This window comes from Equus asinus, chromosome 20 (assembly GCF_041296235.1).
Source record: "Equus asinus isolate D_3611 breed Donkey chromosome 20, EquAss-T2T_v2, whole genome shotgun sequence".
Classification (NCBI taxonomy): Eukaryota; Metazoa; Chordata; class Mammalia; order Perissodactyla; family Equidae; genus Equus; species Equus asinus.
The window spans coordinates 14,734,063-14,872,630 of record NC_091809.1 but is presented as its reverse complement, the minus strand read 5'-3'; the positions used below and the strand labels follow the sequence as shown (position 1 = coordinate 14,872,630).

The following is a 138,568-nucleotide window of genomic DNA, read 5'->3' as shown; positions in this document are numbered from 1 at the left end:
AAGGGGAGAAGGAGCCAACCAGCTGGAAGAGCCTTCCAGGCACAGGGAACAGCAGGTGCTAAGGCCTGGCGGGGAGAACCAGCATCGGAGAAACCAAAAAAAGCCTGGACGTGCCGTCCGGTCCACTGCGATCCTGAGCCGCTTGCTGTGGCCTCTGTTCTCCTCAATGAGGCTTTGGCCTCAGACCCACAGCAGTGCCCAGCACACAGTAAGTGCTCATTTAACGTTTGCGGATGAAGGAATGAACAAAGCAGAGAACTGGAAGGGATTTGAGAGGTCAGCCAGGCCAGGAACCAAGAACTCAAATGTCTGCAGGGACGTTTCACGTGAAAGCCCCAATTCGAGCTCTTTAAAAAATAAATACATTCATCTAAGGGGTGATTCGCCCCAGGGGCAGCCAATTCGCTGTGAGGCCTCTTATCCAGTCCCTTCATTTTATCTATGGGAAGAAAACTGACTTCAGAGCCATTCAATGACTCTTGGAAGTTCTCATGACTCATAACAAAGAGCTGGGACCACGGAGACGATTCGCTTCTATTTATTGAATGCCTCCTGTATGCTTCACAGACATTCTCTCAATAAAACGACTCCCGCAAATAAATAGTCAGATCCCCTTATTTGTTTTTTTAACTGATAAGGAATCCGAGGCCCAGAGAGGGTAAGGGACTCCTCTGGAGTCACACAGCGGGAAATGGCCGGCACGGGATTCGAATCTCATCTGCCCAGAACTAAGACTTTTCCTACGCTCAAGAGTTAGAGCTTCCCTATTTTTGCACAGGAGGAAACCGAGACTCAGCGGATGGGGGTCGGCGGTGGGGTGCGAGCCAACAGCCAACAGCGATCGAACAGTTCCTTTGAGGCCTCAAATCTTAAGACTCCCATTGATTCGAATCGCGCCCCTAAACCCAGATTTATTTACCCAAGCTGGAGGCTAGGGCGCCCACCCCCAAGGCAAGCGCTCCCACCCTCCTCCTCTCCTACAGGTGTATACAGTAGGCGCTTAAGCAGCGCTTTGAAGGCGGCAACGGAGGCAGCGGCGAGGCTGCTGGAGAAAGCGAGTCCTGCCTCGCCGCCCCTCCCCGCTCAGCCCCTCGGGGCCTGCCCAGCCCCCCAGCCCCAGGCCCTGCGCGCCCGGGAGCTCGCGCACCGCAATTACGGTAATTAGCCGGGAGCCGCTCGCCCGGGCGGGAGGCGCGGGAGGCGGACTTTGGCCCAGGCTGACCTGCTTCGGGCCGCGCCCGCCGATTGGTCCGCGCCGGCCACGTGACCCGCGCCGCCGACTTGTTGCTGGGCATCGCGGCGTTGCCGGGGCAACGCGGGCCGCGCATCCTCTCCGCCGAGCGCGGGCAGAAGTGGCTGCGCTGGGGGGCTCGAGGCCGGGCTGGAGGCCGGGAGGGGGGCCCGGGAGCGCGAGGCGAGCTGCCCGCCTCCCCCAGCTCTCCCCAGGGCCCCCCATGACATCCACGTGGGTGCACACAGCAGGTTCAGGGTCACACATCCCGCCCGGGACACGCACTCCGCCAACAGGGACGGTCCCCAGGCCCGGGAGCCCCCACCCCCACCCCACGCACAGACAGGGGGTCCAGACAGACACACAGATCTTGCCTTGAACAGCTGTGAAAAGCGCGCCAGGCTCAGAGCCTGTGTTCAGAGGGCGGGTGACGCCAGACAAGACAAGGATGAGACAGTCCCCGAGTCATCATCCTCCTCATCACAGGAGCCCCTGCCCCCCGACCACTCCCCCCGGCAGGGCCTCCTCGGGGTGCTTCACCCACATTTCATCCTCGTGACCCCCCTCTACTGATCCCATTGTACGGATGAGGAAACTGAGGCTCAGGAGGGGGCCAGCACCTAGCTGGAAGGCAAGGACGCCACCCTCCAGGAGTGTTGGTTAAAGTCCACATACTTATTCACTTTACGTAACTTATAATAACAACAACGACAATAATAATAATATATTAGCTATTGCTGCATAACAGTAAATTGGGGTAAATAAATTACCCCAAACTTAGTGGCTTAAAACAACAATATTTCTCGTCTCATGGTTTCTGTGGGTCGGAAACCCGAGCGTGGCTTAGCTGGGAGCTCTGCCTCAGGGCCTTTCGGGCTGTGAGCAAGGATTGGCCAGGGCTGCGGTCTCCTCTGAAGGTTTGAGTGGGGAGGGTTCCACGTCCAAGCTCATGGGGTTGTTCGGAGGACCCAGTTTCTTGAGCCCACAGTTTTTTTTGTCATGTGGGTCTCTCCAACTGCGAATTGCTTCATTAAAGTATGCAAGCCAGGGGGCTGCCTGGTGGCGCCGTGGTTAAGTTCGCACATTCTGCTTCGGGGGCCTGGGGTTCGTGGGTTCGGATGCTGGGCGCAGACATGGCCCCGCTTGGCAAGCCATGCTGTGGCAGGCGTCCCACATATAAAGTAGAAGAAGATGGGCACAGATGTGAGCTCAGGGCCAGTCTTCCTCAGCAAAAAGAGGAGGATTGGCAGCAGTTAGCTCAGGGCTAATCTTCCCCGCCTCCCAAAAAAAAGTGTGCAAGCCCAGGAGACAACAGTCTGTGAGCAAGATGGAAGTCAGTCTTTATAACCTAATCTTAGAGATGACATCCCATTCCTTTGTGTGTGTGTGTATTGTGGTAAAATGTATATAATATAAAATTTGCCATTTTAACCAAAATTTTTCATCACCCTAAACAGAAACTCTATGTCCATGAAAAACTCCCCATTCTCCCTCCCCCTGTGCCCCTAGTTTTACTTAGCATCATGTTCTCAAGCTTCATCCGTGTCATAGCGGGTGTCAGAATATCCTTCCTTTTCATGGTTGCGTTGTATTCCACTGCATGGATGGAACGTAACATTGCATTGTGTTTATCCATCCATTCATTGACGGACATTAGCGTTGCTTCCACTTCTCGGCTGTCGTGAATGATGCTTCTGTGAACACGGGTGTGAAAATGGCCCTTTGACCCCCTGCTTTCCATTCTTTTCTATATAAACCAGAAATGGGATTGCTGGATCGTAGGGTAATTTGATTTTTAGTCTTTTGAGCATCCTTCCTACTGTTCATACTGTTTTCCACGGTGACGACACCATCTTACACTCCCGCCAACAGTTCTCAAGGGTCCGACTTCCCGTCCTCGCCAACACTTGCTATATTTTTTTTATTCCAATGGGCGTGAGAGTTGAGCGCATCGAGTATCAGGGTCTTGCCAGGTGAGTTGGAAAGGCTTGAAGGACAAGGAGCGGTTGAGGACGGGGAGACACTGACTGCCACGGAACGGGAGGCCCAGGTTCACCCCAAAGGTTTAGGGTGATGGGGAAAGATGTGGAGAGGATTATGGAATGAAAACGCAGCGAGGAAAGCTGGTGGGAGGGCTCGTCGGGGCGGCGGTGACATTGTGATTTATAACAAGACGTATATAAATGCGGATCTGGACCCAGATAGAGAGATGGTTGGTCTTTCCCCCTGTTCCCGGCATGCAGCTCCTAAAACCCTTGGAATTTTCTAAGTGGCAAGAGCAATAAAGGGGAAATGGGTGTCTTTTGTTTTCTAACGGCCAGTGATTTTGTCATTCACGCCCTCACAATGAAGTCTCCATAAAAAACATCCCCAGAGGACGGGGTTTGGAGAACTTCCGGGATGGTGGGCATATTGAGGTGCTGGGAGGGTGGCGCGCCCGGAGAGGGCAGGGGACTTCGCGCCCCTTCCCGAATGCCTTGCCCCACGCATCGGTTTCATCCGACTGTTGCGGAGTTGTATCCTTTTATAATAAATCCATATTTTAGCAAGTAAACTGTTTTCCTGAATTCCGGGAGTCACTCCGGCAAATTATCCAACCAAACGAGGGAGATGTCGGCACCTCCAGTCTACAGCCGGTCGGTCAGGAGCACAGGTGACAACCCGGACTTTTGAGTGTGGTCTGGCGTGTGTGTGTGGCGGGGGGGGGGGGGGGGGGGACAGTCTCATGGGACTGAGCCCATAACCTGTGGGATCCGACGCTCTCTCCAGGGAGATGGTGTCAGAATTGAGTTAAACTTCAGGACAGCCAGCTGGCATCCAAGAATTGCTCAGTGTGGGGGAAAAAAACCCCCACACATTTCGGCGTCGGCAAAGTCGACCACGTTCCTCTCCTGCTCTAAACTCTTCTATGGTTCCCTATTGCCCTCACAATAAAGTCCATGCCTCAGTTTACTCATCTGCAAAACAGGGCTGCTAATAGCATCAAGGAGTTGGGATGTAGTGAGAATAAAATGAATTCTCACAGGGAGGGTGCTTAAACGGTGCCAGCATATGGTTGGCACGCAAGAAATGACAGCGACCATGATTATAATTATCTCTATGATGATTATCATGTTAGGTGGGCTTTTTAAAGCTTTCACATCCCCCCCAAAGATTCTGACGTGCTTTCTCTGATCAAATAAGTCCCTTTATGCCTCAGAAACTCGGTTTCCTCTTCTGTAAAGTGGACACAATGACAGGACCTACCTGACAGGTGGTGGTGAGTATTTTTTTTTTAAACCCACGTGTAAAATACCTAACCGGTATAAGGACGGTCTTAGGACATAAGAAGTGCCTAGAAATTTTGGGCCAGTATTGTATCCTTTTTATTAAATTTTTAATTTTGAGATAATTGTAGGTTCCGATGAGGCTATGAGAAGTAACACAGCGAGATGCAGGGGACGCTTTCCCGGCTTCCCTCGACGGAACAGTCTCGCAAAGCTACAGTCCGAGAGCACATCGGGGATACTGACATCGAACATTTCTGTCACCACGGGGATCCCGCTTGTCCTTTTATAGCTGCCCCCAATTTCCTCCCACTCCACCCCCTTAACCCCTGGAAACTGCCAATCTGTCCTCCATTTCTACCATTTCCTCATTTCAAGAATGTCACATAAATGGCAGCATACGGTGTGTAACCTTTGGAGATCGGCTTTTTTCCCTCAACAGAATTCTCTGGAGGTTCATCCAGATTGTTGCACGTTATCAGGAGCGAGTTCCTTTTAACTGCTGAGTTGTTCCATAGATTGATTCTCCATTTCTTCTTTTTGTTTTTTTTTTGCTTTTTTTTTTTGAGGAAGATTGGCCCTGAGCTAACATATGCTGCCAATCCTCCTCTTTTTTGCTGAGGAAGACTGGCCCTGAGCTCACATCTGTGCCCATCTTCCTCTACTTTATATGTGGGATGCCTGCCACAGCATGGCTTGCCAAGTGGTGCCATGTCCACACCCAGGATCCGACCCGGTGAACCCCAGGCCGCTGAAGCAAAATGTGCGAACTTAACCGCTGCGCCACCGGGCCGGCCCCTCCGCTTCTTATTTTGAAAAGAACATCAGAACTTGCAAGAATCGTACCATGACCTGTCGGGCGCCCATTGGCCCCACATCATCCGTTGTCAACATTTTAATATATGCATCTCGTCATTGTCCCCCGGCCCCTTGAGCGACTCTGAACCTCTAAGAAAAAAGCCGTCCTCTTACGTCATCGGGATATAACAGGTTCATGAAATTTAACATGGAGTCGATGTTATTGTCCAACATATAATCCATATTTAGATCTCACAGACTCTGCATCGTGTTGTTTTTTGCAGGGAAAGCTTTGCCCTGAGCTAACATCTGTTGCCAATCTTTTTGTTTTTTTCCTCAAAGCCCCAGTGCACGTCTGTGTATCCTAGTTGTAGGTACTTCTAGTTCTTCTGTGTGGGACGTCACCACGGCATGGCTGCTGACAGAACGTGTGGTGGGGTTCAGCAAAGCTGGGCCACCGAAGCGTAGAGCACCGAACTTTAACCACGAGACCACCAGGGCTGGCTCTGCATCATGTTTTTATTTTTTTTTTTCTTCTTTTTTGGTGAGGAAGATTGGCCCTCAGCTAACATCGATTGCTAATCCTCCCCCACTTTTTCTTTTTCTCCCCAAAGCCCCAGTACAATCCAGTTGCATGTTCTAGTTGTAGGGTCATTCTAGTCCTGCTACGTGGGACGCCACCACAGCATGGCTTGATGAGCAGTGTGTGGGTCCACCCCCAGGATCCTAACTGGTGAACCCCGGGCTGCCGAAGCGGAACGCGCACGCTTAACCACTTGCCCATGAGGCCGGCCCCTTCATCATGTTCTTTACAGCCCTTTTTTCTTTCGATCTCGGGTCCAATCAGAATCATACGTCGCATTTGGTATTCCTGTCTGAACCGGCCGCCTTTGTCTTCTGTGACATTTGAAGAGAGCAGAGAAGTTGAATCTTAGCTGGTTTTGATTTTGGCTTCTCTGATGGTCTCTCTAATTCATTTCCTTCATTCAACAAACACTTATGGAGCGCCTACTGCATGCCAGGTGCTGGCGTCGTGCAGCAAACACGACTTCCTAGCTGTGTAATAAAACCATCAAGCGGATCGGTTGTAGAGACGCTTGGAGATTTCCAGCCATCCTGGCTGAACACCTGGCTCTACCATTCACTCGCTGTGTGACCTTGTGACGGACACTTTCCCTCTCTGGTCTTCCGTTTCCTCATCTGGAAAATGCGGCCAGTCCTAGTCTTCACCACTTACTGGTGATCTGAGAATTCAATGGGGCCACACATGGCGAGACTGGTAAATACTGAATGCACCGATAAATAAAGTTAACTCTGGGGCCGGCTGGGTGGCGCAACGGTTAAGTGCGCACATTCCGCTTCGGTGGCCCGGGGTTCACCCATTCAGATCCCAGGTGCGGCCACAGCACAGCTTGTCAAGCCATGCTGTGGTAGGCATCCCACGTACAAAGTAGAGGAAGATGGGCACGGATGTTAGCTCAGGGCCAGTCTTCCTCAGCAAAAACAGGAGGATTGGCAGCAGATGTTGGCTCAGGGCTGATCTTCCTCAAAAACAAACAAAAAAATTGACAGTGATGGAAGCGACCCACGGTCAGCAGATCAAAACGACAAAGGATGAGGAGATGCCAATGAGGCTAAAGTCTGATACTTTCTAAGCGTCTCTGGGCTTAAGATCTCTGGTTTCGCGAGTGTAGGATTTCCCAAGCTGTGGTCTCGCTGCCCGGCCCGGTGGGGGGCCCCCCCGAGCTCGGCCCCTGACTCATGCACTGCGTCCCCGCGGGTCTGGGTGCACCCGCCCACCCAGCCTCTGTCGCCAGCGTGAGAACAGGGGCTCGGGTTTCAGCCCAGGGCAGCTGCGGGGAGGCCCCAGGCAGGTGAGGGGCTTGGGAGGGAGGCCTCGCTGATGAGGACCAAGCTCGATAATCCCTGTGTCACTCTTGTCCTTTGCAGAGTGTCCCAGCTCAGGGGCCCGAGAAATAGGGAGGGCCTGTGTGGGTGGACGGTCATATAGGGCTGTGACTCACGTGTCTACACCAGTGGTAGTCAACTGTGGGGAGTGGTTGCCCCCCAGGCGACATTTGGCAAAATCTGGAGAATTTTATTTATTCTTTTTTTTTTTTTTTTTTTTTTGCTGAGGAAGATTGGCATGTTCCCTATAGATAATTTAAAAGTTAGGAAAAAAACAACTAACACACTACAGATCACCCACAGCTACCCCATGCAGAGGGAATGGCCGCTAACAGTTTTTAATATCCTCCCCTGACTTTTGCCTAATATATCTGTGTTCTCCTCCATCTACTTACAAAAATGGAATCATCCAGCACATCATTTCGCCGCCGAATAGATGGAAAACATCTTTTTGTGTCCTGAAATGCTCTCCTACGTTGTGTTTCCTGATATGGCCGCCCCACAGTTTAAGTAACCACTGTCCCATCATTGGACATCTAGGTTGTTCACAGTTTAGGAGTAAAGCGATTTTGTGACAGAGCTCTTTGGGACTAAATCTTTGTACACATTCATGTAATTCCTCAAGATAAGTGGTTGGAGGCAGAATTGCCATATCAGCAAATGTGCTCATTTTAAAGGTTTTTTTTTTTTTTTGAGGAAGATTAGCCCTGAGCTGACATCTGCTGCCAATCCTCTTTTTTTTTTTGCTGAGGAAGACTGGCCCTGAGCTAACATCCACGTCCATCTTCCTCTACTTTATATGTGGGACGTCTACCACAGCATGGCTTGCCAAGTGGTGCCATGTCTGTACCCTGGATCCAAACCGGTGAACCCTGGGCCACTGAAGCAGAATGTGTGCACTTAACCAATGCGCCACCGGGCCAGCCCCTAAAGTATTTTTTCAGTAACTACTCTGCTACCCACAACTGCAAGGCAGTTAATAATTGCACTATCAGTGACAATGCAATTTGAAAACGCAGTTTTGGAGAAGTTTAAAGAAGGAAACAAAGAGGAAAAGTAAACGTTTCAGTTAGTCCCACCACTTGGTGCAACGTCTCTAGACAGTTTGGAGCACATCCTGTCAGAAGTTTTTCTATATGGACACAAACCTTTGTTCGTGAATTTCACTTCCACAAAATATGGAGCTTACTCTGTTCTTAACCATACAATCTCCTTTAAAATGAATAAGACCATCTCTGTTCCTTCTTTTTTCTGTTCTAATCACATCAAAAGGCTGGGCCCATTGGACTCTCATGGTGGCGTGACCTGAGGGTTGAAAATTTCCTTGCTCATTTGTTCATTTGGCACATATTTATTGAGCACCTGCTGTGTGCCAGACGTTGTTCTAGATGAGCAATGAGGAAGACAGACAAACATCCCTGCCCTCATGAAGTTTGTAATCTAGAAAGAGAGACAGACACTAAGCAAGGAAGCGTTCCAACACAGGGCTTTGGAGAGAAGTACAGGGTGACAGGGGCGGACATGGAACAGGTGACCTGGGCAGACTTCCCTGAGGAGGTGACATCTGAGCTGAGACTGAAGGATGTATCGACACAACTATGACACTCAGAGAGGAAAGAGTGTTAGGTGGGTAGAGCATGTGCAAAGGCCCTGAGGTGTGAGGGAGCGTGGCCCATTCTAGGGACTGCAACCAGGCTGGTGTGGAGGGCAGCGAGTGAGGGGGACCCCAGTTGGAGATGTCACTGGAAGGGTCCTGATCATGATGCTGGCTGGGACAAAGCTGAGTGTGGAGAAGTGGGATTTGGGTTGGGAGCAGAGGAACCGTCGAGGGGATCCCCAAGATTCCCAGGATGGATGGTGGCGAGGCTCCATGAGGGCCAGGTTTATAGAGGATGGACCAGGAGCTGGGGTTTGGATGCTGTGAGCTACCTGCTGGTGATGAGGAGCTGAGGAGGGAGTCAAGAGGTGGGGGGGAGGAACTCGGGGTATCAACAAGGTTACAGACGGACAGACAGGGCTGAGGGCCTGGGGGACCAGCCCCAGGATCCCCATGCCCACCCTTGGGACACCATCATCCACCACCAGAATGAGGACAGAGCCTGGGGAGGGGTCTGTGAGGGTTACACTTGCAGACCGTGGTCCAGCCTCCTTTCTCTCCCCTTCCAGAACTTTCTATGTTTATCGGATCCAAAGCCAGAGAAACTTATACCAAGGTAGCAAACGTTTTCTGCAAACAGAGAGAGAGAGAGAGAGAGAAGAGGAGGGGAGGGGAGGGAGAGAAACTGGCAAATGCAGATGGCAGCCTCCTGAAACCATGGTGACCAGTGTGGCTTAGGAGAGGGGGCGCCGATGATGTTCATAATCATGCACGGTGTGGATTTTTCCAGTTTGGTTATTGTATGGGCAAGGCGGCGTGTGTGCGCATATGTGTCTGCATGCCCATGTGTGTGGTGCATGGGTGTGTCGTGTGTGTGCAACTCCAGAAGTGTGTACACACGCACCTGGGTGTGCGCACACGCGGGGAGCTTAAAATAAAACTGGGGAATTGAAAACCCACAGTGTGGTGAACAGCCCCGATTTTGAGAACGTACTAGAGTTATGTAAGATGCTACTATCGGGGGAAGCTGCGGGAAGGGTACCGGGGACCATCTGTGCTATTTTTGCAACTTCCTGTAGAGCCTATAATTATTGAAAAAATACAAAGTTAAAAAAAAAATCTGGGGATGAGAAACACGAATTTCACACATTTTTGAGCCTCTTCAAAACAACCAGGAGAAAGCGGAAAAAAATCTAAGCTGCCAACCGATGATTTTTTTTTTTTAAGTTAAGATTTTTTAACTGAGAGCATAACTGATGCTCCAAGTGTCCAGGTCGGGGCTGGGGATCCAGGCTCAGTGCGTGTTGGGGGGCGGAGGCCGGGTGGGGAGACTCAGAGTTGACCCCGGCAGGTGCAGCGGCCTCATCAGGCTCGTGGCCGTCTGGTGACCCGGGGGGACCCGGGACGTGCGAAGTGGAGCCCAGGATCAGGTGCCCTGATGAACGTGCGGGACTTCACAGGTGAAGACGAGGAAATTTAATCAAGGGGGAGAGGAAAAGTGAGCAGCGTCAAATCTCTCGGGGGAGCGAGGGCAGAGCAGCTAACCCCCGGGGTGTCAGGTTGTCTGACCACCTGCCGCCGTGGGGGTCCCCCCCCAAACCCCAGGGTCCCGGGTTGAAGGGGTGTGGGGGTGGGTAGGGAGGCAGAGACATGGAGATGCAGAGAGAGAACGAAGAGGGGAAGGAGAGAGACGGAGGCCAGGCAGGATGGAGAGAGAGACAAACAGAGACAGGGAGGGAGAGACAGAGACAGAGAGAGACATGAAGAGATAGAGAGAGACAGAAACAGAGAGGCAGAGACACAGAGAGAAACCATTTAAGCATTTGACGCATCTACTGAGCCCTTGTCTGCTTGCTTAGAAGGATGGCTCAGGGGCCAGCCCCGTGGCGCAATGGTTAAGTTCACACGCTCCGCTTCGGCGGCCTGGGGTTTACCAGTTCGGATCCCGGGTGCGGACATGGTACCGCTTGGCATGCCGTGCTGTGGCAGGCGTCCCACATATAAAGTAGAGGAAGATGGGCATGGATGTTAGCTCAGGGCCAGTCTTCCTCAGCAAAAAGAGGAGGATTGGCAGCGGATGTTAGCTCAGGGCTAATCCTCCCCAAGGGAAAAAAAAAAAAAAAGGATGGATCTATTAATCAGTCCCTCCAGTGGCATTTTCTCAATAAGCCAGTAATAAATCAGCTACCTATTGCTGCGCCGTATCAGATCACCCCCAAAACTTGAAGATCTAAACAATGGCCATTCATTATTTCTCTGGATTCTGTGGTTTGGCTGAGTAGTTCTCGCCTGGGCTCATTCACGCAGCTGCCTTCCAAGGGCGGCTAAGCTGGGCTGGGAAGTCTGAGACGCTCACGTCCCCAGTCTGGGGCCTGTGGGGCGGCCGGAAGGCTGGAAACTACGTTTCCCAGGATGCCTTGCAGCTCAGCTCAGGATGCCGGGAAGTCCTGTTAATGGAACACAGCCCCGCGCTGTTCAGTTGCAGAGGCTGTTTCCGCCCCATCTGGGCTGTGTTTCTCGGCCTGCACGGTGGTGATACGGTAGGGACAGGGGCGTGAGGGTCCAGGTGCCATTTTTTGTGGCTGTTGGAAGGCAGGGCACGGGGCATCTGTTTTTGTTGCTGTTGTCGTTGGCAGCTGTTGACCAGTTAACCCTGTTGGAGGTGGGCTTTCTGTCACTTGCAACCCGACGAACGCTAAGCCATGTGGTTGGGAAGGCGAAGTCTGCATGGATGGGCGTTTGATACAGAAACAAGCAGAGAGTTTCATTTCAGGAAAACAATCTCCATGGCGTCAAGTTCCCTGCTCAAGCCAAGCGAAAAGCAACGATGCTGCATTCCCATAGAATAGCAGAGCCAGAGTGGCCCTCAGAAAAACACTATTGTGAACCACAGCAAGGTAAACTGAGTCCAGCAAGGACGGAGGGCTTGCCCAGGACCACACGGTGATGCCACGTGAAGCTCTTTTCCTGCTGGTGACTCGGGTGAGGGGACAGGAGTGGGAGCGAATGGGAGAAAATTTCTCTGCGTTCAGGATTGCTATGAGAACAGGACTGAAAAATGAGTCATCGGCAAGGTAGCTGAGCGGCAGAGCCTTAAAATGTCACCGGCCTGGGGAGGGCCAAGCTCTGAGAAACGCTAGAGAGACATACGGACATCAGGGGAAAGAGCGACATGGACGATGCTTTGGTCAAGCCCTTCACTCAGTATCTGGGTTTCTGGATGAAGAGCGCAGTGGCTCATGTTGCCAGGATCCCGGGGCACAAAAATGACCTCTCTTGTCCTAAGTGTAGACGTGCCAACAGTTACGGCTTGTTATATGAGACCAAATAACGCAAAATCTCTGCTTGGGTCTGTGGTGGAAACGACGAGATCTCAGAAAGCAAGAGTGTAACAGTTAGAGAAAGCTGAGGACGGGCCGCAGTAACAAACATTCCCCCAAATGCCAGGGGCTCAAAATCCCGAGTATTTCTTGCTTGTGCCAGCCCCTCGGTTGAGGTTTGGTGAAAGAAAGAGACAATGTGTCAAGTTGTTTCCTGGCTGTTCAGGTTCCTACCTGGGAGGGGCGTGTGTCGCTCCAGCTCACACTTAATTGGTCGGAGCAAATCTCATGCCCCCATCTGGCTTCATGGGGGGCAGAGAAGTGCAATTCTGCCTGGGAGAAGAACTAGAAATCTTTCGGGGAACAGCATTACCTAGGGGATATGGGAAGGAAGATTTTCTCTAGAAATGACACACTCGCACCAGAAAAAAAATACTGAAATATTAGCTAAGGCAGACTACCGTCAATGCTAATAGATATTGGCGCTATTATAAGCATTTGATAGGAATTATTTGATTTGTGCAACTCCACTTGACAGATGAAGAAACTGAGCACAGAGAGGTTAGGTATATTTTCCAAGAACCCACAGCTTTGGAGCAACAGAGGGAAGGAATTTGAACCTAGGGAGGATGGCTGTAAAGCATTTGAACATTACGTTACAAGGCCTCGAACCCAGAGAAGCTTCCAGAAAAAAAAAAAATAGAAAGAGGCCAAGGAGTGTCCGTGGATGCCGGTCCGTGTAGGGGGCCCCGAGGACTCTCGAAGTGGAAACCGCTCCACGGACACAGGAATCACACTTGAGAATATTAGGACAGGCTTTGGGAACGCGGGAATGTTTCTGAGGTGTGCAGCCACAGGCCCACTGTGAAAAGACGTCTGTGTTCATCTAAGACGTGGAAGACGTGGCAGAGGCCACGGGCCAACAGAGCTTTGAATGTGGGGCTGTGTAGCATAATGGTTAGATGCAGGGGCTCTGGACCACGCTGCCTGGGCTCAAACCCTGGCCCGTCTGCCTCCTGGCTGTGTGACCCCAGGCAAGTTACTTACCCTTTGTGTGCCTCAGCTTTCTCACCTGTAAAATGGGCATAATAATGCCACATTTCACTGATTCTAAGTCAGGAATCTTTTAACATCCATGAAAGCAGGGTATGCCCTATAACCAGTAGCATGTCAAGGCTTAACTGGGTATATTTTCTTTTTTTAATGGCACATGGTGGGGGCATCATTTAGGTGCTCCTCTCTCTCAGGACCAAAGGGTGGGACATGTGACCCAGGCTGGCCAATCAGAGTATCCATCCACTTGGCCTCTGTGATTGGTTCAGGGATGAGCAGGTGATCCAAGCTGGGCCAATCAGATAGTTCCCTGGAGAAGATACTTGCAAACCATGTATCGAATAATGGGTTAATATCCAAAATATATAAAGAGCTCATACAGCTCAACAACAAAAAAACTAACAACCCAATTAAAAAATGGGCAAAAGATCTGAACAGAGATTTCTCCAAAGAACATACACGGGTGGCCAACAGGCAAATAAAAAGATGCTCAACATCATTAGCTATCAGGGAAATGCAAGTCAAAACCACAATGAGGTATCACCTCACTCTGGTCAGAATGGCTATAATTAACAAGACAGGAAACAACAAATGTTGGAGAGGATGTGGAGAGAAGGGGACCCTCATACACTGCGGGTGGGAGTGCAAACTGGTGCAGCCACTATGGAAAGCAGTATGGAGTATCCTCAGAAAATTAAGGATAGATCTACCATATGACCCAGCTATCTCACTGCTGGGTATTCATCTAAAGAACTTAAAAACGCAAAGGCATAAAGATACTTGCACCCCTATGTTCATTGCAGCATTATTCACAATAGCCAAGGCTTGGAAGCAACCTAGGTGCCCATGAAGGGATGAATGGATAAAGAAGATGTGGTATTTATACATGATGGAATACTACTCAGCCATAAAAAAGGATGACATCCTGCCATTTGTGGTAACATGGATGGACCTCAGGGGCATTATGAGAAGTGAAATAAGTCAGAGGGGGAAAGTCAAATACCATATGATCTCAGTCATATATAGAAAATAAAAACAACAACGAACAAACACATAGTAACAGAGACTGGATTGGTGGTTACCAGAGGGGAAGGGCAAGGGGGGATGCTGAAAGGGGTGACAGGGCACACGTGTGTGGTGATGGATTGTAATTAGTCTCTGGGTGGTGAACACGATGTAATCTACACAGAAATCTAAATATAACGATGTACACCTGACATTTACATAATCTTATAAACCAATGTTACCTCAATTAAAAAAAAAAAAGCTACTTCCTCGGGACTTTTTCTTGCTGGGTCTAATGGGAAAGACTCTGTCTGTCCACTGGAGTTGCTAAGAAAGAAGGATGTGGGCCTGAGGAGCTGGTGACTACAGGGAGAGTTGGAAGATAGAGATGCTAGTATTTGAGCCCCTGGATCCAGCCATGTCTGAAGCCAGATTAACTCTGTACTTCCCACGTCCACAAGCCAGCAAGTTCCCTTTATTATATTTTTTCTTAAGGTGGCTGCAGTTGAGTTCTTTTCACTTGCAACCAAAAGATTCCTAAAAGGGACACGTTTCCTTTTGCAAACGCCCAGAGAACTGGTTTGAAATGAGAAGGCCCTGGTACCCTGGAAAACAAGCATACCTCTCATATGTCATAGATCCTGGTGAGCTTGTCCCTCAGAGGAGGGAACCCAAACCCTCCCTCCAGCTCAGCAGGTGTGGCAGCCAAGCTCCAACATGGTCCTCAATGACCTCACCCCCACTGAGGCCATTCTCCAGCTCCGGCCACCTCTTCAGCTCCCAGTAACAGTCTGACTGCAATCTCAGGGGACACCCTGAGCCAGACTCACCCCGCTGAGCCAGCCCAGACTCCCGACCCTCGGAAATGAGGAGAGAACGAATATCACTTGAAGTGACTATGTTTGAGGGTAATTTGCAACAGGAGGCCCCAGCTGCCCGTGCCATCTGAACGTTCCACCTTGAAATAACGGTGGCTGCACATAGAGCCATCCTGGAAGGGATGGCCTGTCCGCTCAGACACCCAGCCCAGCGGCCCCCAAGAGCTGGGGAAGGGCCTGGCTTCCCCCATCTCATCCGGCTCTTGCCAGGGTGCTAAGCCGTGCCCAAGGAGACCAGGCAGCGCTGGACCCCAGCGTCTCTGCCGTGGACCCCCAGCCGAACCCTGAGCCTCATTCTCATCGGTCACCAAGGTTTCTCCTCCCTCCCGGAGCTTCTCCATCCTCCCACCACAGCTCGGGTCCAGGCTGCCGGCATCACTGGTTTGAACAACGCCCTAGCCCCCTCCTAGCCCCTCACTGCCACTTCCACCTTCCTCCTTATGTCCCCAGGAGGCTCTTGGAAACATCAGCCTGAGCCAGTCACCCTCCTGCCTAAAACCTTGCCATGAGCACGTTTGGGATAACCATTCGGCAGCTTCTTAAAAAAGTTAGATGTGCGTCCCTCATAGGAGACATTCCAATCCTTGCTATTTACCCGAGAGAGAGATGAAAACCTGTGTCCACAGAAAGACGTGTCCGCAAACTTTCATAGCAGCTTGATTAGTAATCACCAGTGGAAAGAAAGTGGTTTAAAAACAACGACGAGAACAAAAACTTTGCAAGAGGGCAATCTGGTGACATCCACCCAAATTACAAACAAGCGTGCCCTTGGAATCCACAATCTCTTGCAGAGGATTTGCACTCCAGGTGGAACCCCTCATGTGCTAAGTGTGAGTATTTCTCAAAGGACCGTGTGTACAATGAAAGAGTGGAAACCGTCTCCACGTCCAGCAACTGGGGGCTGGTCAAATCAATTACGAGAGATCCATGCAGTGGAATACTATACAGCTGGTAAAAGGAACAGCAAAGCTCTTTGTGTGTGAGGCAGAAATACCTTCAGGATGTTATCATTAAATGAATAAAGCAAAATGCCCAGCGGTGTGTTACTAATTGATCATGCGTGTGTGTGAAATATGTTTCTGCTTAAGGCCTTTGCAGTGGCTGTTCCTCTGCTTGAAACGCTGTTCCCACAGGTCTCAATACGACTCATTCCCTCACCTCCTTTAAGCCTCAGCTCCAATGTTGACTTCTCAGTGAGGCATCTTTGGGCACCTTCTCTAAGATTTTTCGCTCCCCAACCCATATTCCCCATCTCTTTTCTCCGATTTATTTTTCTCCTTAGCATTTAGCACCAACTAATATAATACAGTTTATGTTCTGGTACCGTTTCCTGACCAGCTGCATCGCTACAGCGTGAACTCCACCAGGGCAGTGAGTTTTCCTTGCTTTGTGCCTGGTATACAGTAGGCACTCAATAAATGCTGATTGAATGAGTGAGTGGATCCCTCTCTGTGGTCTAGAGCTCCCCACAGGCGTGTTCTGCATGGACCACCATAAGCAAGTGGGCGTTTAAGTGTCCCCAGACTCTTGGAGGCTGCCTTTGAAACATTTCTTCTGTAGCTGTCTGGTTAGTATGTATCAGCCTGCGGTTGCTGTGTAACAAGTTACCCAAAAAAGTAGTAACTTAAAACAATGAACAGTTATCATCTCACAGTTTCAGGAATCCAGAAGCCGCTTCGCTGGGCAGGTCTGGCTCAGCATCTCTTGAGATGTTGCCGTCAAATTGTCGGCTGGGGCTGCGCCATCTGAAGGCTCAACTGGGGCTGGAGAAGCTGCCTCCAAGAAGCTGGATTCTACATAGATCCTGTTTTGTTTCTCTTTTTCTTTCACTCCACTTTGAAATAATTTTCGACTTATACAGTGTTGCAAAAATAGTACACAAAATTCCCCTCTACCCTCCACCCAGCTTCGAATTTAACATCTTTCGGAACCACAAGAAATTATCGTTGATACAACACAATGAACTAATCTTAAGGCCTTGTTCATATATATATACATATGGACACAATGGAATATTATTCAGCCATGAGAAAGAAGGAAATCCTGCCATTTGTGACAACATGGATGGACCTTAAGGGCGTTATGCTGAGTGAGGTAAGGCCGACAGAGAAAGACAGATAGAGTCACGTGTCACATAATGAGAGGGACACGTTCTGAGAAATGCGTCATTAGGCAATTTTGTCATCAATAACCATCAGACCCAAACCCAGATGGTATAGCCTGCTACGCACCCAGGCTACATGGTACTGATCTTGTGGGACCACCGGTATATACGCCATCTATCATTGGCTGAAATATCACTGTGGGGTGCACGCCTGTACTGTAGGATATGACTTATATGTAGAATCTAGAAAAAGCTGAGCTCATAAAAACAGCTCAATGGTTATTCCCAGGGACTGGGGTGGGGCGGTGTGGAAATTTGCGATGTTGTTTAAGGGGACAAACTTGCAACCAGGTAAATACGTTCTCTCCAGATCTAGCGCTCAGCATGGTAATTATAGACAACAACACTGTAGTATAAACTTCAACATTGCTAAGAGACTGGATCTTTTTTTTTTTTTTTTTTAAGATTTTATTTTTTCCTTTTTCTCCCCAAAGCCCCCCGGTACATAGTTGTGTATTCTTCGTTGTGGGTCCTTCTAGTTGTGGCATGTGGGACGCTGCCTCAGCATGGTTTGATGAGCAGTGTCATGTCCGCGCCCAGGATTCGAACTAACGAAACACTGAGCCGCCTGCAGCGGAGCGTGCGAACTTAACCGCTGGGCCACGGGGCCAGCCCCGAGACTGCATCTTAATGGTTCTCACCGCAGAAAAAGAAGTGGTAATTGTGTGACGTGATGGAGGCGTTCGCTAATGTGACAGCGGTAATCGTGTTGCGACATATAAATGTATCAAATCAACACATTGTACGCCTTAAACTTACACAATGTTGCATGTCAATTGTATCTCAATTTTTAAAAAAGACCTTATTCAAATTTCACTAATTGTCCCATTGATGTCCTTGCACGATGCTATTTAACTGAACTATAGATCTTATTCAAAGTTCACCAATTTTTCCTCTTAATGGGATTAATATTATTCGATTATTAATCCTATTATTATAAAAATTATTAAATTAATCCTATTAAATCTTAATAGGATTCTGGTCCGGGATCCCACAGGGCATGTGGTCTCCTCCAATCTTGTCTTTCATGACCTTGACACTTTTGAAGAGCACTAGTCAGTTATTTTGTAGAATGTCCCCCAATTTGGGTTTTTATGATATTTGCTCGTAATTACACTGAGTTGATGCATTTTGGGTAAGGATACTGCAGGAGCGACATGTGCTCAGTGCATCCTATCAGGAGGGACATGATGTCAATATGTCTCATCATCAATGGCATTAACTTTGATCACTTGCTGTGCCCACCCACGTCCCCTCAGCCCACCCCAGACGTCACCCGCTGTCACCCTGAATGTTGCAAGTAGAGGGTGATCTGTGGTCCGGGCACTGAGCTCGGCCAGCACAGGGGGAGGCCAGCACCCCAGCGTGACCCTCAACTGGTGGGACACAGGAATTGGTGGATGAAGGGAGCGACAACTCCTGAGGCGTGTTCTATGCGGGATCCCTGAGTCCCACAGGGAACGCCTCCCACGTTGCCCCTTCCCCGGCCTGTCTCCCTTCCCCATCCCAACCCAGGGCTTCCTCCGCTCCCTCATGGAGCGTCTGTCCCCAGATCCTTGTCAAAGGGACCGCTACAGAGAGCCGAGGTTCAGGACACTCTCAGGAGTTCCAGCTTGCATCTGGGTACGGTTTTTTTAAAAAACAACTTTAATACCATACAATTTGCCCCTTTAAAGGGTACCATTCATATTGGCTTTTTCTGTCTGTTTTTAGTATATTCTCAGAGCTGTGCAAGCATCACCACAACCTTATTTAGAATATGCGCCTAAAATAAAACCCCATTCCCATCAGCAGCAACCCTCCCCACCCCCCCAGCCCCCGGCCCCCACGAGCCCGCTCTCTGTCTGTGGATCTGCCTGTTCTGGATGTTTCCCGTCAATGGGATCACACACCGTGTGTCCTTCTGTGTCTGCTTCTCTCCCTGAGGGTCGTGTGTTCAGGTCCGTCCACGTGCAGCTATGTCAGGGCCTCACTCCTTTTCCTGGCTGTGTAATATTCCACTGGCTGGCCGGACCACAATGTGTTTATCCATCATCCATCCGCGGACATTTGGACTGCTTGCACTTTTTGGCCATTGGGAACCCTGCTGCCATGAACACTGGTGTCTACATTTTTGTGTGGACGTATGTTCTCATTTGCCTTACGTGTAGACCCTGGAGTGGAAACGCTGGGTCTCGCGGCAACTCAGTGTTTAACTTGTCCAGGAGAGGGAGGCGCTGAATGACCCCTGCACACACACACGCCGGGCAGTCGTAACCACTGTCTCCGACCATCAGTTTCTCGTGGAACTGTCCATTCCCACTGGAAGGTCAGCCCCACGAGGATGGGATTTCCCTACATTTCTTTCAACGGCCCAGCCCAGTGCCTCCCAGGCAGCAGGTGCTGGATAAATATTTGTTAAGTTAAAGAGAGGAAGTGAGGCCCATCGAGAGCTTCGCACGGTACCCTGCACCCCGGGAACACGGCCACCTGCGAACTGCTGATTTCACTGCCGAGAACCCTCAGGGAGCGTGGGGGGCTGGGCTGGTTCCGTTGTTCTGTCCACTGTGTGGCCCCCGAGTCTGTGTTTGGTCCCCGCCCCGTCCCCCCTCCCTGGGAGAGTGTCCCTGTCTTTTTCTCTTGTCCCCTCCATCACGTGCTGTTTGATTTGTGGGTCTGCACCTCTTTCTCTGTTCCTGTCTGGTTGTTTGTGTCTTTCTCCTCTCTGCCTGTCTGTCTGTCTGTCTGTCTGTCTCTGGGTCTTTCCATCTCCTTCTCTCTGTCTCTCTTTTTCTTGATGCTCTTGGATCCCCCGTGTCTGTTTTTCTTTTTCTCTCTCTCTTTCTCTCTCCCCTTACCTCCTCCTTTCTCTGTCCCGTCTCTCTTGATCCGCCCCGGCTCTCCCCCTGGCTCACTCTGTGCCTGCGATATTTTCCCCTCTCTGGCTCATTTTCCTGTCTCCTTTCCCACCTGACTTCGGTCTGTCTGTAATTACCTCCATCTCTGTCCCCCTGTCCCCTTCTATCTCTGCGTCTCTGCCTCTCGTCTCTCTCTTTCTCCGTCTTTCTGCTGCCGTCTCTCTCTCCGCCTCTCTCTCTGGGGCTCTCCCTCCCGGCTCCCTGCCCCCACCCCCTTTAAGCACAAACGGGAGGGAAATGCAGCCCCGGGGGCCTGGGGACACCCCCCTGCTCGGTTGCCCGGGTGCCAGGGCGCGGGGAGGGGCTGCGGGCTCGTTACCCTAATGGCGTCTGCGGAGGGCGCCCAGCCGGCCCAGGAAATGGGCCACTTAGGCCCATTGGAGCTGATGGCAGCCTGTGGCCGCTTCTTCCTGCTGCTTTCACCACGGGGGGCTGGGAAAGGGGAGGAGGAGAGAGGGGGAGAGGGGAGCGGAGGGAAGGGAAGGAGGTGAGAAGGGAGGAGGGGAAGGGAGGGGAGAGGCGGGAGGGGGCCGCGTCTCCACTGTAGGCCTGTGCTGTCCTGGGGAAATGCACCGGGCTGGCTGGGGGGGCGCGGAGGCTGGACCTCAGACCCCAGGAGCACCACACCACCCGCACTCCCACTCAGGGTCACCCCAGAGCCACGCCCGCCCCCTACTGGAGCAGCTCTTGGCCCCTGGGACACATCTCACCACCACACGTCGCGCAGGTGTGCCCGCTGAGGCACAGACACGCCAAGCAAAGGACCGGGGACACATGCTGCTGGGAGAAGCTCCCGGGGCCACCTGCAGAGGATCCGACAGAGAGACATGACATGCATGAGACACACGCTCGGCCGAGCACACACGCAGCCACAGATATACCACACGCGTCTACAGACATGTCCACACATGTGCACACGCACAGCCGCAGATGCACACAGGGTCAAAGCTGCGCCAACATGTATACAGAGATGTGTTCGCATGTGTTCACAAGCACACTCAGTCACGGGGACATGTACTCGTGAGCACACAGGTTCACACAGACACAGACACGTCTACTTACATCCACACACTTGCTCACAGGCACATGCAGCACAGACAGCAGCAAATGTGCAGACACCTGCGCACACACTCGCAGACACATGTCACAAATCCAACCACGCTCACAGACAGGCACACGTGTCCTCACTCACGCCCACATGGTCACAGACATGATCACAGACCTCATCCACACAACCACACACCGGGGCCCAGACACGGAACTCTCCTCATGGGCACAGACACACGATCATAGCACACACTCAGATGCTCACACACGCACACAGCACCGAGAGGCATCGAGAACTGAGAGGGCGCACTGTCACCAATGCACAAACAGTTATGCACACAGCTGCGCGCACACTTACAGGTCACAAACCACGGATAGACACAGCTACCATGTGCCAACACATGCGGGTTGCACATTCACCGTCACACGCCCTCATATCTGTGGTCAGGTGCCACCCGTCATGACACACACAGCCTCAGGGATCCACAAACGGCAGGCACACACACAGAGACAGATGGCACAGTCACCAAGGACACACACAACCACAGCCAGCCACGTGGGGCCACCCCAGCCTCCGCTCTCGGCCGCATGTCACAGGGCAGGAGAGCCAGCCCAGCCTGACCTGATCTGCCAGTTTTTTCCAGAGAAGCTGGCAATCTGGGTTTTGTGTGAAATCACTTAAAAAAGTTGTAAAAGAAAAGAAGCGGCATGCAGCCTAAAGGAGCAGAGCCGACGGTCTAGATCTCAGGCTCCAGCTTGCAAAGGGACCCCAGCCACATCGCTAACCGTTGGGCACCCCGTCCCTGAGCCTCCGCCTTCTCTTCTAGAACATTCGATCTTCACCGTCCTCATCTCGAGGGCCTATTTTGAGCGCTGTGGGATGATGCCAGCTCAGCCTGGGAATGGGGGGCGGGGGCCTCCTGCCCTCTCCATTGCTCCGAGTCTGCCTGCCTCCTTCTGTCTCTCTCCCTGGATTTCCGTCCTGCTCTCTGCGGGCCTGCCTCATCTGGGTCTTTCTGCCACACTCACTCACACACACACTCACACACACTCACATGAGTGGCCTAGAGGCCCAGCCGGGAGGAGGCAGCGAGGCCACTTGGCTGAGCTGGGTTCTCATCGAAGCTTTGATTTTGAAGAATCAGAAGTGGAATGCGTGTGGCTGGGTGTGTTTGCGTGTGTGTGTGTATTTGTGTGCATCTTTGCACGTGTGATGCATGAGTTAACACAGGAGTGTGTGCCTGTGTGTGTGTGCACTGCTCGCCGTGGGGTGGGGGCCCTGGGGAGGGGTCTGGGTTTGAGACCAGCCTCTGCTTCCCCAGACAGCCGAGTTCTTCATTTCACTCTTCATCTCTCTCAAGGGCCCTCGGGGGCTGCCTTTGGTGCTGAGCGAGAACAGAGGCCCCTCCATCCCCCCTCCGTGGGTGGAGCCCCCATCCAGGAGCCCTCACACCCCCTCTTGTCACTGACGTCACCCCGACGTGGCTTCCAGTCCTGGGTGTGGCTTGTTCTTGTTCTGTGACTTCGGGTAAGTCAGTGGCCCTCCCTGAGCCTCAGTTTCTTCATCTGTAAAGTGGGGAGCAAGAGTAGTTCTCTACCAGGCAGGGTGACGGTGAACACTAACAGAACGAAAAAAAGAACAATTAAAAAATAAAGAATTTAAAAAGCCAATGATTTGAACGGACAGTTCTCTAAAGAGGATACACAGACGGCCCCAGAGCATGTGAAAAGATACCCAACATCATCAGTCATCAGGGAAATGTAAGTTCAAAGGACAATGAGATACCACGGCACCCTGACCTGGACGGCTAAATACAAAAACAGACAATAATAAGTGTTGACGAGGAGGTGGAGAAACTGGAGCCCTCACACATTGCTGGTGGGGACGGAAAATGGTGCAGTTGTGATGGAAAACAGGCTGGCGGTTGTTCCAAAAGTTAAACAGAGTTACCATATGGCTTAGCGACTCCACTCCTAGGTATCTACTCAGGTGAACGAAAACGTGTGTCTGCACAGATAGCTGCACACACGTTCACAGCAGCCTGATTCGTGTGACCCCGGGATGTTTGCAGGGGACCCTGCAAACCTGACAAGCATTGCTTACAGAAGCAACGTATGCTCATTAGCAAAGATTTGGAAGGTCCAAAAACATGGAAAGAGGGTGTAAAAATGCCCTGTAAGGTCACCATAATCTCTTATCTGTTTAAAGCATTTAAATCAAGGAGAGAGTTCCCCCCACAAGCAACTCTGTAGACAGAACGGCCTCAGTGTTGTGGGCGTTTCTGAAGGCACTCAGATGGCATCTCTGTCTCTGTCTCTCTCTTTCTCTCCCTCCGTCCCACAGATTTACTTTACAAAGTATCATTTCATTGATTTTTCATTGAACAGATTTCACTCATCACTAAAAATCGGTGCGTAAAGATCTGCCACTCTCTTCCTGTTTTTTAAACGGTATCTATTTTTGCATAAGTAATCCACGCACCTGGGACAGAATTCCAAAGGCACGAAAGAGCTTATGTTGAAAAGTCTTTCTCTGGTCACTGAAATGCTGGCTCCTTTTGTCTTTTTCTGAGATTTTCGTCTTATTGGGGCAAGTATACACATAAATATGGACTCTTGGTGTGTGTGTACATTATATGATATGTAACAGATGTATATTACTATATACAAAGTAATGTATAGAGATTGTATAACATATACATATAGAATGAGTATATACATTATACAAAATATAACATAGATCTTTATATAAAATGTATAATTCATCTATACATAGAGAGATGGAGAGAGAGAGACAGTGAAAAGAAATACCACAGCTCTGTCCACCCTTTGCCCAGTTCCACAGTTAAGCATGTTTTTAGCTTTTGGAAAAACATAGCCTTACTCCTCTCATGCTTTTTTTTGAGGGGAGGGGGTATAATCCCCTTTGTTTTTGTTTTTTAGGCTCTTTTTTGCTGAGGAAGATTTAGCACTGAGCTAACATCTGTGGCCAGTCTTCCTCTATTTTGTACGTGGGTCGTCACCACAGCGTGGATGATGAGCGGTGTGTGTCCACGCCTGGGATCCGAACCCACAAACCTGGGCCACCGAAGCAGAGTGCGCCAAACTTAACCACTATGCCACCCAGCTGGCCCCCCTCTACTTTTTTTCCCAGTTTTACTGAGATGTAATTGACATATAACATTGTATTAGTTTCAGGTGTACAATGTAATGATTTGATACATGTATATATTGTGAAATGATACATTGTAGTGTTTGACAAGAAATGATTCTTACAATAAGTTTCGCTAACACTGTCACCTCACATAGTTACAAATTTGCTTCCCTGCAGTGAGAATTTTTAAGATCTACTCTCCTAGCAACTTTCAAATATAAGATACAGTATTGCCATCCTTTCACATAAAGATGGTGTGCTCTAGGGGGGCCGGCCCCGTGGCCAAGTGGTTGGGTTCCCACGCTCCGCTTTGGCGGCCCAGGGTTTCGTGAGTTCGAATCCTGGGCGCGGATGTGGCATTGCTCACCAGGACACGCTGAGGCGGCGTCCCACATGCCACAACCAGAAGGAGCCACAACTAAAAATATACAACTATGTACCAGGGGGCTTTGGGGAGGAAAAAGAAAAATAAAATCTTTAAAACAAAAAAAAAGATAGCATGCCCCACACCCTCTGTGATCCACTTTGTTTTTACTTAGCAATCCAGGTCGGAGATCTTTCCAGATCCATTCCTCAAGAGCCTCCTGCTTCCTATTTCACAGCACCTTCCTTCTTTCAACATTTCAGCGTGCAGATAAATCCATAAAAGTTGATGGATCCAGTTCTCCAAGAGGGGGCATTTCGGTGGCTTTTGAATAATGCTGTAGTGACATCCTGGGCACCCCAGCTTCACGCCTGCCTGGGGGAACTTCTGCAGGCGTGTTTTAAAATGCAGTGCATTGGAGGGGGGGCTGGGGAGTCAGTGTTCGTGGGGACAGAGTTCCCCTTTGGGAAGATGCAGAGTTCTGTGGACGGATGGTGGCGATGGTTGCACAACCATGCGAGGGCACATCACGCAGGGCCACACTGTGAAGCACCAGGACTGGTCAGGAGGCAGAGGGAGGGGGGAAGCATGGACCAGAGCCCTTATTGTGGTTTCCAAGAGAAGGAACAGGGGCCAGCTGGTGGCACAGTCGTTAAGTGTGCACGTTCCACTTTTGTGGCCCAGGATTCGCCTGTTTGGATCCTGGGTGTGGACATGGCACCGCTTGGCACGCCATGCTGTGGTAGGCATCCCACATAGAAAGTAGAGGAAGATGGGCACGGATGTCAGCTCAGGGCCAGTCTTCCTCAAAAAGAAAAAAAAAAAGAAGAGAAGAAATGGGTGATGCAGAGTAAGCAGGCTTGGGATGGGCCAATGGAATAATTTCAGCTGGCTCTGGGGCGCAGGGGCTGTCCCTGGTTGTCTGGCACCCGGCCCTGGATAGTGGCCCAGAGAATGAGAGTCTGATAAAGGTGGTGGTGGTGTGGGCACTGCCCTGGTTGGTTTATTTTTGAAAAGTGAACTCATGGGAAAATTGTTTACTATTTTTAGGAATTACCTAGCTCTGGCAGGGGCCACCCCTCCAGGGTCAGCGAGGCCCCAGATGTCAAAGCATCGGAAATTAAAAGGCACGGTTAATAGAGTGTTCCCACCAGGGGACATCTGGGTCCTGGGGAGAGTGGCTTTCATCTTGGGAAGAATGCTGCCTCATTTCCTCCCACGCCACTGTCCTCTGAGCCCACCCCAAGGGCTCTCTCGAGTGCTAACAAAGTCCCCGAGGTTGCATGTAAGGTCTGGGGAACACGGTTCTTTTTAAGCCTTTAACTCTTTCCAGGCAGAACTTAAAACCAGCCACTACCATGGCCGCCCAAGTTCAGCGGCCACCAGGGGAGCCGGGAACCCTGCTGAGATGAGACCGACAATCATCATCTTGTCATCCAGAACCTGAAAGTCAACCATGAGAAAAAAGGCGAATTGCTTTGGTTGCAAAATTTCAGGAGTCACCTCCTTGCAGCCATGGCAATCTTTGCCGCGACAGTTTTTCAGGGCTTTTAAAATTTTTGGCATCCAGCTTTCTCTCCCATTTTTTTTTTATTGTGGCAAAATATACACAACAAAAAATTTGGGTTTTAGCCATTTTGAACTGTACAATTTGATGGAATTAAGCACGTTCACATGGTTGTGCAGCCATCCCATCCATCCGTCTCCAGAACTTTCCATCTCCCCAAACTGAAGCTCTGTCCCCAGGAAACGCTGACTCCCACCCCTCCCCCAGCCCCTGGCCCCCCATCCACTTTCTGTCTCTGTGGATGTGGCTCCTCTGGGGACCTCCTGTGAGTGGACCACACAGTGTTTGTCCGTCTGTGTCTGGCTCACGTCCCTGAGCATCACGTCCTCCAGGTCCGTCCACGTGGGAGCAGGTGTCAGGATTCCCTTTCTTTTAAAGGTCCATTCCAACGCATGGATGGACCACATCGTGTCCACCCAGTGATACACACTTGGGTTCCTCCTACCTCTGGCTTTCGTGAATCACGCCGCCATGAGCATGGATGTGCGTGGATCTGTTTGGGCCCCTGCTTCCAATTCTTTTGGGCGTATACCCAGAAATGGAAATGCTGCCTCCGATGGTAATTCTGTGTCTAATTGTTTGAGGACCCTGCATCCTTTTTTTCCACAGTGGCTTGGCCTACAAGATTTTTTAGAGGTGATAAATTCTTCCTCTGACAAATACCTAAATTAGAAAACATGTTCTTGGGGCCCCGTATGGACATGACACTCTGTTTATCTCACCTTAAGGGAGAAGAGCAGATCACAAAGGATATGCACAGTGCGATTCCACATACGTGCGTCTGAATCACGCATACGCCCCTCAGGGCTTCTTCCCAGATCCACGTGACCCGCTCGTACCCTTCATTCAGGTCTCCACACAAACGTGTCTGCCTTGAAACCCTCTAAAAAGCAGCCTCCACTCTCTGTATTTCTTGCTCCCCTTTAGTTTCTTCTTTTACTTGTTACCAGCTGTTGTGTGACAGTCAATTCTCCCGAGCCACGGTGGTTCTGTTCCATAAAGTCATCACGAACACTGACCTGGCTAATAGGGAGCCCCTGCTCCCGGCGGGGGGAATATCGGGGTGGGCTCCTGCGAGCCTCTGGCTGCAATATTTTCCTCAACAAATCCATCCATGACCCTGTTTTATGTGTGTTCCTGTTCAAAGACACCTTGTTTAATATATATTGTTGATTCATTAATGTCGACCTCCTGGCCAACAGCGCTGTGACCCGTCCGGAGTGAAGCTTGCCTCACACACGTGTATTTTCTCTGTAAGACACGTCCCAGCCTTCTTGTGCTTAGAAACACTGGGTGGCACCCCAGCTCGATGCCAGGGGGCCATTTCAAAGAGTAAATCACCCAAAAAAAGCACAAAAATGCAAAAAACATGGCATTCGATAGATCCTGGAAATGCATACTGATGCCTGTTGACCGTGCGAGCTGAAATAGGAAGACAGAGCATGGCCTGGCTCAACCCCAGCTGGGAACACGCATGGCAGGGGACATATTTTTCATCACTCTGTGCACATCCGCTAATGACTGTGGAAACCATATATATTCATTTTGGGGTTACAAATAAATTCTGTCAAATAGGCGAATTCACAAAAATGGAACCCACAAATAATAAGGATCAATTATAGATGGATACATAGATATAGATATGTATATATATATAGAATATATGTTATAGATAGTTATGTGTATATATATATATATGTTTGTGTCTATATATAATATTTTCAAATTTTTATTATTGTTTTCTCTCTTCCCCAGCTAAAATATCACAGGGACAGCGATCTTTGTCTATCTTGTTCACGGCTGTGCCCATAGCTCCAAGAAGAGGGCCTGGCACACAGTAGGTGCGCAATAAAAATTTATTGACAAATGGGTGCATTTTTAAACAGCTGTATTGTGGTATAATTGACATATGAGGAGCTGCCTATGTTTAAAGGGTACAATTTGTTGTGTGTTGACATATATCTACCCCTGTGAAGCCATCGCCCCATTAAGATAGTGAACACTTCCATCCACCCCCAAATTTTCCTCGTGTCCCTTTGTCTTCTCTCTCTCCTACCTCTACCCCGAGTCCCCAGGCAACCACTGACCTGCTTCCTGTCACTATAGATGAGCTTGCATTTTCTGGAGTTTTCTATAAATGGAATCTTACTCTTTTTGCTCTCTTTCTCTGGCTTATTTCACTTAACTGTGCAAGATTCATCCTTTTTCTTGTTTTGTTTTTTGAGGAAGATTAGCCCTGAGCTGAGATCTACTGCCAATCCTCCTCTTTTTTTTTTTTTTTTTTTTTGCTGAGGAAGACTGGCCCTGAGCTAACATCCGTGCCCATCTTCCTCTACTTTATATGTGGGACGCCTACCACAGCATGGCATGCCGAGAGGTTCCATGTCCGCACCCAGGATCCGAACTGATGAAAGCCGTGCCGCTGAAGCAGAAAGCGCACACTTAACCGCTGCGCCACTGGGCCAGCCCCTGCTCGTTCCTTTTTATTGGTGAGTAGTATTCCACTGTGTGGATGCACCACAGTTGATCCATTCACCTGGAATAACATCTGGGTTATTTCCAGCATTTTTTGATAAACTACCATTCCTACACTACACCTGGAGTTATTGAGACCCCATAAGTTAGGGGCACAGTCTCTAAGAACACTGTTCTCCCTTCAGATGTGTTTGCCTACCAGGAAGCTCTGCTGAGCTTTGGCGTCCAGAGTTTTTATTGGGGTCTCGTGGCATTGGTAGGATTCATCAGATAGTGGGCCGTGGCATGGACCTCATTCTCCAGCCCTTCAGCCTGCGTGGTCAGTGCTTCCGGCATGAGCAGCCACCCCCCCGGGTCCCCTCCTTTGCATAAACTCAGGTGTGGTTGACCCCGCTGTGAAAAACAGACGTTCCGACACCCCAGCAAGTTCCAGGCACTTAGAGGTTCTCTTCCAGGAACCTGGGACCCAGAGCAGCTCCATTCTCTATTATACAAATGCGCCCACCCATTTCGTCTCAATTTCCCAGCCTTTGCCAGACATCACATCTCATTCACAACCATTTTAACAGACTCCAAAAAGAAAAGGACTCTTTTTAAAAAGTACAATCCCAATATCATCACAGCTCTTTAAAAAACTAGCAGTAATTGCTTAATACCTTGGCCTAGCCTGTCAGAGCCCACAGAAGTTGTGATACGATTGGTTTGTTCAAAGAGCCCGCACGTGGTGCTGGAGAACATTTTTCTTCTTTAGTTTTTTTTTAATCCAAAAGGTTTTTCAACAAAAGGTTACCAGTGGGGAGTGGAATTATGAGTGGCTGCTGTTTTCTCCTGGTTATCAGTGGTAATCATGACAGTTAAAATTTCTTCTTTTTTTTTTTTTTTTTGAGGAAGATTAGCCCTGAGCTGACATCTGCTGCCAACCCTCCTCTTTTTGCTGAGGAAGACTGGCCCTGAGCTAACATCCGTGCCCATCTTCCTCTATTTTATACGTGGGACGCCTACCACAGCATGGCGTGCCAAGCGGTGCCATGTCCGCACCCGGGACTCGAACCGGTGAACCCTGGGCCACCGAAGTGGAACGTGCAAACTTAACCACTGTGCCACTGGGCCGGCCCCTAAAATTTATTCTTCAAATGTTAAAGGATATAGAACTGGACTCAGGTTCTGTCGCCTGTGAACTCTTACCCCTCTCTGAGCATTTGCTGTGTCCTGGGCACAAAGTGCTTCATGTGGGTTGTTTCATTTAACCTGGACCCCAGCCCTCTGTGACAGGCGTGGCTATCCCATTTTGCAGAAGAGGAAGCTGAGGCTCAGAGAGGTGAAGCGACTTGCCCAGGAGCGCTCAGCTAGTTAGAGCTGCGGATCAGGCTGGGAGCCCAGGTGTGCCCAACTATAATCTCTAGATCGAATATACATTTTCTAAGGACTCTTACAATAAACATCTATGACCTTGTGGATCTAATAACATAAGTGTATTCCTTTCCTGTGGCTGCTCTCACAAATTACCCCAAACTCAGTGGCTTAAAATGACAGAAATTTCTTCTCTCACAACCCCGGAAACCGGAAGTCCTGAATCAAGGTGCCGGCAGGGTTGGCTCCTGCTGGAGGCTGTTGGGGACACGCCATCCCACGCCTTTTGCCCCGCTCCAGGGGGCGGCCAGCCCTCTTTGGTGTCCCTCGGCTTGTAGACACAGCTTTGCAGCCTCTGTATGAGCACCTCCTTCTCTGGGTCTCAGTGTCTCTCTCCTCTTGCCCTAAGGACACCAGTCCCCGGAGTCAGGACCCACCCTAACCCCGTATGACCTCACCTCAGCTGAACTAGTTGCATCTGCAAAGACCCCATTTCCAAACAAGGTCACATTTGGAGGTTCCGGCTGGCTGCGAATTTGAGGGGGACACATGGAACCCCATGACTTAGGGTCACCTTTGTAGGCTCGCAAAGGCAGAAGGGGGGTCCCCTCGTCCGCTCTCCGTAGCCTGGGGCCTCCGGGGCCCCGTGTCCGGCTCCTCTGGCTGGGAGGCGGCCAAGGGCCCCGGGCGGGGGGTGCAGAGCCAGCGGGAAACCCGGCCTGTGGACTCATCAGTGTCACGAGTCTTCCTTGAAGGTTTGAAGGAGCCGGTCTTCAAGACTCCGGGCCTTCAGGCCTCTGCGCTGGAGGTTTGCTGACACGTCCAACCCCCAGCCAAACTCAGGATGGAGACGCCAAGGTGGCCGGGTGGGACAGGGACATCAGGGTTCCAGGGACACGTGTCCCACCTTCACCCAGCAACCCCCCTCCAGCCCTCTTTGCACACAGGCAGCAGGGGGACCTTCTACGATTTCTCTTCTGCTTTTGGTTGAGACATTACTTGCTCGCGGTGACGCAGACAAATCTTCCATGTTCGGTTCAACGAATTTATACCTCTGTGTAGACCGTGTCACCACCATCCAGCTGGTGGCGTGGGACACTCCGGGCCCCCCAGGCCAGGAAGTCTTTCAAATGGTGAATCTGGTCCTGTCGTCCTTCACCTAAAGTCTCCCCATAAGTCCCATCACCGTGAAGATCAAACCCACAATAATAACGATGGTGATAACAGTATCAACAGCCGACGGGCGTGGGCGCTCACTGTGCGCCAGGCACTTGCTCTGCTCTAAGCAGATCGTCTGTATTGACTCCTTTTCCGTCCTGACCTCTTTTAGAAGCAGATGCTCTGATCCTGTCCATCTTATAGATGGAGAAAATAAGGCGTGGAGCATTGAAGGCACAGGAGCTAAATCTGGCTTCTGCCTCAGGGCCTTTGCACCTGCCATACCCTCCTCCAAGAATGCCCCGCCTCTAGATGTTCTTACGGCTGGTTCTTGTTACACAGGTGTCTGCTCCCAGCTTTTCCCCATGTCTCTCTGTCTTTCATCATTGAGTCTCCGTCTCTGGGTCTCCCCGGCTGCCGGCGCTGTGGGCAAAGGGGCCTGTTGTGTGTGTGTGTGTGTGTGTGTGTGCAGATGGCAGCTCCCCTGAGTGAGGTCTCCATGGCAGTGGCTGATGCCTCGCACACATTCATCTTGCAGCCCCTGTGTGCACCGAATCCCCAGGGGGACCCACCCACGGCTGACAGCCATAGAGTGGTCCCAAATTGCAGCCGCTACCCCATCTCGCTCACAAAGTGTCAGCCACAGACCCACAAGCAGCCCGCTCTGACGCTGAGAAGGTGGGTGGGCAGGAACTGTCTCCCCCCAAACCCCCAAAACCGGGCTGGGCAAGAATCTTGAGGCCTCTCAAGCCAGGCCCAGCTGAGGACTTCCAGCCCCAGGTCCCAGGGGATGGGGACAGGAGCGAGGGATGGGGGGCTCAAGAAAGAGAAGAGGCTCCAAGAGAGGTGGGCGGAGTCAGAGAGGGGAGGGGCGGGCACCTGGGCATTGGGGAATCCCCAGCAAGGGGCCTGCAGCAATCCTGGAGGACTTCCTGGAGGCTGCCCTGCTTTCCCCCTGGGAGGGTGCCTCCCACTCCCCCCGCCCCAGGAGTGGACCCCATGAGTGACCCCTTTGCGGGGGTGCTTGCCAGGTTTTCCTTCTGTGTATTTTGCCCCCAGGGGGTTCTGTCACCCTTTTGGGTCCCACAGGCATCCCTGTCTTTCTAATCGGGGTGGGAGGGGACAGGCATGGAACTCTGCCCTTTCTGTGCTTTGAGCGACCCAGATGCCCCCAGGGAGTGGCTACCCACACAGGCTCCCTGTCGGTCCGCCCCCTCTTGACTCGGCCCCCTGCCATCTTTCACGGAGCTGAATTCATCGGGATCTGCAGCCCCGGGGTGGGGTGTGGGGGGGGGGGCGGGGCAGCCGCTCTCCCGCTTCCCTGCCTGGCTAACTGGGGGGGGCTCCATTGTCCAGAGGTGGCCCCCCAGCCCCTTCCCCACTCCCGCAGACAATGCCCAGAGCCCACAGCCCTTAAGGGTGGCTGCCGTAATTTGGTTTAATTCTGCTCTGGAGGCAGCAATTAGAGCTAATTAACAGACCCCAACCCGGCTTCGCCTCCCCCGTAGCTCCCCAGCTTCCATCCTCTCCTGCCGCCAGCTCCCCTCCCTCCCTCCAGCCAGCGGAGGGCGGGAAATAACCAGCCGAAGGGCTGTCCGAGCCTCAGTGTTGCCATCGAGAAAATGGTCACAGCATGGGCCCCCAGGAGCTGGGGTCCTCCTGTCTCCCCCACACCGTAGGGACTGGGCAGCCCCTGCTCAAATCGGCCCCCTGCCAATGTCCCAGAGACACCGGCTGGCCCCACCCTCCCTCTGGACCCCCTGCCCTCCTCTCTCTGTCTCTCTCTTTGCTCTGCCCCAAATTCAAGGTCAAGGTTTGCGATGGGGTTTGGGGGTGTGTCCCAGGGGGTCAGGGTCCTGGCAGGATGGAGCTGGCCTGCTCTAAATGGTGGATCAGATGGAAGAGAATCCCACACATTGGCTCACAGAAGTGTGGACGGGGTCAAGGGAAACCAACGGGGGGGCAGCACCAGAGGGGGTCTTAGGGGTGAGACGAGGGAGCCAATGGTGGATCTCCTGTCGGCCTTCCGGATACCTGGGCACCCAGATATCCAGATACCTGGGCATCGGTGGTCCAGTCAAGTCAACACAGAAAATTAACCCTCACGGAAAACCATTCTTCACGAGGATTCGCTCCTTAAACCCTTCACAACATCCAGACTTCACAAGGGAGAACCTGAGGCACAGAGAGGGTCAGTGGTTTATCTGAGGTCACACAGCAATTAAGTGGCAAAGCTGAGATTCGAACGCAGGCCATGTGGCTTCCATGCTTACGTTCCCAACCACGAGGATGTGGTACCTGAAGGTGCCTTCTTTGTGGCTGGGGGGCAGGGTGAAGGGGGTTGATGGAAAATGGACAACATGACAAAAATCTTCCCCATGGGGTTTGGAAGGGTGAAACGGTTGCTGGAAAACGGAGGTCATGACGGCGCCACCACATGGAGGTCTGGTGAACAGCTGATGACTGTCCCTCTGGGTGGGTGGGAGGGGGAGGGGGAGGAAGGAAAATGCAGAGATGACCACATCTCTCCCGACCTGGCCAGGGAGTGGCAGTCACGGAGAGCACTTGACCCCACGAGGCTCTTGGTGGAGACCCACAGGATCATATTGACGCGCCTGGAATGTGCAGGATTGGGAGAGCAGGGGGTGGGGCTGTCTGCCCTGAGTCTTGACAGATCCGCGGGAGTTCTTATGGGCCAGATACAGAAAGCCTGTGACACCAGGCAGAGACCCGCCGACACCCTGGCATGCTTGGCCCTCGAGGCTGCCCCTCGTCTGCCTTTTGGCCAGTCCCAGCTGACCCCCAGGGCCCTCACCTCTACCCCTCAAGTGCTGCCCAGCCTCCCTCCTGGGGTCCACCCACACCAGCAGCATCCAGAGCCCACCTGCCCATCCCTGATGTCTCCCCCGCCCACCCCGTGGCCGCAGCCAAGCCATCCGGGGGGAAGCTCAGACCCTTCATGGTGCCCCAGCTCAGCATCTCCTGAGGCTGTGCCCACCGTCTGTCCCACTTGGGAACTTCTTCCTCGCTCTGCCATCCTCCCGGGTCGCCCTGTCATCTCCGCCCACCTCAAGCTCTCAGCATCTCCCCTAACTGCCCCCACAAACCGCCTCCCCTATAACCTCACCCATCGGAGGTCCCGCCCCATGGGATCTCCAGCCTGTGTCTTCTCAAGGAGGGGAAGGGCGTCTCCAGCCAGCGGGCGGGAAGCTGGGGTGCCGTCGCTGTTGCTGGACAGACTGGCGGACTGTCCCGTGACCTCCTTTGTCACCCACCTCCAAGGATGGGAAGTGGAGGGACGGCCTCAGCTAGCAGGGACCTGGGCGGAGGGAATGGGGGTTACTTGTGTATCCGCCTTGGGGCTGTGATGGGCAAGGAGGTGGCCCCTGGCGGGCAGGGGGCCAGCATTTCCCTGTGCTTTTCACGGGGTTGTCCCCACGGCCCCGGGAGCTGGGTCTCGCGTGATGCCCACTTTCTGGGTGGCAGGGGTCACCTGCCTGAAATTCTATGGTGAGAAATGGGTTAAGAAAAGCATCCACGCTAAGGTCTTCTGGCCGAGGCCAGTGTCCCTGCTCGGCCTTGTCTGTGCTGACAAGGAGCATCTTGACCTCCCGGAGGCAGAAACATATCAAGGCTCACGAGGCCGTGACTCAGCGTGTGCGAGCCTCTTCCGTGTGTGGGGACCGGGCTCAGGGTGGGGAGTTACAGAGGGGACACAGAAGGCTGCCCGCTTCTGGGGTGCTCAGGATCATGGGGAAGGGGCACATGCATCAGACAGACCCACAAATCATATGTGATTATAATGGGTATAGGACAGTGGAGAGGCCGTCAGGGGGATCTGAGCCAGCGGGGGGCCAGGAGGGCACCCTGGAGGAAGTGACTGAGAGTGGATGACGGGCAGGACTAGCCAGGCGGCCCACACTCCAGCGCGAGGGAGGTGCCCAGGCAGAGGTCCCGGGGCGCGAAAGAGACAGGCCAGACACAACTTTGACCTATGGTGGTCTCTGTCTCATCAGGATAAATGCGAATTTTCATAGTGAGAAAGTGGAAGCGGTATAGATATTCAGATTATTTTGGGGACAGAATGGATGAGCTAGGATGCCTTCAGCTTCCTGTCAAAGAGTTTCTGGGGGCCGCCCCGTGGCCGAGTGGTTAAGTTTGCGCGCTCTGCTTCGGAGGCCCAGGGTTTCACCGGTTCGGATCCTGGCCTCAGACGTGGCACCGCTCATCAGGCCACGCTGAGGTGGCGTCTTACATGCCACAACCAGAGGCACTCACAGCTAGGATATACAACTATGTACTGGGGGGCTTTGGGGAGGAGGAGGAGAAGAGAAAGATTGGCAACAGATGCTAGCGGTGCAAATCTTAAAAAAAAAAAAAAAAAATCCTGGCCCAAAGTGGCCTCAATGCAGGTGGCTATGATGTCACCAGCAAGGAGTCCAGAGGCAGGAGGCTCCAGGGTTGATGAACGCATCCTGTCAGCAAGGGCTGGCCTTTCATCAGCTCCTCTGGGATTCTCTTTACCTCTTTCCTCATGGGCTCACGGTGGCTGCTGCAGCAGCTAACATCACATATTCACCCTGCCAGGTCAAAGGCAGAGAGGCATCTCCTACAGTAGGCATCTCCCGGGCCCTATTGGCCCAAACGGGGTCAAATGCCCTGCTCGCCCCTAACCAATCCTAGCAAAGAGGAAGAGGGGGACCGTGATCGATTTCCTCCAGTCTCGATTCATTCCCTGGGCCCGGACCGCTTTCCCTGAGCCCATCGCCTCAGGAGACCAGAGCAATGGACACGGTATTGATTAGTATTCCTGCCATTTAGCGGAGAAGAAAGAAATGACGGCTGGGGAAAATACCAGCGACGTTGGCAACAGGGGCAAGGAGACCAACGACCAAAAGTCCAGGGTTGGAATGGATTGGCATTGTGGATGTAGGAGACCCCGGAAATGACGACAGGGCTGTGGAGGTGCCAGCAGCGAGTTGGCTAGAGGCTTCAGTGATGAGCACAGTGATGGGGAAGGGGCAGACGCTGCACGGGAGGGGTGACGGGTGCTGTGCACGAACAGCACTTCCACGTTCTTGGATGGGGAGCCTACTCCCTCTGTTGCCCCGGACCCTGGGTGTGAGGACCTGCCCCTTCTTGGAGTCTCTCCTCCTCAGTCCTTGCCCCAGACCACCTGCAGCCCAGGCGCCCCGCCCTCCATCGCCCTTTCCTGGCGGTCCCGTCCTCAGAACCGGCTGTCAGGTGAGAGAAGCTGATGCCACAAAGGGAGCAGTTGCAGAGTCAGGATCCAGGCGCGCTTAGGGTCACCATGGAGACCCCTGGGTGGAGCTTTGGTGATGGGCGAGGCCCCAGAGAGGACCCACACCACGTGACGAACCACCACCACGTGGGCTCTCAGATCCCAGCGGGTCCTGGGACCACCTGGTCGGGCTGCACTGCATGAAGGGCGGGCTTGGGCACCGGTGGGCCTCATAGGGGATGGGGGTGGTGACGTCAGGAGGGCCACAGTGAGAGCCGCCTGGTGATTGGCTGTACAAGCGAGGCCGAGCCAAGAGCCTCCTGATGATTGGCTTAGGGTCACCATGGAAACCCCTGGGTGGAGCTTTGGTGATGGGCGGGGTCCCAGGGAGAACCCACACCGCGCGACCAACAGCCCGCCTGCTGCACGCCTGAGACCGAGCTGAGAGCCTCCTGATGATTGGCTAGGGGACGGCCGTGACGTCAGGAGGAGGCAGTGTGACGCAAGGGGTGGGTATAAAAGCCAGGGGCCAGTTCCAGGCCTCGCTGAAGGGAGAGACGGTGTTACAGGTGGGGCTTCCGCTGCTGATGGCTGCATTCTCCGCCCCACAGGACAGCGACCCCCGTCCCACTCGTCCTGCCCAGGGCCTCTCGCACAGAGTGGCCGAATCCCCCGGACACCAGGCCGGGGGAGCCCTCCCACCCAGCTTAGCAGAGGGTGAGCGATTCCCCACCGACACCGGCCAACTGCAAAGCCCCCTGACCCAGCGCAGCTCGGGGCAGCCGTGGACCCCGCTCCCAGCCTGCGGGCCCCACGCGGTTGCACGCTGCGTCGAGCCCCAAGTCTTCCCTGGACCTTCCTGGAATCCTCGTCTGCGTGTGGCCGTCAGCAGCCCTGCCAGGCCCAGGCGAGCAGGCTGGAAGAGGCTGCTCCGTGGGTGGAGGAGACGACCTCCTTTCAGTCATCGTGGGCCCCATCGCCACCAGCTCTGCCTCTGTTGGAAGCCAGCTCAGAGACGTCAGTGCTGGGTGGCTGGGTGCTTGGAGCCAGTCAGAGCACAGTTCCCCCTGATGGGTCACTGTGCCGAGGTGCTGGTGGGCTCAAGGCCTCAAGACCTCGTGGCATATGCCTTGGGGAGGCTTTTTCTTCTGGAGAGTTCTCTTGTTCAGAGGGAGCAAAGGCTGTTGTGCCTTAGGATAAGAAAAAGGCCGGAAAATGGGAAGAGCTGTCGACGGAAATCCAACTTACAGATACGGGTTGCACAGACGCTGAGGGTGAAACTGGTCAACAGTTAGCCATTGATGGTTAAGTAGCTAGGAACTAAAGTTGTTTTCCTTTTTTTTTTTTTTTTTTAAGATTTTATTTTTTTTTTTTTCCTTTTTCTCCCCAAAGCCCCCCAGTACATAGTTGTATATTTCTCGTTGTGGGTTCCTCTAGCTGTGGTATGTGGGACGCCGCCTCAGCGTGGTTTGATGAGCAGTGCCATGTCCGCGCCCAGGATTCGAACCAACGAAACACTGGGACGCCTGCAGCGGAGCGCGCGAACTTAACCACTTGGCCACGGGGCCAGCCCCTAAAGTTGTTTTCCTTTTGCAATTACTGATTATAGGTTTTGGTCATTCCCCGGCCCACGGTTACCTGTGCTGCTTAGGCAATATGCTACCTGGCTCCCGCTAGGCTCCTGTGGATAACATCCCCCTGGGGGCCGGGTCACCATGGGAATGGGTGTGTGAGCTGTTTTTCAGGAATTAGGACCCTCTTGTCCAGTTCAGGCTGATTGAGACCATCAACGCATCAACGAGGCCTGTGCAGATGCCCAATAAGTGACCTTTAGACGTCAAGAGGCTAAAAATTCCACGCTTGGATCATGCTAATGTCACCATTTTGTGAACATGGGTCCTATGAACAAGCATGGAGTCTGACTGTGCTTGTAGAGATCATCAATTCCCTCACCTCTCCTCACCTCCCGTCACCTATCTCCGCACGTTGGACCACCTTGCCCCCTACCCCATAAATACCCCTGAGCCCCCATTTCCGGGGAGGCCGATTTCTGACTCGTTCACCTGTTTCTTCGCTTAGCTGCCTGTGATTAAACCCTCTCTCTGCTGCAATCTCGTCGTCCTCTTCTTTGGTTTTCCACGTGACGGGCAAAAATAAACCAGGTCCGCTAACCAGAGAAAGCTGAAATTGACCAAAACGGCTCAGGGAAATTAATAAAAATCTAAGGAAGTGTGTGAGCTAAAGGATTCCCCAAAACCGTGTGAAGGAGAAAATCAAAAGCTGAAAAGTCTACTCGTCAACCTGGTGTCACGGGAAGGACACGATGTAAAGAACTTTCCGGAAGCCCGGGCCGCCCTGGACAACACGGCGGGAGATGAGGAAATTCAAGGATTTCTGGGAGCCTTTGACTTCTAGATGATGTTTGCACAGCACCAAGGGGCGATGTCCGCCCCGACACCCACCCAAGAGATCAAAGAAGGAGAGCTGGGGCGGAATGTGGGTCACCTCCTGGAGTGGAGGATGCGAGCTTCCTGACGGATGTGACTTTTAAATAAATGTGTTGGAAGACAGAAGAGGTGTCCCCGGGCGATTGTAATGTGCAGCCCGGGGTCACAGTCACTGCCCCCGGCCCCATGGGTCATTGCGTTCTCCGGCTGGATAGGTCTCGACAGGGCAGGTGTCTAAACAGACCCTGAGAACAGAGCCGTGAGGGGGGCAGGGGTCCCCGTGGCTCTGAGAAGGTGTCAGGGACCCACAGGGAGCTGACACTGAGCCCAGCCTGCCTGTCCCCTCCTCTAAGACTCAAAGCCGGCCGCCGAGGTGGGCACCATCCTGTTAGAAAGGAGCGCGGGAGCGGAGTGTCCACACACGGGCATTTCGGCAGAGACCAGTTCTGGCCGGAGACCTTGCAGCCAGTTTGTGGCTAACCTGCATTCGGCCCCCCGATGTCACGGCTGCCAGGTGCTTCTCGGCCACAGATTCCTGGCCGAGGCGGGTCTCCGGTGAGCAAGTGTGCGGGGAGAGCCCAGCGTGGAGCGAGAGGCCAGAGGCATGGTGGCGGCGGGGGGATGCCTGGACCGCAGGGTGCAGGGCCTGCAGGGGTGGCTTGGGGGGCAGCCACAGCGATGCCCAGGGGTGACTCCCCGGACTCGGGTCTCTGTGGGCATCGCAGGACGGTCAGCCTGAAGGAGCATCGCAGGGCAGTGACATGGGGAAGCCCCTGCCGTCGTCGACTTCTGCTTCCCGCTGTGATTGAACAAAGCTAGGCGGGCCGAGTCCTCCATGGCACACGGCCGAACCCAGAGATCAGGTGTGACCACGGTGTGGGGCCCCGGAGAAGAGGGGCCGGGTCTCTCGGGGCCCAATTGCAGAAGGAAAGCTAATATTTCAATATTCCGTTTTTGAATGTCAGATTTCTCAATGCAGATGGAAAATACAGCTCATTCGTGTGACAGGTTTGCCATAAACTGTGTGTCCCACAATTCAACTGGAGGGAGGACACCCTCCCCGCCCCCCTTTCTGCCTGATCGGCCCTGCAGCCCCCTTGCTCCGCAGCCATCTGTGCTGGGGGCCCTGAGGCAGCCTCTGTCCTGCTGGCCGTGCGGACACAGAATGAACGTATAGTCATTTCTGAATCAGAGGAACATAGATGTTGCCAAAAACACAACATGAGGGGCCAGCCTGGTGTCGCAGTGGTTAAGTGCACACGTTCCACTTCGGTGGCCCGGGGTTCGCCGGTTTGGATCTTGGGTGCGGACATGGCACCGCTTGGCAAGCCATACTGTGGCAGGCGTCCCACATATAAAGTGGGAGAAGATGGGCGTGGATGTGAACTCGGCCAGTCTTCCTCAGCAAAAAAAGAAAAAAAAGAGGAGGCTTGGCAGCAGATGTTAGCTCAGGGCTAATCTTCCTCAAAACAAAACCAAAACCAAAAACACAACATGAATTGAAAGGAGATGCAGCAAAGTGGGATGGAAGCAGGCGCCTCCATCCATGGTCCGCCAGTTTGATAAGGATGACCACTGGGCATCTCTGGGTATCGAGGGTGGGGGCTGTGCTGGGCACAGAGGTCGGGGGGAGAGCAGAGGGAGGGCCTGGGGTCCATGAGACAACGCCACACGAATCCTAGAGAGATGGTCACCCAACTCCACATCCACAAGTGGCCTCATCCTCCCCCTTGCTCACGCCCCTAAGTGAAGTGTCACCCTGGCCCCCTTCCTCCCCGCCCCGCCCCCAGCACCACAGCCTAGCCCCCCACGGGCTGCCCTTCCCTCCGCGGGAGCTCGAATGACATCCCAGCACATCGGCCGCATCCTGCCCACCCTGCTCGAACACTTGTGGCTTCCAGGGCGCCAGCTTGTCGCCCCACCCTGCCCTCGGGGGCCCCCCAGGCCTGTGTCGCCCCCTCCATGACTGGCTCCTCCTCATCTCCATGCGCCTTGGTCCCCATGGACCCTCCTCAGGACCCCCACAGAGAGGATCCCCTAACCAGTCCGTCACCCAGCCCCTCCATCCATCCCTGAGCTCACGTTGCTCCTCCCCACGCACTGGTCCAGTAGGCTGTTAGGGTCACTGTGACTGCTTCCTTGGGCTGGCGACCATCCCCTGAGAACGTGATCTCGGTGGGCGCAGGGACTGCTCTGAACCCCTCCATCTAGTCAGCAACAGATGTTAGCTCAGGGCCAATCTTCCTCACCAAAAAAAAAAAAAAAAAAAGATAAGGCTGGGAAATGGATTCCATTAGAAAAAAAGAAACAGTCAAACTCCATCTAGTTCTGTGCAGCAGGGAGTAATGTCTGAACAGTGGCTATTCATCCAGGGGTCCCACATGGACCCCCAATGCTTTATGTAGCACCTGTGCCTTGGAGCATGGTCCCCATGAACAGGACAGCATCCTCCCCGGACCAGCGTGGGTGGCTCTGCTGTTGGTGAACCAAGCAGTGAATGCAGGTGGGGACGAGTTCCTGGGGCAGACGGAGCCGCGGGACAGCCCGCGGACGAAGCCCCAGCTTCAAGGGGCTCACGGCCACACGTGTCAGGGCGCCATCCAGGCTCCGGGCGCTTCACCCCGACGGGGAGCAGGTTCCAGCCTCACCTTCGTCCCAGGCTGCGCTCCTCAGAGCAGCATCTCTGGCCTCGCAGGGCCACCGTTCCAGAAGCCCTGACCCATTCCAGAAATGGGAAGAGGAAGATGAAAAACCCGCTTAGCAGAGTGTGGGGAGATGTCCCCATAAAGGAACGTGCCTTGTCTGCCAGTGGAAGGCTGGAAAGGTCGCCGGCTGGTCCAGGTCATGGGCTGCCCACTCCAGCAGCTTCTGGGTGATGCTGGTCCCTTGCATCTTGGACACTTGCAAGGTCCCAAAAGGCCCCCCAGTCCTGGGACGTCTCCACTGCCACCAGAAGAATGATCTCAACGCTTCTCACACGACACTTTTCTATCGTATGGAACGCTTTTCTCTATAAATGTTGGTGGGAAGAGCTGTATCGGGAGGCACTTGGTTCTGGCTGGGTTGGGGTGTTGAGGGAACCACGCATGAGTGACCTCGTCTCGTCTGGTTCCTGGTCTGACCCCACCCGGGGCGTCCCTCACACGCCGCTTGCCCAGAGAAAGACACCATAAAGGTTTGTTGAGTGAATGTGAGCACAAAAAATGGAGGCACCAGTGTCAGAAGGAGTGTCGGCGGCAAGTGGCCGCATTCCAGACCCAGGAATCCGGGATGGGGCACCCCGAAGTAAGACTTCTGATTTCAGGAGCCAGTAATAGTCCAGGGCACCCCTGAGGGTTGGCACCTTTCTGTTTTCAGAAATAAGAACATTGGGGCCGGCCCGGTGGCGCAGAGGTTAAGTTCGCACGTTTCACTTTGGCGGCCTGGGGTTCACCGGTTTGGATCCCGGGTGCAGACACGGCACCGCTTGGCAAGCCATGCTGTGGTAGGCGTCCCACATATAAAGTAGAGGAAGATAGGCATGGATGTTAGCTCAGGGCCAGTCTTCCTCAGCAAAAAAGAGGAGGATTGGCAGCAGATGTTAGCTCAGGGCTAATCTTCCTCAAAAAAAAAAAAAAAAAAAGAACATGAAGGGCAGCTCCATCCACACTGTCAGCTTCTCCTTTAATTAGCGGAGATTCTCCCCAACGACTGGGAAGGACATAACTTGGAGAACAGGCTTCTGAGAAATGGGGTGGGTGGCCCTTTAAGGGTGTAGGGACATTCCCCCTGTCACGGGACACGGGAACAGCAGGCGGCACCCATGGTGGCACACAGAGACTGCGCAGTCACCCTGCCAGGAAAGGGCGGCCTGGACCTCTCGGGCCCCCAGCCCCAAAGTCAGAGGCTCACACTCTGGGAGCCAGGTCGGCACCTTGGCCCTCCCCACCCTGCCACCTTCCCATCCCCCACAGAGCCAGCCGGGACCCCCAGGGAGCTCCAGAACCATCGGCTGGACTGCAACATGGGCCACCCAGAACCGGACACCCGCCCTCAGAGCGGTCAGGCGTGGGGCCCAGGAGGTCGCTGGACACAGGACCTGGAGATGGAGCATGGTGACGGCTGCCCACCAGGCAAGCCCATCCTCCAGCAAAAAGATTCCGGCTTTGCCGAAGGCTCTGATGATGGTTAACACCTTTTAGCCATAAAGTATTTTTAAATGAAAGGATGCACATTGTTTTTATAGACATAAGGCCGTTGCACACTGAATAGACTACAGTGGAGTGCAAACATGACTTTTTTCTTTTCTTTTTTTCTTTTGAGGAAGATTAGCCCTGAGCTGACATCTGCTGCCAATCCTCCTCTTTTTTGCTGAGGAAGACTGGCCCTGAGCTCACATCTGTGCCCGTCTTCCTCTACTTTATATGTGGGACGCCCGCCACAGCATGGCGTGCCAAGCAGTGCCATGTCCACACCCGGGATCCGAACCGGCGAACCCCGGGCCGCTGAAGCGGAACATGCGAACTTAACCGCTGCGCCACCGGGTGGCCCCTGAACGTTGCTTTTCTACGCGCTGGGAAACCCGAGAAATCGTGAGACCCGCTTTATTGCGACCTTGGCTTTATTGTGCAGTCTGGAACCGAACCCACGGTGCCTGTACCACCTCCGGGTGACACATAGCAGGGAATGCAGCAGACTTTTCCTCAAAGGAAAGAGATTTCCAGAAGGGAGTCAGAAACTTTCATTCGTTCATTCATTCATTCATTCATTCCTACAGTTAGTGTCCTCCCTGAACCCCCAGGCTTTGCAGGGTGGGTGGAGCAATGGCCCAGACCCTGGAGCCAGCTTGGGGCAAAGCAGAAACAGCAAGAAGACCTGGGATGGGGTCATCTGTGGACTGCAGTGTGCCCCTGCCTGCGTGGGGACAGGTCAAGGGGCCATCGGGGAGTAGGCGAGTCACCTGTTGCCAGGTGCCAGGTGCCGGTGGCGGGAAGCCCCTCGTGCGCATCCCTGCCCATCTAGTGCCGGCGACAACTCCGGGAGGCGGGTGCTATGGGAACCGCCATCCTTCGGACAACAGAAACCAGGTCGCCACAGGGCCCTGCCCGCCCAGCATCACAGGCGGCACCCGACACGCATCGGCTGCGATTGTTAGAGCGTGGGTGCTCTTTATTTATTACAGGACCCTCCGGCAGTGTCGGTGCACGGAGAGCGTGCAGCGAAGGAACCCGACAAGCTGGCTGCAGATTTACGGTGAGAGTTGTCGCGAGACGGCTCAGCCCCGTCAACGGTTGGGTGACTGATTCCTTTTGATGATGATGTCCGTGTGGGCTTCTGGGGTGAGAATCCGCATGCCAGATCCGAGGAGCTGATAAGTGCCCGTGATGACACCTCCAGTCAAGGCAGAAGTCATACCAGTGTCCCCACCTGGAGGGGCCCCGGGGCCAAGTAAAACTCACTCAGCGCCAATTCCCTATGGTTCGCCCTTCTTTCATTTATTCCTCCCATGACCCTCCACGTGGGGGCGCTATGATTACTCCTCATTTCGCAGATGAGGAAGCTGTGGCTCAGAGAGGGAAAGCCACCCGCCCGGCGTCACACAGCGAGGCTGAGTTTAGCCGGCCACTCAGGAGAGATTGAGAGAGAAGCTGGGGAGATTCCAGCAGGTTCTGTGTGTGTGTGGAGGGGGTGGAGAGAGGGACCAGGAGAAGAAGGGCCTTCTCACGTCCATCCGTCACTGTGTCTGACGTCCCCTCTGTCTGTACATTTAGCCTTAAACCGGGTGACGGTTTGATTGTACGGAGCTAAGAATATCTCGGAACAATGCAAAGTGGCCTCGAGATGCAGGGAGGCAAGAGGCAGAGAGGGGAGGAAGGAGAGGGAGGGAGGGAAGTCTCGTCCTCACGTGGCCCCCCAGACTCCTCCTGTCGCTTCCACCGACCGCACCGTTCCTGTGTCCCCACGGCAAAAACAAGCCCCCTCTGTCACCATCTCCCGGTGGAGAAGGCCGTTACTATATTTACAGGCGCCGGGCGCCTGTGGAGAGGTTTCGAAATATGCGTCCTGCCATCAGAATCCAGGGTCAAGCTCCCCACTCCTTGGCTGCCTGGGCCCGTGGCTTCACCTCATCGGGCCTCAGTTTCTCCAACTGTCAAGTGGGATTCGTAATCCCCCCTCTGAGGGCAGCTGCGAGGATGAAACGCAATGGAAGAGGGCCCAGCGCCCTGGGGTCTTTGCTAAATGTCAGCTGCTGGTGTGGTGGTGGCCATGGGGGCGTGTGGGACAGAATTGAAGGACCCACCCGGGGGCCCCAGTATGGGCTGCGGAGGAAAGATTTCCATTCACAAATCGATGGAAATTGCAAAGATTATGTGCCGTGGGGAGTTCCAGCTATGGCAAACCAGGCCCCCCCCCCCGCCCCGGGTTATCAATCAAATACTTGGCCCCACTTGTCAAGCCATGCTGTGGCAGGAGTCCCACATAGAAAGTGGAGGAAGATAGGCACGGATGTGAACTCAGGGCCAGTCTTCCTCAGCAAAAAAAAAAAAAAAAAAAAGAGGAGGATTGGCAGCTGATGTTAGCTCAGGGCTAATCTTCCTCAAACAAAAAACGTCTCTGTGCATAGCAAAAAATTCCTCTTACTTGGAACAGCATCGTTGCAGAGGGCCAGACTGGGGGCAAAGGGGGTCAGTTACCCATGAAATCTCTCTCCTTCAGCCCACAGCTCCTTGAGCAACTTAAATCTCTGAGCCTCAGTTTCCCCATCTGTCAAATGGGCATGACGAGAGTCGCGCCCTGCCCCCCTACAATAGGTTACAATCAAGAAGCGGTGAAAATACTTAATTCAGGACCCGGCACCTTCCTTCTCATTATTTAACTACTAGTTAACAAATCCATTAAGAAGTAGTTAAGGGTCATTATTTTCTTAATGAATTTTTAATTGCAGAAGTGGTGCCAGCTCCCTGAGAACATCATCTGTCTCAGAAACAACTTCCTCATCGTTCCTCAGAGACTCGAAGCAATTATTCTGTTTTCTTACCATTTTGGATGCGTTTGAGTCATGAAAATAACACCGGACATGAAAATGCAACAGGACCCAAGAGCAGCTGTCTCTCCGCCCTTTCGAAATGAGCCACTGGCCCTCGGTTTTATTCTAAGTTATCCTGATTCCCTCAGACTTCACCTACGAGGAGGGCAATCTGGACTTGTTACTTCCAGAAACTCACTAGTATTGTCTCTTGTCCGATTCCAGCATTTTCAAGTGCAAAAGAGAACGGCCAGCCCAAGGCGTGGTCTGCTCTTTCTTTCTTTTTTTGTTTTGAGGAAGATTGGCCCTGAGCTAACATCTGCCACCAATCCTCCTCTTTTTTTTTTTTTGTGGCCCTAAGGTAACATCCATGCCCATCTTCCTCTACTTTATATGTGGGATGCCTACCACAGCATGGCGTGCCAAGTGGTGCCATGTCTGCACCCAGGACCCAAACCAGCGAACCCGGGGCCGCTGCTATTTCTAACTTTGAAGACGTTGGAGGAGGAGCTCTTCTGACATCAGCACATCCTCCTTGCTCCCTCGGGAGTCCCAATCTTTCTCTAAATGAGTTTGTAGAAGAAAAGGCATTTTGTACGAAAGCCGTGATTTCTTGCCCCGCCTGCTTTGCCGTATGTTCGAGACCATTTAGAAAACAGAAACTCAACTCGAGTAAAGGCACAGAGGTGTCGCCCTCCCAGGAGCCCCTGCCCCCCTCCCCCCAGGGGCGTCGGATCCTTCCGGAGACATTCGAGCATCTGCACGACCAGGTTCGCATATTGTGTCCCTTTTGGACCGCGGTTTCTATAAATGGTGGCTCACGACGTACATGGCCTCAGATTGCCCCCCAGCTCAGAACACAGAGGGCCCCCTCGTTCGTTGTGTGCCGCCCCCCCAAACTGTGGGTGGACACTGGCTGTTTCTGTTCTTGGGCTCAGCAAGCTCTCCGGCTGCTGTGTCTTAATATACCTGTGACCTCGTGAAGGCCCAGGCCGGATGTTCCGACAGCTGGTTCAGATTCACCAGCCTTTTCAAAAATTTTTATTTTCAGTTACTTGATTACTTGGAACTTCATCCATGTGGCAAGCAGCCTTGTCTTGTGCCGTGGACTTTTGCAGACAGATCTGGCTTCAAATCTCGATTCTGTTACTTAGAAGCTGTGTGACCTTGTGCAAGTTACTTAACCTCTCTGTGTCTCCATGAGCAAGTTACTTAACTTCTCCGTGCCTCGGTCTCCTCCCCAACTTAAAGGGGGGTGATGATGATGACAGCCCCCATACTGTGGGCTCCTGAGGAGGACTAAATGAGTCCAAAAGGTGGCCTTTTCTTAGAACAGTTCCCAGCGTACGTTTCCATCATTTCATGCATCCAGACCTACAAGGGGATCCGAGGCAGCGAGCATTTGTAAGAAATGTTTCCCAGACTGGAAACACTGAATCTCCGTGCGCTTCTCTTCTTTCCTTCCTCTTCCCGCGTCCTCCTGCCCACATTTGCTGAGGGCTCCTGGATCGGCTAGACACCCGGTAGGACAGGCCAGCGCCCCCGCCTGCTCAGGCGGCCTGTTTGGGGCCAGGGACATTTCTGCAAATCCTGGGGCCTGCGCTGGGGGAGGTAAGCGCCTGACTTTGAGATGCTGAGATCCGGGGCTCACAGTGGAGCCGGGAGGGAGGTTGAGGTGGGAGTCGGCGAGGGGACACTGCGTGATGCCCGACGGCCGGGCTCCTGCTGACACCTAGTGGAAGGACGGAATTCGCATCCTTTTCAGCCAGGGTGCCTCTCCGAGATTGAGGTCTCCCCCAGAACATCTACGAGATGTCGCGCAGACAGACCCGGGCCAGAGAGGGAGCAACTTGCTGGGCGTCACACAGCACGTCGGCTGCCCCAGGGGAGGGGGTGTTGAAGGACCCAAGATATCATTTTAAAGGAAGCTGTTTTGGGGGGACAGGTAAGTGAGGTCTCAGGCCTTGATGAGATAACGTGTTTTCCGAGCTTTTATTCCTCCACCAGGAAGCCCACCTGGATTGCTCCATCCCCACTCCCAGGCCTTTTTTCTCCTCTGGCCAGTTGTTCATTTGTTCATCCTTTTAACAAAGGTTTACTGAGCCCATGGGGACATGCAGGGAACTAAATATTTTTAAACAATCAAACAACAACAAAAAAACCCCTGTGCTGGTGGAACTCACACCTCAGCGGAGGAGACAGAGGAGAAACCAACATACAAATCTACAAATGGGAGTATTTCAGGGACTAAGAAGCCGTTGAAAGAACTTGGTGATGCGACAGAGACTGAATTTGTGGGTGCCAAGGTGGGGGGGAGGAGAGGATCAAAGTTAGCCATGCTCAGGGAAGGCCTCTTGGAGGAGGTGACATTGAAACCAAGAATTGAAGGAGGAGAGGGTGTGAGCCCTGGGGGAGATACCTGGGGGAGGCCAGAGGGCACAGTTCGTGCAAAGGCCCTGGGGCAGGACTGGGCCTGGAGTGTTGGAGGAGCAGCGAGGAGGCCGTGTGGCTGAAGCAGAGGGAGGAAAGAGGGCAGGGAGGGGACAGGCAGGTCGTGCGGGGCCTGGGGGGCCGCGGGGAGGACTGGCTTCTCCCCCAGGGAGGGGAGCCTGGAGGGCTGCGGGCAGAGGAGGCGGGACCGGCTCAGGGGCTCCCAGGCACTCTCTGGTGGTGGCTGCGGGGAGGACAGACGGGGACCAGGATGCAGGGGCCTGCGCTGATGGGCTGGACCAGGGAGACGCCCACAGAGGGAGGAAGAAGCGATCGGATCCTGGCTGTACTGGAAAGCAGCGGTGATCGGGTTTGCTGAGTGGCTGCATGTGGGCGGCAGAGCAAGGAGCCTGGGGCAGCTCCCAGGTTCTGGCTGAGCCCCCGGGAGGAAGCAGCGTCCTCAGCTGAGACGGGGAGATGGAGGGAGGAGCAGTTTCTTAGTCCGTCTGGTCTGTTGTTGCAAACTACCGGAGACGGGGGCCTTATAGACGATGCACATTTATTCCTCACGGTTCTGGAGGCTGAAGTCCAAGGTCAGGGTGCTGGAAGATTCCGTGTCCGGCGGGAACCTGCTTCCTGGTTCACAGACTGGCTGTGTCCTCATGTGGCAGAAGCGGCAGGGAGCTCTGTGGGGGTCTCTGTTATAAGGGCATGAATCCCGTTCATGGGGGCCCCACCCCCACGACCTCATCACCTCCCAAAGGCCCCACCTCCTGACCCCACTGCCTTAGGGGTTAAGTTTCAACATATGAATTTGGGGTGGGGGGAACACCAACAGTCGGTCCACAGCAAGCAGGTCAGAGGAAGATAGGGAGCTCGGTTGGGGTCATGATAATTTTGGGATAGCCGTGACTCCCCCACCCGTACCCTAGTGGAGACATGGAGGGACAGCTGCATGGGACCCTGGAGCTCAGAGTGGCCTGGGCTGAAGACAGGACTGTGGGCGTCGAAAGGGCACAGACGGGGTCGGAGCCCAGAGGACGGATGGGGCCACCGGGGAGGGGTGTGGGTGGAGGAGAGACGGGGTTCGAGGATCCAGCCCTGGGCCAAGAAGGGAAAGGGGGGAGTCCCAGGGGAGCTGGAGAGGTGAGAGGGGAGCCGGGTGAGTTCGGGGTCCGGGGCTGTGTGAGAACAGAGTTCCCGAGATGAGGGGGGACTGGCCAGGTTGGATGCTGGCTCAAAGTTACCTTTTTTCCCTTTTTACGGCTGCATAATATTCCATTGTATGGACAGACCACACCTTGTTCATCCTTTCACCCATCACTGGACGTTTGGGTTGTTTCCATCTTCCGGCTACTGTGAGTCCTGCTGCTGTGGACATCCGTGCACAACTTTGCGTGGCTGTACGTTTCCAGTTCTCTTGGGTCAGATGATAATTCTGTGTTTAACCTTCTGCAGAACTGCCAGACTGTCTTTCACAGAGGTTGCATCATTTGACGTTCCCACCAGCAGCGGAGGAAGGTTCCAGTTTCTCCCCATCCTCCACAACACTTGTTACAGTCCGTCTTCTCGATGACAGCCATCCTGGCAGGTGGGAAGTGGCCAGTCCAGTTGTTATTAGGTTTGAAATATCCATCACGTCAGCCCACTCATCACCAGCCCCGGGCCAACTTGAACATCTGCCCTGGTCTACCCCCCCTCCAAAGTTCACAAAGTAGGTGGTCAGTTAATACTTGTTCAATGAATGAATGAATGGAATATTATGCAGCTGTCAAAAATGATGTTACAGAAGAATGTTTAATGAGGAGGTCAGCAGAACAACACCCCCCTCAGCATCCACATCCTCATGCCCGGAACCTGTGACTATGCTCCCTTCCATGGCAAAAGGGACTTTGCACATGAGAGTAAGTTAAAAATCTGGAGATGGGCAGATTATTTCTCATTATCCGGGTGGACCTGATGTAATCACAGGGGTCCTCCTAAGAGGGAGGCAAGAGAGTCAAAATCTAAGAACTGGAAGAAAATAAATTTGTGTTGTTTTCAGCCACTGTTTATGGAAATTTGTCACAGCAGCCATAGCGGACGAATAGAGAAGGTCTTTGCGATGTCTTGCTGTGACAGAGCCCTGCCCAGCCATCCTGGGTCTGAGACAAAGGGAAAATGTGTGCCTCTCAATATACGTTTTACGTAATTTTTTAATGGTTAACCGCCCCCCCAGTAGATGGTGAAATGTTATCAATATGTTTGTTACCGTTAAAGGCAGGCAAGTAAAATTCTAATCAGTTCTTAACGTCGTGAATTTTAATATGCCTACTCTTAAGTTTCAATATTTTTTCAACGATGTTCTGGGGGGGAAAATAGTCATTAAAAGTGCATTAAAAACAGGTATAGAGCGGCACAAATTTTTGTTCCCTCCTCGGATTCCAATGTGGCGTGGCAAGACCCTGCCAACATCTGTCTTGATTTAAAATTTTGATATTTTGTTCCTTAGGGGGGTCGTTTCGCCATTAATTTGATATTTTAGAATAGTGCATTAAAGTATTATTTACCTTGATTATTGAGTTTTGGGATGTCCTCTTAATTTTTGCACCTCAGGCGGATGTCTCACCCTCCTCACCATAATCCTGGCGGGTGTGTGTATGTGTGTGTGTTGGGATTGTGTTTATTGCACACTTTCTTCTGTATTTTCCTCCTTCCAGCTTCCTCTGCATCAAGCAGAGCGATGCACGCGTCCTCAGGAAGCGCGAAGATCTTCTCGGCCGACCGCAGGCATAGAATGTTCTTTTTCAGGAGCTACAATGTAACAACTCTTTGCAACATTGTTTATCTACTCAAGTCCCCAGAGTTACAACCTCCGCCAGTTTCCGCAGGGCCGCGGTTAAGCACGCTGACTCCACACCCACCAACGTCCTCGGTTCGGTCCTGGCGAAAACGTGCTCGTATGTTTTTTTCCTTCTGATGGAATTTTAAAACTGTCATAGAAATTCTTGGTCCTTGCTTTTTTTTCTTTTCTTTTCTTATTTCTCCTGCCTTTTTAGAAATCATGATGGAATTTTAAAAATTATTTCAAAGTCAAAAAATTCGAGTTGGCTGATTTGACTGGAAAATTTTAAATGGATGGTAAAAGAGAAAAGGGGAACTGCAATTAAAGAGAAAGAAAAAGCAGCAAGAGTGAAACCCCAAAACTTCTGCGTTGGCCGGGAATCGAACCCGGGTCAACTGCTTGGAAGGCAGCTATGCTAACCACTATACCACCAACGCATCGGCGAGGCAAGGTCTCGCCAGGCACCTTTAATAGAAGTATTGTTGGTAGGACTGGGCGATACCAAGTTGCGTGGGGGTGTCTCCTCCCCAGCGTCCCCCTCCGCACCGGAAGGCGCCGCCCATGGCAAGTTCCGAGCCGCGAGCCGCGCGGGCCTCGCCCCCCAGAGCCGCGGGAGCCTTGGTGCCGGCCGGGAGGTAGCCAATCCTAGGCCGCCGCTTGGGCAGCTCGACTTCCGGGTCAAAGGGGCCTGGGCCGCCGGGTCCCCAGTGTCCGCCGCCCCTGCAGTCCCCCACGCCCGCCACTTCCGGGGCCGCCGTCCGGGCATGGAGCCGCGAGCGTGAGGCGCCGCCGGCCCCGGGACGCCCTGCCCAGCCCGGCCGCCGCCCCGAGCCCCGGTGAGCAGCGCCCCGCGCCCGCCATTGACCCGCCCTGCCTGGGCCGCGACCCTGGACCCGCCGTGGAGCGGCCTCCCAGGGCCTCCGCGCGCCCCTTCCTCCCCGCTCCCCTGGGTGGGGGGCCGCGCCCAGGAAGGCCCTCCCTTCCCCGCAGGCCCCGGGGGTCCCCCCCTCCCCTCTCCCTGCGTGACAGCGGAGGCCACCTCCCTGCACCCCCTCCCCCTGGCCCCCCCAGGCCTGTCCGGCCCCCCTTCCTGCCGCACAGCCTCAGCCCAGCCCTGACTCTTCCCCATGGCTGCCGCCGCCGACCCATCGGAGGTGGCCCGTCCCTCTGCCCCCACCGCTGCCTCCCCCCTCCCATCCCCCGGGGTGAGGAAGTCACTTCCTCGCCCTCGCTGCCAGACCCTGCCCGCCTTGGAAGGGCCCAGGAGGCGTGCACGGGGGTCACCCATCTCTGGAGTTCCCCCCCCCCCCCGGGTCCTGGGGGGAGCCGGGCCCCGTGGGAAGACTTTTGTCCCACGTGCGGTGCAGGGCGACAGACAGCGCCCCAGGGCTGTGAGGTGTGGCTGGGATCACCCGGGTGGAGAGGATCTGGCAGCTGATGGGGACTCCCCAGGGGAAGGAGAGGGTGGTTGGCCAGTCCCGGCGTTAACCCGCCGTGTTCATGACACGTTTCCTCTGTCAGGGTCCGTGTCCCACGGCCGAGCCGGCATGGAGGCTTTCTCGACCCTTTAGAAGGTCAGTTGCGCCGGGGTGGGGTGGCCGGGAAGGCCGGCGGTTGGGCCGGTGGGATTCGTTTGCTGGCTCCAGGGTGTAGAAGTTGGCAGGAAGTGGTTTTTCCTGGGGTCACTGCCCTCCGGGACAGTTGGCTGGGACCTAGGCCAGGGGCTGCAGCTTTGTGTGCTCTTGCTGGACGCTTCTCTTTCCATCCAGCCTCCCCCTCCAGCCGCCCCAGGAAGAACCCCCTGAGGGACTCAGGGGGGGGGGGGAATAGGGGAGGGGGACGCTGATTCCAGCTGGATTTGGCAGAGGTGTGGCTGTAACCCCCTAGGACCTGACACAGAACCTCGCACTCAGTCAGTGAATGGTGTGGCTTCTGGCTCTGAAAGGGACTTTCATCCAAATCTCCCTCTGGCGTGATTTTAAATTACTTGTTTAGTTGACAGTATTAGCTGTCATGTAGTTCCTGCTAGTCGGGAACCTGTGCGATCTCATTTCCTCCTGGCAGGAGCCCCAAGAGTAGGTACTGAGGTCCCATTTTATACCTGGGAAAATTGAGGCACAGGGAGGTTAAGTGGCTTCCCCAAGGTCACACAGCCCAGAAGTGGCAGAGCTGGGATTTGAACCCATATCTTGGACAGCAAAGCCCACTCGGTTCACCACCGGACTGAGGTTTAAGCCAGTGCTTCTTTATGGGGACACTTCGCTTTGCCTCTTCTGTGTGATCTCTGTCCTGTGACCAGGCACTGCTTTCTTTGTCTTTAAGCATCTGGGCACCTGCTCATCCTGGGGCCTGGCTGTTGAGAAGGTGGTTGGCTGTCAGCCAGACCAGGGGTCCTTTTGACTTTAGGCAGCACTCCAGTGAGGCCAGGGACTCGGTCGTCCGACCTGAAATGTTTATTGAGTGCTTCTGTGTGCCAGGTCCGGCTCTGGGCTCAGGGATGAGAGCATGAAGAGGACAGCGGTGGGCCTGCCCTGTGGGGCTGAGGTCCCAGCAGGGAGTGCTCCTTCCCCAGGGCAGGGCTAGTCAGGCTGGCGCTAGTGGTGTTTGGGGCCGGATCATCCCTTGCAGTGGGGTTGGGGGCGCCCTGTGCATTGTGGGATACTCAGCAGCATCCCTGGTCTCCACCAACCAGAGGCCGGTAGCTTGCCTCCCAGTTGTGTCACCCAGAAACCACCCCTGGGAAGGCAGATCATCCCAGGGGGAGGCCCCCTGGGTTAGGGGCTTCCTAACCCCCAAGAGACTCTGCATTCCCTTATCCTCTGGTCCACGGAGGACCTCGGCTGCTCCACACATTTAAAGACACAAACTGAGTGGGAGGGAGAGGAGAGGACTCAGACGCGGGGGGTCACCCTGGCCTCCACCGTCTGACCACCAGGGTTTTATTCCGGTGTCTACTGTGACCAGGGATCAAACTCAGTTTTTTTGCCTAATGCTGAGTTTCTCATCCTTGGACTGTGGACACTGGGGCCGGGTCACTCTCTGTGGGGCTGTCCTGGGCATGTGGGGGGTGAGCAGCATCCCTAACCCCACCCACTCAATGCCAGGAGCATCCCCAGTGTGACAGCCATGACTGTCTGCAGACATTGCGAGGGTCCCCTGGGGGCAGCATCACCCCCATGGAGAGCCACTGTCCAAGGGTGAGTGCCGTGCAGAAAGACCTGGTGATGTGAGGAGGGTGACCAGGTGGCAGCTTTGAGCTGAGTGCGGGGGAGAGCTCTGATGAGGTGCTGTTGGGACCTGAAGGATAAGAGGAAGCAGGTCATGCGAAGAGCAGAAAGCAGGTATCCCAGGCAGAGGGACCAGCAAGTGCAAAGGCCCTGAGGTGGGAATGAGTCCCTGTGTTTAGAGGAGAACAAGCCCAGGGTGGTTGCAGATCACGTTCAAGGGCGGAGAGAGAAGGTTGAGGTCAGGAAGGCATCCTAGAGCAGTCACAGGGGGGACTGGGGCTCATACGGTTTCTGGCAGGTGCCCGCGGGTTGCATCCCTGAACCCAGCCTCTCGGGGAGCTGTCACCTTGGGAGCCCCGCCTGATTTCTGGCGAACGCCTGGCCCCCTCCTGAATTTCAAGGCAATTAAGGCCTGAACCACCCGCCTTGTCAGAACGCCCTTGGTCCTGAGTGTCCCCGGAGGCGGGGACAGCCACCTGAGAAATGGGAGGGGGGAGAAGGGGCGAGAAGGCAGCCACCCGCAGCTGCAGCTCTGCTCTCTCCGCCCGCAGGCTGCTCTCCTGAGGTCGCCAAGTGGTTCATGCGGAAGGTCAAGAAGCTGCGCCTGGACAACGAGAACACAGGAAGTTGGAGAAGGTGGGCGCGGCTCGGGAGTAGAATTTCCCGCCAGGTCTGGGTCTGGGAAGACCCCTTTGTCCCCTCCCCCTCCCCTCCAGCCCCATTTCTGTGTTTCCCCGGGCATAGTTGTGGCTGCTTCGTGTGAGGAGGCAGCGTCTCTCTGCCTCGCCATCTTCGACGGGGGCCCGGGGGGAGGGGGGGGCTGGGTCATTCCCTGGGGGGCCGTCCGATGCACGGCGGGGGGTTGAGCAGCATCCCTGGGTTCCACCTGCTTTCTGCCAATAGCTCCCCAACTCGTGACAACCACACGTGTCCCCATCATCACCCAGTGTCCCCAGGGGCAGCGCCTCCCCAGGTTGAGACTGCTGGCTTCGTGATTAGGATGTGGGCTTCACGTCCAACCGACTTGGGTTCCCTGCCCTTCCTCGTGGGTGACATTGGGCGGGCCATTTGGCCCCTCTGAGCCCACTTTCCAGTCCCCCAAATGGAGTGACCTGGAACTCCCCTCCCGCAGTTACCGTGAGGCTTAAACGTAATTCTCCACGCAAGGCCCAGGTGCTGGGTAAGTTTCCCTGTCTGGGCCGGCACGAGCCGAAGAGCAGGCAAGAGTCCCCCACGAGCTGACCCCTCGGGGTCCCTTCTCCAACACCCTCAGGCTTGTTTGCTCTGGCGAGCGTGAGCCACTGGGGAGGCGGGAAGGGAAGCAGACGGTTCTGGAAGACAGAGTGATGTCCACACAGTGGTCCATTCCCCAGGCGCAGGCTCTGAAAGCGGGCGGTCCCCGTGCCTGGTGGGTCACGTGTCAGGAGCCAGTTAGTGGTGGCGACCGAGTCTCCCTTCTCGCGTGCGTGGGGCGCCGGTGGGCACAGGCCGGCCCACGAGCCCCCTCGGAGGCTGGGTGTGAGAGCAGAGGCCCGGGCAGCCCTCGTGGGGCAGCGGGTGGCATGCCGTTTCCCGGGAACCTGCACCTGCAGGGACACGGCTAGTGTCCCCAGGACCACCGGGAAGCCTTTCCTCCCTCCGGAGCACGGCGAGCCCCCTGCCCCTTGGCTCCCCTCGCCTTGGCCTCCGTTCCTTCTTGCTGATGACTCTGGTCGGCCTGAACCCTCCAGACCCGCAGCCAGCACCGAGTCCACAGTTCCTTCTCGCCTTCGCCTGCGTCCCTCCTCCCAGGCCCCAGTGGGGCCTCTGGCAGATGCCCTGGGGCTGGTGGCCCCGGCTCGCGGAGCCCCAGCTCAGACAGACATCACAGAGCTCCCCCGGGGCCTTGACAGTGGCTGCCCTGGAAGGCCGCGGGCTGTCTGCTGTGGCGTCACGGGCTGCGAGGTCTCCGGCCAATTGGCAGGAGGCGAGTGTAGGTGGACCTGGCCTAAGTGGCTTGGAATCCGCTCGCATTTCCTCAGCTGTGTAAACTCTTGACCAAAAGGCCAGCACAGGCTGCCGCTGAATGAGCAGCAGCCGGCACAGACGGGCCTCTCCTGTGCCTCGGCTCCGCTGTCTGCAGCGTCTCTGCCGTGAGGCTCTGTCTCTGGAGAGGAGAGGAAGCGGAGGGCCAGGGGCTTGCGCAGCCCCGTCTGGAAGCTTCCCGGCAGCCCCCCCGATGTTCCATTTCGTTTCTCCGCTCCTGGACCGCATCTTTGCTCCTTGGGCTCTCTGCGGCGATCAGAGGCAAGGCCATTCTTGTTCTTTGCTGTGGGAGGGAGCCACATGCTTTTGTGAGCTGCTCCCGCCGGGCCCTTAGCTTCAGGGGTCCTCGTTGGGCCGTTTCTCTGCCGTGAGCCAGGCTTGAATTGTGGTGGCGCAGTTTGGGGGCAGTTAGGCCGGTTCGAGGAGTTCCCCTAGCTTGGTGTTCTGGGCTTGTTGCCAGCAGCACTGGGGGCCGCCTGGTTCTGGAACACTTGGCAGGTCCTGGCCCCGACTGGGGGCCCACAGTGGATGCTCCCAAGCCACCTTGCCTGCATCTCTGTTGCTCCCCTTGCCTCTTGAAGCAGGCAGGGTCCTTTACCCTCGGTGGGGTCTCTGATGGGCAGGGGGCCGGGCCTCCGGGAAAGGGAGGGGGCTGTGCCAGCCCTGCCCATGCCATCCCAGCCCGCGGGTGCAGCAGTAGCTTCCGCTCCAGCTTCTTGCAAGTGCACACGACTTGCACCAGCAAAGCCTCTGTCCCAGCGGACGAGGCGACCCTGCGTCCAGCCAGGCCCTCAGCCGTGCGGCGCCCGCGGAGGGAAGCACGGCCGGCCCCACTCATGTGGCTCCTCCAGAACCGGGTCCCCATGGCCATGTTTAGACTTCCCTGAGCAAATATTTGCTGGGCCAGTCCAGTCTGGTCAAGAGGTGCACTCAGCAGCGGAGTGGGGGTGGGGGGCGGGTGGTGGCACGGCAGCAGCTGCTCCCAGAGAGGGAGGACAGTGGGATGGCCTCCGAGGGAGGGACATGGCCACCCTCCCACCTGGAGTCCTCACATTCTTGCGGATGTGACCTGCCCCTCTGAGCTCCTCCAGCAAGGTCTGGGGGCTGCCCCTGCTGGACAGGAAGCTGACGGCAGGAGGGGTGAGGTTTGCCGGCTAATTCCCTGTGCTTAGGTCTCTGTGTGTGGGCGAGCGTGTCTCCCAGCAGGGTTAACGAGAGATCGCCACTCCTCGGCTCTCCCTGGAATGCCTACTGTGTTCCAGGGACCGCGGGAGGTTCTGGGGCCACCGCCACGAATGGGACAGGCATGGGGGAGACCAGCAATCAATGAACAGCCATTGCGTGAGGGTCCTGAGGGCAGAGAAAGGTGGGATGGGGAAGATTAACGAGGAGACCAGCCTCCATAGGGATGGTCGTAGGTTTCTGAGCACCTGGCAAATATTTCAGCTGAGATCTGACTAGAAGTTATTCAAGCAAAGAGGGCAAAAAGTGTTCCAGGCAGAAGGGACAGCATGTACAAAGGCCCTGGGGTGGGAAGGAGTCTGACCTGTTTGAGGAGCCAAGAGAAGGCCAGTTTGGCCGGGACATAGTGATGAAAGGGGATGGAGTTTGAGAGCCTGGCAGGGGTCGGAGAGCCCTGAAGGCTCTGATGAGGGCTAGTTTTCGCCATCCAGGCTGTGGAAAATGAGGGGGGGGTTTAAGTGACGAAATCGAATTTGCAATGGATATGTGGGGTTGACCCAGGAAACAGTTCCAAGCATTCGGCCGAGAGGTGACAGGGGCTTGGACCTTAGATGTGCTCATGGTGTCAGCTGAAGCGGAAGAATCTGAGAAATATTTAGGAGCTGGGGAAGGTTGCACGGGCGTGAGGCTCCTCTGGAAGAACTGGAGTGTCTGGCGCGGGGGCAGCCTGTAAGTGGAACTCAGGTCCCAGCCCCTGTTCACCGTCTTCCCACCCCTGTCCCTTCCCCCTCACAGCTTCTCGCTGAACTCCGAGGGGGCCGAGAGGATGGCTACCGGGACGCCCACGTCCGACCGGGGCGACGCGGTGGAGATGGAGGACCCGGCGTGTCGCTTCCAGGTGCAGAAACACTCATGGGATGGGCTCCGCGACATCATCCATGGCAGCCGCAAGAACTCAGGCCTGATCGTCAACAAGGCCCCACACGACTTCCAGTTTGTGCAGAAGAGGGACGAGTCGGGCCCCCACTCGCACCGCCTCTACTACCTGGGTAAGCCCCAGGCCGCCCTGAGCGGGCCATGGTTCCAGGACAGCTGCTACCAGGTCCCTGGTCCCCGGAGGTCAGCTGGTCCTCTCAGTTAGCAGGTCCAGAGAGAGAGGCCCGGCCCTGGGTGCCGTGCTGCCCACAGGTGACAGCTGTTTACAGTGAAGCTCTGGGCGAAGGTTCAGCGAGGGAGTCAGTACCCCGGGGAGTGGAGCAGAGGGCAGTCCTGCCCGCCCGTGCTGCAGCCGGGCTGCGGTTCTCAGCTTGTTTCCAGACCTTAGCAGGGCCCGTGCCCTGAGTCAGCGCCCAGCCCCCGGGGCTGGGCTGGCCCCGTGAACACTAGGGCTCCCCTGGCAGCCGGCATCGTGAGTAACTCCAGTAGGCGCTCGCCGTGGAGGGCTGTGTTAAGAAAGCTCAGGCTCACCAAAAGGCACCGAGGTTGCGTAACTGCGTCCGCCGTGCGCTAACCTCAGAGAGTGGCCCACCACGCGTCTGAGGTCCCTGGATGAGCGTGATCCTCGCGCATCACTTCGTGCTCCGGGCACGGGCCTGTGAGCAGCGCCATCTGCGGTGGCCCGGCCGAGGGAGGGCCTCCAGGGCGTGGGTTAGGCCTCGCGCACACCTGTCACCTCAGCAGCTGGGCCAGCGCCTGGCTCCTGCCAGGTAGGTGGATGGTCGCCATCTGTGGAGCCCTGAAATGTTGCCCCCCTTTCCTGGGGGTCTCACAGGCTGGAGGGGAGTGTACTCCTTGGAAAATGGCATGACACGTGATTGATGGCCCACCCTCCACACTCGCGACATCCAGGGCCACATCCTTCTCTGTGTCCCAGTCCCTGGGACAATGCCTGCCCCTGGTCAGGCCCTCAGTCAACACAAATGACAGAACCCACGACTGCAGGTGATTCCCTGCCTGAGGCTGACTCCACGCTAACGACCACGACAGTGGCCAAGATGGACGCCAGGGGGCTGTCCCCTACCCACAGTTAGTGCAGCCCCTCTTTATAGAGACCCAGGGGGAGCCCAGATGGTGGTTGGCAAGCACAGCGTTCACAAGAGGAAGGATCTAGAACAGGGTCAGCAAGCCACAGCCGTGTGTTTCTGGAAATCTAATTTTCCTGGCGCCTGGCCACACCGGTGTCCGTTTACGTACCATCGATGGCAGCTTTCGAGCGCAGTTGCGACAGAGTTCATGTGGTCCGCACAGCCAAAAGTATTTGCCATGCAGCCCTTTTCAGGAAAGAGTTTGCCCAGCTCCAGCCTGGGGGAGGTTAGACCGTGACGTATTCAGGTCACGCTCAGCCGAGGGAGAGCTTGCTCTTTGGACTGAAAGTGGCCGACACTCATGCTCTCTGGTGGCCGTTCCCTCTCTTATCTCCATGGCTCTGTGGCTTGCACAGCCCTTTCTCCCAGCGCAGCCTTTGGCCGGCCACTCGCTCAAGTTCAGGTTGCCGCCCGGGTCAAGGTACTTTTATGAGTTTCTTGTGGCTGTTGGGTTACGGTTCACTGGCGACCCGGCGGCTTAAAACCGTGGACATTGCGTCTCTCGCGTTCTGGAGACCAGAAGGCCGAAACCCAGGTGTCGGCCGGGCCGCGCTCCCTCCGGAGGCTCCAGGGGACCGTTGGTCCCTGCCTCTCCCAGCTTCTGGGGGCCGCCGGCATCCCTTGGCTCATGGCCGCGTCCCTCCCATCTCTGCCTCCATGGTTACGTGGCCTCCTCCCCTTCTGTCTGTCACCTGATTGCATTTAGGGCCCGCTAGGGGTGTGGCCTGGCAGAGACCCCAAAACATTCCTGGAACAGCCCAGAGCTGTGCTGTCTCTTGTGGGGTGTTGCTCCCCCTGGGGCCGATCCAGCCTGCCTCGCTCACTGCCCTTGGGGTACCATTGACCTCGCTTCATACCGACTTCTTGGGGCGGGCTTCCCGGGAGTCCCCGAGTGTTGCTCATACTTCTTTGGCTAGCCCAGCCCCTGGGTGGGTGCTGGCTCAAAGCGTGCAGCCCGGCCCCTGCTTTGCCGGGGCCCCTGCCTCGGCTTGCCTTGCGGGGCACGTGGAGCAGTTGGCGGCCCCCCAGGGAAGGCTCGTGGATGCGCGTGATGCAGCCTGACGCGAGCGGGACGGAGCAGAGAAGGGGATGTGCCAGCGTCTGTTGCCAGGAAGGCAGGATGGCAGCGGCTCGGGGTCCAGGGCTCAGACGGCAGCGGGAACCCTCCCATCTTGACTCTCCTGCTCCCCGCCGCAGATGGGCCTTGGGTCACACGGGGAGGGTGCAGGGCCCTGGGCCGCTCGGGGAGTCCCTTAGAGGGGAAAGCGAGACCTCTGTGTCTTGGTCCAGACCCAGAGTCACGTGCCCTGCAGGCCAGTCACCAAAGGCCACAGTGCACCGGGGTGAAAGGGTGCTTGCACAGGCCTGGGCCACCTGCCGCACCAGTGGGGGTGGGGGTGCTGTCCCCAAAGAGGGGGCGGAGCTGGTCAGAGATGGCAGGAGAGAGGCAGCCACAGCAGAAATCAGCAGCTGTCGTCGGCTGTCTCAGACCCCCGCTTCGCATGCTGAATGTCCCCGTCACAGGTGCCGAGAGTAGCTGAGCACGAGAATGTGCTGGCTGGGGCCGCGTGGTGTCATCACTTATTAATCAGCAGGGCGGTGAGGTGGCTCCCAGTGTCCTTGGCAAGGCCGCACTGTCGACTTCCTGTTTGGGAAGCCCTGGCTCTCCCAGAGAGCCCCGCGGCGGGGGCCGTCCAGAACACACTGCCCGGTGGGGAAGGAGCCAGCATGGCCACCCGCTCCCTCCCAGCCTGCCGCGCTGCCCCAGGCGCTGTTTTTAAAAATTGAGGTGTAATTCACATCCCATAAAATTCAGTCCTGTAAAAGTGGACAACTCGCTGGTTTTTAGTATATTCACAGTACTGTGCAGCCATTGCCACCATCTAATGCCCGAACATCCCATCACCCCAAAAGAGACCCCGTCCCCGTCAGCAGTCACCCTGCACCCCCTCCCCCAGCCCCTGGCACCCACTGACCCACTTCCTGTCTCTGTGGATCTGCCTCTTCTGGACGTTTCATAGAAATGGAATCCCACACCTCCTCATTCTCGTCCCCACTTGTCGTGTGGGCTTGAGAAGGAGAAAGGCCCCGTGGGTGGCCTGGATGGGCAGTGTCATGTCTGTGCCTCCCCCACGCCTCTCAGTTAACTTTGCATGGTCCCTGAATCTGTTTTCCAAGGAAACCTTATTAAGCTAATCTTTTTCTTTAAATCCCCTCTTCTTTTACTAACTGTCCTTCACGAGCAAACTTTATCCTCAGTGGAAAGCCCGAGTCGCTTGCCGTAAGGAGAAGCTGCCCATGAAAATAACTGTGAACAGAGCGGGTTGTCTCCATCGGCTCTGGCTCCCGCCGTTGTCACTCTTACCAGCGAGAGCCCGCTGGCGGAGGGCATGCGCAGAGGCCAGCTCCCGACCGGGTCTTCCTCCCGGGAAAGCTCGGCACTCAGGATCAGAGAGGGGTTCGTGCTCTCTGATCTGTCGTCAGCCCACAGCCTCTTCCTGGGCTGGCCAGTGCTAGAGGGTCGTGCGGGGGGCGCACTGACGTTATTAACACTAGGACCGCCATCCATCGAGTTAAAGACGCTGCCAGCTAGAGTATATGCCCTGAGTTTATTTGCCGCTAAGAAAGAACACTGGAGGGGGCCAGCCCCGTGGCTGAGTGGTTAAGTTGGCGCACTCTGCTACGGCCACCTGGGGTTTCGCCAGTTTGGATCCCGGGCGCGGACATGGCGGCGCTCATCAAGCCACGCTGAGGTGGCGTCCCACATGCCACAACCAGCAGGACCACAACTATAGTGTACAGCTGTGTACTGGGGGGCTTTGGGGAGAAGAAGAAAAAAAGAAGATTGGCAACAGTTGTTAGCTCAGGTGCCAATCTTAAAAAAAAAAAAGAGCGTGACAGCGCCCTCGAGAGCAAGACCCGTCTTGACCTTAGAGACGTAGGATGTGAAAAACCGTGGCTTGCTGTGGAGGTGCTGCAGCCCCCAAGTGACAGCCTGGGCCGTGCTGAGGGTCTGTGCCCCTTACCCCAGTGAATCCTCGCGGGTCCTCAGTAGCTCACAGCTCTTGTCATCTCATGGGGAAGGGTAGATCAGATCAGTGGTTCTCAGTCGGGGCCGCCCTGCCCCCAGGCACAGTGGGCCATGTCTGGGGACATCTGTGGCTGTCACACTGGGAGCTCCTGGCATTGGGTGGTTGGGGCCAGGGATGCTGCTCAGCACCCCCCCCGCCCCGATACAGCGCCCAGGACGTTCCCCCAGAGAGCAACCCGGCCCCGAGGTCCACAGGGTGCAGGAAAGAGATGCTGGGTTAGACGCACATTTCCCGATTCCTTTTCACGCTTTGCCCGCCTACTAGATTGAGTCCTGGCCTTTGCAAAAGCCTTTCGTAGAGAGGGACACTCGGGGCCAGAGCCTGACCGGTTGAGAGCTGGGTGACCCTGACTTTTTCTTCTGTCGCGCGCCGTTTCTTCGTCATTTAGGCCGAGACCCTCAGCCGGACCTCTCAGAGCTGGAGGACTCTGTTACTGCTGCTGACGCCCTGAATCCCAGGTCCGGAGCTTATCTGGCGGGTGGGCTGTGCCGCCAGCCCGGCAGAATGATGTAGAAGCAGCGGGAGCCCGAGTCGTGGCCTGAGACCGCCGGCACGCCCCTGTCCCCGTCCTGGGCCGAGTCACCCACACCGGTTTTTCTCTCTTCCCCGAAGGGATGCCCTACGGCAGCCGAGAGAACTCCCTGCTCTACTCTGAGATTCCCAAGAAGGTCCGGAAGGAGGCCCTGCTCCTCCTGTCCTGGAAGCAGATGCTGGATCACTTCCAGGTGAGCGCCCAGGGGGGCCTGCCAGGGGCGAGGGGGGTGGGCACGAGGCCGCTAGATCAGGTGGCGCCCGATTTCCAGGCACCCTCAACCGCCGATGGCCCTGGCCCGCCACGCAGTCACCGCAGTGCCCGCAGAGGAGAGCGTCCAGCTCTGTCCCTGTGCGACGCACCCTCCCCTCCCCAGTCTGCGCTCCAGCCCCAGAGCACAGGTGTCCGCGAGAACTCTTCTCAGGAGCCTCTCTTCCCTGTAAATGCCTCGCCGAAGGCCTGCAAGTGGCTTGGGCGAGGCCCTTGTCTGGAGGCTTGGCGAGTAATTAAGGGCTTTCTTCTGGGGAGAAGATGCCAAGTGAGGGACCCGAGTGCCTTTGGTGTTAGTTTATTTGGGTTTCTTTTTGGTTGTAAAAGTAATATAACAACACCAGGGGGTGGGGGGTGACATGACACACTCTGAATTTCCCCATGCCCACACAGTAGCTGTCCCGTATAGCCCCCACGCCGACCGACTCAGGTGTACGTAGCTTGCGTCACGGCATGGGGGTAATTTTGCCTTGGATTCTGTCTTTAAGAACGTATTGTGCCAGCCCTGATGGCCTAGTGGTTAAAGTCTGGCGCTTTCACCACCTCGGCAGCCCAGGTTCGCTTCACGGTCGTGGAACCACACGGCCTTCTGTCAGTAGCCATGCTGTGGTGGCGGCTTGCACAGAAGTAGAAGAAAGACTTACAACCAGGATGCATGACCATGCAGTGGGGCCTTGGGGAAAAGGAAAAAACGTATTAACATTCCTCTGAATTTCTACGTCGTCTTCAGAATCCTCCTTGGGACAGCTGTGGGGTGCCCACAATAGTTCACCTGCCCGGACCCCCTCCCCGCCCAGGCCTGGCGTCTGGGGGGTCAGGTGTTCCTGAATTTGCCCCGTCTCCCACCCGTGCAGAAAGCAGGGACGTGTGGCATTGGGGGGTTCAGACAGGATATTCTCAGAAGTGGGCTGAGAGTGGGCGGGAGGGAGGGGTCTGTAGGATTGGCGCTGGGACCAGGGACGAGCGCTCTGGCGGCGTCCCTCTGTGCCCTGTGTCTGCCTCGGAGAGATTCCCTGGGGAAATGTGCGCCTGGGCAGGTGCAGAGACGGGGCTGAGAAGGGGGGAGCTCCAGGTGAGCCCCGGACACCCCGTCAGCCGGGCCTGTTATTCCAGGCCCACTGGGCGCCCTCACGGCCTCTGAGCTGGGGCACCACTCTGGCCACCTGCTCGGGGCTCTGCTGCCCGTCCTGCTCAGCACGTCTCTGCTCATCAGAAAGTTCTCTCTGGCGGGGACCAAAGTCAGATGGTCAGATTCCTCCCGGGACACACAGGCCGGAGGATCTGTGCCCGGGGTGCCAGGGCCTCCAGCAGCTAACGCCGCTCCCGTCTGTGTGTCCCCAGGCCACGCCCCACCACGGGGTCTACTCGCGGGAGGAGGAGCTGCTGCGGGAGCGGAAGCGCCTGGGGGTCTTCGGCATCACCTCCTACGACTTCCACAGCGACAGCGGCCTCTTCCTCTTCCAGGCCAGCAACAGCCTCTTCCACTGCCGGGACGGGGGCAAAAACGGCTTCATGGTGAGCCCCGCGCCCTGGCTGGGGCGGGCGGCCGGGCGGGGGCCTGCCCCCCTGAGCCGGGTCTGTCTGTCCCCAGGTGTCCCCCATGAAGCCACTGGAAATCAAGACCCAGTGTTCGGGGCCCAGGATGGACCCCAAGATCTGCCGCGCCGACCCCGCCTTCTTCTCCTTCATCAACAACAGCGACCTGTGGGTGGCCAACCTCGAGACGGGCGAGGAGCGGCGGCTGACCTTCTGCCACCGAGGTGAGGCGGGCGGGGGGCCCTGTGGTCTTGGCCGGGGCACATGGGAGCCTGTATCCCTGGGTGCCATCTCTCGGGTCGGGCCAGCACTTCCTGTGGACGGCCGTCCTAGCTGCCAGTCCAGCTTCTAGAAAGTTCTCTCCCCCCAGTCCACTCCCTGTACTGCCTAGCACCTCCCTGGACCACGCTCTCACTGGTCACCCACCCTGGGCCCTCTGCTGGCTCGCAGGAAGTCCTGCCACCTGGTGTGTGGTTTTTCTCTGCATGCATCAGCCCGCCTACCCTGCCAGGTGCAGACATCTGTGAGCTCTGCCGCTCCCGGCCTCGGAGCCCGGATCCCTGCCCCTGTCCCGCCCTTCAGCCCTGGTGCCCTCTGCACCTGAGCTGCTCGGCTGGGGGCAGCTCAGACACTGGCCGTGTCCAGAGACAGCTGGCTTTGAGAGCTCCTGGCCTCGAGTGGGTGGGGGCCGGGGATGCTGCTCAACCCCCCACAGTGCCCAGGATGGCCCCCCATAGAGAACGTTCTGGCCCCAAATGTCAGCAGCACCGAGTGGGAGAAGCCCTGGCCTGCCCTCCACTCAACTCCTCACCTCTCGGCCGGCTCTCCCCCCGCCCCAGGGTTATCCAATGTCCTCGACGACCCCAAGTCTGCGGGCGTGGCGACCTTCGTCATCCAGGAGGAGTTCGACCGCTTCACTGGCTACTGGTGGTGCCCCACGGCCTCCTGGGAGGGTGAGTTCCTCTCCGTTTTGTAAAATGGGTCTGCACGCACTCCTTTGGTTAGCAGAATCAGTCCGTCTTTCTGCTCTTTGCTCTTAAAGTAAACCTCACAACCTTTCCCTCGATACCAGAGTCTCGGTCCACCGGGGCTGCTCCAACACGGTGCTTTAGACACAGCAGAGCTTTCTTCCCCACGGTTCTGGAGGCTAGAAGTCCAGGGTCGACCCCCACCCTGGAGGATGGTCCTGCCGCATGCCCACAGCGCTCAGGACCAAAAGTCCTGCCGTAGAGAGAGTTCCAGCTCTGAGAGCCGAGTTGAAGCTTCGGGCATCTTAAATCTTGATGGGTTTCGCCAACAGTGTCTGAAAGCAGCCAGCTGGGCGGGTCCTTTTGTGCCTGTTTCTCTGCCCGATGCCTGGAGTGGGGGCATCTGATTCCCTCCCCCGCCTTCAGTCAAGCAGAATCCCTCTTCTGAGCCTGGGGAGCTGTTTCCGGGGAGGCGCCAGTAGCGTCTGAGCCTCTGCTGCGGGAGCAGCCGTGGACGCGGGGTCTCCTTGTTCACAGGCACCCCGCCAAGCGTCCCCCCGCCCCAGGCTTGGCGTGGGCCAGGCCTCGCGGCTAGTTGACTTATCTGTGGCCTGAGCGCTGACTTCTGCGTGTTTCAGAAGAACACGTGGCCGCAAAAGCTGAGCTTTCTGGGGGAGCTCCCCGACCCCCTGCCGCCTGGGCGGGGTCTTGGCGATGCCCTGTGCGCCCCGGCGCTCCGTGTCCCTGGGAACGGGGCCCAGACCAGGCGTTAGTGTCTTGGGTCAGGTCGTGCAGCCTGTGGCTCCTTGCGGGCCTGAATTTGTGGCCATCCCTCCCTTCGATTTCCCAGCTTGTAAAATGAGGTTGTTGCCAAGATCAGGGTCTCTCACCCTGTGGACGCTGGGGCCAGAGCGTTCTCTGGGGGCCGTCCTGGGCATGTGGGGCGCTGAGCAGCATCGCTGACCCCATCCTCTCAATATGCCACTTGAGTTGTGACAACCACAGATGTCTCCAGACATCGCCACGTGTCCTGGGAAGCACAGAATGGCCCGGTTGAGATCCACTGGCCTAGATGACGTCAAAGGTCCTAACTCTGGTGCTCTGTAGCGGCTCAAAACCCCCTTCATAAAGGCCCCGAGAGCTGCGCCAGAGGGCTGCTCATCCCTTGTGGCGTGGCCCCCTCCTCACACTGCGCCCCGGGGCTGTCACGGTGTCTTGCACTGACCATGCCGACCCCAGAGGGCCCTTCCTGGCCCACACACTCAGCCCCTGAATGACCCATGCCCAGCAGATGGTCTCGGCCACTGAATTTGAATTTGAACCGCGACCCTGCCCCTCCCACCTGACGGCCTCAGGCCAGCCCCTCAGCCCCAGGGCCTCCGCACAGCCCCACAAAGCAGGCGTGGACATGGCCGGCCTGCGGGCAGCATGGGGCTTGGCCAAGGTCCCCTGTCGGGATGATTCTGGAGACGTCGTTGGCCAGTCGGGGTGAGTGTGAGGTGAGGGCACAGGAAGCAGCCGATCGAGAGCCTTTGGCAGCCGAGGAAGGAAAGGGCTTGTTCAGGAAGGAGCAGCCGTGGGCTCCGTCCCGTGACGTCAGCATCGCCAGTGCCACACTCCCTGCCAGACTGTCCCCGCCCGGTGATTCACGTGTTTCTCATAGCGGCTTTCGTTTTGCCTTTCTTGAGCCCTATGTTAGTTTGCTCGCATGGCCATAACAAAGTCCCGCAGACCCGGGGCTTCAACAACACGTTTATTTTCTTCCGGTGCTGGAGGCTGGAGTCCGAGATGGAGGAGTCAGCAGGGCTGGCTTCTCCTGAGGCCTCTCTCCTGGGCATGTAGATGTAGTCTCCTCCCTGTGTCCTCAGTGGTCCCCCTCTAAGCATCTGGGTCCTCATGTCTTCTTCTTGTAAGGACATCAGTCCTGTTGGATCAGGGCCCACCCTAATGGCCTCAGTTTAACTTAATCACCTCTTTAAAGACCCGTCTCTAAGTACCGTCACGGTCTAAGGTCCTGGGGTTAGGGCTTCAGCAGGAACCGTTCAGCCCAGAACATCCCATGTGGGCTCCTCGCCGTTTTGTGCTGGGAATAGCTGAGTTCTCGTGCCCGTTGCACAGTAAGGAAACTGAGGCCCCGAGAGGGGACGTGACCAGCTTAAGGGCTAAACGGCAGAGCCAGGGTTCTGACCCCAGGGTTCCCACTCTTGTCCGGGCTCAGCGTGGGAGAGCGGAGTCCCCCTGCTTGAGGGGGCGGAGGGGCAGCGGGGACTCCAGGACCCTCAGCTGCCCCCCGCCGTCCACCAGGTCCCGAAGGCCACAAGACGCTGCGCATCCTCTACGAGGAGGTGGATGAGTCGGAGGTGGAGATCATACACGTGCCCTCCCCGGCTCTGGAGGAGAGGAAGACAGACTCCTACCGCTACCCCAGGACAGGTGAGGGCAGGTGTGGCGGGCGGGCGGGCGGGCGGCGGCCGAGGCCTCCCTGAGCACGGCGCACCGGCCAGGCCGGGCCCACAGGGCCCAGGGAAGCAGGCTGGGTGCAGGGGCCAGAGCAGGGCCTGCGCCGCCATCAGTGTGGCCAGCTTTCTGCCTCGAGGCCCACGAGACCCCAAGGTCTCCCCATGGGATATCCACGGCCTGTGAGAATGGACTCGAGTTTGCCTGTTTCTCGGGAGAAGCTAGAAATCCAGACTCATCTGCGTTATCTCCCAATGCTTAAATAGTGCTCGAATTATTTAAAAACACAGTAGGGGCCAGCCTGGTAGCGTAGTGGTTAGGTTTGCGTGTACCGCTTCGGTGGTTTGGGTTCACAGGTTCGGATCCTGGGCGTGGGCCTAGCCCTGCTCATCAAGCCACACTGTGGCGGCATCCCACATAAAATAGGGGAAGATAGGCACAGATGTTAGCTCAGGACCAATCTTCCTCACCACAAAAAAAAAAACAAAAAAACCTAAACCACACAAAATACACATGCAGGCCTTCAGGCCTCCCACTCGTGACCTTTCTGGAAGCATATAGAAGACGCGCCCTTGCTAACTTAGCGCTACCACGTGCCTGCTCAGAGGACATTTCCGATCCCAGGGCAATGGGGAAGGTCGCTCTTTTCCCCCGTTTGACAGATGGGAAAGTGAGCCTCGGAGATGTGACCTGCCCAGGGCTGCTAGAGCCGTGAGGGCGGGGTTGAGATTCGTCGTAGCAGTTACTGGAGCCTGACCCAGCACTCCTCCGGGACGTGGGTCTTGGACGCCGCCTGCCTTCAGAAGGCTCGGGCCCAGCTGGGTCTCGTGGACGTGCGCCACCTTCCTGCCCCCTTAGTCGTTTTATTATGGTTGTGTCCCCTCTTTACAACCAGCTTTCAAGCTCTCCAAAGGCAGGACGGCGTCCTCCTCCCACTCGCGTCTCCCATGGCGTGCCCCCCAGCACAGGGTCTGGCCTCTGTTCTGAAACCATAAAGGTGGTTGTCATGTCACTGTGAGGAGCGAGTCAGAGCCCAAAGTCAGAAAGTCTGCCCGAGGGACACTGTGCCTGGACCAGAGAGGGTGACATGTCCACAGAGAGGACCTTGGACGGCCCCCCATGCCATTGTGGCACCTCGCAGTGGGCACCCCCCCCCCGCAGGCTCTGCCCCACACACCTGCTGTCAGCCCACGCAGGCGACAGCTGCCAGGCTCACCTTGCCCTCGTTTCCACAGGCAGCAAGAATCCCAAGATTGCCTTGAAGCTGGCCGAGTTTCAGACGGACGGTCAGGGCAAGGTATGTGTGGCTGGCACCCCCGGGGAAGCTTCCAGATGCCAAGAGGAGGGGCCGGGGTGTGTGTGGGAGACAGTCGGGTGGCACCAGCAGGCCGCTCGCCCCCTTCCCAGGGACAGGTGACCCCCTTGGCCCGCTGCACCCAGAAAGGCACTACCCGGAGCCTCCGTCTGTGAAACCGGGAGCGGTAGGCGCGGCCTTCCGTCCCTCCAGGGGTCACGCGGCACGAGGAGTGATGCCAACGAGCAAGCCTTGACAGAGGTCCCGTTGGGATCAGGCCGTGGCCTTCTCAGTCCTACGGGGGGGCGGTGACTTAGAGGTCCAGGCCTCTCTTTGGGCTCCCAGAAGAGAGAGCTCTGTGGGACAGCTGTCCGAGGGACCCCAGCCTCAGACTGGGCTGCCCTCACCCCAGCATTTTGCACAGATCCTCACGTATCACTTTCCCAGACCCATCCGTGTCTGGATCATTCTTTGTCACCTGGTCAGCATCAAGGACAAGGGTCCTCATCCCCCAGGGAGTCAGGACCCCACAGCCAGGAGGGCAAAAGAGGCTGCAGCCAAGAAGGCAGCTGGCCGTGGGGGCGCCAGGTGTCAAAGGGAAGCACCCCCGACGTCAGGGATTCGAGAGCTCCCGCAGACCGAGGGAGCCCGGGCCTAGTTTGGTCCAAACGCCTTCCTGTGTAACGTTCCAGAAAAAAGCATAAGATAAACTATACTCGTTTTCATAACTTGGGGGTTGGTTTTTTGGGGGGCACGCTTAGGCCATGACCAAACCCCTTTTCCACTCATGACCAGAACATTCTGGCAGATTGAGCAGGGATCTGCCGTCAGCGGCTTTGCTGAGCTCCCGCAGTGTTTGAAAGGGTGCCTGGCCCCGTCAGACGAGCAGGGTCCCACGGTGGGCGTGAGGTGTGCCAGCTGAGCAGCAGCCAGGGCACGTGGGAGTGGCGGCCTGCTCGGCTGCGGGATGTCCCAAGGCCCCGCCTGCCGTCTGCCCTCCATCCTCCCCGGCAGATGCTGTGCCTGCCCCCTGTAGGCTCGAGGAGGCCGCGGCGTCCGGGGACCACGTCTTGCCCGTGGCCACCTGGCTCTGCCCTGACCGCCCCGGCCAGCACCCTCAGTTTCCAGCCAGTCGGCTGCCCTAGCAAAGTACCACAGACGGGGCGGTTCACGCCACAGAAGTTTCTTCTCTCCCAGTTCTGGAGGCTGAGGGTCTGAAATCAAGGTGTCGTCCGGCTGGTTCCTTCAGAGGCCGTGAGGGAAGGGGCTGTTCCAGGCCTGTCTCCTTGGCTCATAGCCGGCCGTTTCTCCTTGTGTCTTGGCACGAGGCCTTCTCTCCGTCTGTGGCGTCTGTGTCCACATTTCCCCCTTTTATAAGGACAGTCCTGTCAGATTGGGCCCACCGTACTCCGGTATGATCTCATCTTAACTGATTTCGTCTGCAGCCACCCTCTTTCCAATAAGGCCCCACTCTGGGGTGGCGGGGGTCAGGACTTCAACATACGGATCTGGGAGGGGCTACCTTGCACCCCTAACAGTGGCCCGGGCAGCACGTGGTCAGGCCGGAGGGTGACCGAGTCTGCTTCCCCTTAGATCGTCTCGACCCAGGAGAAGGAGCTGGTGCAGCCCTTCGGCACACTGTTCCCAAAGGTGGAGTACATCGCCAGGGCCGGCTGGACCCACGACGGCAAATAGTGAGTGCCCCGTCGGATGCAATCCGAGCCATTCCCAGCCGGGGCCTGGGGACCCAGGGGTGAGAAACACAGGACACCGAATCGAAGGGTCCGCTTTTCACTCACTTTCCACCCCTGCTGCCCGCAGCAAGGACAGAAATCTCCAGGTCAGGGCCCCCCACCACCATCCGCGAGCCACGTCCAGCGCACTGCCCATTTTCATGGGGCCCACGAGCCAAGAATGGCTTTTATGTCTTTAAACGATGGGGGCGAGAAATCCAAAGAAGAACGTTTCATCACATGTGAACACGATATGAAATCCCCATTTCAGCGTCCATGAGTCACGTTTCACGGGCGCACGGCCTCTCACAGCTAGACTCATTCGGTTACGGGTCACCCCTGCCGCCTTTGTGCCACCCGCCAGCGTTGAGTAGTTTTGAACAAAACCGTGTGGCCCACAAAGCTGAGATGTCTGCTCACTGGCCCCTTGACAGAAAAAGGTGCCTTCAGCGCTCCAGACACCTGCCAGGCCCCTTCCCCACAGAGACGGCCGGGCTCAGCCCAGCACCGCAGCTGGCCGCGGGCTCACACTCGAATCCACATCTCCTCTCTGGTTTGGTTTTCACTGTTCTGTCTTTATGCTTTTTTTTGGCATTTGTACTGCCGACAGGACTCCATTTAAAATACATTTAGGGAGCCAGCCCTGTGGCGTAGCGGTTAAGTTTGCAGGCTCCACTTCGGTGGCCCAGGTTTCGCAGATCCTGGGCGCAGACCTACACCACTCTTGAAGCTATGCTGTGGTGGTGTCCCACATACAAAATGGAGAAAAACTGGCTACAGATGTTAGCTCAGGGCCAATCTTCCTCACCAAAAAAAACAGAAACAAAAAAAATACATCTAAGTTAAAAAATTGTCCATTTCCAACCAAGTATGAAATACAGGATAGTATGCACAGGCTGAGAATTTGGCGGAAATGATGAAGTTTGTGAAACGCCGTCCTAAGACTTAAAGATGTGAGATGTTTCCAGAACAGGCACCATGATCCATGGTCAGGCATAGGCGAAGTCAGCAAAGAGGGGACTTCCAGCACCCAGCTTGCCTCCGACGGCCCCTGAGGCCTCGGGCTTCTCTCTCTCCTCTCCCTCTCAGTGCCTGGGCCATGTTCCTGGACCGGCCCCAGCAGCGGCTCCAGCTTGTCCTCCTCCCCCCGGCCCTGTTCATCCCCACCACCCAGGACGAGGAGCAGCGGGCAGCCTTCGCCAGAGCCGTGCCCAGGGACGTGCAGCCGTACGTGGTGTACGAGGAGGTCACCGACGTGTGGATCAACGTAAGGGCAGGGAGGTGCCGGCGGTGCAGCCCGCCTGGGCCCCCAGGTCCCCAGCTGGGCAGAAGCCAGTGACGGGCTGAGTTGGCCCCCGAGGGGAGAAGCGAGCTTGGGCGGCGGGGAGAGTCTGCGGGGTTTCCCTGCCATCACAGCCCGGCCCCCTGTCGGAGCGTCCCCCTCAGGCGGGGCGGGGCGCCGTGTTTCTGCCCCCGCCTTCTGACACGTCTTCTGTCTTCTGCCCGGACAGGTTCACGACATCTTCTATCCCTTCCCCCAGTCAGAGGGAGAAGACGAGCTCTGCTTCCTCCGCGCCAACGAGTGCAAGACGGGCTTCTGCCACCTGTACAAGGTCACCGCCATTCTCAAGCCCCGCAGCTACGACTGGACCCAGCCCTTCAGCCCCGGGGAAGGTGAGCAAAGCCTGACTCAGGCCGTGGCGCGTCCAGTCATCCGTCTGTGGCTCAGTGCACCGTTTGTTCATGGACCCCTCCCCGTGGCCGGGCGCGCCCCGCAAGGGAGGGGCGCGATGAGTAAGATGGCCGCCCTTCCCGCAAATCACTCACGCTCCGGCAGGGGTTCCACCAGCGGGCTCTTCATTCAGTCACTCCCCAGTGTTTACTCAGCAGCTATACATGCCAGGCCCTTTGCACGCCAGGCATCGGCCATCTCCAGCCCGCAGGTCAGGTCTGGCCCCCCGCCCAGTTTTGTAAATAAAGTTTTATTGGCACACGGTCACGCCCATTCACTTCTGTATTGTCTGTGGCTGTTTTCCTGCCACGACGGCAGTGTTGAGTAGTGTGACGGAAAGCTGAAAATATTTGGTATCTGGCCCTTTATGGGAAAAGTCACCAAGCCCTGCTCTTGGTGCTGGGAATGTCATTGTACAAAGAGAAAAGGAAAACCGTGCTCTAGCGTAGGAGATAGGCAGTAATCCCCAAACAAGGAAGGATACTGTGTCGGGAGCGGTGATCACGGAGAAGGAAAATGCTGCAGGGTGAGAGGTTAGAGAGGGAGCGCCTTCTTTCTAGAAATGGAGACCAGGAGGACATCTCTGGATAATGTGCCATTGAGCAGAGACCTGGAGGAGGTGGCAGAGGTAGCCACACAGAGCACTCTAGGCTGTGGGGCAGCTTATGCAAAGGCCCTGGGGCAGACCCGGGCCTGGCGTGTGGAAGGAACAGTGAGGAGGCCCACGTAGGAGGAGCAGAGGGCACAAGGGGGAAAGAGGGAGGAGGGAGGGCAGGGAGGGGACGTGGCCCTTCTGGGCCACAGTGAGGGCTTGGGCTTCTGCCACTGATCTTATATCTGATTCCCCTGGTTGCTCTGTGGAGCGTAGCCTGAGAGGTGAGGAGAGGTGACAGGACCGGGGTCACGGCTGTGGCAGTGTGCCCCGGGTGGATTTGACTCTGGGTGGACGTTGACACTGTCAGCGTCTTGCTTTTCAGCTGGTCTGTCTGTCAGACTGCACTGTCACCCGCTAACATGGGGAGATTCCCCTTGGAAAATCCTCGTTTCCGCCTCTGGAAATGGGCCTTTTGCCTGGTGGTCATCGAGCAGAACTCGCAGCGGGTGCCCCTCAGGGGCCTCCTGCCTGTGCGGTGGGCACCCGTGGTCTCCCATCCGCTCTGCTCGGGGCCGCCCGCAGCCCCAGCTCGCCCTTCCTGTCACGTGGCTCGCACCTGCTAGGCGGCAGTTGAACAGATGAGCAGGAGGAGTGAGGCCCTTCAAGGAGCCCCGAGAAGCGGGAGGGCGGTCAGGAGCCTGGGGCCTGGGCGAGCAGCAGGGACCGAGCTGGCAGGAGGAGGGGTCGGGGGGCACGGGGGCTTTCGCCGTGGAGGGTCCTGCTACGGAGGGCCGGCAGGCGTGAGCAGCGTGGGCTTGAATCCAGAAGGCCAGAGAGACTGGAGCAGGAGGGAGCGGAGGCCTCAGAGGAGGCGCCGCGAGGCAGGGCGGCCAGCCAGGCGGAGCCCTTGCCCAGGCCTCACGGGGACAGCCGGAGAACTGGGGGGCCCGCCCGGCCAAGGATGCAGAGGCTGGAGGCCGGTAGTTGGTGAATCCCCCAGGGGCCCCGACGCGGGCGTGTGCAGCTCAGCTCCCCACCCCGCACCTTCCTCCACGGGCCCGACAGAGCGGCCGGCCAAGGTTTGAAGGGGCAGAAAGCCGGCCGTGTCCAGCCTCCGCGGGAGGGAGGGAGGGACACAGGAAAAGCACCTGGCCCTCCTGGATCTTGGTGTGACATGTCGCTTGGCCTGCGTCGCTGCCCCAGAAGTTTGTGTCTGCCCACGCTTGGTTATTTGCACACAGGCATTTTCCCTCCCTGGATAAACATTTACCAAAGTTTGCTTTAGACCCAAAAGGATGCGAAAGAAGCATTAGCCATCGGTTCTGAACTGTCTTCTCAATTTCTAATACACGCCAACAAACATCCCTTATCGTCATTTCCCTGTGAAAAGTCAAAGAGCTCCACCCCGGAGACCTATCGTAAAATGCAGCTGAGCCTGCGCTCGCCTCAAGCGTTTCAGTCAAGGTCTGGTCCTCCAGGATCCCAGCACGCCCTATGCGGTCACTGGTCCAGGGCCCGGAGCGGGCAGTTTGGCCTGCACGGGGTCTAGAATTGGGCGCTTCGGATAAAAATGCAGTTTCCTGATTTGTCTTGGGAAATGCTGGGCCTCCCGTCAATGTGGTAGGAGCTCCCCCCAGCCCCCTCGGCCCGTGTCCTGGGTCTGCCCTGTCTCAGACTCAGCGTCAACCCCCCGGGCCTGGGACGTGTGGGCCCCGTGATGGGTTTGCGCAGGTGGAGTTTTCCTCGGTGCCTTGGGGTCCGAGTTGCAGCTTCCTGGATCCCCTGTCATCTCTCTGCCTTTCTTTACTTCCAGATGAATTTAAATGCCCCATCAAGGAGGAGGTCGCGCTGACCAGCGGTGAATGGGAGGTGTTGGCGAGGCACGGCTCCAAGGTACCGGGGTCTCCGTGCACACTTGTACACACACAGACATGCACACACACCTGTGCTCCCCACCCCCAGATCCCTCAAGTCTGTGCCCTCTCTCTTCCCTCCCGTCCACTCCTCCCTCCTGCTCTGCTCCCTCGGGGTCACCAGGGCTGTGGTCCCCACCAGCTGGAGACTCGCTGGGTCCAGGACGCAGGGACTGTTGCGAGCGCCCGTTGTTGGATCCTGGTGGGAGGGGCCTGGCCCACGCTCAGTGCCACCTGGGGTAGCCACTTAGCCTACTTCTGCTCCACCAGTTTGTGGGACAGTCTTGGTGCCACCATGGCCTTGCACTGTGGCTCCTGACCTGAGCCCGCCCCCACGCCTGCCCCTGGGGGCATCGGGAACAAAAGACACAGCTGCAAGGACAGAGGCCGACCTCCTGCTCCCCCAAAGGCACCATCACAAACACGTGCCAAGACTTTGCCTCTGACCATGATGTCTTCACCAGGGTCCAGGTGTACAGAACTCCCGATTTTACAGCGGGATCCCTCCATCAGACATCCCGGATCCCTACCTCACACTAGCACCCAAAGCTTAGATGTAAAGAGCGAAACCATACAAGCGACGAGGAGGGGGTGGAGGCACTCTTCGAGTCCAGAGGTGGGGGCGGCAGCGTGCTGCGCAGGGGCAGGAGACGGGCCGGGCACCCCAGTGCAGCCCGCTCGGGGCAGACATGGCTTCTACCACCACGTCAGCGTGTGGCTCGTCTGACCCGGCAGCCCCAGTTGTAGGCGAGCACCCTCTGAGGTCATCCCAGGGCACATCCGAGATGTCAGCACACAGACGTCACTTTGTCTTGTCAAGTTGGCAAACCGTGCAGCTGGTCTGATCTGCCGGAGTTCATGTTCACGTCTTCGTGTGCGAGGCGAGGGCAGAAGGCTGGCCACCCACGGGCGAAAGGGTGGCTCTGCCCTGGTTGCAGCCAGTCCTGCTGGAGGCGCCCCTGGCTCGCAGCACGGCTCTGCCCCGCCCCAGCCTCTTCCTCTGCAAAGAGAACCATCAGGTGGTTCTCGTCCTCTCATCTTCACAGCAGGGTCTCTCCCCCGCCACTGCCGCGCTTCGGGTCTACGTCCTCTGCGGGGGGCCATCCTGGGCTCTGTGGGGGGTTGAACAGCATCCCCAGCCCCCACCTGCTCAATGCCAGGACCACCCCAGCCCCGCCCCAGGCGTGCCAACCACAAATGACTCCAGAGGTTGCCAAACGTCCCATGGGGGGCAGAATTGCCCCATGAGGACTCTGTTTTCAGTACTTGGAGCCCTTGGCATTCGTAGCCTCTGGCACACACGCACGCCGGCGTGAAAACCTTTCTCTGTCATCGTGAGTGTTTTACTGTTGGCACACCTTATCTTTTTCCCTAAGAAAAAAAGCAGCAGCAGCATTTTAAAAAGTGAAAAGGGGAAGCGTGGCCCTCTGCTGTCTCCGTGTGCTGCTGTGCGCGGTCTGCCTTCGAGGTGGCCGTGCTGGTGGCGGGAGCGGCCCTGACCTGCCCTGCTGTCTTGGCACCCCCACCCCCGTGAAGGCCCCTCGGCCTTGGGGGTCCCGCTCCCTGGAGGACACCTCTCTCCCGCCTCGTTCATCGTGTCTTGTCCTTGTGACAGAACTGGTGCGTGACTACATGTGGTTGGGGTTTTCCAATGACATTCTCGACTTTTACAAAACCTGCATTTATTTGAAGAGTTTGGTGACAACAAACACGTTGGCGTTTGTTGTGAAAATTGACTAGTTCTAGATAAGACTGAAGTTGGAATCCCCTCCATCCTCACCCCGGACCGCGTCGCCTCTACCCCTCCTGGGAAGCGACCGTGGGGGGATGTCACTGCCAGCTGTCTTATTTCTACGCGTCTCCATGGGACGCATATGGCATCGTTGTTTTAGGGGATTTGTAGGGGTTTTTGAAAATGGTTTTGTGTGGCCACAGAATTGTGCCATAATTAAGGAACCAATCACCCCGCTCCAAGGGATGGGCCGACCCCACTCAGGACCAGGGCTGGTGGCTGGCGCGCCAAGGGCCCAGGACGGCCCCTCCCTCAGCCTCTGTCCCAGGCCCCGCGCCCTCAGCCCCCCACTCGAGGCTCCAGGCAGCCTGGGAGGAGCCGTGTGGGGCCAGAGTTCTGATTCCAAGTCACAGTCGAGGACGTACAGCCAGCTGGGCTCACTCGGGGTCTGCTGCTGCCCCACAGGGTCTGAGAAGCACCTCTCTCCCAGACAGTTCTCCAGCCCGCAGGCTAAAGCCATCCTGGGGGAGGACGGGTCCCCTGACGCAGCACGCGGGCCCTCCCGGAGGGGCAGCAAGGGGGACCAGGACCCCTCCCCTGGGCGTCAGCCGCCTCCCGCAGCCACCGTGGGAAGGGAGGCACGGGCAGCCTGGGGCCGTGTCACGAGGCGTCTGTGCCCCCGCAGATCTGGGTCAACGAGGAGACGAAGCTGGTGTACTTCCAGGGCACGAAGGACACGCCCCTGGAGCACCACCTCTACGTGGTCAGCTACGAGTCGGCCGGCGAGATCGTGCGCCTCACCACGCCCGGCTTCTCCCACAGCTGCTCCATGAGCCAGGTGGGTGTTTCCCCGACAGCGCCGGCCCCGCACCCACCCTTCACCTCTTGGAACATTCTAGAACGTCAGGCAGCAGCCGTGCACAGGGCCACTCCCAGTCCAGGGCGAGCATCTGGTGGCAGGCTGCCAGCCATAGGGCCAGCGGGATGAGTGGGCTCTAGCATTGGATGGACCTGGGTCTGACCCCGGGGCCCGTCAGTTAGCCCCTGGGGCTCCTGGCCGGGGGACAGACTCCTCTCAGCCTCAGTTTCTTTCTCTGCAAAATGGTGTTGCTGGTTGTAGCACGCACCCGTGTGGGTAGGGTTTTGAGGTCCAAACTAGGGAACACCCAGAGCTAAGGCGGTGAAGGTTGGCAGGCGACGGGGCCAAGGGAGCCACAGCGGAGCGGGGACGGGGAGGCGCGGGTGTGGCGCCGTGCTCAGCGCCCTGTCCGCCCGCAGAACTTCGACATGTTCGTCAGCCACTACAGCAGCGTGGGCACGCCGCCCTGCGTGCACGTCTACAAGCTGAGCGGGCCCGACGACGACCCTCTGCATAAGCAGCCTCGCTTCTGGGCCAGCATGATGGAGGCAGCCAGTGAGTAGCCCCCGGCCCCCGAGAGCTCATCCTCCCACACGGCCGCCACTGTCCCGCGGGCACTGTGACCCCACGCAGTCTCACTCCTGGGCCACCGTCCGTGGCTGACCCACGGAGCGCAGGCTCAGCTCAGGAGCCGGCTCTGCCTGACACAGGGGCAGAGGGGACGAGGCGTCCTCGTCCTCATGGCGGCCGTCCCCGAGGGCGCCTACGCAGAGCAGACACGCAAAGCCGTTGTCTGTGGAAGGAGCCAGGGGGTGGGGGGTGGGAACAGTCACGAGGGGGGCCCCAGGGGACAGCTTGAGAGTTTGCCCAGGAGCCTGGAGTGCAGCCAGGGCTCTGCTCGGGTGGCCCCGGTCCCCATGCTGGCCACAGGGCCATCTCCTTATCTACAGAATGGTCCGACGGCCGTCTATAGGGTAGACGTCAGTGCCCGTGTGGGGCCCAGCTCACAGGCGCCTCTCACTAAAAGGATGCCCTTCCTTGACCCCCAACCTCCCCCAGCTGGATTTCCAGAACGTTCTAGGCAATAGGAATCCCTGGCATAGATGGGGCATTGGACGGACTAGAAAGCATCTTGTACCATTGTCACGCCTTGGCATCTAAGCAAATAAAATGCCTCCTCTATCCCCCAGCTCGGACTGTGACTCCTCGTGCCCCCCAGGCGTGACGGAGCAGGAGCCCTGACTGCTTTTAGAGACAAGGACCCGCTTGTGCCAGCCCTGGGCTGCCATAGGGGGCTGGGGCCCGGCACGCCCGGCCTCGCCGTGTCTGTGACTGCCTCTGTGACTAGGCCGCAGAGTGCAGCCCGCGGGCCTATCCTTTATGCACTGTGTGGCCACTTGAGGGCCGAGACAGCCAAGCCGAAGCACCAGATGCAGATGACCCTTAAAGCCAAAAATATTCATGCTCTGGCCCTGCACAGAGCACGTCTGACGACCCCTGGCCCACGTTACCGTTCGTTTATTTGATTTTTCAGTCCACTCGCCCTAGTTGCCTAAATGAGCTTGAGGAAAGATTTCTCCTCATCCCGACTGCAAACCAGTGTCGCTCCGCAACCCTAAAAATCAGAGAAGGGTGGACACCACACTGGCCATGAGTCACATCCCAGAGGTGGCGGTGGCCCTGCAGGAGCCCAGCGAGCGTCGGGCACCCTGGGGACCTTCCCGCCCGAGTGTGGCCTGACACGCGCTCATGGGGCGCAGACGCATTGCCGGCCCTCGGGTTCGGATTTAAACCGGGGGCAAGCACAAATGGGGTGCGCCTGGGCCAGCAGGGGAGCGTGGGTGTCGCTGGGCCGTGTTCCCGCCCCGAGCCGGCCTCCCTGGGAACCACAGCCACTCTGTCACTGCAGGCTGCCCCCCGGATTACGTGCCGCCGGAAATCTTCCACTTCCACACGCGGGCCGACGTGCGTCTCTACGGCATGATCTACAAGCCGCACGCCGTGCAACCGGGCAAGAAGCACCCCACCGTCCTCTTCGTGTATGGAGGCCCCCAGGTGGGTGCCGGCCCTGCTCCCAGTGCCCCGCCCCCTCCCCACTCAGCACTCGGGCTCCGGGGCCCTCCCTCTCCTGCCTCCGGGTGTCCGCACAGCCCACCCCCCAGGCAGCCTCCCCCCACCTGCTGATGCTGCCTGTCCCTCTGGGAAGCCCCCTTGATCCCCGTGTCTGTCCGGGCTGCCTGCCCTGCAGTGACCCACCCTCACCCCGGACACCTCGTGGGGACAGAGGTGGCCGTGGGTCCTGGGCCCAGTGCTTGGAGAAGGGGACAGGGCCAGGCAGGTCCGTCTGAGATGCACTTCTCACCCGGGGGGTTCTGCACCCTGGGACACGGCGATGTCTGGGGGCAGCTGTGCTTGTCATAACTGGAGCGGGGGCTGCCCCCGGCGTTTCACGGGTGGCTGTCAGGGATGCCGTCCACACCCCATCGTGCCCCGGGTGCCCCATGACAGAAAATGACCCGGCCCTGAATATTAAAAGTGCCAAAGTGAGGACCTGGGTTAAATCCCATTCCTTGGAGAACACAGCCGCCCGCCGCCAGCAGGGCTTGCGGCTGTTCTCGCGAGATGACTGAGGGGAGAAAGGAGGCAGAAGGGAGCTGAAGAAACAGGGCACTAGCTACAGGGAGGCCTGGCGCAGAGGCCCCGGCCGCGGACGGAGCCTGGGTGGCCCTTCCTCTCTGTCGCACGTCCCGAGTACGGGGCCTAGGGCAGAGGGGCCCGTCTGACCTGTCACTCCCCGCGTCCACAGCCCTTCCAGGCCATCCGTGGCCTTCGTGATAGAGTGCAGGCGCCCTCCTCAGGCCTGGGCCGCGCGCTGGATGTCTCCCCACCCGCCCGAAGCCCCATGTCCTCGCCTCTCCTCCCGACAGGTGCAGCTGGTGAATAACTCCTTCAAAGGAATCAAGTATCTGCGGCTCAACACGCTGGCGTCCCTGGGCTACGCCGTGGTGGTCATCGACGGCCGGGGCTCGTGTCAGCGAGGGCTTCGCTTCGAGGGGGCCCTGAAAAACCAAATGGTACCTTCTCTCCCGCGCTCCGGGCCTGCCTGTGTGGGGAGGGAGGCACCTCCTCGGGGCTGGTGCTGGCCGGGTGCCGGCTGGAAGGGGGCAGCCTTCGGGAGCCCAGGGGTCACCTGCTCTGCTGCTCGGCTCTGAGCTGCACCCCGTGGGGAGACAGGTGGACACACATCCCGCCTGGTGCCTGGGGACCCAGCCAGACACGTCAGCACAGGTCCGAGTGACAGGAAGTCCCGAGGGCTGGGCCAGACAGGGAGTGGTGGCTGTAGACGTGGTCCTGATGGTGATGGTGATGGTGGTGATGACAGTGGCGATGGTATGACGGTGATGCTAATGCTGGTGATGATGGTGATGGTGATGGTGGTGATGGTGATGGTGGTGATGGTGATGATGGTGATGGTGATGATGATGGTGGTGATGATGATGGTGGTGGTGGTGATGGTGGTGGTGATGGTAGTGATGGTGGTGATGATGATGGTGGTGATGATGGTGGTGATGGTGGTGGTGATGGTAGTGATGATGGTGGTGATGGTGGTGATGGTGATGATGATGGTGGTGGTGGTGATGATGATGGTGGTGATGATGGTGACAATGATGGTGGTGATGATGATGGTGGTAGTGGTGATTATGATGGTGGTGGTGGTGATGGTGGTGACGATGACAACGTGATGGTGACGAGGAGGTAGTGGTGATGGTGATGACAATGGTTGTGGTGGTGGTGATGGTGATGGTGATGGTGGTGATAATGGTGATAATAACAACTGTGGTAATGGTGATGGTGGTGACGATGCTGGTGGTGGGAATGATGAGGATGGTGGTTATGATGGTGCTGCTGGCAGCAAGGATGATGAGGATGGTGGTGAGGATGACGATGCTGATAGTGATGATGAGGATGGTGGTGGTGGTGGTGATTATGATGATGGTGGTGATATGACGGTGGTGGTGGTGGCGGCAAGGATGATGAGGATGGTGGTGAAGATGATGAGGACGGTGGCAATGATGATGGTGATGACGAGGATGGAGATGATGGTGACAGTGTTAGTGATGACAATGACAGTGCTGATGCCAGCCATTCATGGAGCTTTAATGTGTGCCTGGCCTCTAAGTGCAAGACACTCACTATCTTGTTTCATCCTCCTGCCCGCTGTGAAATGGGTCTCGTTCATGTTAACGTCATCATTTTAGGGATGAGGAAACTGAGGCCCAGAGAGGGGGCATGACTTTCTCTGAGTCACTCAGCCAGAGCAGGGTTTGAACGGGGCCCGGAGGGAGCTGCTGTCTGTCCAGGAAGGAGAGGGCTCCCCGCAAGGGACAGAGGTGGGACAGCAGGGCACGCGGCCGGGAGGAGGCCACTGAGAGGTGCCCGGCCTCGTCCCCAGGGCCAGGTGGAGATTGAGGACCAGGTGGAGGGCTTGCGGTTCGTGGCTGAGAAGTACGGCTTCATCGACCTGAGCCGGGTCGCCATCCACGGCTGGTCCTACGGGGGCTTCCTCTCGCTCATGGGGCTCATCCACAAGCCCCAGGTCTTCAAGGTGGGTCCTGCGCCCGCCCCCTCCTGGCTGCCGCGCCGGCCCGGGCCCCTCGGAGCCCGCCCCCCCAGGGGAGGCATCTCGGCAGGGGCCTTGCCACGTGGCTGTTTCTCCCCGCAGCAGCCCCACGGGGCCGAGCCCCCCTCCTCATTGCCCGCCACTGCGGACCCCAGGATGGCATCCGGCTGCACAAAACCCCGCCAGCAGCTCTCTGTGGGAGGCTGAGCCCGGGACCCCGGCCTCGGATGGGCAGAGGTGGGGCATGGTGTGAAGAGCATCGGGGGAGGGGCCCCCAGGCCGGCCGCACTGCCAGGGCACCGCGGGCGGCGATGAGGAGGAGGAGGCAGGAAGGCAGTGGGACCAGGGAGGGGCCGGTCCCGCCCTCCCTCGACAGCGCACGGTCCACGGGGGACACACGGTCTGAGGGCCCCTCCCCGCCAGCGCCCGTGCATGCCCACTCCTCACGTCCTCTGGGGAGGCCCCGAGACCTGACCTGCCTGTATGTCTCTCCTCTCTCTCTCTCTCTCTCTCTCTGCCTGTCCATCCCCTGTGGCCCTCAGGTGGCCATTGCGGGCGCCCCGGTCACGGTCTGGATGGCCTACGACACAGGGTACACGGAACGCTATATGGATGTTCCGGAGAACAACCAGGTCGGCTACGAGGCGGGGTCCGTGGCCCTGCACGTGGAGAAGCTGCCCAACGAGTAAGGCCCCCGGCCGCCCGGCCTTCCAGGTCCCCAGGCCCGGGCTGGCCCCCCGCACCGCTGCGCTCCTGTGGCTTCCGCCCTCCCTGTCTGCCTGCGCCTCGCGTCCCCTCCTACAGCGCTCCCTCGTCGCCGCTCCTCACTGAAGGGGGCGTCCGGGGCGCTCCGAGAGAGGAGTGGGAGGCCCCCCGGAAGACGGAAGGGAGGGTCTGGAGTCACGCCACTTGGCAGCGCCGGCTTCCCCCATCCCCCAAGCACGCAGCCCGCCATGGGCCCACCCGTCGGTCTGGAACCTGGGCGGCCTCTGTCCTGCGGATTTTGACTCTGTGGCTCGGGACACAGGTCCACAATGGTCGTAACATCCGGTCTGTCGGACCGGCTCTCATATCCCACGTCACGCTTTTGGCACTGGCTTCGGGGTCTCTGATTGAAAGAAAATGGTGTTGCCACTTCCCGGTGTGGCTCTGTCTGGGGACCATGCACCGTGCGTCCCACACCTCTGTGATGGCCTTCTTGGGCTCTGTCACAGGCCGACCCCGCCTGGGCCCCCTTCCAGCGAGGCTGTCCCTTTGGTCTGAAGTGTGGCCTGGGCCCCCCAGGGATGCCAGCATGCGGCCGAGCTCGGGACCCAGTGCTCTGGACCCGTGTCATCCACCACGGGAGCCCACAGCCCCCCTGTCGCTTAAATTCAGATTCACTGAACCAGTAAACCCACCGAGACAGACGCAGATTGGCGGTTGCCGGGGATGAGGAGCGACTGCTGATGGGCATGAGGGTTTGCTTTGGAGTGATGGAATGTTCTGGAACAAGAGAGAGGTGATGGTTGCGCAGCACTGTGGATGCACCAAATGCCCCTGGATCATTTGGTTTAAAATGAGTTAATTTTAGGGGCTGGCCCAGTGGCACAGCGGTTAAGTTCACATATTCCACTTCGGCGGCCCAGGGTTCACCGGTTCGGATCCCGGGTGCGGACATGGCACCGCTTGGCAAGCCATGCTGTGGCAGGCGTCCCACATATAAAGTAGAGGAAGATGGGCACAGATGTTAGCTCAGGGCCAGTCTTCCTCAAAAAAAAAAATTAAAATGAGTTAATTTTAGGTTACGTGAATTTCACCTCAATAAATTATTTTCGAAAATCAAACTTTAAAAAATACAATTCCTTGGCCACTCTCATCACATTTCAAGTGCCCAGCAGCCACACATGGTGATGATGGTGGAGACCACGTTGGCGGGACAGGTCTAGAACATTCCATCCTCCCAGAGTGCCATGGGACAGCGCTGCTCTAGAAGCTTCCCTGCAGCTCAGGGCATTCCACGCACAGCCCTGCACATGCCCCTCTTCTCTCCCCGCCTGGAAGGGAGCGAGGAGGCCCCCCAGACCCGCCAGGCGTGCCCCAGCATTCCAGCCCGCCACCGTCTTGCTGAGCTGCTGCTTCCGTCCTTGCTGCCGCTGGGGCTGGGGAGGGACTCGGGGCCCCGGGAGAGGAGGTCCCCTCTCAGACCCTCGCCCCGCCCTTGTCTTCCAGGCCCAACCGCCTGCTCATCCTGCACGGCTTCCTGGATGAGAACGTGCACTTTTTCCACACAAACTTCCTCGTCTCCCAGCTGATCCGAGCGGGAAAGCCTTACCAGCTCCAGGTGGGTGGCTGCTGGACGTGTCCAGGCCCCTCCCCAGGAGCCGGCAGGGTGGGCAGCCGCAGGTCGGGCCGAGCCGCCTCCCACTGCGTGTGCCACCTCCCAGGCCATCTGTGGCTCACCCTCCACTGCCCGCCTCCACCCGCACCCCGAGTGCTCCACACTGCCCCCCGGCTCCCATGTGGCGACGTGCATTCTTCTGTTATTCAGCGGTCACATCCTGATCGCTCCCGGTCAGCGCTGCCCAGTGTGCCGGGAACACCAGGGGCAGCCAGACCCCACCTCGTGGCCTGGTAGAGGGAGCTGGATGGCACCGAAGTTGTTGTGCACATGTTTCGTTTCAAACCAAGAAACGTGCTTTGGAGGAAGCGTACAGGGTGCTGAAAGCATCTAAGGGGATGTCACCTTGACTGGCATCAGAGAATTCCCTGGGGATGTGACATTTAAGGGGAATCAGCTAGGCCTGGTGGTGGTACCCCGCTTGGCTGACACCAGGCACAGGAAATGAGTAGGAGGGAGCCACTCCTGGACAGGACCAGGGTGGCGGGAGCAAGCCAAAGGAGCTTGGAACCAGGGCAGGGGTGGTGGGTGGACGGCATGTGAGGGGCAGGCCTTGGAGGTGAAGAGTGGGGCTTCAGCAGTAAGGGGTGGGCCTTGGAGGTGAAGGCAGGGCTTCAGCAATAAGGGGTGGGCCTTGGAGGTGAAGGCAGGGCTTCAGCAATAAGGGGTGGGCCTTGGAGGTGAAGGCGGGGCTTCAGCAATAAGGGGTGGGCCTTGGAGGTGAAGGCGGGGCTTCAGCAGTAAGGGGTGGGCCTTGGAGGTGAAGGCAGGGCTTCAGCAATAAGGGGTGGGCCTTGGAGGTGAAGGCGGGGCTTCAGCAATAAGGGGTGGGCCTTGGAGGTGAAGGCAGGGCTTCAGCAGTAAGGGGTGGGCCTTGGAGGTGAAGGCGGGGCTTCAGCAGTAAGAGGTGGGCCTTGGAGGTGAAGGCAGGGCTTCAGCAATAAGGGGTGGGCCTTGGAGGTGTGGGATGGGGCTTCAGTGAGGGCAGTGCTTGGAGGTGAAGGGCGGGACTTCAGCAATAAAGGGGCGGGTCTTGGAGGTGAGGGGTGGGACTTCAGTAAGGGGTGGGCTTTGGAGGTGAAGGCGGGGCTTCACCAGTAAGGGGTGGGCCTTGGAGGTGAAGGGTGGGACTTCAGCAGTAAGGGGTGGGCCTTGGAGGGGAAGGGTGGGGCTTCAGCAGTAGGGGGTGGGCCATGGAGGTGAAGGGTTGGGCTTCAGCGGTAAGGGGTGGGCCTTGGAGTGAGGGGCGGGGCTTCCACAGTAAAGGGGCGGGCCTTGCAGGTGTGGGATGGGGCTTCAGGGAGGGCAGTGCTTGGAGGTGAAGGACAGGACTTCAGCAATAAAGGGGCGGTTGTTGGAGGTGGGGGCGAGGCTTCAGCAGTAAGGGGGCGGGCCTTGGAGGTCAGAGTTGGGGCTTCACCAGTAAGGGGTGGGCCTTGGAGGTGAGGGGCTGGGCTTCAGCAGTAAGAGGGCGGGCCTTGGAGGTGAGGGGTGGGGCTCCAGCAGTAAGGGGGCGGGGCCTCAGCTGACTTTTGTTCTAAGGGTGAGTTGTGGTGTCCTGGCCTGTGAGTAGGGCTGTGACTGGTCTCCCTGCCGTGTGACCAGCATCCCTCTGGCTGTCCTGTAGCCAGGGGCCAGTGGGACATGAGCCACTGTCAGTCGTCCTGGCAGGAGAGAGGGCCCCGGTGGGGAGCAAGAGGCCCAGCGGATTCGGGAGGAGTGCTGGAAGTGAAAGGGCTGGATTTTGTTACACCTCCTGCCACAGTCTTCCTGCTTCCCGGTCCCCTCCACGCACTCTGACCTGTTGGGGAGTGCCACGTTGCCATTCAATAGTTGGGGAAATGGAGGGTCATTGGGCAGGACGGCTGGGCCTCGGGGACCTGTGGCTGGGCACACACTTGCCAGAGGGGGCGGGAGGGAGGCAGAGCACCCTGTGGGGGTGCACAGCTGTCCATGTGCTTGTGGCAGCCCCCACTCACCACACGCGCTCCTCGAAAACATCAGAGGCAGCTGCAGGTCAGGGCGAAGACGTCAGGGGGGCCCACATGGAACCTCGAGTGTCCCTTCTGAGCCCAAAATCCTAAACCAGGTGGCTGGATAGCCACTGCCTCCCTGTGTGGCCGTGGGTGGCAGGTCCATGAACCTCGGGCCTTGCTTGCTCATCTGTGAAATGGGCTCGTGACTTCCATGTCCACTGAGGCTGTGCAGGCCAGTCCTCTCGGGAAACGCGTGCAGTGCTGGGGCTGGGTCCCGAGTCCTGTGCGCCCTACCTCCCCAGAAGTTGAAAGTGAGAAAAAGCAGGCCGTTAGGGTTGAGCTGGGGATGGGGCAGTGTTTGGGGGCAATGGAGTGCACCCCGCCTTCTGTTTCAGACACCCTGAAATAGCGGGGCTGGGAGCACAGTGGGGACCCAGACAGACCCCCTCTCTGCCCTCACAGCCCACAGGGAGGAAGAAATAACCAGGCAGCCAGGACCCAGGGTGGCATGAAGGGCTGGGGGCAGCAGGGTCTGCCCCAGGCAGCAGGTGCCCCGGGCCAGAGAGGAGTGGGGCCGGTGAGGCTGCAGGGGCAGCAGGACCCAGGAAGCTGGCTCTTGATGTCAGGCTGCCAAGTCCTTGGAGGAGTCTGAACTGGGCACAGTGCAGTCAGACTTGTGATTCATCCAGGGACAGATTAAAGAAGGCAAAGGTAGAGGAGGGGAGACCTCTGAGCAGCTTGAAGCATTCCTGGGGTAATGGGCCCAGGCTGTGGTCGTGGGCCGGGAGAGGAAGGAATAGTTTGGTTTAGAAACCCAGCTTGCTGGTAGGAAGAGGTGAGGAATGGGGCCTGACCCTGGAACTGCCCAGCCCCAGTGTGGGATCGCGGCTGGGTTCTTGAGGTGAATCTGGAACTGGTTTCACGCCTGTCCCGTGAGCCCCAAGATGCCATCAGGGAACAGTTGGGGTGCGAGAGCCCTCACTTCATGGCCAGAGGCAAGACCTGCGCCCTGTCACCATCCGCCCAAGGGCCTGGATGTTGACCAGCCAGGTCTCAGGGGCCCGCTGATTCCCTGGGCACAGCCTTGGGGGCCCACACGTCCCTGTCCCTGTCTGGGGATGACCCCCCTCGGATGGTGTGAGGGCCCACAAACCACTTGGCAGAGCCTTGGTGAGGGGCGCCCTGGGGGCCTTGGCATGTACCGCGCAGACGAGGCCTTTCGGTGAAGTGGAAATGGCTGGGGTGGGGGCTCGGCTGTCGCTGATTTGCCGCCCCGCCCCCTCCGCCGAGATGGGGTTTGGGGACCGCGGCTGTCGGGGTTCTGATCTTCCTTACGCGCCGGGGCCGTGCGTGTGAGCGCCTCGCCGAGACCCCGCTGGGGCCGTATTTTTCTCCGGGTTGTGGGGGGCGGCCACAGCCAGAGAGGTTGTCACTCGCCCAGAGGCACACAGCAAGCTGGCGGCAGAGGGGGATTCGAACCCAGGCCCGTAGTTCCAGAGCGTCTGCCCTTCCCCGTCCGCCCCGTCCACCCGGGATGGGAGGTGGCAGGGCCCCGGGGAGCCGCCCGAGCCAGGGGGGCGGAGGGGCTTCCGGGTGCAGAGTGGGGAGCGACTCGGGGAGGGTCCCTCGGTGCCACCAGCCCTGCCGTCTCTGCCCCCAGATCTACCCCAACGAGCGACACAGCATCCGCTGCCCCGAGTCCGGCGAGCACTACGAAGTCACGCTGCTGCACTTTCTCCAGGAATACCTCTGAGCCCCGCGGCCGCCGGCGCGTCCAGAGCACAAGTGGCTCCGCCGCCGCTGCCCCCGGGGGACCGAGTGGCCCGCCCCGCCGCGCCCAGGGGAGCCGCCTTCGCGCCCCCGCCTTCTCTCGGTTTTCGATGCTCCTGGGTTCTTGCCTGTTGCTTCTCGGTCGCCGGGACGGAGAGACGAGGCCGCGCCCACGAGGCGCTTGTCAAGCCATCCCCTCCTGTCCCCGTGTCGCCCGGGAGCAGGAGGTCAAGCCGCGGCCACCGGAGAGGCCCGCCCCCGCGGCCCGGAGCATGCGACCGCCTTTCTGCGCGCCCACCGCATCCCCGCGTTTTGTTCTGGAGGGTGTTTTTCATCATTGTTTAAAGGACAGAAACGAGGGAGCCTCAGTCTAGAATCGGGGTCCGCCGCTGGCCCGCGGGGTGCGACCCAGCCAGCCCCCCGGGCGGCCGCACGCGCACACCAGGGTCCGGGGGCGCCGTGGCGCCATCCCCGCCTCAGGGTGACCCTTCCTCCTTCCTTTCCCTCCCCGCCAAGAGTTCCGCCAGGGGCAAAAAAGAAGCAAAAAAAAAAAAAAAGCCCCACCAGAAACGAACCACCTCTACATATTATGGAAAGAAAATATTTTTGTCGATTCTTATTCTTTTATAATTATGCGTGTCAGAAGTCGACTCATTAAACGATTCCAGATGGAAGCGTGGCCACCAGCCTCAGTGAGGTTCCTTCCCGGCCCCGCGGCTCGTGGGGGGCTCCTCTGGGGGGGGGGCCTGCCCCTCGCTGAAGATGCCCCACCCTCATCAGTGGTCCAGGGGGGACGGTCCCAGCCGCCCTGATGCCGCCAAGCGTGTCACTTAGGGACCCAGCACAGGATGTGGCCGCAGCCGGCCCCCAGGGCAAAAGCACAGCCCAGGCCACATCCTCCTGGCCGCGCTCGGCCCACCGCCGCCCGCCACCATTACTACCTTTTGCATCTGTGCTTGTCCAGATGCCTCACTCCCTGGTTCAGGGCTCAGGAACCGCCGACCAGGGAGGGCAGGCCCTGCACCTCATCATGTTTGTCCCAACAGCCGAGAGACCAAGAGAGCCAGGTCTCTGTGCCACTCAGCCATGCAGACAGCACTCTCCACTTGAATTTCTAACAGCAGGATGGCCTTGCCCTGCACGGTCACCCTCCATCTTTAGGAAGCTCTGCTTTTATTTATTCATTTTTTTTTGCTGAGGAAGATTGTCTCGAGCTAACATACATGCTAGTCTTCCTCTGTTTTTTAGTATGTGGGCCACCAGCACAGCATGGCCGGTAACAGAGAAGTGTAGGTCCATGCCCGGAAACCAAACCCAGACTGCGGAAGTGGAGCGTGCTGAACTTAACCACTAGGCCACCAGGGCTGGCTCCCCAGTCTCCATTTTTGATACCTGCATTCTCTTCCACCCTGTGAATGCGTCATGATTTATTTTGCTGGGTACCTATCAAAGGAAAACAGGTTATTCTTGGCTTTTTGTGTAAGTCAGTATAAATCAGAGGTCAGGAGACTTTCTTTGTAAAGGGCCAAACAGTAAATATTTTAGGCTTTGCAGGCCAGTCTGTTCCCCCAGCTACTCACTCTGCCCTCGGAGTTCCCAGCAGGCAGGGAGGGTATGTAATTGAGGGGGTGGAGGGTATGTAAATGAGTGGGCGTGGCTGTGTGCCAATAAAACTTTATTTGCAAAACCAGGCAGCCGGCCAGATTTGGCCCTCGGGCTGAAGTTGGCCAAGCCCTGGTATAAGTGATACGGCAAGAAACAGCCTGGTGCCTGTTTTGGGCATATGTTTGAGTTTACAGGGTAAACTATTCTAGGAATATATTTCTAGGAATTAACAAAAAGCATATTCATTCTTAATTTTGAAGAATGCCAAATTGCCGTCAAAAGAGAATGCCTCAGAGTACACTCCTGCTGAGAGGGGAGGAGTGTGTCTGCGTCTCCATTCCTTCCCCAGTACTAGGTGTTTGCATTTTTATCTTTGCCCTTCTGATGGGTGAATATGTCATCCCACTGTAATTTGAATTCAGATTTCTTTTATGTGTGGGAATCTCCATGTTTGATGACATCTGTTGACTAGTAATCATTTGCCCACCTTTCTTTTGACCAGTTGGCCTCATTGATTTGTAGACACTCTATATATGAAGGAAACCAGTCCATTGTCATACATGTTGCAAACTGAACTATGTCACCGATTTCAAAACGTTTTACAGGTTGGAAGCTCAGCCAATGAATGTTTAAAATCATCTCAGGAACAAGCTGTCTTTCGCTTAATCCCCTGTGAAAGAAAGTGGAGGAGGGAACTAATCACAAGTCACGGAATGACAAAAGTGGTGGGAAAGGGGGCACTGGAGTTGCCCCAGGAGGCTTGGCAGCTGGGAACCCATGATCATCTCAAAGCAGGAACTCTTCATCGAACCTCCCTCCCCTGCCTCACTCAGCCAGTCCTCAGATTGTCACGAGACAGCAAGAATGAGGCCCAGAAACGGAAGTGGGTTGCCAATGGGAAGTGGCAATGGATCATGGGCAGCTACAAAAGGACAAGTGTCTGCCGGCAGAAGGTCTCGGGCTCCCAGAGGTGGCAGGTTAAGAGGTGTTTGTTTCTTCTGAGTTGATACATGAGCCGCTAGCGTTCTCCCCCGCTGGTGGGGGTACCGTCAGCGGGAGGGTCCCCAATGCTGTTTCAGGTTGTCCACACGCGTTTGATTCCTCTCCTGGTGGGACGGCTCATCTCTTCCCTAACTGGCAGGAAGCCATAGGTGTGGACATAAAACCCCGTGTCATATCGGTTGCAGATGTTTTCCTGGTTTGTCATTTTCTTCTCCAACCTATTTATGGTATTTCAAAAAAATAGTAACTATCGACACATAGGAAGTTGCAAAAATAGTACAGAGTCCCATCTACCCTTCCCCCAGGTTACAGCCCTTCCACACCATCGAGCTCGGGCAAAAGGCGAAGCTGACATGAGCACCGTGCACTTAACGAGACTCCAGACCTTATTTGGATTTTCTCAGCTTTCCCACGTGCTCATTTGTGTGTGTGTGCAGTTCTGTTCCACTCTGCCACCTGTGTAGATTCCTCTAACACCACCACCCTCAAAATACGGAGTTGCTTATTCACCACGAAGGAGCCGCTTCGTCCAATCCCTTTAGATCCACACCCCCGGCTGTTCGTGGTGTCCTGACCATAGAGAGAGAAATTGTACTATTTCTCTTATCTAATCTTTTCCTTTAAAGACTAGAAAGCAGGATCTTCAGAATGATGGTTTTTCTCTCTTAATGCCTCCAGTGTGGGGTTTTTTTTGTTTTTTTGTGGTTTTTTTTTTTGGAAGCCAAAAGGAAAGGCAAGACGCTTGGGGCTCAGTCCTTCTGAAAAGAAAACACACACACGCACAAACCCACCCCCTTGCGTGGGAGACTCAGCTCACAATGGAGACATCTTAGCATCAGCGCTTGGCCACCAATCGAACCCTTCGTAGTGACAGGCTGAAGGTCAAGCACCGCAGTGAGGATGTGGGAAAGACGTCGACGGAGCCGTGCTGAGCAAAACGCCGGAGGGATAGGACGGCGGGGGTCCGGTTTGTGGAGCCAGTTTCTAATGGATCCAGGGCAGGCAGTGGCGAGGAGGAAGAAATTCCTTACCCCAGAGCAGCCAGCTCAATCTAGGCTAGGCTGCTGCCGCAGAAAAGCATGAGTCCTGCAGGTAGCGTTATCTGGGGGGCCGCCAGCCTCCGACAGGACCCTCCTCATAGGGTGGTGCGATGGAGCCCAGCTGAGGGGTCCCCTGTGACATTTGCTCTCTGCATTCCGTTCTTTCAAGTCAGGAAGGACCAGGAAAACCAGCTTCATTCTGGAGACTCCAGATCTGGCCACGGGTGTTTTCTTGAAAATTTTAAGCAATTTGTGACACACACCCCCCCCCACACACACAAAAGCTTTCCTTCCGTAGCGGGAAATCTTGGATTTCTTCGTTGGCATCTAACGCTGGTAACAGCTAATATTTAGAGTTCTTACTTGTAGGAGCTTTGCCTGCCTGCCCTCACTTAATCCTCCTGACAACCCCCCGAGGTAGGAATTATTTTCTTTTTAATTTCATATTTTGAAATGAATTCTGGCTCGGAGAAAAGCTGCAGAAATAGTAGAGTTCCAGAATACTCTTCATCCAGCTTCCTCTAATGTGAACATCTTATGTAACTGTGGTATAAGCCGGGTTATTGAAGCCAGGAAATTAACATCAGTACCATCCTATCATCTAATATATAATTAAATTATATAACTAATCAGTATAATTGTAGCAAACTTATTCATTAAAATTATATCAATTTAAGTTAATATTATTAATTTAACAGTTATATTAATATATAATTTTATTAACATTATTTTATATATTATAAATTATATTTTTATATATAAATATATAATTGTCTTAGTTATATATTAATTGCATTGATACATAATATAGTAATTACATATTATATTAATATACTAATAAATTAATATACTAACTAAAATTAAAAGTTTTAAATTAATATATTTAACATATGGACCTCCTTTGGATTTCACCGTTTCTCCCTCGAAGGTCGTTTTTCTGGTCTAGGATTGTTCCAGACTGAATGTTTGTGTCCTCCCAGAATTCGTATGTTGAATCCTACCCCCGCAAGGGGATGGAATTTGGAGGTGGGGCCTTGGGGCGGTGATGAGGTCCTGGGGGTGCTGCCCTGGTGAATGGGATTAGCGCCCTTACAAGAGGGACCCCAGAGAGCTCCCTCCCACTTCCATCATGTGAGGACACAGGGACAAGACGCCATCTACGGCCTGGAAGCGGGTCCTCATCAGACACCGAATCTGCCGGCACCTTGATCTTGGACCTCCAGCCTCCAGGACCCCGAGAAATAAACGCCTGTTGTTTAAGGCCCTCGGGCTGTGGCATTTTTGTTACAAGAGCCCGAACCAAGACAAGGACCGATCCAGGGCTCACACCGCCTCTCCTTGTCCTGGGCGGACCCTCAGCCCGTCTGCCAGGACGTGTTTGAAGAGTGCTGCCCGGGTATCTTGTAGGACATCCTGCATCTCGGGTTTGTCTGATGTTGGCTTGTGATTCCACTGAGGTCGTGCATTTGGGGCGACGATTCCACAGGTGCCCCTGGGAGGGCGCGTCTGCGGCACCGGGGTGTCGCCACCTCATGTTGGGGGACGGTAACTCGGATCATTGGGCTAACGATGGGGTCTCCGTTGTAAATTACTATTTTTCTCTTTGTAACTAATACGTATCTTGGGGGGCAGTACTTTGCGACTGTGCAAACAGGCTGGTTCTCATCACATTTTCCCCCACCCATTTGGAGCCTCCATCCACGGATCTTGGCTGCAACGATGATGGTTAGTCCAGTGTTGACTTTCCATTTCCCCCATCCCGTCTACACTGACTGATTGCAAGGGCTGCAGGGTCAGTCCACGGCCAGTAAGTGAGGGCCCACGGGACCCCGAGCCCAGAAACCCGGCTCCAAGACCACGCACCCCACGGACTCCCCGAGGAGCCCCAAGTCCCGCCCCCAAGATGGCGGCGCCGGCGGGAGAGGGGCGGGGCGCGCCGGGTCACGTGGCCGCGCCGCGAAGACGTGGCCCCCGGCGGACGCCCCACGTGTCCCTCGCCGCGCCCCGTCGCCGCCCCTGCCCTGCGCGCCCAGTCCAAGATGGCGGCGCCCAGCGGCGGGAGGCACAGCGGCGGCGGCGGCGCGAGCTTGTGGGTCGCGCTGCTCCTGGCGGCCGTGGCGCTGAGGCCGGCGGAGGCGGTGTCCGAGCCCACGACGGTGGCCTTTGACGTGCGGCCCGGCGGCGTCGTGCACTCCTTCTCCCAGAACGCGGGCCCGGGGGTACGTGCCGCAACCTCCCCGGGAGCTCGAGGGGTGGCCGGGGCGGGGCCCGAGGAGGGGACAGAGACCGTTAGGGCGGGGCTCGAGGAGGGGGCGGGGCTTTTGTGGAGGGGCGTGGCCCAGGGGGGCTCGGTGAGGGGGCGGGGCTTTGCGGAGGGGTGTGTACCCTAGGGGCGGGGTTTTTGTGGTGGGGCGTGGAGCCCAGGGGCGGGGCTCGATGAGGGGGCGGGGCTTGAGGAGGTGGTCCTGGGCTCCAGTGCAGGGTCGTCCGGGAGACAGGACTGAACTTCTAGGGCCTCCTGGGGGCTGAGGGCTTTGAGGGGCCTGGGTCACCGACCTGAGGCCCCGTCTCCTCTCACATGCCCCGAGTGCCAGGCATCCCTGTCCCCCAGCCCCAGGCGAGTGTCCGGCCACTGGCGAGCAGGGCGGGCGCAGACATGGGGAGAGGGGAGCTGGAGCTGAGGGGTGTGCGCCCCGAGGCTGTGCAGCAGGTCGTGAGCTGCAGCGCTGGCTCGGGAGGAAGTGGACGGGCGTGGCTCTCTCCTTCCGTTGCACAAGGTCCCACATCCTTTCCCCCCAGGTGTGAGGCCAGGCCCTCTTTACCTGGAGGCGGCAGGCGGGTCTAGCCCAGCCCTGTCCCCAGCTCCTTGGAGAGGCTTCCTCCCCACTCCTCCTTATCAGTCCTCCAACTGTTTGTTGAGGATTTCCTTCTAGCGGGTATTGTGCAAATGCATTGTGTGTTAGGCACAGCAGAGCAGAGAGGGGCCCCCAGGTGTCCCTGCTTGGTGGGTGCTGGAGGGGGTGTGACCTCCCTCTTCCTGTTCCTCATCTGCTAGAAGCCACGTGGGTCGTTGGTCCTGACCCAGGAGGTCTGCAGACTGCCTCCTTTCCCCAGGGAACAGATGCTCAAAAGAGGGCTGATCTTGATTCTGCATCTCAGAAGGACGGCCCGAGACCCTGCCGCCCCCAGGAGCCCCTCCCAAGCCTTTCTCTTTCCTTCTGTTCTCTAGGACAGATACTCTTGCGTGTTCACCTACGCTTCTCAAGGAGGGACCAATGAGGTGAGTTGTTCAAAGTTCCATGTCGCTCAGCATGACGACAGCCATTGTCACACAGAGACGCTCTCCGGGGACAGCGGGCTTGGCTCGTGCGTGCGTTAACTTCCACTCATAAGGCTATTCTTGCTTAACCAGGAAAAGCGAGAGTGCTCAAGTTAACTAGTGGTGGCAGGTTCCACTCGTAATTCCACAGAGCGGACACGCGTCTGGACAGCAGGAGTGGCGTGGGTGGGAAGCTGCCACTCCCATGGGCCTCTGTTAGGGGCGTTGTCTTCGTTTTCTGTGCTGCGTAACAATCACCCAGACTTCGAACCTTAAAACAACACCCATTTGTTCGAACCTTAAAACAACACCTCAGGGTCCTGGAGGTCAGACGTCCCAGCGGCTCAGTGGGGCGCTTCATAAAACCAAAATCAAGGGACCAGCCTAGTGGTGTAGTGGTTAAGTTCACGCACTCCCCTTTGGCAGCCCAGGGTTCACAGGTTCAGATCCCGAGCGCGGACCTAGCACTGCTTGTCAAGCCACGTTGTGGTGGCATCCCACATAAAACGGAGGAGGGTTGGCACAGATGTTAGCTCAGTGACAATCTTCTTCACCAAAAAAAAAAGAAAAAAAAAATTAAGGTGTCAGCTGGGCTGGGCTCTCATTTGCAGGCTCTGGGAGAATCCCCTTCGAGGCTCGTGGAAGTTGCTAGAATCCAGTGCCTTGCAGTGTAGGGCTCAGGTCCCTGTGTCTTCGTGGGCTGTTTGCTCCAGCTGCTGGCAGAAGAGGAAGTGAGATTTGAAGCATGAAACGGCCGACATGCCCCATTGCCAGCTTTGTGGGGACCGCGTGGCAAGGAGCGCGTTTGGCCTCTAGGAGAGATGGGTGTCACCTGGCTGGCAACAAGGAGTCCTTCACCCGCCGGGAACTGATTCTGCCAAAACCACGGGAGTTGGAAGAGGACCCGAGTTCCAGATGCGAACAGTGTGGCCGACACATTGATTCTCGCTGGTGAGACCCTGAGCAAGGGACCCAGCCTCGCGATGCCCGGCCCTCTGCCCTGCACAGCTCCGAGCTATAAAGGGGCGTTGCTGTCGACCTCCTCAGTTTGTGGTCCTCTGGTGCGTGGCGTAGGGAGTTGAAGGGAGCCCTCCAAAAAGGTATATCCACATGCTAACTCATGGAACCCGTAAAGGTGACCTCATTTAGAAAGTCTTTGCAGATGTGATGAAGTGAAGGGTTTTGAGATGAAGCGATCCTCCTGGATTGTTAGGGGAGCCCCGAGTCCAGTGACGAGAGTCCTTATAAGAGACACACGGGGGAGATTGGATAGGGGAAGAGAAGACGCGGGGGGGGCCGAGTGACACGTGCGGCCACGAGCCAGGGAACACGCAGAGCCACCGGAAACTGGAAGAGGCAGAAAGGATCCTCTCCCGGAGCCTCCGGCGGGAGCGCGGGCCTGCGACACCTGGATTTGGGACTTCCGGCCCCCAGAAGGTGAGGGAGTAAATGTCAGTTGTCGTAAGTTACCAGATCTGGGGTGGTTTGTCACGCCTCGTTGTCACGGCGGAAACAGTGGCCCCGTCTCTCGTGTCCCTCACTGTGTTTTCCTCCCCAACACCCAGGCTTGGGGAGACACGGCTCTCATTCCAGAACAGTCTGTGGCTCTGTGTCCTGGAACAGCGTGGAGTCTTAGAGACAGAGGCGGCCTGGGAACCCCCACGGCACGTGCCTGGCCCTCCAACAGGCTGGCTCCGGGCCAGAGCCTTGTCTCACACTCAGGACGTTGAAATGGGCGAGGGGGTCTCTCCCCCAGCACTGTGGACGTAGGGGCCCGGTCACTGTCTGTGCGGGGCCGACCTGGGCACTGTGGGGGGTTGAGCAGCATCTCTGGCCCCACCCACTCGACACCCCGACACCACCAGTCATGACAACCACAGATGTCCCCAGGCGTCGCCCAGTGTCCCCTGGGGAACAAAGTGATCCCCACTTGACAACCACGGGGCAAGAGGGACATGCAGCCCGCTTTGAGGATTTTAGACATGTCCAGTTTGTAAATGAAAGTCAGTGATTCCCAGCGGCAACATTTTAACAGCCTGGAGCAAACGACTGGAGACCCCCGTCCCAGCCTCTGCTCCCAGGCGTCCACTCCGCTGTGGGACATTCTTCGGAATAGTAACCCCGGGCCCGCGGTCCAGCCCTGCGCCCCGAGAGCCCCGGGATGCGACCCAGCGCGCCCTCGTCCACGTGTCAGCCCTGTCATGCTGACGATCGATCTACTGGACAGTGACATCGCGGTGACGCTGCTCCCGTGGCGCAGACACCTCGTCTCATCTCGCCACCGCGCAAGCAGGCGGGACTGTCCCCACATCATCCCTTTTTACACACGAGGACACGGAGGCCCAGAGGTGGAGAATTTCCAGGCTCCCGAGCTGGGAGGTGACCGAGGTCCCCAGGGCACAGGCCCCTCCCCGCAGCTCTGTGCCGGGACCCGCCCGGCGCCACCGGCACCGTGGAAAACAGCACACGCGCCTCCCTGATTAAGCTTCAGGGGGACTGTCTGCTCTGGCGCCCGGGGAGAGTCGCGGTCGCTCCCTCCAGGCGGTGTGACCGCGGGCCGGGCCGTCTCTTGGAGCGCAGTGCAGTCACAGACTAGAGCCAGCCGTAGGCTTGGTCCTTCGGTCCCGGCCGAGCGGATTCCTCCTGAAGCGAATCACCCAAGAGAAGAGAGACGTGTTTGGCGCCGTCTCGTTCTGGCAGCGCTGATCTAGGACTGTGACAGTCGGACACCGCGGGTGGCCAGCGGTTCCCGGTCTGGGCGCCCAGGAGGCCTCAGGACTGTGGGCCTGGGGTCGGTGGGGCTGCGCACGTCCAGCTCGGGGGCCCGGGCCTCTGAGGGCAGCAGCGGCTCTGGCTTCTTTGACGGTGGTTTGTTTCTCTGGGGGTCGCCTGAGAAGCCAGTGGTGTCAGGTGACGGTGGGCACAGGCTTGTTCACGAGCTCCCGGTGCCCTCCACGGTTGGCGAGAAGGCAACAAGTTGTGGCCACTTGGGAAAATTGGCCGTTTCTTGTAAACATGCTCACCAGACAGCCCCGCACTTCCACCGCTGGGTGTCGACCCCGCAGACGTGAAGATGCAGGTGCACGCAAAAGCCTGGGCCCGACTGTGCGTAGCCGCGTGATCCAGGACAGCCGACAAGTGGAAGCGACCCAAACGTCCATCCGCGGGTGTGTGGATCAGTAAGATGCGGCCATCCACACTCTGGAGCACGACGCAGCCGTGAAGAGGAGCGAGGCCCCGACACAGCCGCACGTGGATGGACCTGCACACACGACGCTCAGGGAGAGAAGCAGACACAGAAGGACACACGGCGTGTGACCCCATGGACGGGAAACGTCCAGAACAGGCCGATCCACAGACAGAGAGTGGGCTCGTGGGGGCCGGGGGCTGGGGAGGGGCTGAGGGCACTGCTGATAGGGACGAGGTTTCCTTATGGGGTGATGGAATGTTCTGGAATTAGAGTGTGATGACGGTTTCACAATCCAGAATATACTAGAAAACACTGAATTGTGCACTTTGAAAGCGTGAATTGTACAGTTTCTCAATAAAGCCGTCAAAAGGAAGTGAACTGTGGAGGCCCGCAGCAAGCTGCCAAACCTCGAATGCGTTACGTGAACTGACCACAGACTGATGGTCCGCACAGGTGACCTTCTGCAGAGGCACAGCGATGGGGACTGAGGTCAGATCCGTGCTCACCAGGAGTTTGCAGGAAGGGGTTGACCCCAAGGGAACCGGGAGCATCTTTGGCGACAGAGAACCCATCTGGGTCTTGATGGGGCGAAGGAGACGCACCCAGATGCGTAGGCCAGACTCCTGGAACTGGCTGCATTTACATCCTAATACAAAAGAATAGTGGCTCCCATTTGCGTGTCATCTGTGACGCCCGGCCACTTAGGACCCTAACCCCCTTGGCCTTACAGAGAACGTCCCAGAGGCTCAAGCTGAACTGGGCGCCTCCTCGCCCGGCCCCCGCCCTGCAGCCACAAGCCCACGGTCAAGTTCACATTTCACAAGTCCCCTCAGAGGGACACTGATCCTACTGCCAAGAAACTTTTGGTTTTAAACTTGTTTGCGTTCCTAATTTTTTTTTTAGTGTTAAATATTGGCCTTTCTTCTCCTGATGCTTTTAAGAGCTGTGGAAAATTTTCCCAGACCTATTTCACAGCATAAAACCGTTTCTGGTTCTCAGAGGCCTTGGAGCCCAACAGGTATTTATTATTAAATAGAAAATAAATAGGCCGAGTGGCAGGTCTGGCCTGGCACCCAGCGAGCGTGTCCTGCCGGTTTCCTGCCGCAGGCAAACGGCTTCAGTGACCATCTACTCCCCTGATAATTACCATAAAAATGGACTTGTTTCCCTTCTGGAAAGGCCTTGACATTAAACCCGGGTCCATTATTACTCAGGAGAGGGCTGTAATCTCTCATTTTGCTGGCAAAACGCAAAAATGCCCAGAAGTGACACAGGTTTACAGTTCCCCGTTGGCTGGGTTTTCAGAGCCCATGAAAATCCGAATAAACTGGTGGCGGTGTGTTGGGGAAGCATGGAAAGTTTTTAATTTTTTTAATTTAGTTTTTTTTTAAAAAAGCTAATACATTCGCATTGTTCAAAAAGAAAAGCCTATGAAAAGCTTTCCAGCACCTTCCATTTGTCCGCTTCCCGCCCACGTCCTTGGTGTAACCGCGATGATGAAAATCTTGTGTCTTCTCCCAGGACTTCCTTATAATTATACCAGCCAGTGTGAATGCGCCGTTTTCCTTTCTTGTCTTTTTGTTTTTATTTTCCTTAATAGATTTTATTTTCTAGAGCAGTTGTAGGTTCACAGCCAAATTGAGCAGAAGGTAGAGAGATGGATCTCTTTCTGGCCGCCCATCCCCGCATGCACAGCCTCCCCCATTATCAACGTCCCCCCAAGAGGGCACATCCGTGGCGATCGAGGAAACTACGTGGCCCAGTCACCGTCGCCCCAAGTCCATCGGTGACCTTAGGGGTCACTCGTGGTGTCGTGCGTCCTGCCATGGCACGTACGCCCCGTGAGGGGGGAAGTCCACGGCCCTGAGCAGAGCGTGGGGGGACCTGCAGGCCAGGCTCCAGCCAGGTGGCCCCAGGAAGGTTCGGGCCCTTTGCACCACTGCGAGGGAGCTGGAGACAGAGCGAGCCCGCGCCGCCGGGCTGTGCGTCCGGCCTGACGCGTGTCCGTGTTCTCTCCGCAGAGGTGGCAGATGAGTCTGGGGACCAGCGAAGACCACCAGCATTTCACCTGCACCATCTGGAGGTGAGTGCGGGTCCTGGCGGCGGCGTGGTGTGGCCCCCGGAGGAGGCGCCTTCGCTCAGGGCTGCTGCAGGGGAAGGGGTCAGGCAGAGTGACATGGGCCCACAGCCCTGGAGGGCACACCCGGGTGCACAGGCTGGCGGAGCGGGTCACGTGACTGCAGGCAGGAAAGGGGCTGCCACACTGGGCTGGGGCATGGCTGGGGTGAGGACGGCGCCCCCGGGAAGCGCGTGGACACTGAGGCCCAGAGGGGTCGGGGCCCTGGGGAGTGTGGCCCAGGCAGTGCGATCAGCCCTGGTCCCTTGCAGTCACGGTGATGGTTCAGTGCCCTGTCCATCCTTCCCGTCATCCCGTCCTGACAGGGAGTGTGGGGATGAGGGGGTGGAGCTGCCTCAGGGCCTGTCCCCGCTCCCCTGGGCTCCGCGGCCTGGGACGCATCACCCCAAGAGAACCCATTTCTCCAGCCTTTACTGTGCGCCTGGAACAGCGCAGGCCCTTTGCGACTACGCAGAAGTCCAAGCCGTGGTCGCCCCCCCAGGGCACCAGGGTCAGAGGGGCACAGATTACAAATGGGACACAATCAGGGAGTGGTGACGGTGACATTTAATTAAAGGACACGCGAGTTTTAATCATACTAGTGGCGCCATCCCAGTGCCCTGCTTGACGCCGTGCAAACAGCAGGTGTTACTAAGTAGTGGGGGTGCCCCACCCGCTCTGCGGGACCGGCCCCTATCAGAGCCCCGAGTCCTCGTCAGGACGCCCGGGGGCGCCCGTGTCACAGGAAGGCCCCCCATCTGCACCCTCCCCGTGCACATCGCCACCCAGCACGGGGCGTGCACACCAGCCCCCCAGGTGCCCAAGGACACACGCAGCCCCAGCCACCTGCTGACCTTGGGCCCCCCGCCCCGCCAGGAGGTGGAGCGTGACTGGCCCGGCCTCCAGATTTCAGACACTGATGGGTCCTCAGTCCGCCAGGCCCTGGGCAGCCACGAGCCGAGAGAATTGGGGGTCCCCTGGCGCCCCCACCCACCTGCATGCGCCCCGCCACCCCCTCCCAGCCTCCCTGCTGCCTCCACCCCCAGCCCTACGCAGATGTCCTCGTCCCCTGTGACACCAGTCGTCCCCGCTCAGCTCCTCTCTGCTCCGGCCACCCGACCTTGCGGTTGCTTCGATGTCCCCTTTGCACCCTCCACGGGACCTTTGCAGATGCCCCGCCCCCCCTTCCTAGTTAACCCCTGTACTTCTCAGGCCCCGGGGTGTTGCTGGCCCGGCCCTCACTGCAACACCTGGAATGTCGCCGGCGCTCGACTGAAAAGCACTCGGGGAACAAACACGGGGGTGGGGCCCAGGCCAGCTGGAGCCCCGAAGGGGAAGGGGCCAGGAGAACGTTCCGGCAAAGAGGAAAGAAGGGTGGATGGAGTTGAGGGGGCCCCTCCTTCCCACGGTCAGCGGTGCCCGAAACAGCGTCCGTCCTGGAAGCGGGGCGCATGCGGCCCGGCTGACCCGGCCCCTCTCTGCAGGCCACAGGGCAAGTCCTACCTCTACTTTACGCAGTTCCGGGCGGAGGTGCGCGGCGCCGAGGTCGAGTACGGCATGGCCTACGTGAGTACCGGTGCCTCTCAGCGCCCAGGGCGGGGGCACCGCGAGGACACGAGCGGGGACAGCACGGGCGCAAGGGGACCCGGAGAAGCAGGCGGCGTGGCTCACTGGTGCGGCTCCGGCGCCCCGCGGTCAGCGCCTCGGCGTTGCTCCCGACCCTGCAGCCCCTAGCAGGGCCGGCCACACTGCAGGGCCCCCCCGCTCCTGCGTTTGGGTCAGAAACAGTTAGAAAAACGCTTGTCGGTTCCAGAAGCGGAACTGGTGGGAAACAGGCCTGGAGACTCGTGGCCGGGACCTGCTCCCACCAGGGTCCGCCAGCCACACGGGCATCCTGTCTTCTCCAGGGGGCCTCGGCTCTGCTGTGAAGGCCCTTCACCTGACTAAACCAGGCCCACCCATGCCCTTTACCCAAAGTCGGCTCAGGGTGGCCTTTCGTCACCTCTTCAAGACTTTCCTTCCCGCCAGCAGAGTCCATGTGAGTGGGGACCGTGGCTGCCCCGAGTCCACACATCAGCGTGACCAGCACACCTTTGAACCAGCTGTTCTCCAGGGTCCCTTCTCACTTTAAAACTCTCTTCTCTTAGCTGATTTGAAAGAGACACGACTCAGACTTTTAAACATTACGCTCAATGTTTGATACTGTCAGGCTTGTGTCTTTTCCATAAATTAACTCAAGAAAAAATGGAATTCAGTGCCTTCCTCCCAGGATTTGCCGCAAAGGCATGACGTCTTAAGCCAGTGGACAGGCTCTTAGGGGGTCACTGAGCCTCTTCTAGCGGGTTCTCCTTCATGGGCTGAGAGAGGCTCTGCGTGCGCCCTCAGCCTGTGCTTCTCGGGCAGCAACGCGACTCATGTCCTCCCCTGATTAGAACAGGACCCCTGGTTCTCTTTCAGTCGAAAGCTGCGTTTGAAAAAGAGAGCGATGTTCCCCTGCAAAGCGAGGAATTCGAGGTGACCAAAACAGCAGGTGCGTGAAGACGGAGGGGTCGTGGCTCGGGACCCGGGGCTGGAGCGGGGAGGGTGGGGGAGCTGACGGCACCCACCGCGGGCGGGCAGGGACAAGGACTGCCATTCGGGTCCTGGGGGTCAGAGCCGAGCGTCGGCAGACTGTTTCTGTAAAGGGCGAGAGGGTCGGAGTTCTCACTTCGTGGGGCAGCTCGGGGTGTCTCTGTGGGCTAGTCCACCTGGGTGGCCCCGGCGGGCAGAGGGGCGTGAGTCCTGTGTCGGTGGCTGGACCGTGGCCGCGTCCCAGTGAAACTTTATTGTGTGAACACGACGTGTGAATTTCACGTCACTTTCCCACATCCCAAAATTCCGTTTTCTTCCCATTGTTCTGAAAGCTGTTTAAAAACGTGAAACCTACTGTTAGCTCCCGGGCAGCGGGCCGGCTTTGCCAACCCCCGATGGAGAATCGCGAGCCCGGCGTGCTCCATGGGGGGCGTGCACCTGGGACGTCCACCCTGCCTGGCCGGGCTGGGCTCTGGGACCAGGAACGGCCTCGAGAGTTTAGAGCATCGTGGCCACAGGGCACTGAGGTCGGGACCGCGTGTGTGACGGGGGAGCGGGTCACGCCCCAGTGTCCTCTGAGCCACATCGAGCCGCGTAGGCAGATGCTGAGCAGAAGGATGAGCGAGACACTCCCGAGTTGGGGCTCAGCGTGCAAGAGCAAGGGGGCAGGTGATGGTGACAGGGGACGTGGGAGCTAGCCGCGTCTGGGGGAGCCGTGAGGGTCCTGAGGGACGGGGAAAGATGAGGCGAAGGGTCTCATGCAGCTGTGGGTGTCACCAGGCTCGAAAGTGGAGAGGAGGAGGGCACGAACAGGAGCAGGGGGCTTATAGGGAGGGGCCTGGGTCCTGGAGGTCCTGGGACCATTCAGAGTCAAGGTCAAGAACGGGAGGTGGGGTTGCTGGCAAACCCCGAGCCCCAGGGCACAGGATGGACAGGGTGTCACGGTCCAGCTGGGGGGGCGGGTGGCAGGTGGAGGCCAGATTTCCTGGTCCTGCTGGAAGAGCATCGTCTGGGCCTGATTTGCCCGTGTGAGCAGGAGGTGACGCAGCCCGACCCCCGTGCCCTCTCCCTGTGGCAAAAATGACCATGGCTCTTCCCACCTCACTTTCCCGTGGCTCCTGCTGCCCTCGACCTCCCGACCTTTCTTCAGTCCCTCACCCGTAAGACCCTCGGGGCCAGGGGCCTTTCCACGGGGACGGCTCCCCTGCCCAGCCCAGGACCCAGAGAATCTGTGGGGCGGCGAGGGCCCTCCCAAGCGTCTCCTCTTCCGCAGTGTCCCACAGGCCCGGCGCCTTCAAGTCCGAGCTCTCCAAGCTGGTGATCGTGGCCAAGGCATCGCGCAGCGAGCTGTGACCGGCGCCCCGCCAAGGCGACTTCTCGTCTCTGCTGGCGGAGCCTGGCCCGGGGGGCTGGCACATCCCTGGTTTTCTGGGGGGACTGTTGGTTTTCTGCCCACGCTGCTGTCACCCTGTTCCGAGGGGTCCTCAGGGCGGCAGAGGCCCCAGGACGGAGTCCGCTGCGCCCGCTCTGCACCTGGAGCGTGGTCTGGGGCGGCCACTCGTCTTTCCCACCAGGAGGGGCCTGGGGCCGGCGGCTGTTCTGAAGCCAGCGTGCGTCCCCGTGGGACCAGCGAGCCAGCTGCCCTCTGCCCTCGAGCCGACTGTTCTCTTAGATTTCCCCAGGGGACCTCCTTTCAGACCAAGTGGGAAGAAATGACATGTTCTTTCGTATTTGAATAAAAAAGACGATTGAAAAGTGACCAGAGAGACTCAGCATCAGGCAGTGCCGGCCGCCGGGCTGGGCGTGGGGGGCTGGGTCCCCACCCCGGGACAGCAGCGGGGGGCTCACCGCCCCCATGTCCCTAACCCTTGGAAGCAGCTGAGCGGCATCACGCCGGGCAGGATTTTTCTGGAACTCCTGAGCCCACGGGGGCTGGGCTGAGCCACGGCCACCGCAGTCCCACGGGCGGGCCTGACGGAGGGCGAGGGCTCCAGGGTCGACTGCTTCTGCGCCCCGGGAGTGGCCTCGCAATGTTTCTGAAGCCGCATTGCAACACAGTGACTTAGAAAAAAAAAAAAACCACTCTCAGGCAAAGAAAAATAAATGGATGGAACCCGAAAGTTCCCAGCCACTCAGAGGGGCCCTGGGAGTCTGACCCCCGGCTTGACCCCCAGCCTGACCTCTGACCGCGTCTTTGCACCTGCAAACAATGGGAAAGAGACCTTTGCCGGGCCCCGGTGCTGTGGGGCGGGGGGTCGTCCTCGGAGCGCCGTGTTGGAGGATGGAGGCCTCTCTGTCCCTCTGTGACCCCACCTGGCGGGGAGAAGCGGCCGGGGGCGTCGGGGTTCCTTCCACCCGTAGGAAGCAGAGCAAGGCCCCCACCCCGTCCACACGCGCAGCGGCTGCCCGTGTAGAGCGGTGTCAGGCCAGGCGCGTGAGCAGGAGGGAGGACCGTCTAGGAACAGGGGGACCCGGCCCTGGGGCATGGGGGGCACAGCATCAGCCACCTTAACTGCGAGCACACGTGGCCTGTGCCACCTTGTGGGAGGAGGAGTGAAGGGCGCGCGGCCACAGGAGGGTCACTCGAGCAAGAACAGCCCAGCCTCGAGGGCTGGGAGTATGGGGACCTGTGGGGGTTGTGGGGACAACGCCGAGGGCCAGGAGCCTCTCCCACTCCCGACTTGGAGGTTCAGCGGACCCAGCGCGTCTCAACAGGGGCCAGGAGATGGTTAGGATGGCCCGGGGCCCCCACAGCCCCAGGCGGTGGGACATGGCCCACACTCAGCCCGGATCACCACTTCCCAACCCCAGGCGTCGTCAGGGATGCAGAGCGAATGGGTGCGGTGCGCTGGGACACGGGGGGGGCATCTCGGGACATACAAGCTTTCCCCTGTTCCCCTGCGTGCCACGTGCATGCGTCCTTACGTAGCTTTCAAATAATGTCGAGAGCTAAGCCGCCCCGGCCCCAGGATCTTTGCACATGATGAGGAGCTGAACGGAATGCTCGTGGGGGCCTGCTGCCATCCTGGCAGAGCGGAGACCAAACCTGTCACCGAAGCCACGGGCATGTGACGTTCCACACAACCTCAATTTCAACGGCAAAACCCTGGGAGGGTGCAAGGAAACCGTCAGACTGTGCCAAGCGAGTGAACTGCCACGTCCACAGGAAGCAAATGGGAGATGCGCCTTTATTTAAAGGGTTCTGTCGTGCTCTTTGGTTTTTTAAGATTCAATCTCAAATTTGTGAAAAGAGTCAAGCCAGGCCGGACAGCACAGTGGGGACCAGGTCCAGAGACCACACGCGTGGACAGAGTCAGTCAGCAGAGCCGAGGGCAAAGTGTGGCATCTGGGGCTTCCCGGTCATCAAGACGCACGTCCCTGCTTGAGTTTGCAGAGCCGTCTCGACGACTGGAGACGAGAGGGGACACTCGCCCAGAAGGGAGGCCGAGGAGGGACAGCCGGCCCCCACGCAACAGCCTTTGGCTATTTCAGGGAAGCAGAAACCAAACCACAGCCAGGCCGCCCTGAATCTGGGGTCGGGATCTCCCAGCCGGCGCAGCAGGCCAGGGAGAGGCAAAAGGGAGTGGTGGGGACTGCGGCAAAGCAGGGACGGGGCAGCTCTGTGCGGCTCCCAGGCGGGCAGTGCAAGCACCAGCCAGTTTTCGAGAGAAACTCCAATTCTAGATGGGGAGCCGCAACTGCCTCGGTTTTCAGGTTGGCAGCTGACCCCAAACGTCTTGGACACCTGATGGGATGGAGCAAAGCCAGCTTCTAGCCTAATAAGGCCTACGGCAGGCCTCCTGTTAGTGACCTTTGCCCTCGGCAGACCTAGCTGTGCAAAACAGTCAGGGACGCCGCTGCCCCTCCACCCGGGGTGCCTGGGACAACCATCCTGACCCCAATGTGGCCAGACCTGCAGCGACCTTTAACCTTCTCCAACCCATGCCCCCTTCTGACAAACACAAGTCACGCATGTGGAGGGTTGGTCCACTCCATGTGGGAGTCAGGGTGGCAATCTGGACCCAATGGAGGCGTCCTCGCCGATGGGCCCCCCGTAGCCCGCAGCCCGGCTGCCTGTGCTTGTTCCCGGGGCCACCGGACAGGGCACCCCAGACGGGGCGGCCGGAACCGCCAAAGCGGGTGCACTTCCAGTTCCCAAGGCTGAAGTCGGAGATCAAGGGGTGGTGGGCCGGTTCCCGCCGGGGGTCGCTGACCTTCCTGGGCATCCATCCGACTCCTGCCTCCATCTCTGTGCGCCCTTCTCGTTTGTGTCCGGGCACAAATGTCCCCTTTTTATAAGGACACCAGTCCCCCGGGATCGGGGCCCACCCTGCTCCACAATGACCTCGCTCAGCAAACAACCTCGGCAGCGATGCTATTTCCAAGCCAGGTCCCACGGGAGGCGCTGTGTCAGGAATTCAACCGAGGGGTCTGTGGGGGGTGCCGCTCGGCCCTGACGCCCCCGCTCCTCCAGGTCCCCAGGACGCCGCCCAAAGGACGAAAAAGCTGGGACCCCGTGAGGGGGCAGCCCCGATTTCAGAGCCATCGATGGTCTGAGGGTGTAGACGCGTCCCCCACCGCCTGTCGCGGCTCAGACGGCCGCCTCGAGGTGCGCAAGAGGTCCCCACGCCAAGTCCGTCTCCCCATCGAGAGGGGGCAGGAGGGGAGGCACGTGGTCCTTCACGCGGCTGCGGGGAGCGGTCTGTCACCCTCTGAGCGGGCACGGGGCGCCGGCCGCGGGGGGTCTGGCCTGGGACAGAGTGGGTGGACTGGGACGAAAGGACCAAAAAGACAAGCGCGCACCCCATCCTCCCCGCCGGGGGCGCTCAGAGGCTGCCCTCGTCCAGCATCCTGGAGAGGCCCTCGCAGAGCCGGCGCCGGTGCGAGCGGTAGGGCTCGGCCGGCCCGTAGAGCGCGGCCAGGAAGTCGCCGTCGGCCAGGTGGCCGAAGACGTGGCTGATGCGGCCGTGGGACTTGGCGGTGAGGTGGCGGCCGGCCGCCTGGTGCAGCAGATCCCGGCACTCGAGCAGCCCGGCGGCCAGCACGCGCCGGTCGAAGGTGAAGTCCACCTGGTGGAAGCTGACGGCCGTCATGGCCAGGCGACGCGCCCGCTGGCGGAAGCCGCGCAGCAGGGCCAGCTCATCGGCGCCCAGCTGGCCCCCGCGGAGCAGCACGGCCAGCTTCAGGGCCACCTTGACCAGGTTCTTGACCAGCTTCTGCGCCTCCTTGCGGCTGCGCGTGAACTCCTTGGCGGCGCGGTACAGCTCGTCCAGCACCTCGCTGCTCGCGTCGTCCAGGAACGCGACCGCCACCGCCCGCGAGGCCACCTTGCCCAGCAGCTTCTTCTGCGCCTGCAGGGCCAGGCTCTTGGTGCTGAAGGCGTCCATCGGGCCTGCGGGAGGGAAGACACACGCCCGTCAGGCCCCGCCGCCACCGCTGGTGGCTCCCGCCGCGTCCCCCGTCCGTGTCCTGGGCGCACGCCCTCCGGGCCGCGCGGATCCGGCCACCTCCCTCACCAACTCGGTGTCTCTGGGCGCCGGGAAGGTCACACCGTGCCCGGGGCACACAGCTCCCGTGAAGCACCTACTGTGTGCCCGGGTGGGGCGGAGCGGAGGGAGGCGCGGTGAGGGCCGCCATCGAGGAGGCGACAGAGCCACAGCGGGGCGCCCCCACAGGGTGAGGAGGCCCCTGGAGGGAGGGATGGGGAGAACATGGGGGAGCGCACCCCAGGCTAAAAGAGCCGCCTGCTCTGAGGCCCCTCTCTGAGCAGCTGTGGGAGCACAGAGCGTGAAAACCGCATCGTGGAAGCTCGTGACAAAACAGCATCCACGCTGAAGAGATGAGGACACGAGGGACCCAAAGAGGCCTAAGGGAATTTGTTTCTTAAAAAAAAAGAGAAGGCTAAGTCAAAGGAATTAATGTATAATGGTGGAATCTGGGCAGGCCTTCAGAGGCCTGGCCCTCTGTCTGTTCCTCACATCCACCCCCTTTCATCCTTCCTGCATGGTGGTCTCCAGATCTCCCAGGCTCTAGGGCCTCCCCATTTGGGCCCCTGCCTCTTCCCTTGTAAACTCTTGCACATCCCTCAAAACCCTAGACCCCAAGCCCCTGCCTCTTCCCTGGTGAACTCCTACACACCCCCTAAAGCCCCAGCCCCTAAGCCCCTGCCTCTTCCCCTTGCATATTCATCCCTCGCTCAGCCTGGGTACCACCTTCTCCAGGAAGCCACCCCTGAACAGCCAGACTGACAGCGAGGCCCCTCAGCCCCCACCCTGGCCCAGGCCCTGGTCAGAGTCCAGCCTCACCCCCGCCCGGCTGGGCCAGGAATGCCACGCGGGCGCCCACTCGCCCCGGAGCCCTCACAAAGCCTGTCTCTGTATGAGCCCAGACTCCATCCTCGGCCACCCTCTCGCCTGTCCTCGGAGGTCAGGGCGGCCACAAGGGTAACTGGACCAGCCTTCCCTGCCCCCCACACCAGTCACGGACCCCGGGGCTCCGTGGCCGGGGCCAGACCAGGACTGCTGTGGACTCAGCCCCGCGTGGCCGGCCCTGAGCTGGCGGCAGGTGCCCGTTGCGTCCCTTCCCCTGGTATTGGGCCGGCTGCCTGTTTTGAGTAAGAAATTACACAGGCTCAGAGAGGCTGAGCCACTTCCCCAAGGCCACACAGCAGCACAGTGACTGCCTGCCCCTGCCGCCTCTGCAGACCTCGCTCCCTCCGCCTTCCCCCCCTGACGCCTCCCCAGCACCCCGAGTCTTGGGGGGCCAGGAGCTGCCCCCGCGACAAAACCAGCCCCATACTTAGGGCCTGCTGCCGGCTCTGACCGCCTGGTCGAACAACATAATGCCCCATGCCTCAGTTTCCCCATCTGTAAAATGGGGAAGATCAGCTCTAACCAGATCCTGGGGAAGAAGTTTGTGGCCAACCCCAGGGCCCCCCGGGCTGCGAGCAGGGTTGGGCTGGTTCCCGGATGCCCTCCCACCAGTTTCTCTAGAACATTCTATTCTGTTCCCTCTACCTGGACTCCCCTGCCCCCCATTACTCATCCCGTCAACTCCTGCTCATCCTTCAAGTTGTCACCTCCTCCTGGAAGCCTTCCCAGATGCCCCAGCTGGGCTCCCACGGCACCCTGGGCCTCTTCTATCGCCACCCTGAGCACCCCGGTTTCCGTGTCCCCGTCCCTGGCCCAGCGGCGCTGGCAGGGGCTGGGTCCCCCTGTTCACCCCATGTCTCCAGGGGGAGCCCAGGGCCTGGTACACAGCAGGCGCCCCGTAAGTGTTTGTTGAATGCCTGCGGGAAAGGATGTCTGCAAACCTCGGAATCAAGAGGGGCCTCGAGGCCCTGGGTCCAGTCTCCCCTGTTTACAGGGGGACAAACCGAGGCTCAGGGAGGAAAAGGCCTTCTCCTGAGTCCGGCGACGAGGCCCAGGCGCCTGGACCCCAAGGGCCTGTCTCGGTTGCTGTGTGACCCCAGGCAGGGCTCTGCCCCTCTCTGGGCCTTGGCATTCCCACCTGCGAGTCCTGAGGTTGGGCCTGTTGGTCCAGGAGGGGCGCTGGGCCTGGGCCCCCCGCGGCGCCGCCCTCCCCACCCCACTCCTAGCCCCTCCAGCCCCCCGCTGCCTGGCGACACCTGGGCCCGTCCCCGTCCCCGTCCCATTGTTCTGCCAGAAACGCCCCATCCGAGTGGCCAGCCAGGGGGATGACAGCTGTCCCAGGGGAGTGGCCTGAGGACCAGAATAAACCCGGGCCTTCCTTCCTGCGGCCACGCTCCCCGGGCCCGAGGGCGGGCGGCCAGGAGGGGCCTGGGGACCAGATGGCCAGTGTCCTGGGTCCGTGCCCACCGAGTGCCAGAACAGCCCACTCTCGTCACAAGCCACAAAGTCCCCCTAAAGTTTCGGAGGCTCAGCGGGAACACTCATTCAGTCGCTCGATGAACGCTTAGGGAGCGCCAACTGTGTCCCAGGCACTGGGGACACAGCAGTAACCCTGCCCTCCCGGGATCCCAGCCTTCGAGACCTCAGGCCACCTTGTTAACCCGCGTGTCCCCGTTTCCCTGAAGTGGAATCCACAGACGCTGTGGTCTGCCTCCACCTGCCAGTTTAAAAATAAAATTCACAAGGCCGGGCCCTGGCGGCCTGGTGCTTAAGCTCAGTGCCCTCCGCCTCAAGGGCCCGGGTTCGGTTCCTGTTAGCGGCCATGCTGTGCTGGCGGCCCACGTACTAAAAAACAGAGGATGATCAGCACAATGTTAGCTCAGGGCAAATCTTCCTCAGCAAAAAAAAATAAAAATAAAAAAATAAACTAAAAGTCTCAGATGGTGATAAAGCTCATAATCTGAGGGAGACTGAGCTGGAAGAGGGTTTAGAATGTTCCACGTTCCGTGTCTCCATCTGGGTCTGAACGAATGGAAAAGTCGAGCTCGGTGGTTTGTCCCTGGGGGCATCGCGGGAACGGGGACGCATTCTGCTCAAAGCAGAGCACCATCCGCCCTCCGTCCACCCAGGACTTGCATTTGGGGAATATTCACTGGAAATTAAAACCGGGCAGAACGCCCCCTCGTGGGTCTAGGTTTCTGGCGGGACGTAGGAAGTCGTGGGGGCCGAGGGGCGGCCCGGAGCGTGGTGGGATGCCTGGGGTCCCCGGTCCCTGCCCCCCCAGATGCCAGAACATCCTGTTATTGTCACAAGCGACAAGAAAGCCCTCCGGATTTCCCAAACAAGCCCCTAAGAGGCGGTGTCGCCCCTGCTGGAAGGAGGCGACGCCAGAAGCCAGTGAACACAGAAATAAACAGGATAATGGGGGGGCGGGGGTGACAGCCAGGGACAGCAGGTGACCTTGGCCGAGACGCTCAGGAAGTCCTCTCTGAGGTGGCGTCCCTCCAGCTGGGAGTGTAAGGACAAGCTCTGGGGGAACGTGAGCCAGGCAGAGGGAACGGCTAGTGCAAAGGCCCCGGGGCAGCTCTGTGTCTGAGCCTCCCCTGGGCAGCGAATGGCCCCGGCCCCCGTGGACCTCGTTCTTCCCAGTCCCTCCAGGCCCCAAACTCAGGAGCCGGGGCCAACTTCTCGTGACATCGACAACCTCCCCTCCTTCCAGTCTCCCGCTCGCTCACTCACTCGGCTCCAGCCTCACCGTCTCCTTGCTCTCCCTGCAACCTGGTGGCCTCCGGGCCTTTGCACGCGCTGTGCCCGCTGCCAGGGGCGTGGGGGGATGGGGACGCAACAGGGCAGGACATCCCACCTCCCACGGTCCTCGCTGCCCCTCGGGGATCCCGTGACTGCCGCCTCCCATTCGACACGCACTCGAAAATTCCTAACCACCAGGTTTCCAGAAAAAACCCATGTCCCCATATACGACCACGCCTGGGTTTACCCTGTGTGCACACAGCTCACAGACGTGACAAACGACACAGGACTTTTTACCGTAAGTTCCACACAGACGACTGAGTCCCACAGAACGTTCCAGGTGAGTTTTGTCAGATTCACGTCACGAGCCAACCCCTGTGGCCACTGACACTCGAGTGCGGTTCTGACACAGACGTCATTCGCTGTCCTCCTGTCTGTGAACGAGACCAACGTGGGACAAGGACAAGGAGAATGCCACTCGGGTTCATCAGCCACGTGGGCAGCTTCTTTCCCGAATTGGAGACGAGTTTTCGAAGAGCACGAGCCTATTTCCTCAAGGCGCCGGGGCCATTCACAAGGAAAGCGCCGCAGACACGCGCACTTTTAAGTTTACTTTTCATTCTGGACATTCCCCTAAGTGACACCAGCGGCTAGCCAACTCCGGCCCCCGGCTTGTTTTTGTAAATAAAGTTTTATTGGCACACGGCCACACGCGTTCATTTACATGGAGCCTACGGCCGCTGCCAGAGAGACGGTGGGCTTGCCACGCCACAAATATTTGCTTTCTGGGACTGGCCGGTGGTGTAGTGGTTGAGTTCACATGCTCCACTTCGGCGGCCCGGGGTTTACCAGTTTGGATCCTGGTGCAGACATGGCACCACTCATCAAGCCATGCTGTGGTGGCGTCCCACATGCAAGATGGAGGAAGATGGGAACAGATGTTAGCTCAGGGCCAATCTTCCTCAGAAAAAAAAAAAAAAAATTTACTCTCTGGGGCTTCATAGAAAACATATGCCAACCCCTGGGCTAGACAATCAATAGATCATAAATCAAGGCCCTGATTTGTGGTGTCCGCTAATTTCCGTGGTGTAGATTCTCCCGCTATGGCCCATTTGAAGCTTCCAACTTGCTGTCCACGAACGCGGAGTTGGGAAGAAATGCTCGCCGTTTCCACCAAACAGATGCCCCGGGTGGGAAGAGCAGCAAGAGCAGAGGTCGCAGCAAAATGTCATAAAAGAATCCGAAAGTTATGATTTTGGATTATTACCTTTGCTTTTTCATAAGTTTTTATGGAAATATAATTCGCAGACCAGAAAATTCGCCCTTTGAAAGTGGACAATTGAATGCTGTTCATATATTCACAGAGCTGGGTAATGATCATTGCTAATTCCAGAACGTTCCATCACCCCAAAGAGAAATCCTGTCCCCATGAGCAGCCACACACACCCCCCTCCACCCACTGAGCTACTTTCTGTTTCTGCAGATTCATCTATTCTGGGATATTTCATATAAAAAGAAGCACAAGCTTTCTGTAGGGCCGGCCCGGTGCGCACATTCTGCTTCGGTGGCCTGGGGTTCGCAGGTTCGGATCCCGGGTGTGGACATGGCACCGCTTGGCACGCCATGCTGTGGTAGGCGTCCCACATAGAAAGCAGAGGAAGACGGACACGAATGTGAGCTCAGGGCCAGTCTTCCTCAGCAAAAAAAAAGAAGAGGATTGGCAGCAGATGTTAGCTCAGGGCCAATCTTCCTCAAAAGAAAAAAAAAAAGAACCACAAGCCTCCTGTGTCTGTTTCTCTCCCTGAGCGTCGTGGGTTCAGGTCCGTCCACGTGCGGCTCTGTCGGGGCCTCGCTCCTCTTCACGGCCGTGTCACAGTCCACACCTTTGTTTCCAATATCACTTATTCACTGTAAGATCACAGTCTGTCATTTTTAATAACGACAAAATTATTAAATGGCGACATTCCGGAAAATACAGCGAGTGGCTCCCGGGAGCCGGGCCGCGTCCACATGAATTCTTCATGCCCCGCACAAAGGGCATCAATAATGCATGGGCCCCCCCACCCCGCCCCGTCTCTGCTCGCTCAGCGCTGGTGGCAGCGCCCAGGGTGGCCTCCAGGCCCCACCGGCCGTGACAAACGCCCCCCAGGCCTTGTCCCCACACGACGCCCTCCGCCAACGGAGCCTCCAACTCGAGCCCTTTGTCCACCGGCGCTCAGACCATGTAGACGTGGCAAGAGGGAGGGGGCACCCGCGGGCCCGGCTCAGGGGGACACCAGTGGTTCTCAGACTGGGTTCCCCGGAGCCCCCGAGGACCACCCCAAGGACGGGCAGGGTCTGGCTGCCTGTCGGGCTCCGGGGGGGCTGGGGGGCCCCACACACACGTCGGGAGACCCCGCGGACGAGACAGCCCCGCCTCCGACTGAGAGAAAGGGATGGAGGCTCCAGGGTCACCGGGCAGGAAGGGGACACAGCAGCTACAGGGGTCACGGCCCCATCCGCTGCTCACCTCCACGCCCTCTGTCCTGGTCCCCAGCTCCCGCCCTCGTCCCACGGTCTGTCCTCGCCGCAGCCGCCACCAGAGGGCGCCCAGGAGCCCTGAGTCCTTCCCGCCCTCCTCCACCGGCAGCCCTCCAGGCTCCCCTCCCTGGGGCAGAAGCCAGTGCTTCCTGTGGCCCACAAGGCCCCGCACGACCTGCGCGGTCCCCTCCCTGCCCTCTTTCCTCCCTCCCTGCCCCTCTTCCCTCGGCTCCAGCCTCCTCACTGCTCCTCCCACACGCCTGCCCCAGGGCCTTTGCACGGGCTGTGCCCTCTGCCTGGGATGCTCTTCCCCCCAGGTCTCCACATGACTGTCTCTTTCTCGTCACTCAGCCCTCGGCTGAATGTGAAATGTCGCCTCCTCAGGAGGGCCTCCCAGATCCCCCATCTCAACTACCTTCTTCATCCATCTGTCCCTCCACCACCAGCACGCAATCACCACTAAGCGTAAGGGTTTTTCTGGAGGAACGTGGCTCCCCCGATCCTGTGAGCCGAGGGAGGGACGGCACCAGGTCGGCCCTGGCCACTGCCAGGTCCTGCACCAGGCGTGGCTCACAGTAGGTGCTCAAAAACTGTTTGTTGAATGAATAAATGACCTCCCAGCACCAGAGGGCCAGAGAGTCAGAGATCTCATCCAAGAGCCCCACTGGCCAGCCAGGGAAACTGAGGCCTGGAGGACAGGGCCTTAGCGGACCCCAAGGACCCAGTGAGGGGTGCCTTGGGGCAAGCTCGGGTGGCTGGGATCCCAGGGGAGGTGCGCAGACCGCGTCTCCAGGCCCCCCCCACCCCAACTCTGTCCCACGCCTGGGGCTGACCCGGGCCAGCGGGAGTCACTGTCCAGCGTCTGCGGCTGGGCGGGACGTTCCCATGACAACAGCTGGAGTTCTGTCCCCAGGCACCCTCCCCCCGGCCCCAGTGGACAGACAGGGACACTGAGGCCCCTGAACCCTTCACATCGAATCGCCAAGCAACCCAAAGGGCCCTCGGCGGCTGGGGCCTCAGATGAGGGGACACCTGACTGACCCAAGGCCACACAGCGGGAGGGGACCCCGTGGGGCCTCGAATCTGCACCTGCCTGCCTAGTCTCTTCGATTGGGCCCCCCCGTGCCCCTGCAGAGCAGGGTCGGAGCCCCCCACACTCGCCCCCAGGGGGTCTGGACGCTCACCCGCCACCGGCGTCCCAGGCCTCCTGGCCAGCCAGTGAGAACAGCGCAGCCCAGGTGTTTGGTGGCTGGCGACAGCTCTTTGTTCTGGTTTCCATAGGTACAGCGTCCCTGCCCGCCTCCTCCGCCCCTCCCAGCCGCCCAGCCCTTGCCTCCTCGTTCCCTCGGCCCGGCCCACGAAGCAATATGTTATGTTTTAAAATTGGCGCCTGTGGACCTGGCTGGGCATAGAGGGAACAGCCCGTGCAAAGGCCCTGAGGCAGGACTGTGCCTGGCGGGTTGGAGGAATGTGGAGGCCTGTGTGGCTGCAGCAGAGCGAGTGAGGGGGAGGGAAGGGGGAGGGGGGCTGGGAGGGGACAGGTGAGTCCCACACGCCTGCCTTTGATCCTGGAAGCAGCCCCAGGGAGTTACGTCCCTGCCCATTTTACACACAGGAAACCGAGGCTTCGAGAATCGAATGCCTTGTTCGAGGTCCCATGGTGAACAGGAACCCACGTTTGTCCCATTCCAAGGTCTGAAGTCCCCAACCACTGGGCTGAACGGCCCTCACCCCACCGGGGGGCAGGGTGGGGGGCGCCCAGGGCGTTCACCACCCCCCCCCAGCTGGGCTGAGGTAGGACCAGAAGTAACCCGGAGGCTGTTCACAGCTGGGGCCACCCCTCCTCCAGGACGGCCTCCCGGGAGCGGGGGTGGCGATGCCCGCGGATCTGGGTCAGGTCACCCGCCAATCACTCCGGCGCCCACCGGCCCAGTTCGCACCTGGCCAAACTGAGGCCAGGCCTTCGGGCCCCTGGGGAGCGCCTGGGTGGCCATCCTGGGTGGCCCTGGCTCTCCCGGCCGCCTGGCCCGGCCAGATGCCTCCCTCAGGCCCACCCCCGCGCCTCTGCCAGGGCCGCCCGCCACCTGGAACGCCCTCCCGACCCTGGAATCCGGCCCTGGCACCTGGCACCCTGAAGCGCGAAGGGGGCAGAGTCCATCAGAGTCCCCCAGGGACGGGGGGCTGGTCCCGAGCACAGCCCCACGCCACCCACTCTGCCTCCCCCTACGCCACCCGGCAAGAGGGCGACAGGGAGACGGAGGGAGAGGGAAACTGAGGCAGGAGCACAGACAGACTGGGGGTGCAGGGCCACGGGGGCGGGAGAGGCAGACCGAGGGCGGCTGGGGGGCGCCGGGCCCCGCTCGCTCACCTGCTCTCGGGCCGGCCGTCGGTCGGGCCGTCGGGGTTCTGTCCGGCAGCCTCCAGGGGCCGTAGCGACGGCCGGGGACTCGCGCCGCCGACTGGGACCGGGCGGGGCGGGGCGGAGCTCGGCCACGCCCACCATGACCACGCCCACCGCGTGGCCCCGCCCCCGATCCGCCCCCGCCCCTGCGGACAGGACCAGCCGGAGGGGGCGGGCCGAGGGCGTGCGCCCAGCCAATGGCAGGGGGAGCGGCGTACGAAGGAACCAATGGGAGCAGCCACCCCGCAGGAGGGGCGGGGCCAAGAGGCTGGGGGATTCCTCCGGAATCGCCGAGGGGCCGGATGCGGGGGGCGCGGGGGATGCGGCCGGCTGGGGGCCCCTTGCAAAGAAGGGACCGGAAGGAGACCGACCTAGAGGCGAAAACAGAGAGAACCAGAGAGAAGGGAGAAGGAGACAGAGCCAGAAAGGAACAGACCAACCGGGTGGCTCTGGCCAGGCCCCTCCTCCCTGGGGACTCAGTTTACCCAGCTGGGTAATCGGGATTTGGGCAAAAGCATGTATCTTAAAGTGCAACCCCGGGGAACGCTCGCCATCAGAATCCCCCGGAAGCCCCTTAAAAAAATGCCCATTCTTGACCCCCCCCCCCCCGCCAAGGTGGGCCGAATCTGAATTATTTGAAGATAAATCTTTCGGGGTCGCAGGTAAACTGGGGGGTGGGGCGTGAGGCAGCCGCTCGGTGGAGACCCCGCCGCGGGCCTCGCGGATGCAGCCTCGGTTCCGTGGGAATGGGGCCGCCTGGCCGCCCGCGGGCGGGGCGCCGGGCCCAGCTGGGGCCGACCCGGGAGGATGCAGCTGCGCGGCCTGGGAACCGGCCCAGGAGAGCTCCCGGCTTCCCCGCTGCGCGCTTCCTCTGCAGCCGCAGCCCTGGATCCCAGTTGCCGCCAAGGCCAGGGAGGCCAGACAACAAGCTGTGTCGAGTGCCTGTCCTGCACCCACGCGGGGGACACGCAACCCTGGCATCGACAGCATGGGGCGAAAATAAATACAATGTCTCTTGATGCTGTTTTGGAGGGAGAGACTGAGGCCCAGAGAGGGCAAGCGACTGGCCTGAGGATGCACAGGCACAAGTGGCAGGACCAGGTTTCAAACCCACCTCCTCGCACTCACCCTCCTGCGCAGTCCCGGGGGTAACAATCCTCAGCACTGTTGACATTGGGGGCCTGCAATTCCTGCTGGGGGAGGGGCCTGCCCATGCAGCGTGGGGTGCCAGCAGCACCCCTGGCCCCCACCCACTCAATGCCAGCGGCCTCCCCCAGCAAGTAAAGTCATAACAGCCACAAATGTCTCCAGTCATTGCCATGTGTCCCCTGGGGGCATGATCGCCCCCGGCGGAGACCCGCTGTTCCAGACCCATCTCTTCGTGCCTCTGGGCCCAAATTATAGAGACTGTTTTTGGGATCGGGGTAGCTAATGGGGGTCACAGAGGCAGAGGGAGCTGTTTTTAACATCCCACCAAACCCCAGCGGATGGTTCCGGGGGGTCCACGGAGGGCACGGGCGGAGTGTGACCCAGGTGGGTTCAAACTCAGCTTTGTCGCCCTCTGCCCGCGTGTGTTCATCCATCTCGGAGCCTCAATTTTCTGAATCTGTGACATGGGGATTATCAAACCCACAGATCCACATACCAGACAAGGAGGAAACAGTGCCAGGAGGATGGGGAGAAATGAGAACCTTCGCTCGTAGCCGGTGGGAATGGAAAACAGGGCAGCGGCTGTTAAAGTTTGGGGGTTCCTCAAAAAGCTGAACACGGAGTTACCACCGGCCCGGCAATTCCACTCCCAGGCGTGTACACGGCCAAAGGGGTTGCAAGCAGGGACCCAAAGGGCTATTCGCACAACGATGTTGACAGCAGCGCGATTCCCGATCGCCGAAAGGTCGCCGAAAGGTGGAAACGACTCGTGTGTCCATCTTCGGATGCCGGATAAACACAATGCGGTCCATCCAGACAATGGAACCTTCTTCCACAATGAAAGGAAGGAAGTTCTGATTCACGCCACGTGGATGAACCTTGAAAACGTAAGATGCCAGACACAGAGGGACACACACTGTGTGGTCCACTCGCAGGAGGTCCCCAGAGGAGCCACATCCACAGAGACAGAAAGGATGGGGGGCCAGGGGCTGGGGGAGGGGTGGGAGTCAGTGTTTCATGGGGACAGAGCTGCAGTTTGGGGAGATGGAAAGTTCTGGAGACAGATGGGGGGGGATGGTGGCGCAACCGTGTGAATGTGCTTCATGCCGCTGAGCTGTGGCCGAAAATGGTCACGATGGTAAATTTCCTTATATATTTGCCACGATTTTTAAAAAATGAATGATGTAATATACCAAAGCCCCTGAACTGATGCTTTATGGGCCAGCGGTATGGCACGTGGAATCTATCCCAATAAAGAGACTTAAAAAAAAAAAAAAATAGTGCCCAGCAGCACAGCCGGGTCAGAACCGCGACAATGTTACCGCGAATATTTATTGATCGGCCCTTTTAACGCGCCCGTCGCGGTCAGCACGTGACCGGAATTCGTTCAGCCAAACCCCACGCGTGGCAACCGGCGACGGGGCGCCCCATGTCACAGAGGAGGAGGCCGGGGCTCGGAGGAAGCCGGCGGCCCGTCCCAGGCACCCCAGCCAGGTCGGGGCCGAAGTGGGATTCGAACCTGAGAGGGTCTGAGCCGGGAGTGACGTGCACCAGCTCCCCCCGGGTGGCCCCGACAGCTTTGGGGTACCCCCCACGCCGGGCAGGGGACTGAGCCCTGCAGAGAATGGCCCAGGGGTCCTATCCGGGGTCCGGAGCTCCGCTCAGAGCTGGGGCTCAGCCCGGAGTCGGGGTTCGGCGCGGGGTCGGGCTTCAGCCCGGGTGGAGGCTCCGCCGGGGCGGGGGTGCTGGGTCCGGGGGCCCGGTGGTGGCGGCGGCGACTCCGCCCGTGTCCAGCAGGGGGCGCGCTCGGCCCACAGCCCGGGAACGGGTCACGGCGCGGGGCGGCCCCTGCGTACGGAGCAGGGTCCCCAGGTCCAGGTCACCCCAGACCCCAGACCCATGCAGCGCCCCCCGCACCCCGAGATCAGGCCTCGCACCCCGCCGGGCTGTGTGACCCGGAGCGAGCGATCCCCTTCTCTGGGCCTCTGCCTCGCGCCTGCGCAATGGGACCACCGTGCTGGGGAGTGGGGGATGGAGTTGGGGGATGGGGGAGGGGGGACACCTGTTCCCCAGGGACCCCCGGGAGCCCCTCCTCCCCCGCCTGGGGGCTTCCCCGCCGCCGGCGCGCTTTGGGGACCGTAGCGGTGGCCAGAACAACCCCCCCCCCGCCCCACACCCCAACTCCCACGTGCTGAGATCCATCTGTCCCCAGGCCATCTGTCTGTCCCCGCAAGACCCCTCCCGAGGCCACTTCAGGAAGGGGGTGGGGGGGCGGGACCGGAGGAGGAGCCCCCACCGCGGGCCGGGCCGGGAGGTCCGTGGGAGTTTCCCAAGGATGCTGAGCTGGGGGAGGGTCAAGGTCACAGGGTCCGGGGCGACCCCGTCTGCCCCGCTAACGGGGGAGGGGGGGGGGGGCGGGGGCGGAAGGAAAGTGGGGCGAGGAGGTCCTGACACAAGGTCAGCCTCCGCCTCGGTCGCCCCCATGGACCCCCAGCTCCCTCCCTGCAGCAGGGACAGAGCAGGAGTGTGGATGGGGGGATGGCCGCGGGTAGTGAGCCCCCCGTCACTCCTGGAAGGAGGAAACTTTACTCCTTGGAGCCTCAGTTGCTTCGTCTGGAAGATGGGGGCCGCCGAGCGCCAGATTCGGAGATCGCCTCCGCCCGAGGCCCCAGGGCCGTGTCGGGGGGCTGCGATGGGGACAGGCCGGCAGCCGTGCGACCCCGCCTGGGCCCCTGACCCCGCCTGGGCACCCAGGGGGGCTTTCAGGGGGAGGCGACAGCTGAGCTGAGACTTGAAGAAAGAGCAGGAGTCATTCGTGGCTTTTTATTCGTGGCTTGCTGACCTTGGGCAAATCCTAGGTCCACTCTGAGCCTCTGTTTCCTCATCTGGAAATCAGACTCATGACACCCACCTCGCGGGGCGGTCACAAAGATAGGCTGAAGGACGCGGGAAGGTGCTGGACCCAGCACGAGCACCGGGCAGGAGGCCCCATGAGGGGTGTTTGGGGGGTTCTGTTCCCTACCTCCAGGCGCCCCCAGGCTACAGGAGGGAGGCATGAGGACGCTGGGAGAGGCTGAAGCGTTGATGGAGGAAGAGCACCGGGGGCGTGAGCAAGGGCGCAGAGGCTGGAAAGTTGTGGGGGCTGACCTACAAGAGTGTGTGTCCTCATCAGACCACAGGGGCCCTCCGGCCATCCAAGGCTGGCTGTAGAAATCCAGACTTGATCTGGAGGGTAATAGGGAGCCATGGAGGGCATTAGAGTCAAGGAGAGATTAGGGTTTTGGAATCTCTCTCTAGCGGCCAGCGTGGGGCGAACGGCAGTGGGCGGGACTGGACCTGGGAGGCAAAGGAGGAGGGGGGAAGGAAGGAGAGAGGGTGCCCTGGGGTGCCTGGCCCCCACTGCACCCCAGGGGGGTGGAGGGGAGGTTCCTGGGGACCCAGAGCAGAGTGGATGCCGGAAGAACCAGGGTGAGGGGACCTGGCTGAGTGGCCTTTCCTGGGGGGAGAGATTTGGGGGGGTAGTGGGGAGGGGTTATTGGCAAGATGCAGAAACCAGCTGCTCGGGGACATGGCCGGAGTGGAGGACAAGGTCAGTGGTGGGGACACAGTTGGTGCGAGCCACCGTTTCGGCCATGACTTCCCCACCCACCTCCTAGCCCCAGGCTCAGAGCGGCCTCACCTTCCAGACCTGGGCCTCTGGGAGCCCCCAGTCTTGGGGGGAACAGAACTCTACCCAGACCCTCCCAGGAGAAGGAGGCCCCAGAGGTCAGGGAGCAGGGGAGAGAGTTTATCTGTGAGGGTTCTGGTCGGCTGCATGGAGGAGGGGGCATTGCAGTTGGGGTTTTGATGGTTGAATAGGAGCTTTCCAGGAGCCAATAGCATTTGGCAACAAGCAGGAGAGTGTTTCAGGAAGAGGGAACATCAGCGGCAAAGGCTTAGAGGTGGGAAAACGACAGGTTGCTTATAACGGCTGGGCGGACTCGAGCGAGGCGGGCGGGGGAGGGATGAGGAGGGGATTTGAGCTGAAGGATCCACAGAGACTGTGAAAGTCAGGACCCGAGACTCAGTCCCAAAGGAAAGGAAGCCGCAAGGAGTTCCAGTGGAAGGACAGCCGCACGATGAACCCACGATCATTTATTCATTCAACAAACCTTTCCTAGCTGGGTTCAAATTCCTGCTCTGCTGGTCTACTGTGTGACTCCAGACAAGTCCCTGGCCCTCTCTGAGCCTCAGCTTTGTCAGCTGTAAAACGAGCACTCCCTGACTCTCTGTCCCTCCTCTGCCTCGCTGCTTCCCCGACACCCTAGCCCGCAGCAGCTTCCTGCCGGACCGGAGGGTCCAGGCAATCCGGGTGGGCTTCCCGCAGGAGGGGGCTCGGGGCCGCGAGGCGACCGCGCGCGACAGGTGAGGTTCGCGCCTCTCGGGGTGCGGGGCGCGGGTGGGAAATCGATTTCCGCCGCTGTGTTCACACCCGCCGCCCGGCAGTCTGGGTGACTTCATCCGGGGCCTGAGCGAGGAGGGGGGCGCCGTGACCTCATCCCACCTCGGGGTGGGGGCGGGGGGCGCGAGGCGAACCGAGAGCGTGAAATAGGGTTCGGCGGCCGCGCCTCCACCCCGCAGCCCCCGCCAGAGGGCGCTCAGAGCCCCTGAGTCAGTCCTGCCTCCTCCGCCCCGCAGCCCTCCAGGCTCCCCCTCCCTGGGGGAGAAGCCGAGTCCTCCCCGCGGCCCCCCAGGCCCCGCACGACCTACCCCGTCCCCTCCCTGCCCTCCCTCCTCCCTCTCTCCCCCTCCTCCCTCTGCTCCAGCCACACGGGCCTCCTCGCTGCTCCTCCCACATGCCTGCCCCAGGGCCTTTGCACGCGCCCAGCCCGCCCCTGGGATGCTGCTCCTGGAAGTCTGCATGGAGCGTCTTCTCATCCACTGAGGGCGAGGCTGGAGGAGAGGATGGAGTGGCTTCTGCTCCCTCCCCCCCGTCCCCTCGCGGAGAAAGACCCCCATTCCCTCCTGTGGGTCGTGGTCATGAGAAGCCCTCCCCCTTCCCTGGGCCTCAGCGTCCCCATCCGTAAATCTGCTGGCCAGAAGGTTCTAGAACCCGGTCAGGGGGACGGCCTGGCATACAGTAGGCGCTCAATCCATGTCCGCAGAGGGAATTCACGGATCTACGTCCGCCTCTCCTGGTGGTTGGCAGAAGGGCGGTTCTCCCCGGAAAGATGCCCCCATCCGGGCCCCAGGACCTTGGCACCTGTCCCCTTCCGTGGCAAAGGGGACTTTGCACAACGGGCTGGAGTCGAGGGCCTTGAAGTGGGGACGTGATGGGGGCTCGATATCCGGGCGGAGGGAACAGCACGTGCAAAGGCGTTAAGTCTGGCGCCGCCGGAGAGAGGATGGGAGAGAACTGAGGCTCACGGGGTCCGAACACCCCAGGACCCGGCGGTTCCATTTTTAGTCACGGTCCCTCGAGAGGGATTTTGCCAGGGGCATGCGGAGGTGTGCGGAGCCTGGTCACAGCGAGGTTCCTGCAGCCCCAGTCGAGCCTCCCGATGATGCAGCCCCGGCCAATGTCTTGAGTGCAACCTCAGGACGAACCTCAAGCCAGAACCATCTGGATAAACCACTCTCGGATTTCTGATCCTTAGAAATTTTATGAGATAATTTTTTTTTTTTTTTTTTTTTGGTGAGGAAGATTGGCCCTGAGCTAACATCTGCTGCCAATCCTCCTCTTTTTGCTGAGGAAGACTGGCCCTGAGCTCACATCCGTGCCCATCTTCCTCTACTTTATACGTGGGATGCCTACCACAGCATGGCGTGCCAAGTGGTGCCATGTCTACACCCGGGATCCAAACCGGTGAACCCCGGGCCACTGAAATGGAACGTGCACACTTAACCGCTGCACCACCGGGCCGGCCCCGGTTTGTTGTTTTAAACTGTTAAGTTTCAAGGTATTTTGTTCTTCAGCAGTGGATACCTACTATCCTAGATGAAAGAAATGAGGCCCAGAGAGGTTAAGTCACTTTGCCAAGGGCACAGAGCCTGCACGTGGCAGAGCTCAAATTCAAACCCAGGCAGTCAAAGATAAAATATTGAGAGAAAAAAAGCACGTTTCAGAATTCTACAGACACGGGAGTACATTAATGTCTGTTTTTAATGCACAAAATCCTCCTATTCGCTGTTCACGGACACACGCGTGTGAGAGTGTGCACGTATGTAAATGTACAAAAATGTGTGAGTGGACGCGGGGGTCCAAGGAGACTCCATCTTTTGTTCTAATATTTTGTTTGTTTCTCACAAGTGGAGAGAGACCTGAATTGACGTGATGGGCGAACCCCTCATCTGCAGCCCCCGTGGACAGCACGCAGGTGTTCGCTATATCCGTCTTCGCGCTGTTCTTTCTTTCCGACTCAAAATTAAAAACGAGTGATTACAACGAAGAGACAAAGTCGCGGAGCATTGAAATAGGTGGAGCAGAAGCCGTAGAACATTCCAGGCGGAGGCGCCAGCGTCAGCAAAGACCTGGAGGCCGCGGTGAGTGTAGTCCTTCTGGGAAATCAGGAAACCTAGAGCGGTCATTCTAGACCTTGGGGGCACATTCGAATCGTGTCCCCAGCCCCCAAGTCCAGACCGACTAATTCAGAACCTCGTGGGGCGGGTGGGGGGGGGTCCGGTGGAAGGCGGTGGCGGGAGTTAAAACCTCCGCAGGGGATCCTAATATGCACACAGGCTTGGGAAGCATTGGCTACACGGTCCAGTGCAGTAGCCACTCAAAACAGGCTTGCCGAGTGGTAAAGGAATTATTCGAGAAGACGAGTAGAGAAGGTGAGGGGCATGGGAGGGCCTCTGCCAGCCTGTAGTTTGGACTCGAGAACCGTTGGGGGGTCAAGATCCAGTCCTTTTAATTTTACTCAATGAATTGCCATCATCAGCCTAAGAGAATTCCGGGTGGCGACAGATGCTAGAAAGAAAAGGCAAGAAGATGACGGGACAGAAAGCGATCAGGTAGCTTTTTGAGCCAGGGTGGTCAGGGAGCGCTTCCCGGAGGAGGTGCCATTTGAGCTGAGACCTGAAGGGTGAGCCGGCCCTAGACAGGTGTGGGAAAGGTGTGCCAGGCAGAGGGAACAGTAAGGGCGACGGCTTCGAGGAGACGACAAACATATACACAGGCGTTTCCGGTGCAGGGGGACCCGGGCTGTGACAGGGAACCCCAGAGGCGGCCGCTGGCTCAGACGGGGGGTCAGGGAAGAGGCATCTGGGGTCCAGGTATGAATTTGCCTGATTCGGCCCTGTGGCTCCTCGGCTAAAACGCCGCCTGCCCCTCCTCCCGGGTCCCTGCGGGAAGCAGCACCTGAGCCGTGTTATTTTTCTCCAAGGGGAGCGAGCGCGATCGCCCCACATCCATCGCATTTTAAATTTAGCCCCGTGCACATGGAACTCGGTGCGGGAAAAACAAGAAGCTATAAAAATATAATTCCATTCTCCGGCACGGGCAGCGGAGGGAGCGGCCGGGGACAGGGGGATGCAGAGGACGGTGAAGACCGGGCTGCGAGGACAGGAGACTCCTGGGGTCCCAGACCCGGCCCCCCACCAAGCCTGTCTCCCCCCCCCCCATAGCCCAGTATCACTTTTGCTATCTTTTCTCAGAAATAGCATTGTATCATTTTTGCTATATTTTCTCAGAAATAACATTGTATCATTTTTGCTATATTTTCTCAGAAATAACATTGTATCATTTTTGCTATATTCTCTCTGTTAGAAATGAGTGCCTGGCCCCACTCACCCACCGGAAGAGAATACCCAAGGATGGGATAAAGCAGGAGGCGGAGATCATCCAAGGGCCCTTCTAGAAGTGGGACTCATTGAGGATGGCACTTGATGCTCTCACCGTGGAATACTACACAGCTGTTAAAAGTGATAGGGAGTTTTCATTTAGAATATTATCCTGTTACTGTTAAAAAAAATGCATGCATATAAGCATCCGTCATAATCCAGGAAAGGCCGTGCCTCAGTGCCTTTGCACGTGCCGTGCTTTCTGCCTGGAATGCTCTTCCTTCGTCTCTCTGCATAGCTCCCTCTCTCATCTCCTTCTGGCCTGTGTTCCAGTGTCACCTCCTCCGAGAAGCCCTCCGTGACCACTCTCTGTCTAAAATAGTCCCATCCCCCCCGACCCCCGACCCTACTTTGTTTTGTCCGCATCACGGCTCATCATTTGACCTTACACTTATCTTGCTGACCCTCCGTCTCCCCCGCTGGAATGTCAGCTGCACGAGGGTGAGGACTCCTGCCTGGTTTGTTCACTGCGGTGTTTCCATTGCCTGGCACACAGTCGGTGCTCAATAAATACAAGTTGAACACATGAATTTCTACACACAGACACCCAGATTCTTTGATTAATGTCTGCCCCGCCGCCCCAGCCAAATCCTGAATATTAGTGTCCCCACCGCAGACTCCGGGACGTCCGTAGTCTCGGAACCAAGTGGGCCTCTGGGTGAGAGTCCCAAAGCAAGCCGATCCCCGCCCCCACCACCCCCTCCCTCCACCTCCTGGGAATACGGCCGTGTCTACAGCGTTTCCTGTGCTTCCCTCATGGTCTAAGCAGCTTCTCTGTGCTGGTTTGTGTAATCGTCACCCAGCGAGGTGGCCCTCTCCTTGTCCCCACACAGAAGAGGAAGCTGAACTGCCGAGGGTCACACAGCCAGCGGGGGCCGCTGGGACTGGAAGCCCAGGCCGCAGACGTTCGCAGCCCAGGTGCTGTGTGGCCTTGGGGAGGCCCCTTTCCCTCTCTGGTCCCCCCACCCGCACTCCCGGCCAGGCAGGGAGAAGGTGAGGCCACGGGAGACATTTCGATTCCGCCTCCCAGCGCTAAGTTGAGCACCTGGGGAGGCGGGGAGCAGATGGAGGGACCCCGAAATAGAGGGGGGCCCCACCCCGGCCCCGAGGAGAAGAGGAAGGTGGAGCTCAGAGACGGGCAGCGCTGGGGGAGGGCGCCCAGCACATCTGAGATTCCTGCAGACAGAGACTGAAATACAATGTCAGGGGAGAGGCAGAGAGACGGGAGCGGGTGGGGGGCCTGACGGAGGGAGGCCAGAGCCCCGCCAGCCTGTGACCAGCGACAGACGGGCACGTGGGTCCACAGCGGCCGGGGGGGGGGGGGGGGTGGAGGGGGGAGCGGGGGACGGGGCTGCGGGGGAGGGAGGTTGAGGAGGAGAGAGAGGCTGTGAGTGAGGCAGGCGGCCCACGGGAGGGGGACGGAGGGAGGGCGGCGCAGACCCAGAGAGACACGAGGGATCAGAGACCCCCGCGGACAAGGAGAGACAATCCCGGGATCAGGGAGACACCTGGGCAGCCGCAGAGACTCAGATGGACCCGGGGACACGAATGTTTGAACTGCTGTTTTGTGTTCTTTCCGCCCAGGAGATCCCCTACAGACCACCCCGCGGCCCCGGGTGGTCAGGCTGGGCCGGAAGGGAGCTGGAGCTGCGGGGGGGCCTGTCCAGAGGGGAGCGGGGAGACAAGGCTCCAGCCGTCATGGGGGATGAGGCTGCTTGGGGCCAGGGCCTTAAAGGACAAGTAGGCCACCAGTCGCCAGGAAGAAAAGACTTGTGGGGGGAAGCATTCTAGGCAGAGGGCACAGCGCGTGCAAAGGCCCTGGGGCAGGATCATGCCTGGCAAGTTGAAGGAACAGCGAGGAGGCCCGTGAGGCTGGAGCAGAGGGAGGAGGGAGGGAGGGAGGGGATGAGGCAGGTTGTGGGGGGCCTGGTGGCCTCGGGGAGCACTCGGCTTGTCCCCCCAGGGAGGGGGAGCCTGGAGGGCTGCAGGCGGAGGAGGGTTGGATGTCACTTAGATCTTAAATGCGTCATTCTGGTTCTTTCACATAAGAAGACAAATGAAACCCTCAGGCAAAAATGACAAACAATTAACGGTGTTCACGAACCGAGCTTGGTCCTCACGTGAGATTATTCCCTCGACTTCATATGTAATTTGGCCCTTTGCTGGGGCCGGGGGCTCCCCCGCTGCCCCCTCACCTCGAGCCTCCCTGGCGGGGAGACGGGGCCTCCTCCCTGAACTCGTCACTAATGCCTCAGCTCTGAAGGCCTAATTGTGCGTGAAATCCAATCGAGTTATCCGGCTCTGATGAGCGATTCCCGAGACGACGGGGCTCGGCGAAGTAAATAATGACTTCCGTGTCCTCCCGCCCCCGACACCCCCGGATTTCATTCCTGTACTGTAACCGCCTGCACGGCTTTGCCTGAGCGACAGGGACCAACGAGAGAGTAGGGGGGGGCTCGAAATCCTCAACGTTAGCACAGGAGGGGCTCACGATGCTTTCCTACAGATGGGGAAACTGAGGCTCAAAACAGGACCCGCCTGGAGTCACCTAGACGGTTAGGGCCTCTGGAGTCCATCTCCGGCTTGGCTGCCAGGCCCGCGGGCAAGTGATGGAGGGCGTGGGTAGCCCCCCATCTCCATCCCCGGGTGGGCCCAGGTGGGACGCAAAGGCCGGACAGGAGTGACATGCAGACGGCGGGGTCAGGGGTGAGCCCCGTGTGCATGAATCCCAAGGTCGTGTCTTGTTAGCAGATGTGAACACACGTTGACCAGCCTTCCGCCATGATAAGCTGAGGACGCATGTCAACAAGTGTCAGGGTGACAGCTCAGAGGACAGCAACGGAATGAACGATTGCCAAATCCACAGCGGGAATGAAAAAAGGAAATAAAGAAAATCAGACGAATCCAGCAGAAGGCTGAAAAGGAGGCAAAGGGAAAGCAATGGAGGAAAATCATGTCAGACAGAAAACACAACAGGAGGTTGACAGAAGTTTATCCAGATACGTCCACGAATGCAATAAATGTAAACGGATTAAACTCGCCACTTGAAGGACACGGACTCTCAGATTGGACACACAGAAACAGCAGAGAAGCAAAAGCTATTTCTGTGTTCTTTTGAGGACGCGCATCTGAAACAGGATGTTCCATCATCAAAAAATAAATTGCAGGGGCCGCCCTGGTGGTGCAGAGGTTAAGTGCGCACGTTCCTCTTTGGTGGCCCAGGGTTCACCGGTTCGGATCCTGGGTGCGGACATGGCACCGCTTGGCAAGCCGTGCTGTGGTAGGCGTCCCACATATAAAGTAGACAAAGATGGGCACGGATGTTAGCTTAGGACCAGTCTTCCTCAGCAAAAAGAGGAGGATTGGCAGCAGATGTTAGCTCAGGGCTAATCTTCCTCAAAAAAAAAAAAAAAAGAAGAAGAATGCAGATAAGCTTAAAAGTCAAAGAACAAAAAAAGATTTACCAGGCAAATATGAACCCCGAAAAGAGCCCTAAAATAATAAAGCAGACTTACCCCTGCATCTATGAACCTTTACCAACAGCATCCACTTCGTATTTCCTTCTTTGGTTCTTGAAAAGAATCCTTTGTCTGGCTCTCACCCCAGGCCCTTTGCACATGCTGCTTACCTGCCTGCCCCACATCCTCTCTTCTTTCTACTCGTACTCAGCTTTCCGGTCTCCACTTCAGTGGCTCCTGGTCCTGTGGGAGGGGTCGAAGCACCAGCCAGGGGAATTGGGTGGGGGCCAGAGCCATAGGGCCTGGGGTGCCCCAGAGAGGACAAGGACGGGGGGACAGGCTGGGAACCTCTGCTCCCTGTCTCTGTCTCCCTCTGTCTCTCTGTCTTTCCCTCTGGGTCTCTCTCGGTCTCTGTCTCTCTGTGCCTCTCTTTATCTCTGTGTGTCTCTGTCTCTGTGCATCTCTCTCTGCGTCTCTCTGCCTCCTCCATCCTCGTCCTCCTGGGCTCTGCTTCTCTCCGTCCACCCCCCCATCTGGGTCCACACACGGGGTCCCCCTCCCTCCACAGAAGCTCCACCTTCATCAGCACGACCCCCCCCCCCCGGCCCCCAGGTCCCTCGTTACCTCAGCCGGTGGCTCCCAGGGCTGCCCGGCGACGAACCAGAAATCTCCACCGGGTCCCCTGGGCTCCCCCGTCCGTCACCCACTTCGCCCCCGGCCCCTGGGACAACGGAGAAGCCGATGTTTTCTCTGTTTTCCAGAGAAATCGAAAAACTCCCTCAGTGTGTGAAAAGATCAAGACCCTGTCACTGGGTCCCCGAGGACAGGCCCAGCACCCAGCAGGCCTGGCCTACAGTGGGTGCTTCATAATTGTTTGCGGGATGAATGGACACTTATTGAGCGCCTACTGTGTGCCAGGTGGTCTTCTATGCCTGGGGGACACCGCGAGGTCCAAGATGGACAGAATTCCTGTCGTCCTGGAGGGGATGTTCCAGGGGAGGAAATGGGCCGAGACAGGCACACACGTGGGGGTTGAGCAGTGCCCCCTCCCAGCAAATTCAGGCCCCCTGGAACCTCAGAATGGGGCTGTCCCCGGAACTGCGGGCTTTGCAGGTGACATTCGTTAAGGAGTTCGAGGTGAGGTCATCCCGGATTTAGGGTGGGCCTGAAATCCAGCGTGTTTATGAGAAAGGAGAGGGTCACACCGAGAAGACGGCCACGTGATGACAGAGGCAGCGACTGGCCCAGTCTTCCAGAACACGGGGACTGATTCCTACCCACGCCACCATATTCCTCCCCGTTTCCCTCCTTCCGGCTCACTCGTCTTCATCCTTCCCATCTCAGCTTATGTGTCACCTCCTCCAGGAAGCCCACTCTGATGCCCCCTGGGGTCCCCACTGCTTCCTGGGGGTCCCCGATACAGCCCTTACCAGCCTGTGTGGGTTACCTGGTGACCTGTCTGTCACCCCTACCAGACTTCAAGACCCCAGGGCAGGGGGACCCCTGTGTCTCGTCCCTGTGGTCCCCTTGCACCCTGCACAATAAATGTTTATGGTCTGCAAGGGTGCCCCACTCGGGCCTGGGAACAGCTCAGGCTTGATGATGAGGAACAGAACAAGAACGTGCAAGGGGACTCGGGGACATGACAGGCGGTGGGCGCTGGTGGCCGTGGGACCCCATCAGCTCCGCCCGCCTGGCCCTGCCCGGCGCCTCCCGCCCGCCCGCAGCAGCTCCTCCTGGTTACAGCTGGCCTTTTACTTAGGCGGCTCTGCCAGCGTTAATTGATTGCCCATGTCCCCCGGGGGGACTCGAGTTGCCCAGGTCGGCGGCTGGGCGGGGGCCAGGCCCGGCAGGGGGGAGGGGCCAGCTCTCGGAGAGGGAACGAGGCCCCGAGGCTGGACCTCCTGCCCCGCCGGGGTCGGGGGTGCCCCCCCGGGATGGACCTGCAGGCTCAGGACCCCCGTCCCGGCCCCGTGCAAGCCCCGGTGTGTTATCTTTATCACTTGGCCACACCAAGAGCACGCCAAGATGCACAGGGACGCGTGAACACACGCCGACAAACCCACAGCCCACCGATCCGGACAGAGAGGCGCCCTGTGCTCTGTCCTATCTGTGAAATGGGGTTATAATAGCACCCCCCAGCCACGGGGCTTCTGGGAGAATTACATAAGTTAAGATTGAAGGAATGCTTAACATGGGGCCGGCGCACGCTCAGTGTTCTCTCATCTCATTTAAGCATTCGGCAAGTATTAATTAAGCAACTACTGCCTGCCAGGCCCAGAAAGCCAGGAAGGGGTGCAGGTCGGAGGGGCGAGGTGGCATCTCTGAGGGTCTGTAATTATTCCCCTTTCCCAGATGGGGCAAACAAGGCTCTGAGATGAGAAGAAAATGGGCCTGTTCGGGACCACACTGTTTCTGCAACAGTCCGTGTTCCATGTGGCCCCAGGGCCTTTGCTCCTGCTGTTGTTCCATTGCCAGGCACCCTTCCTCTGGGACTCCTTGAAATGCTATTGGCTGCAGGTGTATATGTATTTTAGAGTTTCTTTCATTAATATCTGTCGCAGATGCCACTGAGTTCCCAGAGCTTGGCACACAGTGGGCGCTCATAAACGCACCTCGGCTGAAAGTACCAGCATTCGGGCCCAGGTCCGGGACACAGCGCCTCCCAGAGGTAACCCGCAAACTGGCAGCTGGAGGAGGCCGGGCTCCCCACTCCCAGCCTTGATCCGGGGTGTCCCCACCTGGCCACCACACTTCTAGAAGCTGTTTCCAGCCTCTCACCCTCCCTGGAGAGGCCTCATTACCGCTCCCAGGTGCGCGAGGCAGGAACCCGCAGCCTCCTGGGTTTTGAAAGCAGCCCATTAAAATAGAAACCAAAGCGTCCAGGTGGCCACCCCGGGGCCTAGACCTTGGGCGGTGAGCTCCCCGCAGCCTGCTGTCGCTATCAGCCCTTCCGTCGTGGGCTAAAGGGGATGACAGCCTTTCGAGCCTTTTGGGATTTGACCCACTCGTGGGGAACCGGTAAGAACCGTCATTAGGATAATGACTTTAATTATTATCTAATAAAAGTACATTTGGCCGTACCCGCGTGGTGAGCGGCGACACTGTCAGAGGCACTTTCGAAATCTCTTCTGTTGATCCCACGTCCCTCTCGGGGGACCACCCCATTGTTCTTATAGCGAAATGCCCGGCTCGTCTGTCTACACTGACTGTCTCCACGTCCCCTTCACCGTCTGCTCCAGAAGCCGCTCTGAGGGGGTCCCCCACACCAGGAAGCCGCGCGCTGGCAAGGATGCCACTGGTGGGAGCGCCCACCTGGGTGACCACAGGGCAGGTGGAGGGGGCAGCTGGCCTGGCACCTGCAGTCCCCCTTCCCCCCGGGGTGCAGAGTCACGGCCCAGGGTGGGGGGAGGGAGGCTCGGCTGCTCACTTTCTTGGGATTATCCAGACAGGTTCAGAGTCGGGGGGGGGGGTCTCCCAACTTCTGGAGTCTGGGTGGGCCACACCGTCCAGGTGGAGGAGATGGAGGGTGAGGTGGGGGAAGCTGCTATGTCACTCAGCAGGCAGGGGACAGGTCCCTGACTCCCTCAGTCCCTGACTTCAAGCCTGGGGACCACCCCCTCCTCCCCACCGCACAGCCCCTCTGAGCCTCATGAAGAACACAGACTTGGAGGGAGAAACCGAGTAACGGCTGACACTTACGAAGGGTTTCCTACGTGCCAGTGGGGTTGTGTGCAAACTCCAATACTTGTCACAGCAGACTTATGAAGGGGAGCATCGCTGGGGGGTTGCCAGCGTTGCCCAGAGATGGGTGGGCAGCAGGCCGGCCAGCCACGGGGTGCAGACCCCGGACCCCGGATCCAGAACAATGGGCAGGCCAGCGGAGGAGGGGCCCGGCGGGGCTGGGGCCTTGAGGGGCCTGGGAACCAGGCGGCTGGGGAATGGCGTGCAGGGCTGGGGTCCTGAGATCCGAAGGGGCTCCAAGGGGGGATGGCACTTGGGGGGGGGCGGAGATTTAGAAAAGGGGGCTCTGAGAGGGGAGGGAGGCGCACCAAGGGAGGAGGGGCCCCGAGGAGGGGAAGCAGTTTAGCCCCCTCCCCCACGCGGCTCCAGAAAGCGAGGCCCCCGCCCCCTCCCGGGGCCACCGGCTCGTGCCTGGAACAGGTGTGGGGGCTTCTGAAGGCAGGAATAAGGGACACGATCCCTTTCGGAAGTGAAGTGACATGGGCCGCACCGCTATAAATACGGACGCAGCTGACTGGGGGTTGGGGTGGGGGGAGATGGGAGGGAACCTGAAGGACCTGAGACGGGACGGGGTCGGGTGCGGGATGGGGGACGACCCTGAGCCCAGGGGACGCGGTCAAGTTTCTGGATGGACGCAAAGCTGGTGACATGATACACTCCGGACGCCCGCGTCCTGGAGCCCCGGGGGATGGACGGAAGGAAAGCGGGGCCTCCCGGGGGGGGGACCTCAACCTTCTGAGCCCCGCCCCTCCCGCTTCCGAGCCCCTCCTCTATCTCAGCCCCGCCCCTTTCTGAGCTCCTCCCCAAGCCCCGCCCCACCTCAGCCCCACCCCACCTCAGCCCCACCCCTTACTAGCACCGCCCCCTTCTGAGCCCCCCTCTATCTCAACCCCGCCCCTTTATAGCCCCGCCCCTTTCCGAGCCCCTCCAGAGCCAAGCCCCTCCCCCCAGCCACGCCCCTTTCTAGCCCCGCCCCTCCCCTTCTGAGCCCCTCCTCTGTCAGCCCCGCCCCTTTCTAGCCCCGCCCCTTTCGGAGCCCCTCCAGAGCCAAGCCCCTCCCCAGCCACGCCCCTTTCTAGCCCCGCCCCTCCCCTTCTGAGCCCCTCCTCTGTCAGCCCCGCCCCTTTCTGAGCCCCTCCCGGGCCCCATCTCAGCCCTGCCCCCTGGGCCCCTCCCCTCCCAAGCCACGCCCCTTTATAGCCCCGCCCCTCCCATTCTGAGCCCCTCCTCTATCTCAGCCCCGCCCCTTTCTCAGCTCCACCCCTTTCTCAGCTCCGTTTCCTGAGCTCCCATCTCAGCTCCACCCCCTCCTGATCCCCTCCCCTCTCTCAGCCCCGCCCCCTTCTGAGCCCCGCCCCTTTCTCAGCCCCCTCCTCCTTTCCTGAGCCCCCCTCTCAGCCCCGCCCCACCCTGAGCTCCCTCCTCCTCTTCCTGAGCCCCCTCCCTTATCTCAGGCCCCGCCCCTTTCCGAGCCCCCCTGCCATCTTTCAGCCCCTTCGGAGGCGGTGGCCTGGGACAGCCCCTTCCCGGAGAGTCCAGACAGCAGCGCGACCCGTTCATTCGTGGCCCTCATTCCACCCTCGCACTTAGTGACACAAACAGCCAGAGCTTTCGAAGCTCTGCCCTCCCCGGGGCGCCCGCGGGCCCCACCACCCCGCAAATCTCTGCGGAGACGGCCCCTCCCTGGGCGCCGCACCAGAAGCCTCTGCCACCCACACCCCTGCAGCGCGCAGCCTGGACCCCTGCAGCGCTTCCCACCCCCCAGGAGCCGATCCTGAAACGGGGGATGGGAGGTTCATCCAGTCATCCGTTCACTCATATTATTCCACAAACACTTAATGAGCGCCTGCTGTCTGCAAACCGGGGGCTGGGGACCGGGATGCAGCCCCGCTCTGAGGGGGCTCACAGTCCGGTGGGGGAGACCGTCAGCGGAGTGATGGGGGTCGGGGAGCTGCGGGGACCAGGAAGGCTCCATCTAATCTGAGGGCCAAAAGCCTTAGGGGCTGAAGGAGGGTCTTCCAAGCAGACAGACAGCAAGTGCAAAGGCCCTGAGGCAGGGGCAGGAGCCCTGGCTTGCGGTCCCAGCTTTGCTGGTTGTTCTGGCTGTGACCTGGACAAGTGACGGCCTCTTTCGGAGCCTTGGTTTCACCCATGCAAGGCACCCGGTATGCAACAGGCGCTCCATAAATGTTTGCAGAATGTCGGGGAAGAAGCTGAGGTCTGCAGGACCATCATGGAGGTGCCTGATCCCTCGGGGTTGGAGGGGGCGGGGTCAGGGCAGCTGGTGACCTCTCCTTCTGGCCAAGGTGCCCCTTCCCCGGGGCCCCTCCTCCCCGGCCCCCAGCCCTCCGCCAGCTGTCCCTCCATGTGTGCGCGGCTTGTCAAGAGCGGCCGCCTGTTCCGGAACATCTGATGCGTTGCTTCCCAGGGATTTCAGACGAGTGGCTGCACGGAAGTTCAGCTGCCGCGCGGGCTTAACCCTGGAGCCTGGGCGCCAGGTCTTCAGAGGCCCAGCGCTGTCCCTCTTGACCCCGTAGAGAGTGCTGGCCCTCCTGCCAACCTTAGCCGCAAGGACCCCCACTTCAACTCCCAGCTGGGGCCTTGCCTGGCTGTGTGGCCTTGGGAAAGTTAGTCAACCTCTCTGGTCACCACCACCACCAAGGATAAGACCAGCTCACACGTCTGCAGCGCATATTCTGTGCCTGGGGCTGTGTTGAGAGCCTTCTTATTCTGAGTCCTCAAGTGTTATTCACCCTGTTTCCCAGATGTGAAAACCAGGCTAAGCTGGGAGGGCGGAGACAGACAGTTCAGACGTGGCCAGGGCAGTCCGGAGGGCTTCCTGGAGGAGGCGATAGGCACTGAGAACACAGGATGGGAGAGAGGGGAGGCCAAGAGCCAGGGTGGGGAGGAGGCTGGCGGGGAAGGGGTCCAGAGTCTTTCTGGACTCTTCCCTCTTCCTCCCTCCTCAGGCCCCGTGTCTTTGCAGCCCAAATGCCCCCCAAATCCACCTATTCCTCTCCCGCTCCAGCCCCTGCCTGGTCTAGGTCCCCGTGTCTTGTCGCTCCCCTAGGGCAGTCGCCTCCTCTCTGGTCCCCACGGCCATTCCTGCCTAGGGTGTGTTGTCCTCTGCAAGACAGCCAGAGGACCTTTCTCAAAAGTTAAATCAGGTCATCGTACTTGCTCACTATAAAGTCTCCCATGGCTCCCCAGTGCCCTTAAAATAAAACCCAAACTCTTCCCCATGCCCCCCTCCCACTCTCCCCCTGGTTCCCTCTGCTCTAGCCACACGGGCCTCCTCACTGTTCCTCCAACATGCCAGGCCCGGGCCTGCCCCAGGGCCTTTGCACATGCTATTCCCTCTGCCCTTTCCTTATTTCCTCCCCAAATTACCTCCTACTTCTCCTTCAGGTCTCAGCTCAAGTGTCGCCTCCTCTGAGAGGCCCCCCCAGACGCCCCGAAGCAACAGCTGTGCCTCATTTTCTTTTCTTCTCGGCCCTTCTGATGATCTGAAATTATTTTAGTCATCCACTCGCTCCTTGTCCTCTGTCCGTGGATGCCCCGAGAGGGCAGAGAGCCCTCCTGGACCTCGCTTCCCTGAGCCTCAGTTTCCCCCTGTGTAAAATGGGGCGGGTTTGTGCCAAGCTGCTCCCGTGGGGTGGCTGCCTGCCTCATTAGTCATCAGAGTTACTATTTCCCTGGCAAACATCGGCAGACGCTTGTGATCGATATGCTAATTATGCATATTTTATGTAAATGACACGAGTGTTTCTTTCTCAGCCCCCCCCTCCCCCCAGAAATTCCCCAGTGGCCCAGGGGACCCGGAAGCTGGGGAATGGGTGGCTGTCTGAGCCATGGCCCTGGGGGATCCACCTCCAGGGGTGAGGCTGGGCGGGGGGGGGACAGAAGGAGAAACTGAGGCCGAGGCAGTGAGAGAGCGAGATGGAGAGAGGAGGAAGGGGGTGGGAGATGGAGAGACAGGCACAGAGAGACGGGGAGAGGGGCCGAGGGAGTCCAGGAGGGGCCGGGCAGGAGGGCCCGCCACGGACTTGGATCCCAGGAGCGACCTTCCCATCCCCACCCTGATGGCAGCCTTTGGAATCTTCTGGATGGGGAAACTGAGGCTGGACAAAGGGACCCCCAGGTTCCGCCACCCGGACCTCTCCGTCCTCCTTCCTTGCTGCATTTCGACCCTTAGCATCATCTAGCCCAGAAGGGACTTCCTTCCTTTCCGTTGCTTCTGGTCCGTCTCCCCGATTCAAACGTCAGCTCCACCGGGCCAGAGACTCCTCCGTTCTGTGCGCTGCTGTCCCCAGTGACTACATCAAGACGGGCATGCAGTTGGTGCTCAATAAAT

The 138,568-nt window shown here is 58.0% G+C and overlaps 3 protein-coding genes, 1 long non-coding RNA gene and 1 other non-coding gene across 14 annotated transcripts; 3 read left to right on the top strand and 2 right to left on the bottom strand.

Annotated features, from left to right (window-relative positions):
• Positions 1 to 51,546: 51,546 nt before the first annotated feature.
• Positions 51,547 to 51,618, bottom strand: TRNAG-UCC (transfer RNA glycine (anticodon UCC)). Its single transcript has one exon. It is a non-coding gene; the product is annotated as a tRNA-Gly (tRNA).
• Positions 51,619 to 51,834: 216 nt separating this feature from the next.
• On the top strand, positions 51,835 to 89,840 carry DPP9 (dipeptidyl peptidase 9). Of its 7 annotated transcripts, none has more exons than XR_011496109.1 (23): positions 51,835 to 52,017; positions 52,703 to 52,755; positions 54,960 to 55,044; positions 58,411 to 58,664; positions 63,404 to 63,516; positions 64,935 to 65,108; positions 65,185 to 65,353; positions 65,969 to 66,082; positions 68,402 to 68,530; positions 69,790 to 69,851; positions 71,442 to 71,542; positions 72,671 to 72,848; positions 73,093 to 73,255; positions 75,722 to 75,801; positions 78,239 to 78,391; positions 78,832 to 78,967; positions 80,322 to 80,467; positions 81,340 to 81,486; positions 82,866 to 83,018; positions 83,136 to 83,270; positions 83,576 to 83,718; positions 85,245 to 85,356; positions 89,050 to 89,840. XR_011496109.1 is itself a non-coding variant. In XM_044752015.2 (23 exons), exons 5-23 carry the CDS (start codon positions 58,442 to 58,444, stop codon positions 89,140 to 89,142), a joined length of 2,589 nt encoding a protein of 862 aa, XP_044607950.2. In that variant the 5' UTR covers positions 51,877 to 52,017; positions 52,703 to 52,755; positions 54,960 to 55,044; positions 55,541 to 55,588; positions 58,411 to 58,441; the 3' UTR covers positions 89,143 to 89,840. The 7 variants fall into 7 exon arrangements, 5 of the variants coding, with proteins under 5 accessions (XP_014698596.3, XP_044607947.2, XP_044607950.2 ...); XM_044752015.2 differs by lacking the exon at positions 83,136 to 83,270 and adding an exon at positions 55,541 to 55,588 and having other exon boundaries at positions 51,877 to 52,017; XM_014843110.3 differs by lacking the exon at positions 83,136 to 83,270 and having other exon boundaries at positions 51,849 to 52,017.
• A 4,918-nt stretch (positions 89,841 to 94,758) lies between these two features.
• MYDGF (myeloid derived growth factor) lies at positions 94,759 to 105,761 on the top strand. The gene is made up of 6 exons (XM_044752025.2): positions 94,759 to 95,025; positions 96,036 to 96,086; positions 101,337 to 101,398; positions 102,916 to 102,997; positions 103,889 to 103,961; positions 105,276 to 105,761. Exons 1-6 carry the CDS (start codon positions 94,846 to 94,848, stop codon positions 105,353 to 105,355), a joined length of 528 nt encoding a protein of 175 aa, XP_044607960.1. The 5' UTR covers positions 94,759 to 94,845; the 3' UTR covers positions 105,356 to 105,761.
• Positions 105,762 to 107,173: 1,412 nt separating this feature from the next.
• On the bottom strand, positions 107,174 to 120,030 carry TNFAIP8L1 (TNF alpha induced protein 8 like 1). Of its 4 annotated transcripts, none has more exons than XM_070491765.1 (2): positions 119,688 to 120,030; positions 107,174 to 109,394 (listed from the first exon to the last, which is right to left on the bottom strand). In XM_070491765.1, the coding sequence occupies exon 2, from the start codon at positions 109,387 to 109,389 to the stop codon at positions 108,829 to 108,831; it is 561 nt and encodes a 186-aa protein (XP_070347866.1). In that variant the 5' UTR covers positions 109,390 to 109,394; positions 119,688 to 120,030; the 3' UTR covers positions 107,174 to 108,828. The 4 variants fall into 4 exon arrangements, with proteins under 4 accessions (XP_070347866.1, XP_014698608.1, XP_070347865.1 ...); XM_014843122.3 differs by lacking the exon at positions 119,688 to 120,030 and adding an exon at positions 118,010 to 118,126; XM_070491764.1 differs by lacking the exon at positions 119,688 to 120,030 and adding an exon at positions 116,826 to 116,936.
• Positions 120,031 to 120,565: 535 nt separating this feature from the next.
• Positions 120,566 to 127,557, top strand: LOC123278655 (uncharacterized). Its single transcript, XR_006516161.2, has 3 exons — positions 120,566 to 120,685; positions 125,481 to 125,713; positions 126,939 to 127,557. It is a non-coding gene; the product is annotated as an uncharacterized lncRNA (long non-coding RNA).
• The last annotated feature ends 11,011 nt before the right edge of the window (positions 127,558 to 138,568 follow it).

Coding starts and splice junctions, on each gene's coding strand:
- DPP9 (XM_044752010.2), top strand. CDS start 56,474: ATGAGCAGCAGCCGGCACAGACGGGCCTCTCCTGTGCCTCGGCTCCGC. Junction 56,695..58,410: donor GCTCTCTGCGGCGATCAGAG/GCAAGGCCATTC, acceptor TCCCCCTCACAG/CTTCTCGCTGAACTCCGAGG. Junction 75,802..78,238: donor TGGCGAGGCACGGCTCCAAG/GTACCGGGGTCT, acceptor GTGCCCCCGCAG/ATCTGGGTCAACGAGGAGAC.
- MYDGF (XM_044752025.2), top strand. CDS start 94,846: ATGGCGGCGCCCAGCGGCGGGAGGCACAGCGGCGGCGGCGGCGCGAGC. Junction 96,087..101,336: donor CTCAAGGAGGGACCAATGAG/GTGAGTTGTTCA, acceptor TTCTCTCCGCAG/AGGTGGCAGATGAGTCTGGG. Junction 102,998..103,888: donor TCGAGTACGGCATGGCCTAC/GTGAGTACCGGT, acceptor GTTCTCTTTCAG/TCGAAAGCTGCGTTTGAAAA.
- TNFAIP8L1 (XM_070491766.1), bottom strand. CDS start 111,656: ATGGGACGGGGACGGGGACGGGCCCAGGTGTCGCCAGGCAGCGGGGGG. Junction 109,395..111,511: donor CCCAACCTCAGGACTCGCAG/GTGGGAATGCCA, acceptor TCCCTCCCGCAG/GCCCGATGGACGCCTTCAGC.